General features: G+C 46.0%; 2 protein-coding genes and 1 non-coding gene across 4 annotated transcripts in view; 2 read left to right on the top strand and 1 right to left on the bottom strand.

Annotated features, from left to right (window-relative positions):
• gskip (gsk3b interacting protein) overlaps nucleotides 1–9,146 on the top strand; it is a 9,962-nt gene extending 816 nt beyond the window's left edge. The window contains exons 2-3 of the mRNA XM_043696878.2: nucleotides 7,003–7,301; nucleotides 8,344–9,146. Coding sequence (XP_043552813.1) covers nucleotides 7,038–7,301; nucleotides 8,344–8,502 — 423 coding nt within the window. The 5' untranslated portion in view covers nucleotides 7,003–7,037 and the 3' untranslated portion in view covers nucleotides 8,503–9,146. The remainder of the gene's footprint in view (nucleotides 1–7,002; nucleotides 7,302–8,343) is intronic.
• Nucleotides 9,147–18,896: 9,750 nt separating this feature from the next.
• Nucleotides 18,897–18,969, top strand: trnat-ugu (transfer RNA threonine (anticodon UGU)). Its single transcript has one exon. It is a non-coding gene; the product is annotated as a tRNA-Thr (tRNA).
• Nucleotides 18,970–24,012: 5,043 nt separating this feature from the next.
• Nucleotides 24,013–129,144, bottom strand: LOC122553321 (cholesterol 24-hydroxylase-like). 2 transcript variants are annotated; one of them, XM_087989551.1, is made up of 15 exons: nucleotides 128,916–129,144; nucleotides 108,580–108,657; nucleotides 106,738–106,819; nucleotides 60,156–60,229; nucleotides 58,572–58,658; nucleotides 50,813–50,951; nucleotides 46,739–46,852; nucleotides 45,962–46,118; nucleotides 37,047–37,109; nucleotides 33,094–33,166; nucleotides 29,762–29,846; nucleotides 28,710–28,820; nucleotides 26,772–26,860; nucleotides 26,276–26,342; nucleotides 24,013–24,349 (listed from the first exon to the last, which is right to left on the bottom strand). In XM_087989551.1, the coding sequence occupies exons 1-15, from the start codon at nucleotides 129,083–129,085 to the stop codon at nucleotides 24,194–24,196; spliced, it is 1,545 nt and encodes a 514-aa protein (XP_087845677.1). In that variant the 5' UTR covers nucleotides 129,086–129,144; the 3' UTR covers nucleotides 24,013–24,193. The 2 variants fall into 2 exon arrangements, with proteins under 2 accessions (XP_087845677.1, XP_087845678.1); XM_087989552.1 differs by having other exon boundaries at nucleotides 128,937–129,142.
• Between the last annotated feature and the right edge of the window lie 11,026 nt (nucleotides 129,145–140,170).

Below are 140,170 nucleotides of genomic sequence, written 5' to 3'. Positions count from 1 at the left end.
CCCACAACACCCCACCCCACCCCACCCCCCAACCCCAACCCACCCCCCCCCCCACCCCCCCCACCCCCCACCCACCCCACCCCCCACCCCCACCCCCCACCCCCCCCCCACCCCCCCACCCCCACACCCCCCCCACCACCCCCCCACACCCCCCCCACCCCCACCCCCCACCCCCCCCTCACCCACCCCCCACCCCCCCCACCCCCCCCCACCACCCCCACCCCCCACACCCCCCCCACCCCACCCCCCCCACCCCCACCCCCCCCCCCCACCCCCCCCACCCCCACCCCCCCCCCCACCCCCCACCCCCCCCCCCCACCCCCCCCCCCCACCCCCCACCCCCCCACACCCCCACCCCCACCCACCCCCCACACCCCCCCACCCCCCACCCCCCACTCCCCCCCCACTCCCCCCTCCCCCCCACCCCACACCCCCCCACCCCCACTCCCCCTCTCCCCCCCTCCCCCCCCCACCCCCCACTCCCCCTCCCCCTCCCCCCACCCCCCACCCCCCACCCCCCCTCTCCCCCCACCCCCCTCACCCCCCCCCCTCCCCCCCCCCCTCCCCCCTCCCCCCCACTCCCCCACCCCCCCTCCCCCCCCCCCTCCCCCTCCCCCCTCCCCCCCCCCTCCCCCCCCCTCACCCCCCACCCCCCCTCCCCCACACCCCCTCCCCCCCCTCACCCCCCTCCCCCACCCTCCCCCCCCTCCCCCTCCCCCCCACCCCCCTCCCCCCCCCCTCACCCCCCCCCCCCCTCACCCCCCCCTCCCCCACCCCTCCCCCCCACCCCCCCCCACCCCCCCTCCCCCCCCCACCCCCCCCCCCTCCCCCTCCCCCCCCACTCCCCCCCCTCCCCCCCCCTCCCCCCCCCTCACCCCCCCCCTCCCCCCCCCCTCCCCCCCTCCCTCCCCCCTCCCCCCTCCCCCCCTCCCCCCCTCCCCCCTCCCCCCCTCCCCCCCCCTCCCCCCCCCCTCCCCCCACCCCCCTCTCCCCCCCTCCCCCCCTCACCCCCCCCTCCCCCCCCTCCCCCTCCCCCCCCTCCCCCCCCTCCCCCCCCCCCACCCCCCCCCCCCCCCTCCCCCCCTCCCCCCCTCCCCCCCCTCACCCCCTCCCCCCCCTCCCCCCCTCCCCCCCTCTCCCCCCTCCCCCTCTCCCCCCTCCCCCTCTCCCCCCCCCCTCTCCCCCCCCCCCTCTCCCCCCCCCCCTCCCCCCCCCTCTCCCCCCTCCCCCTCTCCCCCCTCCCCCTCTCCCCCCCCTCTCCCCCCTCCCCCCCTCCCCCCCCCCTCTCCCCCCCCCCCCCTCTCCCCCCTCCCCCTCTCCCCCCCTCCCCTCCCCTCCCCCCCTCTCCCCCCCCTCCCCCCCCTCCCCCCCCCTCCCCCCTCCCCCTCTCCCCCCCCTCCCCCCCCTCCTCCCCCTCTCCCCCCTCCCCCTCCCCCCCCCCTCCCCCCCTCTCCCCCCTCCCCCCCCCCTCCCCCCCCCCCTCCCCCCTCCCCCCCCCCCCCCCTCCCCCCTCCCCCCCCCCTCCCTCCCCCTCCCCCCCTCTCCCCCCCTCCCCCCTCCCCCCCTCCCCCCCCTCCCCCCCTCCCCCCCCCCCCCCCCTCCCCCCCCTCTCCCCCCCCCCTCCCCCCTCCCCCCCCTCCCCCCCCCTCCCCCCTCCCCCCCCCCCTCCCCCCCCTCACCCCCCTCCCCCCCTCCCCCCCCCCCCTCCCCCTCTCCCCCCTCCCCCCTCCCCCTCCCCCCCCCTCTCCCCCTCCCCCCTCCCCCTCTCCCCCCTCCCCCTCTCCCCCCTCCCCCTCTCCCCCCCTCCCCCCTCTCCCCCCTCCCCCTCTCCCCCCTCCCCCCTCCCCCTCCCCCCTCTCCCCCCTCCCCCTCTCCCCCCTCCCCCTCTCCCCCTCCCCCTCTCCCCCCTCCCCCTCTCCCCTCCTCCCCCTCTCCCCCCTTCCCCCTCTCCCTCCTCCCCTCTCCCCCTCCCCCTCTCCCCCTCCTCCCCCTCCTCCCCCTCCCCCTCTCCCCCCCTCCCCCTCTCCCCCTCTCCCCCTCCCCCTCTCCCCCCTCCCCTCCCCCCTCCTCCCCCTCACCCCCCCCTCCCCTCCCCCCTCCCCTCCCCCTCACCCCCCTCCCCCCCTCTCCCCCTCCCCCCCTCTCCCCCCCTCCCCTCCCCCTCACCCCCTCCCCCCCCACCCCCCTCCCCCCACCCCCCTCCCCCCCCCCCCCCCCCCCTCCCCCCCCCTCCCCCCCTCCCCCCCCCTCCTCCCCCCCCTCCCCCCCTCCCCCCCCCCCACCCCCCCCTCCCCCCCCCTCCCCCCCCCTCCCCCCCCTCCCCCCCCCCTCCCCCCCCTCCCCCCCCCTCCCCCCCTCCCCCCCCCCCTCCCCCCCCCCCCCCCCCCACCCCCCCCCCCCCCCCCCCCTCCCCCCCACCCCCCCCCCCCCCCCTCCCCCCCTCCCCCCCCCCTCCCCCCCCCCTCCCCCCCCTCCCCCCCTCCCCCCCCCTCCCCCACTCCCCCTCTCCCCCCCCCCCCCCCACTCCCCCCCCCCCCCTCACCCCACCCCCCCCCCCACCCCCCTCACCCCCCCCACCCCCCCACCCCCCCCCTCCCCCCCCCCCCCCCCCACCCCCACTCCCCCCCACCCCCCCACTCCCCCCCCTCCCCCACCCCCCCACCCCCCCCACCCCCCCCCACCCCCCCCACCCCCCACCCCCCCCCCCCTCCCCCCCCCCCCCCCCCCACACCCCCACCCCCCCCCTCCCCCCCCCCCCCCTCCCCCACCCCCCACCCCCCCCTCCCCCCCTCCCCCCCTCCCCCCCTCCCCCCCACCCCCCCCCTCACCCCCTCCCCCCCCACCCCCCACTCCCCCCCCCCCCCCTCCCCCACCCCCACCCCCCTCCCCCCCCCCTCCCCCCTCCCCCCTCCCCCCACCCCCTCCCCCCTCCCCCACACCCCCCTCCCCCCACCCCTCCCCCCCCCTCACCCCCTCCCCCTCCCCCCCCCCTCCCCCCCTCCCCCCCCCCCTCCCACCCCCCCCCCCCTCCCCCCCCCCCTCCCCCCCCCCCCTCACCCCCACCCCCCCTCCCCCCCTCCCCCCCACCCCCCTCACCCCCCTCCCCCCCCCCCCTCCCCCCCACCCCCCTCCCCCCCCCCCCCCCCCCCCCACCCCCACCCCCCCCACCCCACCCCCCCCCCCCACCCCCCCCCCCCTCCCCCCCACCCCCACCCCCCCACCCCCCCCCCCTCCCCCCCCCACCCCCCCCCTCCCCCCCCCCCCCCCCCCCCCCCCCCCTCCCCCCCCCCCCCTCCCCCCCACCCCCCCCACCCCCCCCCCCCCACCCCCCCCACCCCCCCCCCCTCCCCCCCCTCACCCCCCCACCCCCCCCCCCCCCCCCTCCCCCCCCCACCCCCCCCTCCCCCCCCACCCCCCCCACCCCCCCCACCCCCCCACCCCCCCCCTCCCCCCCCACCCCCCCCTCCCCCCCCCCCCCCCCCCCCCTCCCCCCCCCTCCCCCCCCCCTCCCCCCCCTCCCCCCCTCCCCCCCTCCCCCCCACCCCCCCCCTCCCCCCCCTCCCCCCCCCTCCCCCCCCCCTCCCCCCCCCCCCCCCTCCCCCCCTCCCCCCCCCCCCCCCTCCCCCCCCTCCCCCCCCTCCCCCCCTCCCCCCCCTCCCCCCTCCCCCCCCTCCCCCCCCTCCCCCCCCTCCCCCCCCCCCCCCCCCCTCCCCCCCTCCCTCCCCCCTCTCCCCCCTCTCCCCCCCCCCTCCCCCCCCCCCCTCCCCCCCCTCCTCCCCCCCTCTCCCCCCCCTCTCCCCTCCCCCCCCCTCCCCCCCTCCCCCCCCCCCCCCTCCCCCCCCCCTCCCCCCCCTCCCCCCCTCCCCCCCCCCTCCCCCCCCCTCCCCCCCCCCTCCCCCCCTCCCCCCTCCCCCCCTCCCCCCCTCCCCCCCTCCCCTCCCCCCCCTCCCCTCCCCCCCCTCCCCCCCTCTCCTCCCCCCCTCTCCCCCCCTCTCCTCCCCCCCTCTCCCCCCTCTCCCCCCCCTCCCCCCCTCCCCCCCCCCTCCCCCCCTCCCCCCCCCCCTCTCCTCCCCCCCTCTCCCCCCTCTCCCCCCCCTCTCCCCCCTCTCCCCCCCTTCCCCCCCCCTCCCCCCCTCCCCCCCCCCTCCCCCCCCCCTCCCCCCCTCCCCCCCCCCTCTCCCCCCCCCCCCCTCCCCCCCCCTCCCCCCCCTCCCCCCCCCTCCCCCCTCCCCCCCTCCCCCTCCCCCCCTCCCCCTCCCCCCTCCCCCCCCTCCCCCCCCTCCCCCCCCCCCCTCCCCCCCCCCCCCTCCCCCCCCCCCCCTCCCCCCCCCTCCCCCCCTCCCCCCTCCCCCCCTCCCCCCTCCCCCCCCCCCCCTCCCCCCCCCTCCCCCCCTCCCCCCTCCCCCCCTCCCCCCTCCCCCCCCCCCCCCTCCCCCCCCTCCCCCCTCCCCCCCCCCCCCTCCCCCCCCCTCCCCCCCCCCCCCTCCCCCCCCCTCCCCCCCCCCCCCCCCCTCCCCCCCCCTCCCCCCCCCCCCCTCCCCCCCCCTCCCCCCCCCCCCCCCTCCCCCCCCTCCCCCCCTCCCCCCCCCTCCCCCCTCCCCCCCCCTCCCCCCCCCTTCCCCCCCCCCCCCCTCCCCTCCCCCCCCCTCCCCCCCCCTCCCCCCCCCCTCCCCCTCCTCCCCCCCCCCCTCCCCCCCCCCTCCCCCCCCTCCCTCTCCCCTCCCCCCCCCCGCCCTCTCCTCCCTCTCTCCCCCTCCCCCCCCTCCCCCCCCCTCCCCCCCCTCCCCCCCCTCCCCCCCCTCCCCCCCCTCCCTCTCCCCTCCCCCCCCCCGCCCTCTCCTCCCTCTCTCCCTCCCCCCCCCTCCCCCCCCCTCCTTCCCCCCCCCCCTCCCCCCCCCTCCTCCCCCCCCCCCCTCCCCCCCCCCCCCTCCCCCCCCTCCTCTCCTCTCATCTATCTGCTCCACTCCCCCCTCTGACCTATCACCTTCTCCCTCAGCTTTGTTCACCTATCGCTTTCTTAGTTACCTTCCTCCCAATCCCACCCCCGTCCCATTTATCTCTCAGCCCCCTGTCCCACAAGCCTCATTCCTGATGAAAGGCTTATGTCCGAAACGTCAATTCTCCTGCTCCTCGGATGCTGCCTAACCTACTGTGCTTTTCCAGCAACACACTCTCAACTCTGATCTCCAGCATCTGCAGTCCTTTTTCCTCGATGTAGAGAGGATGTTTTGTTTTATATAAGAATTAAGAATAAGTGTTCACTGTTTAAAATTAGGCATCAATTGTTAAAATTGAGATGAGGTGAACTGACATGGACTGCAATTAGACTTTTGACAGTGTTACATGGAGACTGATCAAGAACGTTAGAGCCCATGGGATCAAGGGCAATTTGCCAAATTAGATCCAAAATTGCTTTAGTGACAGGAGGCAGATGTTTTTTGTGACTGGAGGACTGTGTCTAATGGTGTATGTAGGGTTTGGTGCTGGCTTCCTTGCAGATTGTTGTACGTTTTAATGTTCAAGACATGGTTTGTTTGTTGGATAGAGTCAAACTCCAATATTAGTTTGTTTCTTCATATGCTACTGTACAGAGCAGAACTGCTTTAGGGACTGTATGTATATAAAGATATTTTTAATGAATAAAATATATATTTTTGAAATAAAACGAAAAGGTGGTTGATGCAGAACTTGGTGTTCCCTGGGACAAGCACTGAGACAAATGTCGACGTGCAAACAAGACCATCAACTCGGTGAAAGACACTTTTTGGTCTGCCTAAAACTTGTTTGCCTTCCAGAGCAAGGATTTGACCTCAACTAGGTGTAGTAGGCTGACACATTAAGATCCAGGACTATATGCTGAGGGATGCAGTAAAGCTTGTGGCAGCTGCAGCCCAGGTGCAGTGGGGAAAGACCACTGTCTGTCTGAGGTCTGCCAACCAAAGTATAATTGATTTGATTTATTGTTGTCACATGTATCTAAATACAGTGAAGAGTTTTTTTTGTGAGCAGTACAGGAAGATCATAACAAGCAAGGACATATAGTTCATAGAGCGCTTAGACAGCGAAGCATATAAGGTTATGGCTGCGCAGGAGGTGCATAAAGCAAGATCAACATTATTTGAAGTTAGAGAGGTACATTCAACAATCTAACGGAAATCTATTCGGTATTGGAACCTCCCAGTGCCTCAAATATACGTAAATGACATGTTGCGTAAGTAATGAATCCTTTGGGTTTGTTTGCTGGAACTGTCAGGATAGTCAAACTCCAACGTTCGTTAAGTTCTCCATATACTAAGCATGTTTAGTAATTAGTGCTTTAGATTCACTGCATTAGTGATTATGTATATAAAGATTTTTATGGATAAAGTATATTTTTGAAATAAAGTGCTTGATGACTGGCACAAATACAGTAGGTTAAAGGTGCTGTTTTCGTGCTGTAAAATTCAGACTAGGTGAAATGTTTTCGCAGGATGTCATGAGTCTTTGGAACTTTCCCTGAAAAGATGATAGTAGCAGAATCCTTGAATATTTTTAACGCCTAGTTGGATAAATTCTTGTGAAGCAAAGGGTGTGAATGGTGATTGAGGTAGGTAAGAAAAATTTGAGATTACAAACAGATCAACCATGATTTTATTGAATGACAGAGTAGGCTCAAGCAGCCAAAAGACGACGTCTTTGTTCATTCTACCTGTTGTGTTGCAGTAAGCTCAAAGAAAGTAGTTACCTTAGAAAAGTAACTACTTAGAACACCTTGGATTTGAGACATCATCAAGTTTGTCTGAGCAAAATTTGAATCCATCAGCTGAATAGCCTTAACTGACATATTTGCACATAAATGAAATGCTATCATCTCTTTCTTATAATCTTTCCATCTATGCATTGATACATTAATGGTAAATGTAGGTTCATCAAATGTGATCTTGAATTGATTATTAGGGATGTATCCAGGAGCTATTAATTGGTCTGCATTATTTCAAATAATTGTTTCACTTTATTTTACAGTCTTCAAAAGTACTTGCTCATATCACCTCCAGGAAATGGACTGTGATTCCCACGATCTAAAGGAGTCAATGTTTAATAATTTCAGTGATGTTGCAGATTGGGAGGAGAGAGACTTTGCTGGGGCAGAGGTGAAGGATATGAGAGTGGAGGCGGAGGCAGTGGTCAATGATGTCAACTTTGCTGTTCGTCACATGGCTGTCTCGAAAAGCCTCCCAATTGGAGAAGATGTTGCCTACATTAATGTAGAAACAAAAGAAGGAAACAGATACTGTCTTGAGCTAACTGAAGCAGGACTCCGGGTGAGAAGAGCAACTGACATACCAGCTAATACAAAAATAGCTTTTAATCGGGGTTAATGATCCTGTGTCTCACTTAATTTTTACTACTTTATTGCCTCTTAATGATGGCTTTTACACATTTGACTTGTAAGGCCACAATGATGTTTCTTAAACATGTCTTGCAATCAGGAGATGGTGGAATAGTTCTAATTATACTCGATTACTTATCCAAAGGCCCAGGCTAATGCTGTCACCAAGGCAGCAGGTAGAATTTAACTTCAGTTAATAAAATCTGAAATATTCAGATGTGAAAGAGATATGGTGTGAAAGCAGGGATATGGCCTTGATATAGAGGATCAGCCATGGTCAGCATGAGTGACATAGCAAGCTCAAAGGGCCAAATGGCCTACTCCTGCTTCTGGTTTCTGTAAGGTCCTGATGGATCTTTTTTATTGGGTAAGTTAACAATAAATTGTCTCTGGTGTTAAAGGAGTTAAAATCCAGAGGTTACAGATTTATGGTGATTTGCAAAGGAACCAGCGGTAAGATTAGAAAAATAAATCCAGCAAATTGTTGTGATCTGAAAAGCTCCTAAACGCAAATGCAACAGTAACTTTCAAAGAACAATTCGAGAAATACTTGAAGGAGAAAATTTTGAAGGGCTGTGGGAAAAGATCATGTGGGACATGTAATGTGGGATTATCCCCCAGATCTAAAGGAATTGATGTTTCGTCATTACAGCAACCATGAGTGTTTTCAACTGAGAGACTCTTAAGGCATAAATATTTAGGATATGAGAGCCATGGCTTTGAGAAAATTGGATTAATTGAAAAGCTTTTTCTTGGATGTGTGGTGATGTTGGTTTAGTCCAGAAAGGGTGTCTGTTCTGAACTGGTATGTTATTTGGGGGATTTGTGGTGAAGGTTACAGGTTGGTGTGTTATTTGGGCAAGTATTATATTGGTTTGTGAGATGAAACATTTTGGGTTTTGAGTTTGCAGCATACTGCACTGAGTGGACAAAGTAATTTACTTTGCATCTAATCTTTTTTTTTCCTCTTCCAGGTGGTAGCTTATGGCTTTGACAAGGTGGATAAATCACTGTCTATGCAGTACCATGAAACCATTTACTCTCTCCTGGACTCACTCAGCCCCGCATATCGTGATGCATTTGGTAATGCACTTCTGCAGAGACTCGAAGCTTTAAAAAATGTACAGGAATGAAAGGCCTAACTCTTGCTCCTTGTGATGACATTTTTCAACATATTTTCTAATGTTCTGGACCAAACGTACAGGACAAGAGGTGACTCTCATCCCACAGAAAATTGGTGAATTGTTTGTTATTTTTCATGTTCACACAGCAGTGTAGTTGGGATCCACATTCTTGTAGAATTTCATACCTCCTCATTCCTACAGAAAGAGAGGGAGGATGTTTGTAAGTTCCATTGCTGTAACAGAGCTGAAACTGGTACAGTCCCTTTCAGAAATCAGTCTGTATTATTGCAGCACTGTTGATAAAGCACAGGCAACAGGAGGGTGCCTTTGACCCATGACTATGTAAAGGGCAATGGACATTGTCCAGACTAGGTTTCTTGGTGAGAGAGAAGCAAGTGACCCCAGTGTTCAGGTCAGGCCATCATGTGTCTGGTAACTTTGAGCTTCTCCCAACTTTCTCATTTAAAAATGTTGTTTCATTTTACACATTGTACTTTGACTTGTTAATTTAGGAAGAACACCTTCCTGTGCTATTAAATTGTGAAGTGCAGGTCGAACCTCTGGAGTAACAGATTCCAAAGTCAGAAAATTCAACCACTTCAAAAAAAAATTAATGTATGTTTTATGAAAATAATAAAATATTTTGGACGCAGTTTACTCTGCTCTTCTGTACTGAACATTCATTAATTGTGAGGGTTTTTAGTTTTATAAAAATTGTCGAACGCCTTACTGAAGTCCATATAGGTCACATCTACTGCTCTGCCTTCATCAATCTTCTTTGTTACTTCTTCAAAAAACTCAGTCAAGTTTGTGAGACATGATTTCCCACACACAAAGCCATGTTGACTATCCCTAATCAGTCTTTGAGTTTCCAAATACATGTGCATCCTGTCCCTCAGGATTCCCTCCAACAACTTGCCCACCACCGAGGTCAGGCTCACTGGTCTATAGTTCCCTGGCTTGTCCTTACCACCATTCTTAGAACAAAGAACAATACAGCGCAGAACAGGCCCTTTGGTCCTCAATGTTTCGCCGACCTGAACTATTCTCAGCTCATCCCCCTGCACTATCCCAAAATCATCCATGTGCTTATCTAAGGATAGTTTAAATCTCACTAATGTGGCTGAGTTAACTACGTTAGCGGGTAGTGCATTCCATGCCCTTACCACTCTCAGCGTAAAGAACCTGCCTCTGACATCTGTCTTAAATCTATCACCCCTAAATTTGTAGTTATGCCCCCTCGTACATGCTGATGTCATCATCCTAGGAAAAAGATTTTCACTGTCTACTCTATCTAATTCTCTGATCATCTTGTATGACTCTATCAAATCCCCTCTGAGCCGCCGCCTTGCCAATGAGAACAGGTTCAAGTCTCTCAGCCTTCCCCCATAAGACCTTCCCTCCAGACCAGGCATCATCCTGGTAAATATCCTCTGCATCTTTTCCAATGCTTCCACATCCTTCATGAAATATGGGGACCAGGACTGTACACAATATTCCAACTGTGGCTGCACTAGTGTTTTGTCTAGTTGCAGTATGATATTGCGGCTCCGGAATTCAATCCCTCTACAAATGAAACCTAACACACCGTATGCCTTCTTAACAGCACTGTCCGCCTGGGTAGCAACTGTCTGGGATCTATGTACATGGACTCCAAGATCACTCTGCACATCCACACTACCAAGAATCTTTCCATTACTCTGCCTTCCTGTTATTCTTCCCAAAGTGAATCACCTCACATTTAGCTGCATTGAACTCCATTTGCCACCTCTCAGCCCAATTCTGCAGTTTATCCAAGTCACCCTGCTCCCTGTAACATTCTTCTACACTGTCCACTATCCACCGACTTTAATGTTGTCTGCAAATTTACTAATCTATCCACCTATGCCTGTATCTAAATCTTTTATAAAAATGACAAACAGCAGTGGTCCCAAAACAGATCCTTGTGGCACACCACTAGTAACTGGACTCCAGGCTGAATTATTTTCCATCAACCACCACTCGCTGCCTTCTTTCAGAAAGCCAGTTTCTAATCCAAATTGCTAAATCACCCTCAATTCCATGCCTCTGCATTTTTTAGATTTGGGTTAGATTACATTACAGTGTGGAAACACAACAAGTCCACACCGACCCGCCGAAGCGCAACCCACACATACCCCTAACGTAACACTACGGGCAATTTGGCATAGCCAATTCACCTGACCTGCACATCTTTGGACTGTGGGAGGAAACCCACGCAGACACGGGGAGAACGTGCAAACTCCACACAGTCAGTCGCCTGAGGTGGGAATTGAACCCCAGACTTTGGCGCTGTGCGGCAGCAGTGCTAACCACTGGGCCACCGTGCCACCCAACAGCCTACCATGTGGAACCTTATCAAAGGCTTTACTGAAGTCCAGGTACACCACGTCAATTGCCCTACCCTCATCTTCTCAAAACTCAAGGAGGTTTGTGAGACATGACTTACCTTTGACGAAACCATGTTGACTATCTGGAATCAAACTGTTGTTTGCTAGATGATTATAAATCTTATCTCTTATAATCCTTTCCAAAACCTTTCATACAACAGAAGTAAGGCTCACTGGTCTATAATTACCTGGGTCATCTCTATTGCCCTTCTTGAACAAGGGCACAACATTTATAATCCTCTAGTCCTCTGGTACTAAACCTGTAGACAATGACAACTCAAATATCAATGCCAAAGGCTCTGCTATCTCCGCCTTAGCTTCCCAGAGAATCCTCAGATGAATCCCATCCGGCCCATCTTAAACAGTGGCACCACGTTTGCCAACCTCCTGTCTTCCAGTATCTCACCTGTGACTATCGATGATACAAATATCTCAGCAAGAGGCCCAGCAATCACTTCTCTAGCTTCGCACAGAGTTCTCGAGTACACCTGATCAGGTCCTGGGGATTTATCCACCTTTAACAGTTTCAAGACATCCAGCACTTCCTCCTCTGTAATCTGGACATTTTGCAAAATGTCACCATCTATTTCCCTACAGTCTATATCTTCCATATCCTTTTCCACAGTAAATACTGATGCAATATACTCATTTACTATGTCCCCCATTTTCTGCAGCTCCACATAAAGGCTGCCTTGCTGATGTTTGAGGGGCCCTATTCTCTCCCTAGTTACCCTTTCGTCCTTAATGTATTTGTAAAATTCCTTCGGATTCTCCTTAATTCTATTTGCATTAGCTATCTCATGTCCCCCTTTTGCCCTCCTGATTTCCCTCTTATGGAAAGGTTGTTTCTTTTGTGGGAGAGTCTAGGACTAGAGGGCATAATCTCAGAACAAGGGATTGGCCATTTAAGATAGAGGTGAAGAGTAATTTCTTCCCTTGAAGAGTCATGAATCTTTCCCACAGAGGGCTGTTGAGGCTGGGTCGTTAAGTATATTGAACGGCTGAGAGACATTTTTAATCAGTAAGATAATTGAGGATTATAGGGAAAAGATAGAAAAATGGTGATAAGATCATGGTGTGATAATCTTCAATGAATAATCGGGTGGACTGGGCCAAAAGGTCAGCTCACCACCACCTTTTTGAGGGTAATTAGGGATGGACAAGAACTGCTAGCCTCGCCAGTGATATCCATATCCCATGAGTAAATGGCACGGTTACCACCTGTTCATCCTACACAGTCCCAAGTCCACTCTCATGGCAAGGAGAGCATCTGAACAACTGACGCTTCAGTGTGCTTGATCATGAACTAGGGACACACTCCAGGAATTTCTTACTTTGTGACATTGTCTCTGTCTTCCGTCAGTCAAGATGAGAAACCCTGTTGTGGTGAATTGTAGATTAAAAACCATTATTTACCAGTTTGTGAGAGTGTCGTAACATTTTTTCTCCAAAAAAAGAAATCACTGTTAGATTAGAGACAGAAATGGAGAGGTTACCCGGCTGGGAATTTTATATAGGCCTCCGAATAGTTCCAGAGTTGTAGAAGATAGGGTAGCAAAGACGATCCTTGATAGGAGCGCAAGTAACAGGGTAGTTGTTGTGCGTGGCTTTAACTTTCCAAATATTGACTGTGAATACTATAGTTCAAGTACTTTAGATGGGTCAGTTTTGTCCAGTGTGTGCAGGGGGGTTTCCTGACACAGTATGTAGACAGGCCAACAAGGCCACATTAGATTTGGTACTGGTAATGAGCCCGGCTAGGTGTTAGACTTGGAGGTAGGTGAGCACTTTGGTGATAGTGACCACAATTCAGTTATGTTTTCTTTAGTGATGAAAAGGGATAGGTATATACCGCAGGGCAAGAGTTATAGCTGGGGAAAAGGCAATTACAATGCGATTAGGCAGGATGTAGGATGAGGAAAGAATCTGCAGGGGATGAACAGAATTGAAATGTGGAACTTATTCAAGGAACAGCTACTGTGGATCCTTGATAAGTATGTACCTGTCAGGCAGGTAGGAAGTTGTTGAGCGCAGGAGCCGTGATTTACTAAGGAAGTTGAATCTCTTGTCAAAAGGAAGAAGGAGGTTTATGTTAGGATGAGATGTGAAGGCTCAGTTAGGGCGCTTGAGAATTACAAGTTAGCCAGGAAAGACCTAAAGAGAGTGCTAAGAGGAGCCAGGAGAGGACATGAGAAGTCATTGGTGGATAGAATCAAGGAAAACCACAAGGCTTTCTATAGGTATATCGGGAATAAAAGGGTGACTAATGTAAGATGAGGGCCAATCAAGGATAGTAGTGGGGAGTTGTGCACGGAGCAGAGGGGATAGGGGACGAGCTAAATTACTACTTTTCATCAGTATTCACACTAGAAAAAGACTGTTGTAGAGGAGAAGACTGAGACACCGGCTACTAGCGTAGATGGGTTCACAAGGAGGAGGTGCTAGCAATTTTGGAAAGTGTAAAAATAGATAAGTCCCCTGGGCCGGATGGGGTTTATCCCAGGATTGAAAATGTGTTGCTGGAAAAGCGCAGCAGGTCAGGCAGCATCTAAGGAACAGGAGAATCGACGTTTCGGGCATAAGCCCTTCAGGCCTGCTACGCTTTTCCAGCAACACATTTTCAGCTCTGATCTCCAGCATCTGCAGTCCTCACTTTCTCCTCGAAGATTTTATTCTAGGATTCTCTGGGAAGCCAGGGAGGAGATTGCAGAGCCTTTGGCTTTTAGCTTTATGTCATCATTGTCTACAGGAATAGTGCCAGAAGATTGGAGGATAGCAAATGTTGAAGGGGAGTAGAGCTGGAAATGTGTTGCTGGAAAAGCGCATCCAGGGAACAGGAGAATCGACGTTTCGGGCATAAGCCCTTCTTCAGGAATGGGGAAAGTTTGTCCAGCAGGCTAAGATAAAAGGTAGGGAGGAGGGACTTGGGGGAGGGGCGTCGGAAATGTGATAGGTGGAAAGAGGTCAAGGTGAGGGTGATAGGTCAGACTGGGGTGGGGGCGGAGAGGTCGGGAAGAAGATCTCAGGTTAGCAAGGCGGTGCTGAATTCGATGGATTTGACTGAGACAGGGTGGGGGGACGGGAAATGAGGAAACTGGTGAACTCGGATTTCACCAGTTTCCTCATTTCCAGCTCTGATCTCCAGCATCTGCAGACCTCACTTTCTCCTGAAGGGGAGTAGAGACAACCCTGATAATTATAGACCAGTGAGCCTTACTTTAGTTGTGGATAAAGTTTTGGAAAGGGTTATAAGAGATAGGAGTTATAATCATCTAGAAAGGAATAAGTTGATTAGAGATAGTCAACATGATTTTATGAAGTGGAGGTCGTTGAGAAGGTGACCAAACAGGTGGATGAGGGTTAAGTGGTTGATGTGTTGTATACGGATTTCAGTAAGGCGTTTGATAAGGTTCCCCACTGTAGACTTTTGCACAAAATACAGAGGCATGGGATTGGAGGTGATTTAGTGGTTTGGATCAGAAACTGGCTAGCTGAAAGAAGACAGAGGGTGGTGGTTGATGGGAAATGTTCATCCTGGAGTTCAGTTACTAGTGGTGTGCTGCAAGGACCTTTTTTGGGTCCACTGCTGTTTGTCATTTTTATAAATGACTTGGATGAGGGCATAGAAGGATGGGTTAGTAAATTTGTGGATGACACTAAGGTCAGTGGAGTTGTGAATAGTGACAAAGGATGTTGCAGGTTACAGAGGGACCGAGTCGAGAGTGTGGTGCTGGAAAAGTACAGCAGGTCAGGCTGCATCCGAGGAGCAGGAGAATCGACATTTTGGGTAAGAACCCTTCATCAGGAATGAGGCTTGTGAGCTGAATGGGTGGAGAGATAAATGGGAGGAGGAGGGGTTTTGGGCTGGTTGGAAGGTAGCTACTCCCTCCCATTTATGACTTATCGCACTCTCAGCTACCTCTTAGCTACAGTGATATTATGGAATATACTATGGCATGAACTCCAGCTCCTTTTCAGCTCATAAAGTAAGATTCCAACAGCCTCTAAACTAAGCCAAACAATTGGAGTTTGAACCTTGGCTATCTTTTCCATATCATTAACTCTTAGTCTTTCTCCCAGGCCTCGTGTTTATAACACACCGCTCAGCATATTCCACACAGTGGAAAAAGTGAGGACTGCAGATGCTGGAGATCAGAGCTGAAAAATGTGTTGCTGGAAAAGTGCAGCAGGTCAGGCAGCATCCAAGAAGCAGGAGAATCAACGTTTCGGGCATAAGCCCTTCTTCAAGAAGGGCTTATGCCCGAAACGTTGATTCTCCTGCTTCTTGGATGCTGCCTGACCTGCAGCACTTTTCCAGCAACACATTTTTCATATTCCACACAGTGTTTGAAGAGTGAGCTTGTCTACTGCCTCTGAGTTAGAAGATTCCAGATTCAATCCCCACTTGAATTGATAACAGGATAACAACCCCAGCACTGAATGAGTGCTCCACTGTTTTTTGATGAACTACTGAACCGAGGGCCTGTCTCTGCTGTCAAATGGATGCAAAAGGTGCTGGTTCACTGTTGGAAGAAGAGTAGGTGAGCTCGCCAGAGTCCTCTGGCCAACGTTTATCCCTCAATCGACCTCACTGAAAGTAGATTATCTACCTGTTCTCTCGTTGCTGTGTGCAAATTGTTGGCAATGTTTTCCTACATTGAATGATAATCAGCGAGGATGTCTTGAGGTGCAGTGGTAGTTTCTCTACCTTTGGCCAAGAATATCCAGGTTCAAGTCCCATCTCCCTAGTAGGTGTCATAATGTGTCTGAGTAGGTTAATTAAATAGATACAAAGGCACACGTTTATATTCAAATACCTGGAAAAAGAAGGGTCAGGTTTGTACTTTGGATTTTGCACCCTTAACACAATGACAAGTTTTCTGTTAACTTAAAGTTTCATAATTGATAATGATGGCACTTAAGATGTAAAAAGAAATGCAGTTCTGAATTACAGACCTAATCTCTCTCTTGGATCCCAATAGAAACTAGGAGCTGCAGTAAGCTATTTAGCCCTTTGAGCCTCCTCCAATGTTCAATATGATCATGGCTGGTCATCAAACTCAGTATCCTGTTCCCTCCTTTATCCCATTTACTTTGATCCTTTCAGTCATAAGAATTATAGTATATCTAACTCCTTGAAAACATTCAATGTTTTGATGTCCACTGCTTCCGGTGTCAGGGAATACCACAGCCCTGTGGTTCCAACATTTGCTATTTTCAAATAAAAATAGTTTTATCTAATGGTCACCTGAACACTTTCTTTCTCTACAAAATAATTCTTGACCTGCTGAAAGTATCTAGTCTTTTACGTTTCTCATAATACCTTGTACCTATATTGTGCCTTTAATATGGTAAAACATTCCAAAGTATTTTACAGGGGCATTATGAAAAGTGATGCATCCTGTACAACATAAGGTGAACTCAGGGTAGTTAGCCTTGATCATCAAGATGGATCAGAGCTAGTGTTTGTAAAGATCGTTTTAAGGAAAAAAAGATTAAGTGGTGAGGCAAAAGGGTTCAGGGAAGGCATTCCACAGCTCAGGGCCAGAGCAGCTGAAGGATCTTAAATAGTGGAAGTCAGAATTAGAGGGGCACAGCTATCGGACAGTAAGGCAAAGGAGATAGAAATTTGAAGAGTTGAAGCCAATGTCGCCAAAATAAAAGACAATTTTAAAATCGAGGTTTGAGTAAGGTCATTGATAGATTTCCGGTATGACTGCTTTTTTGCGTTTGATTCTCTGCATCTCCTGAAAGAACAGAGCACGGACTGTGGAAGTTCACCAGCATTTTTTTAAAAATTTACCTCATGGAGTATAGGAGTGCTGACTGGGCCAGCATTTGTTGCCTACCAATAGTTGCCTTTGAGAAAATGATGAGCTTGAATCTTCTGTAGGGTGCAGAGGTCCCAGCGTTTTTGCTCTCCTTGGTTTCAATGCCTGTAACATCTGAATATTATACACTGAATCAGTGATGGCCATAACCCCAGAGGCACATTCAGGGATGACTTTGCCACCAGAATGAGATCAACAGATCATCCAAGTCTGTGATACAGAACATCTATAAGCAAGATTCTGAAATTGATTAGAATCAATGTCATTGCATGGGGCATTCTTTCTGCTGACCAGACGGCATTGATGCGAGTAGTCAGGAAGGATGGAGAAGGATACAAGACATGACAATGTAGGAAAATAGAGCCTGCTAGAAGGAATGTAAGATTTAGGAACAAGAGTCTTCCAGCCTGCTCCATAAGATCAGGGCTGATTGGGCTATGGTCTAAGCTCCACTTTCCTGACTATGTCCCATAACCCTGGTTTCTCTCTAACCCAATATGGAATAGATATAAAGATGCAGCCTCCGTTACCTTCTGAGGAAGAGAATTGTGCACTCCAAAAAGCCTTGGAAAGGAAAAATGTCTCACTTCTGAAAAGGGAGACGTCGTATCCCTAAAACATCCCCCGTTTTAGTCTGCTCACGAGAAGAAACATCCTCCAGGTATCCAACCTCCTCAGGGTCTTGTGTTTTAATCTCATATTTCTAAACTGCAAAAGATATAGCCCAAACCATTCAATTTGCCTCATAAGATAAGCCCTTCATCTCAGGAAAGAGTTGACTTAACCTTCTCTAAAGTGCTATTAAAGTCATTATATTTTCTTAAATTAGGAGACCAAAGCCACGCACAGTACCCCAGATAAGCTCACCGATACCCTGCAGAGCTGGAGTAAATCTTCCCTATTTAAATATTCTATCTCCTTGCAGCAAGCAACGTTTGCTGGACATGCAGGTTAACCTTTTGGGATTCATGTATCAGGACACCGAGATCCCTACAGCCTTTGTCAGCCTTTGGATCCAATAGTTTTCCCTTGGTGTGACAATTGGTCTAGGTTTGCTCCCCTCTCACTTCCACTGAATTTTCAAATAGTTTAGAAAAGTTTTCAAAATCTTCTGCTGTGAAGCCAGTCACCTGGCCAAAGCCTCCACCATTTCTTTACCTTCCATTATCCAAGAGAAAAAAAACATCATTCAATCTCAGGCCAACTGTGCCAACTGTGAAATGTACTGCCATTTCTGAATTGAGTTAAATAAAAATCACACAACACCAGGTTATAGTCCAACAGGCTTGTTTGAAAGTACTAGGTTTTCAGTACTTCACCTTTGTCAAGTTTTACTATAAATTCTGTGTCCTATGATCCTGCCCCACTAGCTACCTGACGAAGGAGCAGCGGTCCAAAAGTTTGGACTTTCAAATAAACCTGTTGGACTATAACCTGGTGTTGTGTGATTTTTAACTTTGGAGAAAGTGAGGACTGCAGATGCTGGAGATCAGAGCTGAAAAATGTGTTGCTGGAAAAGCGCAGCAGGTCAGGCAGCATCATGACTTCTGAAATGGACAGTGGATGACCTAGAAATGTCATACATGCCAGACTCAGTCCAATGACTCCTGAGATGGATAGATGCCAGAAACTCTCCTGCTTGTCGAAGTTGTGTTCAGCAAGCTGACAAAATAACTTACATCGTTTCTCAGCTTCTAAGCCAACCACCAGTTCCCAATTCCTCTTCACGTTTCCTTCTCCAGGAATCCACCAGAGGGAGCCTTGAGGCGGCCAGACCTGATGGGTTCAGGGCGCGCCACTCCCCCTGCTGGGGAAACAAGACTTAGTGCAGCACCTGCGTGCAGTGGCCCCTGCTGGCCGAAAGGGAGCGGTGCAGTTTCCGTATTGCAGCGCCGCCCGCTGGTGACTTGGGCGGTGGTGCAGCGGGAGCTCCGCCCCCTGGCGGCGGAGTGCCGGTGGTGCAGTCTCCAGGCCCCATTTGTCTATGATTCAAACCCGGAAAATGGGGCTGCGCCTGGGGGGTCGTCCTGGGGCGGGGAAGGGGGGAGAGGTGGGGAAATAACCGCGGGAGGAGAACTAGGACTGAAAAATACCCCATAACTAACTTCCCCGGGGAGCTATCTAGGAAAGAGTTGGAGTGGTTCCGTCATTCTGGCGGCGTGCAGGCTCCATAGCTCAGTGGTTAGAGCACTGGTCTTGTAAACCAGGGGTCGCGAGTTCGATCCTCGCTGGGGCCTTACTGGACTTTTACCCCTCAATTAAAGTTCCACAGATGAGGGGAACATTTTAAAACCCCCTAAAATACGACAGTCTTCATTAAGGATTGAAATACGTGTTCACAGTCCACTGTGGCCTCACAGTCTCCTTTGACCTGGTTCATAAATAGGAAGGATGTCGAGGGATGTAGTGCTGGCAAATGGCATAGATTAGTTTAGGGATATCAGGTCGGCATGGACAAGTTGGACCGAATGGTCTGTTTCCGTGCTGTACACCTCTATGACGTTATGACTATGTTCTTCAGCCTTGGCTTGTTTTGTATATTTCACTTGCCACCCTCTATCACCAGCCACCATGGTCTGGAATTCCTTCCTTAAACCTCCTCTGTCTCTCTTAAAGCCTACCCCAATTAACTAAATTTTAGGGTTCCCCCCCCCCCCCTTAATATCATTGCTGGTTTATAAATTTTCAATTGCCTCACTCTTCCCTATCCCTATAGCTTACGAGAGCTCTACAACTGGAGCTACAGGATGCAGAGCTGGGCTGGGAAGTGGCAGATGGAGTTCAACCTGGAAAAAGGTCAAATTTGTATGTTGAATACAAACTTAAAGGCAGGAACCTTGGCAGTGTGGAGGAGCAGCAGGATCTTGGGGTCCATGTACAAAGATCCCTTAAAGTTGGCACCCAAGTTGATAGGGTTGTTAAGAAGGCATATGGTGTTTTGGCTTTCATTAATAGGGGGATTGAGTTTTAGAGTCAAAGGTTTTGCTGCAGCTCTATAAAACCCTGGTTAGACCACACTTGGAATATTTTGTCCAGTTCTGGTCGCCTCATTATATGTGGAAGCTTTAGAGAGGGTACAGAGGAGATTTGAGGAGAAAGTGAGGTCTGCAGATGCTGGAGATCAGAGCTGAAAATGTGTTGCTGGAAAAGCGCAGCAGGTCAGGCAGCATCCAGGGAACAGGAGAATCGACGTTTCGGGCGATTCCTGAAGAAGGGCTTATGCCCGAAACGTCGATTCTCCTGTTCCCTGGATGCTGCCTGACCTGCTGTGCTTTTCCAGCAACACATTTTCAGCACAGAGGAGATGTACCAGATGCTGCCTGGACTGGAGGGCTTGTCTTATGAAGAAAGGTTGAGTGACCTGGGGCTTCTCTGGAGAGAGAAGGAAGGGAGGTGACTTGATAGAGGTGTACAAGGTAATGAGAGGCATAGATAGAATAGATAGCCAGAGACATTTCCCCAGGGCAGAAATGGCTGTCACGAGGGTTCGTAATTTTAAGGTGACTGGAGGAATGTAGAGGTAAGTTCTTTACACAGATTGTAGTTGGTGCGTGGAATGCATTGCCAGTGGTGGTAGTAGAGTCAGAGACATTAGGGACATTTAAGCGACTGCTGGACAAGCACGCGGATGGCAGTAAATTGAGGGGTGTGTAGGTTAGCTTGATCCTAGATTAAGATAAATGCTCGGCCCAACATCGTGGGCTGAAGAGTCTGTACTGTGCTCTACTGTTCTATGTTCTAACTTTTCAAGATCTCTGCACTGCAGTAATTCTGGCTTGCGAAGTGCTGATTTTAATCACCACCATAGACACCCATACCTTCAGCCACCCAGGCCCTCAATTTTGGAACAAAAGCAGAAATTGTTGGAAAAACTCAGCAAATCTGGCAGTATCTGTGGGGAGAAATCAGAGTTAACCCTTCACCAAATACAAATTTTGGACACTTCTCTCTTAATTTAAGAGGCTCTTTTTGATTAAAATGCTAAAATCAAGGTGCGAGTGAGAGCCAGTGTTAATCAGCAAACACAGTCATATGTAAATTGGATTTAGTTGAAATTGTTTTAGTTGAAGTCACAATTTCTGAAAAGGGATATTGACAAAAATTGGGAGCTGGAATATAATGTGGAGAACTGTGAGGTGATGCACTTTGACAGGCAGAATAGAGGAGCAAATACTGCAGAAAGCTACAGTTCAGAATTTAGTAGCCCTTGTGCATAGTTGATAGCCTGGTGGTAATATCACTAGACAATTAAACTGGTAAAAACAATGACTGCAGATGCTGGAAACCAGATTCTGGATCAGTGGTGCTGGAAGAGCACAGCAATTCAGGCAGCATCCGAGGAGCAGTAAAATTGACGTTTCGTGCAAAAGCCCTTCATCAGGAATAAAGGCAGAGAGCCTGAAGCGTGGAGAGATAAGCTAGAGGAGGGTGGGGGTGGGGAGAAAGTAGCATAGAGTACAATAGGTGAGTGGGGAAGGAGATGAAGGTGATAGGTCAGGGAGGAGAGGGTGGAGTGGATAGGTGGAAAAGGAGCTAGGCAGGTCGGACAAGTCCGGACAAGTCATGGGGACAGTGCGGAGCTGGAAGTTTGAAACTAGGAAGAGGTGGGGGAAGGGGAAATGAGGAAGCTGTTGAAGTCCACATTGATGCCCTGGGGTTGAAGTGTTCTGAAGCGGAAGATGAGGCGTTCTTCCTCCAGGCGTCTGGTGGTGAGGGAGTCCGTGTGGGATGAGTTGGTTACGGAGGCATGCACTGAGGAAGCAAATGTGGCTGTGGTACTGTTCTGGGCTTGAATCCTGAGAAATCTGAGTTCATCCCTTGTGGTTGGAGAGTTCCCAGGCAGAAGATGAGGCGCTCTTCGTCCAACCGTCGTGTTGCCATGGTCTGGCGATGGAGGAGTCCAAGGACCTGCATGTCCTTGGTGGAGTGGGAGGGGGAGTTGAAGTGTTGAACCACAGGGTGGTTGGGTTGGTTGGTCCGGGACATCCTCCCCCTCAGATTTCTCCAGTTTCCTTATTTCCCCTCCCCCCACCTTGTCTCAGTCAAATCCCTCGAACTCAGCACCGCCTTCCTAACCTGCAATCTTCTTCCTGACCTCTCCGCCCTCAACCCACTCCGGCCTATCACCCTCACCTTGACCTCCCTCCACCTATCGCATTTCCAATGCCCCTTCCCCAAGTCCCTCCTCCCTACCTTTTATCTTAGCCTGCTGGACACACTTTCCTCATTCCTGAAGAAGGGCTTATGCCCAAAACGTCGATTCTCCTGCTCCTTGGATGCTGCCTGACCTGCTGCGCTTTTCCAGCAACACATTTTCAGCTCTGATCTCCAGCATCTGCAGTCCTCACTTTCTCCTCAGTATTTATGACCCCTTGAGAAGTTGGGGTGAGCTGCCTTCTTGACCCGCTGCAGTCCATGTGCTGTAGGTTGACCCACAATGCCCTTAGGAGGATATTCCAGGATTTTGACCCAGTGACACTGAAGGAACAGCGATATATTTCCAAGTCAGGGATGGAACTTGCAGGGGGTGGTGTTTCCATGTATCGGCTGCCTCGTACCCATTCTCTCCCAGAAAACAATTATAGGGTAAGTTGGTCATGGCCATGTATGGAAATTTGATAGAATTATTCAAAACCATAAATTTTCAATATTTACTGTGTTTCCACTAGTAGGACTGTCAGTAACCAGGGAATGTTGTGGATCATTGGCAAAATAACCAGAGTGAAGATTAGGAAACTTTCTTTACATGAGAGAGAGAGAGAACTAGCACAGTTACTGCCTTTGCTGTTTGAATTAGTGTATCGCTGGACATTGGAGTGCATCTGGGAAAATTAACAAACAGTGAAATTCACAACTGATCTTGGAGGAACTGTTGGGCAAAGTTCACAGCACAGAATCAGATAAGTTAATCGTTGTTTTAAGTGTGGCCTACAGAGAATCTGCAGTGGTGAGTAGAGTGGGTTCTTTCTTGATTATATGTTACCTTAAAGAGGTTTACAAAATTATGAGGGGCATGAATAGGGTAAATAGGCAAAGTCTTTTCCCTGGGGTCGGGGAATCCAGAACTAGAGGACATGGGTTTAGGGTGAGAGGGGAAAGATATAAAAGAGACCTAAGGGGCAACGTTTTCATGCAGAGGGAGGTACGTGTATGGAATGAGTTGCCAGAGGAAGTGGTGAAGGCTGGTACAATTGCAATATTTAAGAGGTATTTGGATGGGTATATGAATAGGAAGGGTTTGGAGGGATATGGGCCGGGTGCTGGCAGGTGGGACTAGATTGGGTTGGGATATCTGGTCGGCATGGATGGGTTGGACCGAAGGGTCTGTTTCCATGCTGTACATCTCTATGACTATGACTCTATGGTGAGTTGTGTTCATGTGGGTAAATGTGAGGTTATCCATTTGGGAGCAAAATCAGTTTATTATTTGAAAAGTTACAAATTGAGAAAGGAAAATGTTCAACAAGACCTGGTGTCCTTGTGCACTACTTGCTGAAACTAAGTGTGTACAGGCAGCAGGCAGACAAGAAGGCAAACTCTATGGTGGCCTTTATAGCGAGAGGATTCTAGTACAGGAGCAGGGATGTCTAGAGACCATGCCTGGAGTCTTGTGTGCAGTTTTGATCTCCTTATTTGACGAAGGATGTTCTTGCTACTGAGGGAATGCAGCGAAGGTTTACCAGATGGCAGGACTGATGCTTGAGGAGAGACTAAGTTGGTTAGGATTGTATTTTCTGGAGTTTAGAATAAGGAGGAATGTCATAGAAACCTATAGAATTCTGGCAGGACTGGACAGATTGAATGCAAGAAGGATGTTCCCAATACTGGGGGAGTCCTGGAGTCATAGTCTAAGAATAAGTGATAAACCTTTCGGAATGAGACGAGGAGAAATGTCTTCACTCAGACAGCGGTCAGTCTGTGGAATTCACTATCACAGAAAATGGTTGAGGCAAAAATATTGTGTTTTCAAGAAGGAGGGAGCTAGAGCTCTTGTGGTGAAAGGGATTATGAGATACGAGGGGAGGGTGGGATTAGAGTATTGAGCTCAATGATCAATCAGATTATATCGAACAATGGAGCAGGTTCGATGGGCTGAATGGCCTACTTCTTTGTTTCTATGCTTCTATGGAAGGTGCCATCTGAAAGAGTGTTGGGAGCAGATTCGGTTGGAACTTGCACAAAGGAATTGGAGAAATACTTGAATAAACTTACCATGCAATGGGGGAAAGGCAGGAGGGTGGGAACAGATGAATAGTTTGCTAGGAATAATGCAGACATGATGGGCTGAAGGCTCACTGTGTTTATGTTTATGGTTCAATCAGTAAAAATGATACAGGACTCAATAATTCCACACAACAAACCACAAGTCCATTTGCAAGTTCCTCGCGGTCTATTGGAATTGATTAGTGCAGGTGAGCAATCTGGTTATGTCCCCCAGTTGTCTCCTGAGAAAGGGCTGCATTATCCTTTGGAAGATTCGGATCTCGGTGTCAAGATGCACACTGCACCATCTCGAGGTCGGAGAGTTCCTGTGTCCATAATTTCATAAGTGTGGCCTGGAGCATGTTGGAAGTCAAACCTTTGCAGGAATTTGGACAAAATCACCTTTGCTTCCATCTGGATAAAGAGGATCAAACTTTAATATCAGGGACCCAATTTGCTAATCACACATTGTGTATGCTAGTTCTAACACTCCAGTTTTATTTTGTCAAACACTTAATATTTGAAAATAAAACACTGGGAATAACACTGTCTATATTTTATATACAATTGTTGGGTATTATTCAATAACCACAGTGTCTCAAATTAATAATATACATATTATAGAAAACACAACTTGTTACTGAGCTTTTTTGAATTCATTGAGAAGATGCAGGAATCACTGACTTGGCCAGAATTTACTATCCCTAATCGTCCTGAAGAAGGTGGTGGTAAGCTGCCTTCTCCAACCACTGCAGACACCACGGCACTGTTAGGGAAGACTTCTTACTCAGTGACACTGAAGGAAACAGTGATATATTTCCAAGTCAAGATGGTGAATGACTTGGAGGGGAACTTGCAGGGGGTGGTGTTCCCATGTATCTGCTTTAGATTACATTACAGTGTGGAAACAGGCCCTTCGGGCCAACAAGTCCACACCGACCCGCCAAAGCGCAACCCACCCAGACCCATTCCCCTACATTTATCCCTTACCTAACACTACGGGCAATTTAGCATGGCCAATTCACCTGACCTGCACATCTTTGGACTGTGGGAGGAAACCGGAGCACCCGGAGGAAACCCACGCAGACATGGAGAGAACGTGCAAACTCCACACAGACAGTCACCTGAGGCGGGAATTGAACCCGGGTCTCAGGCGCTGTGAGGCAGCAGTGCTAACCACTGTGCCACCGTGCCGCCCTTGTCCTTCTAGATGGAAGTGTTTGTGGGTTTGGAAGGTGCTGTCTGAGGATCTTCGGTGAGTTTCTGCAGTGTATCTTGTAGATGGTACACACTGCTGCTACTGAGCGTCGGTGGGGGAGGGGGTGGGTGTTTGTGGATGTGGTGCCAATCAAGCGGCTGCTTTGTCCTGGATGGTGTCAAGCTCCTTGAGTGTTATTGGGGCTGCCCCCATCCAGGGCAAGTGGGGAGGATTCCATCACACTCCTGACTTGTGCCTTGTAGATGGTGGACAGGCTTTGGGGAGACCGTTGGCTGAGTTAATTGCCACAGAACTCCAGGATGTTGACAGTGGGAGATTCAGTGATGGTAATACCATTGAATATCAAGGAGCAGTGGTTAGATTGTCTCTTATTGAAGATGGTCATTGCTTGGCATTCCTGTAGCGTGAATGTTACTTGCCACTTGTCAGCCCAAGCTTGGATATTGTCCACATCTTGCTGCATTTGAACATGGACTGCTTCAGTATCTGAGGAGTCGCAAATGGTGCTAAATATTTGCAATCATCGGCGAACATCCCATTTCTGACCTTAAGATGGAGGGAAGGTCATTGATGAAGCAGCTGAAGATGGCTGGGCCTAGGACACTCCCCTGAGGGACTCCTGCAGAGATGTCCTGGAGCTGAGATGACTGACCTCCAACAACCACAACCATCTTCCTATGTGTCAGGTCTGACTCCAACCAGCGGAGGGTTTGCCCCCGATACCCATTGATTCCAGTTTTGCTAGGGCTCAAATATGGCCTGGATAACGAGGGCTGTCACTCTCACCTCCCCTCTGGAATTGTCCAGGTTTGAACCAAGGCTGTAATGAGGTCAGGAGCTGAGTGACCCTGGCGGAACCCAAACTGAGCATCACTGAGCAGGTTATAGCTGAGCAGGTGCTGCTTGATAGCACTGTTGGTGACCCCTTCCAGCACTTTACTGAGGATTTAGAGCAGACTGATGGGGGGGTAACTGGCTGGAACATATCATCAGCCATGACCTCATTGAATGACAGAACAGACTCAATGGGATGAATGGTCTACTTCTGCTCCTCTGTCTTATGGTATTATAATGCCAACTCCACATACAATTAATTTTACTTAGCATATAAATGACATTACCTGTGCAAAAACCTGGCCAAGACAGGAACGTGGCCCTAAAGTGAACGGGAAATAGCAGTAGTAGGGTCTGGAATCAATCAAAATCCATGTGTTAGTTGCATCATAACTATTGGACATTGAGTCTCATCAATGGCTTTTACACAAACAATAGGTTTTCAGAATAAAAGCCGAAAGAACCGCAGATACTGTAAATTAGAGACAAAAATAAGAATTGCTGGAAAAGCTCAGCAGGTCTGGCAGCGTCTGAGGAAGGGTCACGTGACCTGAAACATTAACTCTGATTTCTCTCCACAGACGCTGCCAGACCTACTGAGCTTTTCCAGTAATTTCTATTTTTGTTTGTGACAGATTTATGGAATTCAATTTCACAACTGGTTTTGAGGAAAGACAGACTTGGGGATATCTATTGACACTTCCTCCTCTCAGGGCTTCTGTTGAACAAAATATTTTCCAGGTGCACATATTGTTGTGACGTAAAAAACAGAGCAACACTTACTTTGGAGCATTCGGATGGAATCGCTCAGGGTCAAAGGTCAGAGGGTCATCAAAGAATTTGGCCATTCGGCCCATGATGTAGGTGTTGAACTGAAAGAACAAACCTCTGTTAGTAAGTGAATGACAAAACTGCTATTTCAAACTAATTTAATTCAGATAATCCTGGAGCTTGACAGTGCCAGACAGTGGTTCCTAGTTAAATCTAATCAATGAGACATTCTGGAAGGCAGGCAATAGATGTGCTTGCCAGCTCCTCGCTGGACACACCAGTGATAAAGACGAAGCATTTTCCATCTCACCAAATCTGCTTTGGGTTCAGAAACAGAGATGATTCTGAGGTGATGCCCTCTGGTTCTAGACTCTCCCACAAGGGGAAACAACTTCTCATCATCCACCTTGTCACCATCCCCCTTAAAATCTTGAATATTCCAATAAGGTCTCCTCTCATTCTCCAATGACCAATACCCCCTACTCAGCTCAGAAGAACATCCCTCCTTATGCAGGATCAGTCTCATGAACCTTCTCAGCACTGCTTCCAAAGCCAGGATATCTCTCCTTAGATAAGGGCAATCGAACTAACCACAGCTGTGGTCTGACCAGCTCTTTATGTGGTTTTAGCAAAATCTCCCAGTTTTTATACTCTATTCCCCTTGAAATAAAGGCCAACATTCTATTTGCCTTCCCTATTATCTGGTGAACTTGGACAGTAGCGTTTTGTGATTTATATACTAGTTCACTCAAATTCCTCCGTTCCGTAGCTTTCTGCAGTCTTTCTTACCAACTTTGACAGATGCACCATAGAATGCATTCTATACAGATGCAGCATGTCTTGGTTCGGCCAACGCTCTGCCCAGGACCGTAAGAAACTACAGAGGATGTGAACACAGCCCAGACCATCACGCAAACCAGCCTTGACTCCATCTACACTTCTCGCTGTCTCGGACTGGCAGCCAACATAATCAAAGTTCCCCCCCCCTCCCCACCCCGATTATAATCTCTTCCAACCTCTTTCATTGGGCAGAAGATACAAAAGCTTAAACACACAGACCAATGGATTCAAGAACAGTACCCACCCATTTAATCCCCCACCCACAATCCCTCAATAAAAAGGAAGGAAGTTACTGGGGTTGTAGGGGCGATGGGAACAGGATGGGACATGGTGAGGATGTGCATAAATTGTTGAAACAGCTGAGATGACTGAGAACATGCGTCAAGTGGCACATGTGCGATGTTATGGCTTTATTAGTAAAGTATGAAGTATAAAAGCAAGAAAGCTCAGGTGAAGCTGCACAAAAGACAAGCTCCTCAATTGCAGCTTTGGGTCCAATTTTGGACACAGCATTTATGGAAGGGATCTATGGGCCTGGTTGGGGGCATTAGTTACATGGGGAGAGTGAGATATTCTCTTTGGAGAAGAGAAAATTGAGGGGAAATCCAATCAACACATTCAAAGTCTCCAGAGTTCTGGGCAGAGTTGTTCAAGAGAAACTGTTTCCATTGAGGGGGGGGGGGGGCAGATTGAGAGTAGTAAAGGAGAAACAGTTGAGGTGATTGGTTAGGATTCAGGGTACAGTTTCCTGATGAAGGGCTTTTGCCAGAAATGTCGATTTTCCTGCTCCTCGGATGCTGTGCTTTTCCAGCACCACAGTAATCTTGACTCTAATCTCCAGCATCTGCAGGACCTACTTCTGCCTAGGATTTAGGGTACACTGATACTGTGGGGAAACAGTCAACTGAGGCTTTCCAAAGAAGATTGGATAATTATCTGAAGAGAAAAATATTGTAGGGATGGGGAGGGGACTCAGTGAATCACTCTCACATATAACTAGTACACACTGCTGAGGCACCAACATAACTGCTCTATGATTCTCATCTTTAATCGACAAAACATAATCAGGAATAAATGCTACTCCTTTTAACATATAACTCAACAACTTACAATCACAGAAACTCCGCCAGGGACCTTTATTCCTTCAATGACCATTTCCTGTGACAACCAGCGACTGGTCCCTGGTCCTGGGGGGTACAGCCTCAGAGTCTCCTTTATTACCTGTGAGAAAGGGATCATGACCACAATCACACCGTTAGAAAACTGAAATGAGGTTTTCAATCACAATCCATTCCTGACAGGGACACAGTTCGGAACCAGGCAGCAAGTGCCACAGGATTTGAATATCAATGCAATGAATTAGGAGGCATCTTGAAAATGTTTTATGAGTGGTGTGCTTAGAGTTTCACTCTGCATCTAACCCTGTGCTGTCCCTGTCCTGGGAGTGTTTGATGGGGACGGTGTAGAGGGAGCTTTACTCTGTATCTAACCCTGTGCTGTCCCCGTCCTGGGAGTGTTTGATGGGGACGGTGTAGAGGGAGCTTTACTCTGTATCTAACCCTGTGCTGTCCCCGTCCTGGGAGTGTTTGATGGGGACGGTGTAGAGGGAGCTTTACTCTGTATCTAACCCTGTGCTGTCCCCGTCCTGGGAGTGTTTGATGGGGGACAATGTAGAGAGAGCTTTACCCTGTATGTAACTCTGTGCTGTCCTGTCCAGGGAGTGTTTGATGGGGACAGTGTAGATTTCATGAAAAAATAAACTACAAAAAAGTTGCGAGTGATCTGTTCATAGTCTTGAGGATAAGGAGAGGAATGCCGGATAAGAAGTTATAACCTTATCATTAAATATTCTTCACACAACGATTGGTGGAAACCTGATGCCGTCTGAGCTGAGAACCATCCAGCCCAATCTGGATTTTCAGAACAGGGATTGGATTGAGTGTTGGCTAAAGGGAGAGCCTGCAAAGGTGGGTGAATGGAGCTCAGCTTTAGATTAGCTCCAATCTAACTGAATTATGTAACACCTGTGGGTCTGAATGCCCCCTTCCTGTTCCTGTTCCTGTTCCTGTTCCTGTTCCTGTGAGATGGTTTGTGTTATATGCGTGTCATAACATGATGTGTTTGGTGCCACGCAAATGCATCCACACCAATCAGAGCTGCACCTGATTCATATACAGCAATTGGCCAATGTCATCAGCAGTAACATCACTCTTCAACCCAACAACTTCATCCACTTCTGCTTGCAACCTGAAGGATAGAGAGAGAGAGATCGCATTATCCAGGAACACAGGAGTATCCTGGGAATAAACTTACATTACTATAGTTTCCTTGCAGCTGAGGTTGTTAAGGAGTGATCTGGACAGGATCTTAATGTGGAGGAAATGAGGGGAAATAGGGTGGATCTTCCCCTACAGTGGCAGAATCTCCAACAAGGAGACTAACGCGGAGGACTGGAGCTCATTGAAGCAAACACAGGGGACGTTTCATCACACGACTCGTGTGAATGTGGCAACTATGTCTGCATGAGATTCGAGGCAGTAAGTCAGTATGAAGATGGAGGATTGTTTGGGAATTGTAGATACTGTAGCTAAGGAGAAAAGGTAAAGATCTAGGATGAAAGAGACAGAGAGTGTGCACAACTTCGTAACTCCTCAATAAAATATTTTAGAAGCTGTTGTAATATTGGAATTGCAGAACCCAATTTTCACACAGCAAACTCCCACAAACAGCAACGGGATTGTGATCAGATCATCTGGTTTTGAGAGCTGTCGGTTTAGAAATGAAGGATAAATATTTGTCAGGGGAGAATTGTTCTGTTCTTCTGCAAAATAGTGGCTGTGAGGGGGAATCTTTGACAATGACCCGAGAGGTAGATAGGGCCTTAGTTTAACCTTTCATGCAAAGACACAAGCTCCAACATGACTGTTTGAGAGTTTCAGCCTGGATTATAGGTACAAGCCTCTGGCAGGGACTGAGACTCCTAGCTTTCTACCAGAATCACAAAGGGGGTCATTTGGCCCATCATCTCTGCACGAGCTGTTTGCATCGGCAAGCTGGCATTGCAATTTTCCTGTCTTGTCCCCATATCCTTGCACATTGTTTCTTGTTAAATAATCATGCAGTGCTCTCTTCAATGTTTCAATTGTACCTGCTTCCACATTTCCATAGAGTACATTCCAGAACTGAGCCATCATTTTGTGGAAAAAATTATTTCTCACACTGTGTTGCTTCTTTTGCAAATCACTTTAAATCTGTGCCCTCTCATTCTTTATCCTTTTAAAAGTGGGATCAGTTTCCGTTATCCATTCTATCCAGACAGCTCATCATTTTGAAAATGTTGATAGATCTCCTCTTAGCCTTCTCCTCTGTGCAAAAACATTCCCAACTTCTCCAAGCTATGAAGGTTTTCATTCTTAGAATTATTCTTGTAAACCTCTTTTTCACCTCCAATGTGTTTACATCTTTTCAATAATGTGGTGCCTACAAATCTACACAATACTGAAGTCTAAATGGAGCCTAGCAAGAGTCTTGTACAAGCTCACCACCATCTCCTTTCCCTTCTCCGTATACTCCTATTAATAAAGCTAAGGATACTGCATGCTTTTATAACTGCTCTCTCCCTTGTCCTGCCACCTCCAATGATGTGTGCATCTACACACCCAGCTCCCTCTGCTCCTGAACCTTCCTTAGTGTTATATCCTCTATTTTACATTGTCCACCAACATTCTTTGACGAAATTGCATCACCTCACATTTATCTGTATTAAATCACATTTGCCATTGTGATCCTGTGCAGTTACTGCCTTTGCTGTTTGAATTCATGTATTGCTGGCCATTGGAGTGCTTCTGGGAAAATGAACAAACAGTGAAATCCACAACTGATCCTGGAGGAACCTGTTTGGGAGAAGTCACAGCACAGAGACAGATATGTAAATAGTTTTAAGTGCAGCCTTGGGGCCTTGCTGTAAGTCTGCAGTAGTGGATAGATTGGGTTCTTTCTTGATTATATATTTTATTGAGACATGTCTCTTGATTAAACTTGAAAATATAAGTCATAAGTATTAAGTTAGACTGGGGCAGTGTTTTGTCCAGGAATAAGACGGTGCTATTTTCTGGGTCTGTAGATTGAAAGAAGCAAAAATGGCCCTTAAGTAGGGAGATGCTCTTCATGTCAGATGTGGCAGTTTAGGGAGAGTTTATGTGTTACTGAGAATTATATCTGCAATAAATGCCGTTGGTTGCGAATCCTATCAGATCAAATGGAACAATTGGAGCAACAGTTGAAGGCAATGAGGAATTTACAAGAGCAAGGGGGCATGATGGATGGCAGTTATAGGAAGGGGGGAAAGTCACAGATACAGTCACATAGATGGGTTAACTCCAGGAAAGGTAAGAGAGGTAGGCAGGTAAAGCAGGAGTCTTCTGTGGCTATCCCCTTTTCAAAGAAGTATGCTGTTCTGGAAAATGTAGGGGGTGATGGATTCTCAGGGGAATGTAGCACGAACAGCCAAGTTTCTGGTATTGAGACTGGCTGTAATGCAGTGAGGGGGTACATCAGGTTCCAATGATCGACTGTGTTCAGGGACTCTCTAGTCTGAAGCACAGACAGACGTTTCTGTGGCCAGCAGTGAAAAATCAGAATGGTGTGTTGCTTCCCTGGTGCCAGGATCAAGGATGTCTCAGAGAGGGTGCAGCATGTTCTCAAGGGGGAGAGGGGCCAGCAGGAGGTCATTGTCCACATTGGAACCAATGACATAGGAAAGGAAAAGGTTGAGATTCTGAAGGGAGAGTAAAGAGTGTTAGGCAGGAATTTAAAAAGGAGGTCCTCACGAGTAGTTAAAACTGGATTACTCCTGGTGCTTTGAGCGAGTGAGGGCAGGAATAGGAGGATAGAGCAGATGAATGCTTGGGCTGAGGAGCTGGTGTATGAGAGAAGGATTCACATTTTTGGATCTTTGGAATCTCTTCTGGGTAGAAGTGACCTGTACAAGAAGGACGGATTGCACCTGAATCAGTAGGGGACTAATATACTGGCAGGGAGATTTGCTCGAGCTGTTATGAGGGTAGTCAATTGCTTGGTTACAGTTTCTCCTGCTCGCCTTTCATTCCAGTCTATCCTGCCCAGCTCTGCTCTTGCCCTAGTGAGGTCAGCCCGACGCCAATTGATGTTTGTTACTGTGGGTTGCCCATTGTCATTCTCCATCATCATCCTGAATCTTACAATGATCACTATCTCCTAACTCTTCTTCAGGCAAGGGATTTCAAGCCACTGATCGATAACTATTACTACTGGGCTCTTTTAACTTACACAAAGCCTCTTAATTTGAAGTCAAATTCTGACCTTTACTCTCAAATTGACATTGTAAAAGATGTACCAATTAGAATTTTGACTGTGAAAAATTTCCAGATACACTTACTTGACGTTCAGTTCCTTTCACTCCCCCCGCCCCAAGTCTCTGCCCCAACTCCCCAATCCACTCACCCACTGTCCTTACTTTTTTCTTATTTCAGGTTGCCGTGTCAACTCCATGATGACAAAAGCAATCAGATTGGCTGTTGTCTCTTGACCTGTGAGGAACAAAACACTCGTCAACTGGAACGCTGCTCCGGGAACCAATTATGGGAAGGCTTTGCACAGGGGCAGAAGAGATTGACTAAAATCCTACCAGGGACGAGGGACTTCAGTAACCTCGAGAGATTGGAAAAGCGGCAATTGTTTTCCTTAGAGTAGAGAAGGTTAAAACGAGATTTAACAAAAAGTTTTCAAAATCAGAAAAGATTTTGGTAGAGTCAACAAGGAAACACTATCTCCACTTGCAAGAGAGTCCGAGTTAAATAATTGGCAAAGAACCAAGCTGGCAGTTTGGATCCAGAGAATTGTTAGTGCTTGGAAGTTCCTGCTGTAAAGTGCAGTTGACATTGGGCCATTGAATAGATTCGAGGTTGAGTCAGATGGATTTTTCATCCTCAAGGAAGATGAGAGTTACAGGGCCAGGTGGGAGAGAGGAGCTGAGGTCACAGGCAGGCTTGATGTTATTGATTGATGAATTTGGCTCAGGAAGGCTGAATGGTCTGCTTTGGCTCCCAATCCATCCTCGATGTCCTTGTGACTTGAAGGAGAGCTTTACAGTGGAGGGAATTCGAAGGGATACTGGGGGGATTACAGGACCAATCTGTTCTCTTTAGGGTGAAAGTTGGAGTAACAAGCCCAGAGAACCCTGAGGTTCTGAGGAAGGGTCACTCAACCCAAAACATTAACTCTGATTTCTCTCCACACATACTGCCAACAACTTCCAATTTTTGTCCCAGAGAACCCTGGATGTCCAAGAATATTCAGAATTAAAAGGAAAAGAGGGACATATAACAATTACAAAGGCAGCAAAGTAACAGAGGCCCCAGAGTATAGGAAGTGCCAGAGAGGGGGAGAATCTTTCCTAATTAGGAGAGCAAAGATAGGGAGGGGGGAATAAGAAAACACTGGGGAGCAAGATTAGGGAGAATCCCAAGATATTCTACAAATAAATCAAGGAGAGGGGAGGAAAATAACTACATAAAGTGTAGGACAGTTAGAATGGGGCATGAAGCTGGAAGATATTGATAAAGTGTTAAATAAGTACTTCACATCTGTCTTTACTTGGGAGAACAGGAATGTAGTACAGAATTTGAGAAAATGAACTGCGTTGTTCTTGAGCAGATTGATCGTAGAATCCCTAAAGTGTGGATAGAGGCCATTCGGCCCATCACGTCCACACCAATCCTTCAAAGAGCAACCCGCACAGACCCAACCCCTCACCCTATTCCTGTAACCCTGCGTTTCCCATGGTAGCCTCCCTATCCTTCATATCCCTGGATGCTATGGGCAATTTAGCATGGCCAATCCACCCCAACCTGCACATCTTTGGACTGTGTAGGGGAAACCAGAGCAGACACTCACACAGACACAGGGAGCATGTGCAAACTCCACACATACAGTTGTCAGAGGCTGGTAAGGCAGCAGTGCTAACCACTGTGCCACCTTGATATGAGAAGCAAGGAAGTTTTGGAGGTTTTGGTGAATTTAAAAGTGGGAAAATCCCTAAGTCTGGATGAGTTGTATCCCAGGCTTACAGGGACCCTGACCCAAATATTTAAATTGTCTCTGGCCACAGGGGAGGTGCCAGAGGACTGGAGGAGAGCTAAAATAGTTCTACTTCATAAGAAGGCGCGGTAGAGATAGACTGGGGAATTATAGACCAGTAAGTCTCACATCTGTGGTAGGAGAACTATTGGAAAAAGTGGTGAAGGAGAAATTTAATCTCCATTGAGAGAGGCCATGCTTGGTCAGGCAGAGTCAGCCTGGGTTTGTCAGGGGGAGGCCATGCCTAACAAATCTGGTGGAACTTTTTAAGGAAGACACCAAGTGTTTGGATGAGAGTGGGCTGTTGATATAAGACCATAAGAAATAGGAACAATAGTAGGCCATTCGGCCTCTCAAGCCTGATCTGCCATTCAATAGGCAACATTCCATATGTCCACTTCCCTGTGATACTTTATTCCCTTACTGGTCAAGAACCTTCCTATCTCAAGCTGACACATACATAAGGAGTATTTGGATTTCAGTAAGGCTTTTGAAAAGGTGCTACATAGGAACTGATGCAGAAGGTAAACGCTTATGGAGTCCAAGGTAACTTGGCAAATTGGATTCCACATTGCCTTTGTGACAACTGACAGAGGGTGTTTGTAAAAGCTGTTTGTGTGACTGGAGTGCGGTGTGCAGTGGGTGTACCACATGGATCAGTGCTGGGTCCCTTATTGTTTGTGACATTCATAAATGATGGAGATATGATTGTTGGGCAGGAGGGGGCGATGATAAGTAAATTTGTAGCTGTCACAAAGATTAGCTGAGTGGCTGACAGGGAGCAGGAAGGTGTTAGGTTACAGGAGGATATAAACGGATTGGTCAGATGGGCACATCAGTGGCAGATGGAGTTTAACCCTGATCACTGTGAGGTGATTCATTTTGGAAGAAGCAACAAGACCACGGAGCATTCAATGAATGACAGGACACTGGGAATCTCAGAGGGACACTGGGATCTTGGGGAGCTTGTCCTCAGATCCCTGAAGGTGGCAGGATACAATAATACGATAGTTAAGAAGGTGTATGGGATACTAGCCTTTATCAGTCAAGGCATAGATTGTAAGAGCAAGGAGGTGATGCTGGAGATGTACAGGTCTTTGGTGAGGCCACAGCTGGAGCACTGTGGGTAGTTCTAGTCCCCACACTATAGGAAGGATGGGATTACACTGGAGGGGGAGCAGAGGGGATTCACCAGGATGGTGCCTGGGATGGAGCAGTTTAGCGATGAAGGGAGGCTGGATAAACTCAGATTGTTTTCATTGGAGCAGAGACAGCAGAAGGGGACATGATGGAGGTGTGTAAGGTTATGAAGGGCATAGACAGGGTGGGTGGAAAGCAGCTGTTCCCCTCAGGTGAAGCGTAAATAACAAGGGGGCATTATTTTAAAGTGGAGGGCAGGAGGTTTAGAGGGGTTTTGAGGAAAGACCCTTTTCACTCCCAGAAGAGAGAGAGAGAGAATGGTAGGGATCTGGAGGCTGCTGCTGGAAGGGGAGTTGAGGTAGAAACGTCACAATTTTTTAAACAGTACTTGGGTGAGCTCTGAAGTGTCATAACACTCAAGGCCTATTGCGGGAAAGTGGTACTAGTGTAGGTAGGAATGTATGTTTGGCAGTACAGACTTGATGGGCCAAAAGCCCCCCCCGTACTGTATGACTGTACAATGCTGTGAGGGTTTTTTGAAATGCGGAAGGCAAGGTGGCTCAGTGGTTAGCACTACTGCCTCACAGCACCAGGGACCCAGTTTTGACTCCTGCCTTGGGTAACTGACTGTGTGGAGTTTGCACATTCTCCCAGTGTCTGCGTGGGTTTCCTCCGGGTGCTCCGGTTTCTTCCTACAATCCAAAGATACACAGGTAAGGTGAATTGGTCATGCTAAATTGCCCATACGGAGAATGGGTCTGGGTGGATTACTCTTGAGAGGGTTGGTATGGACTTGTTGGGCTGAAGGGCCTGTTTCCACACTGTAGGGAATCTATCTAATCTCATGATGTTATGTATAAAATGATCATAGAAGGAAATTTAGTCGTAACTTTGGAAATGAAATTGGATAAATATTTGAAAAGGGGTATGTTACAGTGTCTTGGGGATCGGAGGGACTAATTGGATAGCTGGCAGAGGCATGGTGGGCAGAATGGCCTCTTTCTGTGTCTTTGTTACATCCCTGGTGAATTATAACTGTTTGTACTTCATTGGGAATTAACCCAAAGCGAGAACCTATCTTTTGTCAGTACAGACCACATTTGTTTGTTATCCTAGAGCCCCATGACGCAGTCTGCTGTCAGGGAACAGGGACTCTGACAATGGAGAGGAGGAGTGAGTACTCTAACTGACCTGCAATGAAGAAAGTAATGAAGTTGTCCAGCATCAGGCCATCGTCATATTCCCCTTCTTGTTCTGTAAAAGACGTTTACAGCAGAGTGAGAGAAATGAACTTGCTTGTGGTTTTACTCTGTTCCAACATCCACGTCATATTAAGCAAGGATTCCAGCACTAATCCTAGAGGAACATCACTGTCTACCTTCACCCTCTCTGAAAAACAATCACAGAAACAGAAAATCACAGTAGGAGCAAATCATCCAGCCATTCAAAATTCTCAAAATTAACGCTATCTACCCACTATCTCCCGATACCCCGGTATCTTTAAAATTAAAAAAGAAAGTCATTCTCTTTCTGCTTTATATGCAGTGATCTGGCCTCCATAGTCGTCTGTGGTACAGAATTCCACATGTTCACTACCCCCTGTGTGATTAACAGCCATTCCCTCCCACTGTGGGTCAACCTACAGCACGTGGACCGCAGTGGGTCAAGGAGGCAGCTCACCCCCACCTTCTCAAGGGGCAACTAGGGATAGGATAATAAATGGTGACCCAGCCAGCGATGTCCACATCTTACAATAGAATAAAAAGATACTCACTGTTTGCTGTCCTTAAGCATTTTTTTAACCCAATCTTCTCAATGTCACAAAGCTGGTCCCTTTTTTGTAAAAGCTGTTCCTTTTTTCAAGGATACTATGTCCTTGGTTTTTTTCAGAGGGGTAATAAACCTGCTCCCGGTGCCAATTAGACTGATTTGGTACAGAGATTAAAGGATATTAAGAGGCCTTTTTGTTTATATGTAAACAGATGAGACTTCAGGCTAAAGTGATCATGTTTTAGAAGTGACCTGTACAATGAAAGGGGCATGGTCAGTCCAGAGCTAGTTAGGGAGTTCAACAGTAAGCTGTGTGAAACCATGCTGTCCCTCTCTTTCTCCCTCTCTCTCTCCCCCTCTCTCTCTTTCTCACTTTCTGCCCTTCTAACTTCAACCTGTAAGCATCTGTTCCTTTTTTAAACTGTATTTTAAGGGAGTTTGCTTATTGGAACTGTTGTGTATACTGTATGTGGAACAGCATAATTACGTCTAGTTTGGATAGACTGAGTTCTGTAAGGATTCTTTATTCTGTTCTTTGTGTTTCATTATGCAATTATGTGAATAAATTTTTGTCTGTTTTAGAACCTGGTAGTCAACCTTGCTAAATTACTCCGGGTGATTTTCACTGTATACTGACCGAAACAAATTGCAAAGCTATAGTCTGGGGCTGCCTGCTTAAGAATGTTTTACGTGGTCTGACCTAGTCCACAACATCAGCGCATAGGCCCAAACTTTGTTTACCAGCTTTTTAATATGTCACTATGTCAAAAACTTTCTTAAATTCTGTATAGATAACATAAACACCAGATGAAGCACACATACGGTCTGTTATTAAATATTCACTACTTCCACCACTGAAACATGGTGAGAGGAGCTAGCTACAAGGTACACTGTCACAATTCACCAAGACTCGTTCGACAGCATCTTTCAAACAATGCATTAACATCCCTCGTTGATATCACAGGTCGACGCAACATCGAGGGCCGAAGGACCTGTACTGCGCTGGATCGTCCTATGTTTGATATGTTCCATGTAAGTATGCTGACCAGTACTGTAGTCTCATCAGTGCTCTGCATAACTGAAGGATAACCTCCCAACTCTTGCAGTCAATTCCCCTCACAATAAACTAGACCATTCTATTAGTTTCCCTGATTACTTGCAGTGATTCATGCACAGAATTTCTCAGATTTCTCTGCATCTCAGAGCTCTGTGACCTCTCACCATTTAGATAATATGCTTCTTTTTCCATCCTTTCTGCCAATATGGACACGTCACACTTTTCCACATTGTACTCCACTTGTCAGATATTTGCCCATTCACTTAACCAAGCTATATTCCTTTATAGGCTCCTTATTCCTGCTTCACAACTAACTTGCTTACCTATCTTTGTGTCATCAGCAAACCTAACTACCACACCTTCGATCTCTTCATCACAAGTTCTAACTTGTAAAGAGTTGTGGCCCCAGCACTGACCCCTGTGATACACAATTGTGACATCCTACCAGCCTGAAAAACATCCATTTATTCCTACTCTCTGCTTCCTGTCAGCAAGCCAATCTTCTATCCATGCCAGTGTGTTACTTCCAATACTTTTATTTTCTGTAATTGCCTTTCATGTGGCACTTTATCAAATGCTTTCTGGAAATACAATATATTCACGGGATCCCCCTTTATCTACAAGTTGCTTCTTCAAAGAATGCCAATAAAAGTTAAACATTTCTTTCTCAGGCACTCCCAGATTAATTCAAACTTATCTAAAGGGCCTTGTTCTCAATGATAACTTCTAGCATTTTTCCCTGTGACAGACATTTTAACTATATCGCTGTTCTTTCATTCTCACTGGGTCAAAATCCTGGAACTCTGTTCCTAACAGAGTCATAACACCCCAAGGAATGCAGCAGTTCAAGAAAGCAGCTCACTACCACCTTCTCAGGGCAATTAGAAATGGGTAAGAAATACTGGTTTAACCAGCAACACCAACATCCCAAGAAAGAACAAACTCTGCAGGGGCATGGGAACCTAGACTGTAGCTTTAGGGTGCAGGACCTGGAGTGTAGGGAGGTTAGGAACATGGCATCAATCTCAAAAGAGGGTGCCTGTAAACAGGAAAGTTGCTTGAAGTGTGTATATTTCAATGCAAGAAGTATACGAAATAAGGTAGGTGAACTTGCAGCGTGGGTTGGTACCTGGGACTTCGATGTTGTGGCTATTACGGAGACATGGGTAGAACAGGGACAGGAATGGCTGTTGCAGGTTCCAGGGTTTAAATGTTTTAGTAGGGTCAGAGGTGGGGGTAAAAGAGGGGGAGGTGTGGCATTGCTTGTCAAAGATAGTATTACAGCTGTGGAAAGGACGATGGATGAAGACTCGCCATCTGAGGTAGTTTGGGCTGAGGTTAGGAATAGGAAAGGTGAGGTCACCCTGTTAGGAGTTTTTTACAGGCCTCCCAATAGTCCTAGAAATGTAGAAAAAAGGATTGCGAGGATGATTCAGGAGAAGAGTGAAAATAATAGGGTGGTTGTTATGGGGGACTTTAACTTTCCTGATATTGATTGGGAAAGCTATAGCTCGAGTTCGTTAGATGGGTCAGTGTTTGTCCAATGTGTGCAGGAGGGTTTCCTGACACAATATGTAGATAGGCCAATAAGAGGTGAGGCCATACTGGATTTGGTTCTGGGTAACGAACCAGGCCAGGTGTTTGAATTGGAGGTGGTGAGCACTTTGGGGACAGTGACCACAATTCGGTGACTTTTACTCTAGTGATGGAGAGGGATAAGTGTGCACTGCAGGGCAAGAGTTATAGCTGGGGGCAGGGAAATCATGATGCGGTGAGGCATGACTTAGGATGCGTGGCTTGGAAAAGTAGGCTTCAAGGGAAGGGCACAATTGATATGTGGAGCTTGTTCAAGGAGCAACTATTGAGTGTCCTTGATAAGTATGTACCTGTCAGGCAGGGAGGAAAGGGTCGTGTGAGGGAGCCGTGGTTTAATAAGGAATTGGAATCCCTTGTTAAATGGAAGAGGGCGGCCTATGTAAAGATGAGGCGTGAAGGTTCAATTGGGGCGATTGAGAGTTATAAGGTAGCCAGGAAGGACCTGAAGAGAGAGCTAAGAGCAGCAAGGAGGGGACATGAAAGGTCCTTAGTTGGTAGGATTAGGGAAAATCCTAAGGCTTTCTATAAGTATGTCAGGAATAAAAGAATGACTAGGGTAGGAATAGGTCCAGTCAAGGATAGTAGTGGGAAGTTGCGTGTGGAGGCGGAAGAGATTGGGGAGACACTGAATGAATACTTTTCATCAGTATTCACTCAGGAACAGGACATTGTTGTCGATGTGAATACTGAGTCACAATTAAGTAGAATGAATGGCTTTGAGGTATGTAGGGAAGAGGTGTTGGAAATCTGGAAAGGGTGAAAATAGATAAGTCCCCTGGGCCTGATGGCATTTATCCTAGGATTCTCTGGGAAGCAAGGGAGGAGATTGCAGAGCCATTGGCCTTGATTTTTATGTCCTCGTTGTCTACAGGAGTAGTGCCAGAAGACTGGAGGCTAGCAAATGTGGTTCCCTTGTTCAAGAAGGGGAGTAGGGCTAACCCTAGTAACTATAGGCCGGTGAGTCTCACTTCTGGGCAAAGTCCTAGAGAGAATTGTAAGGGATAGGATTTATGAACATCTGGATAGGAATAATGTAATCAAGGATAGTCAGCATGGTTTTGTGAAGGGCAGGTCGTGCCTCACAAACCTTATTAAATTCTTTGAGAAGGTGACTAAGGAGGTGGATGAGGGGAAAGCGGTAGATGTGGTGTATATGGATTTTAGTAAGGCGTTTGATAAGGTTCCCATGGTAGGCTACTGCAAAAAATACGGAGGTATGGCATTGAGGGTTAGTTGGAGGTTTGGATTAGGAATTGGCTGGCTGGAAGAAGACAGAGGTAGTAGTTGACGGTAAAGGTTCATCTTGGAGTGCCGTTACTAGCGGTGTTCCGCAAGGATCTGTTTTGGGACCATTGCTGTTTGTCATTTTTATAAATGACCTGGAGGATGGGCTAGAAGGTTGGGTGAGCAAGTTTGCGGATGATACGAAAGTCGGAGGAGTTGTTGACAGTGAGGAAGGATGTGGCAGGTTACAGCGGGATACAGATAAGCTGCAGAACTGGGCAGAAAGGTGGCAAATGGAGTTCAATGTAGCTAAGTGTGAGGTGATTCACTTCGGTAAGAGTAACAAAAAGATGGGGTACTGGGCTAATGGTCGGATACTTGGTAGTGTGGATGAGCAGAGGGATCTTGGTGTCCATGTACACAGATCTTTGAAAGTTGCCACCCAGGTAAATAGTGCAGTGAAGAAGGCATATGCCGTACTGGCTTTTATTGGTAGAGGAATTGAGTTCCGGAGTCCTGAGGTCATGTTGCAGTTGTATAAGACTCTGGTGCAGCCGCATCTGGAGTATTGTGTGCAGTTTTGGTTGCCATACTATAGGAAGGATGTGGAGGCACTGGAACGGGTGCAGAGGAGGTTTACCAGGATGTTGCCTGGTATGGTAGGAAGATCGTATGAGGAAAGACTGAGACACTTGGGGCTGTTTTCATTGGAGAAAAGAAGGTTTAGGGGTGACTTGATAGAAGTGTACAAGATGATTAGGGGTTTAGATAGGGTTGACCATGAGAACCTTTTTCCACGTATGGAGTCAGCTATTACGAGGGGGCATAACTTTAAATTAAGGGGTGGTAGGGAGAGGACAGATGTTAGGGGTAGGTTCTTTACTCAGCGAGTCGTGAGTTCATGGAATGCCCTGCCAGTAGCAGTGGTGGACTCTCCCTCTTTATGGGCATTTAAAAGGGCATTGGATAGGTATATGGAGGATAGTGGACTAGTGTAGGTTAGGTGGGCTTGGATCGGCGCAACATCGAGGGCCAAAGGGCCTGTACTGCGCTGTATTCTTCTATGTTCTATGTTCTATGTAAATAGGCCAGCCATCAAGTCTGCTCAATGATACAATGAGGGCAAGGCTGACCTGATAATCCTCCACTCTTCAATCCAATGGCTGTGAAGTTTATAGTTACATCATTGGCAGGTTCCACCTTTACTTCCTTCAGTAACCGAGGATACATCCCAGCCAAGGAGAATGACGTATCTCTCAGGTTACTGACTCTGTTGTTATCCTATCCCAATATAGTGACTGTTTCCATTACTGCTCCAATGAAGACATATCTGAAATAATCATTTAGTATTTCAGCTAGACCCCCACCTTCACAAGAAAGACCCTATTATCTTTCTACATTGGTATTTATAAAAGACTTCTGCATTCCCTTTTGTTAGTTGCTAAGTTATTCTCATGTTCTCTTTCTGCTCCACTTACTTATTTAGATTTGCTCTGTTTATTTTCAGCTTGGTGCTATCCACCTTATATTGCCTTACAAATCTCTTTTTTTCTGTCTTAAGTTAGGGTGATCTAACTGTTGAATCTATCAGTCATCCAGCACAGAAACACACTCTTTGGTCCAACCAGTTCATGTCGAACATAATCCCAAACTAAACAAGTCCCACCTGCCTGCGCCGGGTATATATCCCTCCAAACCTTTCCTATTCATGGACTTATCCCAATGTCTTTTAAACATTGTAACTGTGGTAACATCCACCACATCCTCAAGAAGTTCACTCCACACATGATCCAAATGTTTGCCCCTCATGTCCTTTTTAAAATCTTTCTCCTCTCACCTTAAAAATATGCCCCTTGTTCTTGAAATCCTCCATCCTAGGGAAAAGACACGTACTACTAACCCTGTCTGTACCCCTCAAGATTTCATAAACTTATATAAGGTCACCCCTCTCCGGTGAAAAAAACCCCCAGCCTATCCAGCATTTCTTTATGAGCCAAACCTTCCATACCTGGCAAATCTCGATAAATCTCTTCTGAACCCTCTCCAGCTTAATTATATCCTTCTTATAACTAGGCAACCAGAACTGGACATAGTCATAGAGTCATAGAGCTGTACAACATGGAAACAGACCCTTCAGTCCAACTCGGAGAAAGTGAGGACTGCGGATGCTGGAGATCAGAGCTGAAAAATATGTTGCTGGAAAAGCACAGCTGGTCAGGCATCCAAGGAGCAGGAGAATTGACATTTCGGGCATAAGCCCTTCTTCAGCCCTTCGGTCAAACTCGTCCATGCCAACCTAAATTAATCTAGTCCCATTTGCTAGCATTTGGCCCATAATCCTCTAAACACTTCCTATTCATATACCCATCTAGATATCTTTTAAATGTATAATTGTACCAGCCTCCACCACTTCCTCTGGCAGCTCATTCCATACACACAGCCATCCTCTGTATGAAAATGTCGCCCACTCAGGTCCCTTTCAAATCTTTCCCCTCTCACCTTAAACCTATGCCCTCTAGTTCTGGACTACCCTACAGTGGGGAAAAGACCTTATCTATTCACCCTATCCATGCCCCTCCTCTCAATAAGGTCACCTCTCAATCTCTGACACTCCAGGGAAAACAGCCCCAGCTTTTTCAGCCTCTCCATATAGCTCAAACTCTCCAACCCTGGCAACATCCTTGTAAATCTTTTCTGAATCTTTTCAAGTTTTACAATATCCTTCCTACAGCAGGGAGACCAAAATTGCATACAATATTCCAAAAATGGCCTAACCAATGTCCTGTACAGCCACAACATGGCCTCCCAACTCCTTTACTGGGGAGGCCACGGCCTAGTGGCATTATCATTGGACTGTTAATCCAGACACCCAGGTAATGTTCTGGGGACCTGGGTTCAAATCAGGCCATGGCAGACAGTGGAAGTAAGAGTCTAATGATTAGCATGAATCCGTTGTCGATTGTCAGAAAAGCCCATCTGGGTCACTAATGTCCTTCAGAGAAGGAAACTGCTGTCCTTACCTAGTTTGGCCTACATGTGACTCCAGACCCACAGCAATGTGGTTGACTCCTAACTGCCCTCTGGGCAATTAGGGATGGGCTATAAATGCTGCCTACAGAGCGACTTCCTCATCCCATAAATGAATAAAATAATTAATGTACTGATCAATGAAGGAAAGCATACCAAATGCCTTCTTCACTATCCTATCTACCTGCGACTCCACTTTCAAGGAGCTACGAACCTGCACTCCAAGATCTCTTTGTTCAGCAACACTCCCTAGGACCTTACCATTAAGTGTATAAGTCCTGCACTGATTTGCTTTCCCAAAATGTAGTGCCTCACATTTATCTAATTGAAGCTCTATCTGCCACTCCTCGGCCCACTGGCCCATCTGATCAAGATCCTGTTGTAATCTGAGGTAACCTTCTTTGCTGTCCACTACACCTCCAATTTTGGTGTCATTGGCAACTTACTAACTATACCTGTTATGTTCACATCCAAATCATTTATATAGATGATGAAAAGTAGTGGACCCAGCACCAATCCTTGTGGCACTCCACTGGTCACAGGCCTCCAGTCTGAAAAACAACCCTCCACCACCACCCTCTGTCTTCTACCTTTGCACCATTTCTTCATCCAAATGGCTAGTTCTCCTTGTATTCCATGAGATCTAACCTTGCTAACCAGTCTCCCATGAGGAACCTTGTCGAACGCCTTACTAAAGGCCATTCTGATCATGTCCACTGCTCTGCCCTCATTAATCCTTTTTGTTACTTCTTTATAAAATCCAAACACGGTCATGAGACAAGATTGGGTGCCTCCTGTTCTGCTATTTTGTAGATCAAGCTATGTTTACATTTCACCTGGGCCAGATCTGTTACCATCTTGCAAGCATTAGCTTTCCAACGCTAAGGTATTTTTACATTAGACTGTTTCTTCTTTCTATAACAACTGTAAATCTGATGATATTATGATGATTCCTTCAAAATTCCCCAGAGGTGATCTAGAACTAATAGATATATCTCAGTGTTTTAGCTGGTGATGTTTAATGCACACTGACTAATGCCATAAAGCTTCTCCTGTTCTGAGTGCCTAATGTCACAGTGGCCAGGGACTGCCTGATATCTACATTACAGACATGCATTGACTTGATCTTGAGAAACCATCAAAATAAATATATTTGAAGACATGGGAGAAAGTGAGGACTGCAAATGCTGGAGATCAGAGCCAAGCATGTGGTGCCAGAAAAGCGCGGCCGGTCAGGCAGCATCTGAGGAGCAGGAGAATCAACATTTCGAACATAAGCTCTTCATTAGGAATTCATCAGCTCTTCATCCTGATTCCCCTGCTCCTTGGATGCTGTCTGACTGGCTGTGCTTTTCCAGCGCTACACGCTCAATATTTGAAGAGGTGGACAATCCTCAATAGTGCATTGAGAATTGGTGGAGAATTGTGTCACCTGCACTCTTGAGAATGTATGTCAGAATGTCTTTCGGCACGTCCTCTCCATTCTTTACCGCTCTTTTCCTCTCCTCTATGCACTGTTTCCCCGTGCTACGCAGCAGCTCTAAGGAGTCCCACACCTCCTTCACAAACGTTCGGTGCTGAGGCATGTACTAGGAACAGGAGGAGTGGAATTAGGTCGACTGGGAACACCACAGTACGAGAGGCAGGACTGTGATTTAATGATGCAAGGACAGTGCAAAGTGGGAAACAGAGATAACAACTGTGCATCACAAAAGCTACAAACAATTGAATTAATGACTACATCATCTGCTCTTTTCACATCAGTTAAGGGATAAAGATTGCCAGAACATCAGGGAGGAAACCCATTCTGATTGGTTTCACATTTCACCAGAAAGAGAGCACCTTCACCAGTGCAGCATTCCCTCAGTATACCTCTGGATTTGAACAGCCTGGATTATGAAGTGGAGATTGATCCCACTCACTTTTCTCACAAAATTAAAAATCACACAACACCAACACTATAGTCCAGCACTAGCTTTCCAAATAAACCTGTCAGACTATAACTTGGCATTGTGTGATTTTTAACTTTGTCCACCCCCAGTCCAACACCAACACCTCCACATCATGGTTTTTCTCACAAAGATAAACTACTGTCCCAAGGCTAACTGTTGATGAGTCCTTACTAACGTGATCCCATTACAAGGTGTTGGATTGCTTTGCCACTCAATCACAAATATAACGTAACTTAGTCTGAACTGATAGAACTTACCTGCATGTATGGATTCTGAACATATTGGGAAATACCTTTCAGAATCATTGAAATTGCGTGTGGAAATGGAGACTGAGCACCATCCAATAAGTTTAGTTGCATCCCAAAGGCGACCTTTAAGGAGAGCAGAGATTATAAAGTAAGGGACACATGGGAGTGAGTTCCACAGAGACAGGAGTCTGGGTGCTGTCTTTTATTCATTCACAGGAGTTGGGTATCAGTGATTGGCATTTATTACCCATTCTTACTTGCCCTCGAGAAGGTGGTGAGTTGCCTTCTTGGACTGCTGTGCTCCATGAGGTGTAGGGGCTCCACAATGCTGCTAATGACAGAGTTCCCAGGATTTTTACCCAAGCGGCTCTGAAGGAATGGCAATATATTTCCAATTCAATGATTGTGAGTGGCTTGGAGGGGAAAGTGCAGGGGGTGGTAACCCATGTGTTTGCTGCCCTTGGCCTCCTAGATGGAAGTGTTTGTGGGCTTGGAAGGTTTTGTCCATGGATCTTTGGTGAATGTCTACAGTGCATCTTGTAGATAGTAAACACTGCTGCTACTGTGTGTTGGTGGTGGAGGGAGTGGAGTTTTGTGGATGTGGTGCCAATCAATGGGCTGTTTTGTCATAGAGTCATACAGCCTTCTTGGATAGTGTGAAGATTATTGATTGTTGTTAGATGTTCTGAGTTAATGCAGGTGATCCTAGGATGGAGACAGGATAGAAGCTGACACAAATGAGATTTGTTTTTAGATTGAGGGAAAGACAGTCTGATTTTCAATGAGACTTTTGGGGAGAAACTGATTTCCATCAATTCTGGGGACAAGCAATCCCACATGTGTCTTCAAGGATTTCAATGTGTGTTTGTCCTTGAGGAACCAATGCGATCTGCAGTGCCAACTAAACAGCTTTCTGCCCCAAATCCCTTTTGTTGATAAAAAGAGTTTACCCCTCTTTACGTTTTCGATGGAAATTTATCCTAATGGGATTTTATTTTGGTGGAAGGAAACCATCAATCCAGGCAACAATTTGAAGCATTTCCTTGTGTTTCATGTTGCCATTTTAGGACAAAATGAACAGTGGGCAGTTCATTGGAATTCTCAAGTCTCCCCTGTGTAACATGTCTCTGTATTTTGCATTCTGCAATACAAACATGGAGGGTCGTAGTAAGAAACTTTCTCAGAGAATTATTGTTCAAGATGCTGCAGAGTTTTGTAAGGGCCATTATTTTACCCATCTTCTCCTTTACATAATGCACCAGCAAGAGATAGGATTCAAAATCTGAAGTTTGTTACATTCTGGGTCAGTGCCAGTAAATTAGGGAAAACCCATTGTAACCACCTTTATTCAAAAAGAGGAATAAAGAATGAGAGAATTAACTCCTAATCTAGACAGGGGACGAAATGTCTGCAAATCATCTCCCCAGCTTGGCAAACATACCCACAACTGTGAGAGAATTAACTCATAATCTAAAAGGCAGATAGTAAGAGTTTGTACGAGTAATTACATAGGAAAAGAATAACTAACAATCACCATGTTCCTGTAGAGGGTGAAGCTCATGAACTGATTATGGAAAACACAGGGATAGCAGAGGGATTGAAGGGCTATTTTGTATGGCTTCCCTATAGAAAACTTTGAAAATATTCCCAAGATACTTAAAAATCAAGTTATGAATGAGAAAATGGAACTTAAAAACCAGACAATCTAAAGATTGGCAAATATCCAGAACTAGATGGCTTGCATCCTCGGGTCTGATAAGAAGTGGCTATAGGAATAGTCAATACATTACAAGAGAATGGAATGTAAGAGTAGGGAAAATTTACTGCAGCTGTACAGGGCCTTGGTGAGACAGCATAGAGTCATAGAGTTGTACGGCATGGAAACAAACTCTTCAGTCCCACTCTGTGCCAACCAGATAAACTAAATTAATCTAGAACCATTTGCCAGCATTTGGTCCATATTGCTCTAAATCTTTCCTATTCACAAACCCATAAATGTTGTAATTCTACCAGCCTCCAGTCCTGGTGGCTCATTCCATACACACACCACCCCCTGTGTGAAAAAGTTGCTCCTTAGGTCTCTTTTAAATCTTTCCCCTTTCACCTTAAACCTATGACTTCTAGTTTAGGACTCCTGGAGCGAAGACCTTAGCTATTCATCCTGTCCATGCCCCTCATAATTTTATCAACCTCTATGTGTTTGCGTGGGTTTCCTCCCACAGTCCAAAGATGTGTGGGCTAGGTGGGTTAGCCATGGGAAATGCAGTGCTACAGGGATAGGATAGGGGGATGGATTTGGGTGGAACGCTCTTTGGAGGGCCGGTGTGACTCAATGGGCTGAACGGCCTGCTTCCACATTGTAGGGATTCTATAAACTCACCCTTCAACCTTTGATGCTTCAGGGAAAATAGGCATCAGGAATTAATACTGTGTATAATTTTGGTCTTCTAATTTGAAAAAGAATATAATTATGATAAAAGCAATTCAATGAAGGTTCATTCAACTTATTGTTAGAATGAGGGGCTGATCTTATAAAGAAAACCCGAACAGGTTAGGTCTTCAACAGCTGGAATTTAGAAGAATGAGGAACGTCCAAGGACCATGGGGAGGTGGATTCCGTGTGGATGCAGGTGAAGCTAGAAGAAGGGCACAGATTTTAAGGATAAGAGGCTTTGCTGTTAAGACAGAAATGGAGAGATTTATTTTTCTCTCAGAGGGTCATTAATCCGTGGAATACTTTCCTCAAAACCCGCGGTGGTCAGGTCTTTGAAATTATTCAAGGCTGAGTTAGATAGACAAGAGAGCCAAGGCTGAAAAATGGAGCTGAGATGTCATCTGGGTGTGCCATGATTTATTGAATGATGGGGAAGCTTGAAGGGATAAATAGGCTATTCCTGCCCCTAAATTATAAACACGGATTTAATCCTAGGTTAATCTGATGAGTAAATTGGTGAGAATGTATACAGGAAATTTTAGCTGGTATGAAATGGACTTCAGCACTGGGTTCTCAAGAGGTGTTGATGTATTTTTCTTTCTCATTATCTCTTAGAACCTGCACACCCCATGCTTCTGCTTTCTGGGATGTCATCTCTACAAAACTCTCCTGCAACATGTCCAGTCAGTCTGTGGTTCTGCATTACTAACCCAGTGACATTACCAACGTGCCACCACCTCCCCAGACCTTTGGTAAAGTGATATACATTTGCCCAAAGTGGGGGAGTGGGGAGGAGTTGAGACTCCGACTGGGTGTGGAGTGGGAATTTTCATGGGACCAGCAGTACTGGCAAATGTCCTTTGCCCTTCATATTTACAGGTGTCTAATCTCCGCTATCAAAGTTCTCACCAAGGGGCATGACAAGTTTTGAGCCTCAGAGGGGGGTAACAGTGAGGTGAGGTTTGGTAAGAAACATTCCCAGAATGCTTGACAGGAACTCCAGTGTCAGATTAGAGTGGTGTTGGAAAAGCACAGCAGGTCAGGCAAAATCCGAGGAGCAGTAAAATCGACGTTTTGGGCAAAAGCTCTTCATCAGGAATGGAGGCAGGGAGCCTCCAGGGTGGAGAGATAAGTTTTGGGGGGGGAGGGGAGCTGGGGAGAAGGCAGCAAAGAGTACAATAGGTGAATGGGAGTGTGGATGGAGGTGATAGATCAGAGAGGAGGGTGGGGAAAGGTAGCAAAGAGTACAATAGGTGAATGGGGGTGGGGATGGAGGTGATAGGTCAGAGAGGAGGGTGGGGGAAGGTAGCAAAGAGTACAATAGGTGAATGGGGGTGGGGATGGAGGTGATAGGTCAGAGAGGAGGGTGGGGGAAGGTAGCAAAGAGTACAATAGGTGAATGGGGGGTGGGGATGGAGGTGATACGTCAAAGGGGAGGACGGAGTGGATAGGTGGGAAGGGAGATTGGCAGGTAGGACAGGTCATGGTGACGGCGCTGAGCTGGAAGGTTGGAACTGAGGTAAAGTGGGGGGAGGGGAAATCGGAAATTGGTGAAATCCAGCATCTGCAGTCCTCACTTCTGTCCAGTGTCAGGTGACAGGGGAGAACATTGGAGGCAAAAGACATGAGAAGATAAAGCTAGTTCTTACCGTCGTGATGACCTCAAGTGTCACACAGTTCAGCTTGCTGTGCATTCCCACTGGAGTTTCACCATCAGATAACTCGCTCAACTTCTCCATTAGGTGTTCAGCCTTCTCATTAAACACATCCATTAACCCCACCAGATACCTGCACAGAAAATGGCGACACAGAGATATGGAAGCTCCTAGATTGCCTCAAGGTGATTGATTATTTTTAAAGGTGCTTTGACCGTTATGAACACAAACATATCAGATATTTCTTTATTCATTCATGGGATGAGGGCTTCACAGGCTCGGGCAGCATTTATTGCTCATCCCTAATTACCCAGAGGGCAGTTAAGTGTTAATCACATTGCTGTGGGTCTGGAGATAGATGTAGGCCAGACCAGGTAAGGTCGGCAGATTTCCTTCCCTGAAGGACATGAGTGACTCAGATGGGTTTTTTCCTGACAATCAACGATGGATTCATGGTCATCATCAGAGTGTAAATTCCAGACTTTTATTGAATTCAAATTCCACCATCTGTCATGGCAGGATTCCAACTGGGTCCCCAGAACATGACCTGGGTCTCTGGATTAACAGCCATAATACCATTAGGCCATCACCTTCCATCACTGATTTATATCGAACAAAACTCAACAAATGGCACTGGCAGAGACTCTTGTGGTAGTGTGGCAACGTACTTGCCTCTGAGCCTGGAGGCCTGGAGCTCAAGTCTAAACTCTCCAAAGATAAGTAATAACATCTCTGAATAGGTTAATTAGAAAATATCTAAATGGCAATGGTCAGTTAAGCAACTGAGTGATGTGGATGACACTGGCGTAGTGGTAATGTCACTAGATTAGGATCCAGAAGGGTAGATTAATGCTCTGAGTGTGTGGGTTCAAATCCCACCAAAGCAGCTGGTGGAGTTTACATACAATCTGGAATTGAAAACTAGGCCCAATGACTATGAAATTATTGCTGAAAATCCTGCCAGGTTCATGTCCTTTGGGGAGGAAACTGCCATCTTCACCTGATCTGGCCTACACGTGATTGAGATTTCATTAGCCTAGCAGCTCTCTCAGTCAAGGACAACTCTGAGAAATAAATACTGACCTTGGCAACAACATACTTATCTTGTGAAAGAAAACATTTTTTAAGAAGATTGCATTGGCTGAGAGAAAATTGTTTTTTTAATATATTCATGGGACATGGGTATCGCTGGCTAGGCTGGCATTTATTGCCTGACCCTAATTGCCCCTTGAGAAGGCAGCTTCTTGAATCGCTGCAGTGAGTGAGTGGAACAAACTCTTGATGGGAGTGGTGTGAGAAGTTAATATTGATTCATTGAAACAGAAATTGGACAGATTTCTTTCAGAAAGTAGTGTTTTGGAGCTGATTTCTTGAAACATGTTTTGGGTTGAGTCCAGAGCTAATTGTTCAAGAAAGCCCCTGGGTCAGACTGCAGCCAGAGACATTGTCTCAGTGTTCAAACACGAGTAATATGAAAGTGACAGATTCTAAAAACAGCTGCTCCTTCAATCACGGAATAGTTCTCTGTAGTTTTGTATAAATATGGGAGAGAAATCTTGGCCCTTCAGCCCATCAAGTCTGTCAAAACTACACTAATTCAATGTTAATCTCACTTTTCCACACATAACCTCGAAGGTTATGACATTTCAAGTGCTCGTCCAAGTACTTTTTAAAGGTTGTGAAGTTTCCTGTATCAACTACCCTCCCAGGCAGAGCTCTCCGGATGAAATGAATGTTTTTCCTCAAGTCCCCTCTAAATCTCATCCCTTTCGCTTCAAAAATGTTACTGGCCCTTCAACTAAGGGGAAGAGCTACTTTCAATTCACCATGTCCATCATAACCTTACACACCGCTATCAGGTCCATTCTCAACCTTTTCTGCTCCACAGAAAACAACCCGAGCGTATCCAGTCTCTCTTTATCGCTAAACTGCTCCATCCCAGGCAACAGCCTGGTGAATCTCCTCTGCCCCCCACAATGTAATTCCATCTTTCCTATAATGTGGGGACCAGAACTGCACACAGTGCTTCAGCGGTGGCCTAACTTTTACAGCTCCAACATGACCTTCCGGTCTTATAATCTGCCATGACATGTAGGGTCAACTGTATGTTATGCCTTCTTAACTACCCTATTAACTTGTCTTGCCACCTTCAGGGATCTGTGAACAAACCCCCCAAGATCCCAGTGTTCCTCTGAGATTCCCAGTGTCCTGCCATTCATTGTGCTCTCTTGTCGTGTTATTTCATCCAAAGTGCATCACCTTACATCAATCAGGATTAAATCCCATCTGCCACTGATCTCCCATCTGACCAATCCGTTTGTATCCTCCTGTAACCTAACACCTTCCTCCTCACTGTCACTCACATGACCAATCCACAAACTTACTTATCATCATCCCCTCCCCATTATCATTTATTTTTAACATTACAGCGCAGTACAGGCCCTTCGGCCCTCGATGTTGCGCCGCCCTGTCATCTCCATCTTTTATGAATATCACAAATAATAAGGGATCCAGTACTGATATCTGTGGTATACCGCTGCACACTGGGCTTCAATCACACAAACAGCTTTCTACCACCATCCTCTGTCTCCTGTCAGTGAGTTAATTTTAAATCCAACTTTATGAAGTTATGTTGGATTCCATGAGCTTTTACCTACTTTATCAGTTTCCCATTTGGGACCTTATCAAAGGTCAAACTTCATCAACTGCCCTACCCTCATCTACACACCTGGTCACCTCCTGGAAAAATTCAGTGAGATTTCTTTGGCTTCCTTCTGACAAAGCTATGCTGACAATCCCTGATTAAACCTTGCCTCTCTGATGCAGATTATTTCTTTCCTTCAGAATTTTCTCCAACAGTTTCTCTACCAGTATTGAAGAAATTTTGGTACAAGTTGCCAAGGCAAAGGTATTTTCCACGAGGAATCTGTGAGGTCTGCAGCTGCTGGAGATCAGAGTTGAGAGTGTGGTGCTGGAAAAGCACAGCAGGTCAGGCAGCATCCGAGGAGCAGGAGAGTGGACGTTTCAGGCCGGAGTCCTTCTTCAGTCCTTTCCTGAAGAAGGGTTCCTGCCTGAAACATCGACTTTCCTGCTCCTCGGATGCTGCCTGACCTGCTGTGTTTTTCCAGAAACACACTCAACGAAGGTAGCTCCCACCCTCAATGAGAAGGATAATGATTGGCAAATGAAGCTGGATGGAACCAGCAGTTTTCAAACTTCATTCTAGTTGCATTTTGCACAAATTCACTGCTAAGGATCTGTTTTTGTATTGAGGCACAGAACAAGAAACAGCTTTCCCTAAAATCAAGCAGCTAGTAACAGCACCACCAATTCCGAGATACCATGATGTCAATGATGAAGTCATCCTGCAGTACAATACCTCTGAGACAGAATTCAGAGCAACCTCAAGACAGCAAGGGCAACTGGGGCATTAATGCAAACTAAATGATATCATGTTCAGATTGATAAACAGTGTCTGGCTATTGTCTTTGCTTGTGAGTTTTTTAGTCAACATGTGTAGCGGGGAGATGAAGTAAGAACAGAATCCAACTACAAGTTTCTGCAAAGCATCTTCAAACATTTCAATCTGCACCAAAGAATGTTTCTTAAATTGTAGAGATATCATCTGGATGTGATATACAAGCAAGGAAGAATTATACATTGCTGACATGCTGTCAAGGACAATAGCTCCATGAAGAAAGGTGAGGCTGCTCACACAGAGTATGAACTCTTCCAACAGCTCTACATGATCTGAAAGTCATGACACAGCAGAGACACTGAATCTGAAACAGAAGGGTTTTGCACAAATCAAGTGCACTAAACAAGAGGAATCTCTGTAAGTGTTGAGGAAAGGATGACCTGAACACATTAAACACATTCTTGTTGCTATAAGATTGCACTAGGCATTAAGAGAGGATGTGATACCATAGGATGGCCTTTTGAACAAAGGAGGTGGAATCATTATCCCTAAGAAAATGAGAAAAGAGGGGTTGAAATGCAAGATATGAAGGAATAGAGTCTAGGAACTGAGGAAAAAGCAAAAGATATTCTCTCCTTGCTGAACATAATGAGATTCAGGGTCACAACTGCTAGCGTAGTGCTTGTAACAACTCCCAAGCTAAATGGATTAAGGAGCCATTCATGAAACATGATATCTAGACAGACCCTCGTCATCCTCATCATTCCTGCAAGAACTGATTATCTTCTCGATGTCAACCACTATTCTCCCTTCTGGGAAGTATACCAGCTGACACCAATGACTACCAATGAGATTAGTGAATGCCTGAGAGCAGTCGTTATGCCATTCTTGACATGGTGATGAGTAACAGTGGCCCTCAGTTCACAAGTGACAAATCCAGCTTTCTAAAAAGGATTCAACAACAATTCATTATCTGTATGCTAACCCCAATCAAATGGTTGGTGGAGGTTACAGTAAGACTCACTAAAAAGATCATAAATAAATGGATTAGGTCTAGACCTGTACAACACAGGTCTTAAGTGGAGAAATACACCAACTGAAGACATGAAAAAAAAATCTGTGCAAAGACTAAAGTTACGTTGCATCATCTTTCTAATAGTGAAAAACCGACTAAAGCCAGAAGCAGTAATAGGTGTGGGTGGAAAAATCAAGGCGAAATTACACTATCAAAGTGAAGTTTGGCAAGAGTACAGGATGACCATCAGTCCCAGCGGACCACTGTTCCCCAGCAACAGAAATGGACCAGTAAAAACAGTTGCCATGGAAACAGCACTCATTAAGAGAATCCCTAGAGAAGGAACATTTTTAGATTAGATTACTTACAGTATGGAAACATGTCCGTCGGCCCAACAAGTCCACACTGACCCACTGAAGTGCAACCCACCCAGACCCATTCCTCTACATTTACCCTTTCACCTAACACTACGGGCAATTTAGCATGGCCAATTCACCCTAACCTGCACATTTTTGGAATGTGGGAGGAAACTGGAGCATCTGGAGGAAACCCATGCAAACACAGGGAGAATGTGCAGGAATTGAACCTGGGTCTCTGGCGCTGTGAGGCAGCAGTGCTAACCACTGTGCCACCGTGCTGCCCATTCTGCTGGGAATGAGCAGATACCCAAGAAGGTTGCAATGTAAGCACATATCTTTAGGAGACCTGCACAATGTAAAGACGATGTGTGCATTACATTTCAGACACTGATAAAAGTGGAACTGACTACAATTAATTCATTAAGTAAAAACCAAAAGAACTGCAGATGCTGTAAATCAGAAACAAGCACAGAAATTGCTGGGAAAAACTCAGCAGGTCTGGCAATAATCTGTGGAGAGAAATCAGAGGTAACGTTTTGAATGCAGTGATTCTTCCTCAGAATCTTTCTGTGTTCAAAGGAACGGTCACTCAACCCGAAATGTTAACTTTGATTCCTCTCCACAGATGCTGCCAGACTTGCTGAGCTTTTCCAACAATTTCTGTATTTGTTTTAGAATTAATTCACTATTTGATAATAAATCATAATTTTACTTGTGACCATGTAAATTGGGAACTGGCATTACTAGTAACTGCAAATGAAAGTGTAGGCAAATTCTTTTTCTGGAAAGTGGATATGTGGAGAAATGCAATTGTGGACAAGTTGGTTTACTCCAGTCATGTGGGCAATGTGTCTGCTGTAAGTGCCTTTGTGTGCAGTCTGTGGCTGACATTAAAAACGCAACAGTGTCTGTGCAAGAGTGAGTAACAGAGTGAGTGTGTGAGTGAAACTGAGTGAGAGTATGTGTGTGTATGTGACAGTATGAGAGCTCGTGTTCTATGTATTTGCTTTATTCAGTTGTATGTGTCGGTTTGTGTCGATGTGTAAGTGTGTGTAGATGACAGAGTGTGTGAATGTGTGTGCATGTGTGTGTGATTGAGTGTGTGTGTACGTGTGTGTGTATGAGTGAATGAATGTGTGTTTGTGTGTGAGAGTGAGCAATAGAATGAGTGAGAGAGTGTATCAGGGTGTGTGTGTGAGTGCCTGAGTCTGTGTGAGATTTTGAGAGAGAGTGCGATAGTGTGTGAATGACAGAGTGACTGTGAATCCTGAGACTGGAAGAGAGCCAGACGCACACACTCGTCTCTTCCACCTCCTCCAAAATCCTAAAATCTACCAGACGCCAGGTCACAGCTAGACGGGGTGGCTAAGAAGGTGTTTAGCACGCTTGCCTTCATTGTTCAGACCATTGAGTATAGGAGTTGGGACATCATGTTGAGTTTGTATGGGGCCATTTTTGAAGTACTGTGTCCCGTTCTGGTCACCCTGCTATAGGAAGGATATTATTAAACTGGAGAGGGTTCAGAAAAGGTTTACCCATAGATCGCTGGCACTAGAGGGTTTAAGTTATAAGGAGAGATTGAGAGGCTGGGGCTTTTTTCACCAGAGCATAGGAGGTTGAGGGGTGACCATATAGAGGTTTACAAAATCATGAGGGATATAGATATGGTGAATAGCAAAGGGTGGGGGAGCTCCAGACTGGGGGGCATACTTTTAAGGTGAGAGGAGAAAGATTTAAAAGGGATCCGAGGGGCAATTTTTTCAGACAATGAGGTTTATATGTGGAATGAACTGCCAGAGTAAGTAGTAGATGCAGGTATGATTATAACATTTAAAAGACATTTGGACAGGTACATGGACAAGTAAGGTTTGAAGAGATATGGGCTGAAAATGTGTTGCTGGAAAAGCGCAGCAGGTCAGGCAGCATCCAGGGAACAGGAGAATCGACGTTTCGGGCATAAGCCCTTCTTCAGGCTTATGCCCGAAACGTCGATTCTCCTGTTCCCTGGATGCTGCCTGACCTGCTGCGCTTTTCCAGCAACACATTTTCAGCTCTGATCTCCAGCATTTGCAGACCTCACTTTCTCCTTGAAGAGATATGGGCCCAATGCAGGCAAGTTTGGTTCGAGTTGGGCCGAAGGGTCTGTTTCCATGCTGTATACCTCTATGCCTGCAGCAAAGCAAAACCCAGGCTGACAGATAACCTGCTCCTGCACCTCCCCCTTCATGTACGAGTTCTGTTTAAGCAAGTTTGGAATGTTTGTCACCAGAGGTGAATGTCAGTTCAATGCTAGTTAAATCCAACTACTAGCCTGGTTCTGATTTCCTGACTTGGAGTCTGGTTTATCTCTTATTACCTTTGATTCTCAAACTAAAAGGCATAAAAGAATTGTCAGTTTGTTCTACTACTTGGGCACTTTTTAATGGCCATCTTTATTAATTTCTCAGTTTTTGTTATTTGTTCAATTTTTTTGCTCATTAAGCTGTTTATGCTTATTTCACAATTCATCGATATTTAAACTTCTGTTTAGTGTTGTACCAAACCTTATCTTTTAGAAATTTGTCCTTTGGCCCCTTGCGTAAGAAGAATTTGAATGTGACCCCTTACACAAAGAGATTAAACATGCCCTGTTGTTTGGGATGAGCTAGTGACTTTGGATTTCTAGTTCCTAAAGCTCCCCACCCACTGGACCTCAGCAGCTACACTGATAAGGCGCAGAAGCATTCCCATCTGTTTACTGTAGGGCCAATGGATCCTTCAAATCCTCATCTACGTGGAGGTTTACATCTCATTAAAATATTACTATTCAATGCTGCAGGAGATTGTCCTCCAGTTGTAGTGATCTGTCCTGCACTAGGGAGATCACTGGTTCAGTGAGCATTAAGATTACGAGATTTTGAGCCTGATCAGCATTAAGCAGAAAGAATAAAACAGAGTTTAAAACCAGAAGTGAATAGTTACGAGTGGCTGAAGGAGGGATCCATCACCCTGCGCTGCATGTACCAGTGTCTGTGATCGGTATCAGTCAGTAAACCACGTCCTAAAAACCTGGGAAAAACAACATGACAATACCGAGATAGTAACCATTGTACAGGAATGCTGGAATTAAAACTCTTGCAACTTCATAAAGTCCAGAGAATATCAGAGTGTTACTGTGAGGAGTATATTACATCTTTTTACAGTGAAGGGAGTGGGATATATCAAAGTGTTACAGTGAGGGGTGTGGGGTATATCAGACTGTTACAGTGAGGGGTGTGGGTATGTCAGAGTGTTACAGTGAAGGGTGTGGGTATGTCAGAGTGTTACAGTAAGGGGTATGGGGTATATCAGACTGTTACAGTGAGGGGTGTGGGTATGTTAGAGTGTTACAGTGAGGCGTATGGGATATATCAGACTGTTACAGTGAAGGATGTGGGGTATATCAGACTGTTACAGTGAAGGGTGTGGGTATGTCAGAGTGTTACAGTAAGGGGTATGGGGTATATCAGACTGTTACAGTGAGGGGTGTGGGTATGTCAGAGTGTTACAGTGAGGCGTATGGGATATATCAGACTGTTACAGTGAAGGATGTGGGGTATATCAGACTATTACAGTGAGGGGTGTGGGTATATCAGAGTGTTACAGTGAATGCTGCAGGGTATGTCAGTGTTACAGTGAGGGATGCAGGATATATCAGAGTGTTACAGTGAGGGGTGCTTTTTATATCAGAGTGATATAGTGAAGAGTGTGTTATATCAGACTGTTACAGTGAGGGGTGTGGGTATATCAGTGTTACAGTGAGGCGTGTGGGTACATCAGAGTGTTACAAAGACGGGTATGGGATATATCAGAGCATTACAGTGAGGGTACAGTATATGTTATATCAGAGTGTTAGAGCGAGGTGTGTGGGTATATCAGAGTGTTACAGCGAGGGGTGTGGGATACATTAGTGTTACAGTGAGGGATGTGGGGTATATCAGTGCTACAGTGAGGGGTGTGTGGTATATCAGTGTGTTACAGTGAGGGGTGCGTGTTATATCAGACTGTCACAGTGAGGGGTGTGAGGTATATCAGTGTTACAGTGAGGGGTGTGGGGTATATCAGTGTTACAGTGAGGGGTGTGTACTATTTCACTGTTACAATAAGGTTAGATTAGATTCCCTACAGTATGAAAACAGGCCCAACAAGTCCACACCGACCCTCCGAAGATCAACCCACCCCAACCCTATACTTACCCCTACCTAATGCACCGGACAATTTAGCATGACCAATTCACCTGATGGGCACATCTTTAGATTGTGGGAGGAAACCGGAGCACCCAGAGGAAACCCACGCAGACACGGGGAGAATGTGCAAACTCCACACAGACAGCTGCCCGAGACTAGAATCAAACCCGGATCCCTAGTGCTGTGAGGCAGCAGTGCTAACCACTGAGCCACTGTGCCACCCCCAGGGATGAGGAGAATCTTTGAGTGTTATGTGAACTACAAGAAAGTAGTTCACCAGCACCTTTTTGAAGGGCATGTGTTGACTTTGATTAATTTGTTTGAGCTCAGAGCCACATACCTTTTACCAAAAAGGTTGAAGAGGAGATCGTATGTGTAAGGGTCTTTGGGATATTTTGGTGACATCAAGAATTCCTGCAATAAAAAAATGATATAACTGAACTGTGAATCTTTGGTAATTTATTCATTTTCTGCATATAACATCTCTAATTTTCACTGTTATCACTGAGAGGGCCACAGCTCCTACCAGTTGATGTTTCTGCATTTGGCCCAGGGCCACACCTTAGTCATTGGCCTTGCAGTTGGAATTTCAGGATAAGGCTTCAGGGAGATGTACTGGAGCTAGATTAGATTAGATTAGTTACAGTGTGGAAACAGGCCCTTCGGCCCAACAAGTCCACACCGACCCGCCAAAGCGCAACCCACCCAGACCCATTCCCCTACATTTACCCCTTCTGCGATGGGCTGTCTGTATGTGGACACTCAGATTGGATCTTCCTGCAATGGCCTTACATTTGAAAAGCCTATTGACAGTCAGCATTTCGACATAGACAAGAGGAGTGGACACTTGGGGACGAGATACCTTGCAGACTGTGACCCTTTCTCTCCAGGAAAGCACATACAGTTCCAAAGGCACTGCAATGTGTGTGAGACTGAATGTGAGAAAGTTCATGAAGGTAAGCTCCCAGAGCCACACTGAAGCGATGGGGCAGGATCAGACTCACCCTGATGCTTGAGCTTGTTACGCCGTTCAGTAGACCATGGCTGAAACTCTTCACCATGAAACTCTTCTCTTTCCCATCTGACCCCCATCTCCCTTGATTCCCTTTGTGTCCAAAAATCTATCTGTCTCAGTCTTTGATGGTCAATGACAGAACAGCCACACCTCTCTTGGGGCCACAATTCTAAAGATGCTCCATCTTCTGAGTTGCAAAATTTTGCATCTCGTTTTGAAATGGCAGATCCCTAATCCCTGAACTAGGATTCCCAGTTCAACATTCTCAAGCCAGGGGAGGAAGCAGCCCCCCAGTTCTACCCTGTCAAGTTCTCTAAGAAGAAGATCGTCTTGCAGTCTTTAACTTCCAGGAAGTACAGGCCCATTCCAGTCACTCTCCCATAATAGGACCTGCCTCATCTCAGGATTCAATCTGGTGAGTCTTTGTCACATTCATTCTAGAGCAGGATTTCTTAAGGAATGAAGACTGCGTGTCTCACCCAAGCCCTGGGTAACTGGAGCAAAGTCAGTCCCATGCCTTTTCTCAGCCAATGCTTCATATGAAGCTTTCAGGAAGATTCATTTCCTCAATTTGTTTACTAAGAGATACTGAGGGCAGGACTTAGACCATGAATGAAAGCAATTAATTCAGGGCAGGAAAAGGATCCACCCTCTGACTTTCTGGTTTTCTTTTGGTTTCATTTAACACGAGCATTACTAACAGAGCCATTATGGAGCTAGCATTATAACAGTTAACCACATTGAGTGTTGAGGTTAATGACAGATAAAAATCACATGATACCAGGTTATAGTCCAACAGGCTTAATTGGAAGCACTAGCTTTCAGAGCGCTGCTCCTTCATCCACGCTCCGAAAGCTAGTGCTTCCAATTACACCTGTTGGACTATAACCTGGTGTTGTTTGATTTATAACTTTGTCCACCCCAGTCCAACACCGGCAACTCCAAATCATGGATACATCACAGCCCTCATTAATGACCTGCATCTTTAACACAGAGAATTGCCTCGAGGCAGTTGACATAAGAGATTACCAAACAAACTTAGGCACTGAGGGGGTATATCAGAGTATCACAGTGAGATGAGGGGGGATATCAGAGTATCACATTGAGAGGAGGGGGGATATCAGAGTGTCACAGTGAGGGGGGGGTATAGCAGACTATCACAGTGAGAGGAGGGGGGATATCAGAGTGTCACAGTGAGAGGGGGGGAGTATAGCAGATTATCACAGTGAGAGGAGGGGGGTATATCAGAGTGCCACAGTGAGAGGAGGGGGGTATATCAGAGTGTCATAGTGAGTGGTGGGGGTATATCAGCCTATCACAGTGAGAGGCAGGGTGCATATCAGAGTATTTTACTGAGAGGAGGGGGGTATATCAGAGTGTCACAGTGAGAGGAGGGGGTATATCAGAGTTTCACAGTGAGAGGAGGGGGGTATATCAGTGTCACAGTGAGAGGAGGGGGGTATATCAGTGTCACAGTGAGAGGAGGGGGGTATATCAGAGTGTCACAGTGAGAGGAGGGGGGTATATCAGAGTAGTTTAGTGAGAGGAGGGGGGTATATCAGAGTGTCACAGTGAGAGGAGGGGGGTATATCAGAGTTTTACAGTGAGAGGAGGGGGGTATATCAGTGTCACAGTGAGAGGAGGGGGGTATATCAGAGTGTCACAGTGAGAGGAGGGGGGTATATCAGAGTTTCACAGTGAGAGGAGGGGGGTATATCAGAGTGTCACAGTGAGAGGAGGGGGCTATGTCAGTGTCACAGTGAGAGGAGGGGGTATATGAGAGTGTCACAGTGAGAGGAGGGGGATATGTCAGAATGTCACAGTGAGAGGAGGGGGGTATATCAGAGTGTCACAGTGAGAGGAGGGGGGTATAGAGAGTATCACAGTGAGAGAAGGGGGTATATCAGAGTATTTTACTGAGAGGAGGGGGGTATATCAGTGTCACAGTGAGAGGAGGGTGGGTATATCAGAGTGTCATAGTGAGAGGAGGGGGGTATATCAGAGTATCACAGTGAGAGGAGGGGGGTATATCAGAGTGTTACAGTGAGAGGAGGGGGGTATATCAGTGTCACAGTGAGAGGAGGGGGGTATATCAGAGTGTCACAGTGAGAGGAGGGGGGTATATCAGTGTCACAGTGCGAGGAGGGGGGTATATCAGAGTGTCACTGTGAGAGGAGGGGGGTATATCAGAGTGTCACAGTGAGAGGAGGGGGTATATCAGAGTGTCACAGTGAGAGGAGGGGGATATATCAGAGTGTCACAGTGAGAGGAGGGGGGTATATCAGTGTGTCACAGTGAGAGGAGGGGGGTATATCAGAGTGTCACAGTGAGAGGAGGGGGTATATCAGAGTGTCACAGTGAGAGGAGGGGGGTATATCAGAGTGTCACAGTGAGAGGAGGGGGGTATATCAGAGTGTCACAGTGAGAGGAGGGGGGTATATCAGAGTATCACAGTGAGAGGAGGGGGTATATCAGAGTGTCACAGTGAGAGGAGGGGGGTATAGAGAGTATCACAGTGAGAGGAGGGGGTATATCAGAGTATTTTACTGAGAGGAGGGGGGTATATCAGTGTCACAGTGAGAGGAGGGGGGGTATATCAGAGTGTCATAGTGAGAGGAGGGGGGTATATCAGTGTCACAGTGAGAGGAGGGGGGTATATCAGAGTGTCACAGTGAGAGGAGGGGGGTATATCAGAGTTTCACAGTGAGAGGAGGGGGGTATATCAGAGTGTCACAGTGAGAGGAGGGGGCTATGTCAGTGTCACAGTGAGAGGAGGGGGTATATGAGAGTGTCACAGTGAGAGGAGGGGGATATGTCAGAATGTCACAGTGAGAGGAGGGGGGTATATCAGAGTGTCACAGTGAGAGGAGGGGGGTATAGAGAGTATCACAGTGAGAGGAGGGGGTATATCAGAGTATTTTACTGAGAGGAGGGGGGTATATCAGTGTCACAGTGAGAGGAGGGGGGTATATCAGAGTGTCATAGTGAGAGGAGGGGGGTATATCAGAGTATCACAGTGAGAGGAGGGGGGTATATCAGAGTGTTACAGTGAGAGGAGGGGGGTATATCAGAGTGTCACAGTGAGAGGAGGGGGGTATATCAGTGTCACAGTGAGAGGAGGGGGGTATATCAGAGTGTCACAGTGAGAGGAGGGGGGTATATCAGTGTCACAGTGCGAGGAGGGGGCTATATCAGAGTGTCACTGTGAGAGGAGGGGGGTATATCAGAGTGTCACAGTGAGAGGAGGGGGTATATCAGAGTGTCACAGTGAGAGGAGGGGGATATATCAGAGTGTCACAGTGAGAGAAGGGGGGTATAGAGAGTATCACAGTGAGAGGAGGGGGTATATCAGAGTATTTTACTGAGAGGAGGGGGGTATATCAGTGTCACAGTGAGAGGAGGGGGGTATATCAGAGTGTCATAGTGAGAGGAGGGGGGTATATCAGAGTATCACAGTGAGAGGAGGGGGGTATATCAGAGTGTTACAGTGAGAGGAGGGGGGTATATCAGTGTCACAGTGAGAGGAGGGGGGTATATCAGAGTGTCACAGTGAGAGGAGGGGGGTATATCAGTGTCACAGTGCGAGGAGGGGGGTATATCAGAGTGTCACTGTGAGAGGAGGGGTGTATATCAGAGTGTCACAGTGAGAGGAGGGGGTATATCAGAGTGTCACAGTGAGAGGAGGGGGATATATCAGAGTGTCACAGTGAGAGGAGGGGGGTATATCAGTGTGTCACAGTGAGAGGAGGGGGGTATATCAGAGTGTCACAGTGAGAGGAGGGGGTATATCAGAGTGTCACAGTGAGAGGAGGGGGGTATATCAGAGTGTCACAGTGAGAGGAGGGGGGTATATCAGAGTGTCACAGTGAGAGGAGGGGGGTATATCAGAGTATCACAGTGAGAGGAGGGGGTATATCAGAGTGTCACAGTGAGAGGAGGGGGGTATAGAGAGTATCACAGTGAGAGGAGGGGGTATATCAGAGTATTTTACTGAGAGGAGGGGGGTATATCAGTGTCACAGTGAGAGGAGGGGGGGTATATCAGAGTGTCATAGTGAGAGGAGGGGGGTATATCAGTGTCACAGTGAGAGGAGGGGGGTATATCAGAGTGTCACAGTGAGAGGAGGGGGGTATATCAGAGTTTCACAGTGAGAGGAGGGGGGTATATCAGAGTGTCACAGTGAGAGGAGGGGGCTATGTCAGTGTCACAGTGAGAGGAGGGGGTATATGAGAATGTCACAGTGAGAGGAGGGGGATATGTCAGAATGTCACAGTGAGAGGAGGGGGGTATATCAGAGTGTCACAGTGAGAGGAGGGGGGTATAGAGAGTATCACAGTGAGAGGAGGGGGTATATCAGAGTATTTTACTGAGAGGAGGGGGGTATATCAGTGTCACAGTGAGAGGAGGGGGGTATATCAGAGTGTCATAGTGAGAGGAGGGGGGTATATCAGAGTATCACAGTGAGAGGAGGGGGGTATATCAGAGTGTTACAGTGAGAGGAGGGGGTTATATCAGAGTGTCACAGTGAGAGGAGGGGGGTATATCAGTGTCACAGTGAGAGGAGGGGGGTATATCAGAGTGTCACAGTGAGAGGAGGGGGGTATATCAGTGTCACAGTGCGAGGAGGGGGCTATATCAGAGTGTCACTGTGAGAGGAGGGGGGTATATCAGAGTGTCACAGTGAGAGGAGGGGGTATATCAGAGTGTCACAGTGAGAGGAGGGGGATATATCAGAGTGTCACAGTGAGAGGAGGGGGGTATATCAGTGTGTCACAGTGAGAGGAGGGGGGTATATCAGAGTGTCACAGTGAGAGGAGGGGGTATATCAGAGTGTCACAGTGAGAGGAGGGGGGTATATCAGAGTGTCACAGTGAGAGGAGGGGGGTATATCAGAGTGTCACAGTGAGAGGAGGGGGGTATATCAGAGTATCACAGTGAGAGGAGGGGGTATATCAGAGTGTCACAGTGAGAGGAGGGGGGTATATCAGAGTGTCACAGTGAGAGGAGGGGGTATATCAGAGTATCACAGTGAGAGGAGGGGGGTATATCAGTGTCACAGTGAGAGGAGGGGGGTATATCAGAGTGTCACAGTGAGAGGAGGAGGGTATATCAGAGTATCACAGTGAGAGGAGAGGGGTATATCAGAGTGTCACAGTGAGTGGAGAGGGGTGTATCAGAGTGTCACAGTGAGAGGAAGGGGGTATATCAGAGTTTCACAGAGAGAGGAGGGGGGTATACCAGAGTGTCACAGAGAGAGGAGGGGGTTATATCAGAGTGTCAGTGAGAGGAGGGGGGTATATCAGAGTATCACAGTGAGAGGAGGGGTGTATAGAGAGTATCACAGTGAGAGGAGGGGGTAGATCAGAGTGTCACAGTGAGAGGAGGGGGGTATATCAGAGTATCACAGTGAGTGGAGGGTGTATATCAGAGTGTCACAGTGAGAGGAGGGGGGTATATCAGAGTATCACAGTGAGAGGAGGGGGTATATCAGAGTATCACAGTTAGAGGAGGGGGGTATAGAGAGTATCACAGTGAGAGGAGGGGGGATGTCAGAGTGTCAGTGAGAGGAGGGGGGTATATCAGCCTATCACAGTGAGAGGCAGGGTGCATATCAGAGTATTTTACTGAGAGGAGGGGGGTATATCAGAGTGTCACAGTGAGAGGAGGGGGTATATCAGAGTTTCACAGTGAGAGGAGGGGGGTATATCAGTGTCACAGTGAGAGGAGGGGGGTATATCAGTGTCACAGTGAGAGGAGGGGGGTATATCAGAGTGTCACAGTGAGAGGAGGGGGGTATATCAGAGTAGTTTAGTGAGAGGAGGGGGGTATATCAGAGTGTCACAGTGAGAGGAGGGGGGTATATCAGAGTTTTACAGTGAGAGGAGGGGGGTATATCAGTGTCACAGTGAGAGGAGGGGGGTATATCAGAGTGTCACAGTGAGAGGATGGGGGTATATCAGAGTTTCACAGTGAGAGGAGGGGGGTATATCAGAGTGTCACAGTGAGAGGAGGGGGCTATGTCAGTGTCACAGTGAGAGGAGGGGGTATATGAGAGTGTCACAGTGAGAGGAGGGGGATATGTCAGAATGTCACAGTGAGAGGAGGGGGGTATATCAGAGTGTCACAGTGAGAGGAGGGGGGTATAGAGAGTATCACAGTGAGAGGAGGGGGTATATCAGAGTATTTTACTGAGAGGAGGGGGGTATTTCAGTGTCACAGTGAGAGGAGGGGGGTATATCAGAGTGTCATAGTGAGAGGAGGGGGGTATATCAGAGTATCACAGTGAGAGGAGGGGGGTATATCAGAGTGTTACAGTGAGAGGAGGGGGGTATATCAGAGTGTCACAGTGAGAGGAGGAGGGTATATCAGAGTATCACAGTGAGAGGAGAGGGGTATATCAGAGTGTCACAGTGAGTGGAGAGTGGTGTATCAGAGTGTCACAGTGAGAGGAAGGGGGTATATCAGAGTGTCATAGTGAGAGGAGGGGGGTATATCAGAGTATCACAGTGAGAGGAGGGGGTATATCAGAGTGTTACAGTGAGAGGAGGGGGGTATATCAGAGTGTCACAGTGAGAGGAGGGGGGTATATCAGTGTCACAGTGAGAGGAGGGGGGTATATCAGAGTGTCACAGTGAGAGGAGGGGGGTATATCAGTGTCACAGTGCGAGGAGGGGGGTATATCAGAGTGTCACTGTGAGAGGAGGGGGGTATATTAGAGTGTCACAGTGAGAGGAGGGGGTATATCAGAGTGTCACAGTGAGAGGAGGGGGATATATCAGAGTGTCACAGTGAGAGGGGGGGGTATATCAGTGTGTCACAGTGACAGGAGGGGGGTATATCAGAGTGTCACAGTGAGAGGAGGGGGTATATCAGAGTGTCACAGTGAGAGGAGGGGGGTATATCAGAGTGTCACAGTGAGAGGAGGGGGGTATATCAGAGTGTCACAGTGAGAGGAGGGGGGTATATCAGAGTATCACAGTGAGAGGAGGGGGTATATCAGAGTGTCACAGTGAGAGGAGGGGGGTATATCAGAGTGTCACAGTGAGAGGAGGGGGTATATCAGAGTATCACAGTGAGAGGAGGGGGGTATATCAGTGTCACAGTGAGAGGAGGGGGGTATATCAGAGTGTCACAGTGAGAGGAGGAGGGTATATCAGAGTATCACAGTGAGAGGAGAGGGGTATATCACAGTGAGTGGAGAGGGGTGTATCAGAGTGTCACAGTGAGAGGAAGGGGGTATATCAGAGTTTCACAGTGAGAGGAGGGGGGTATACCAGAGTGTCACAGTGAGAGGAGGGGGGTATATCAGAGTGTCAGTGAGAGGAGGGGGGGATACCAGACAATCACAGTGAGAGGAGGGGGGTATATCAGAGTATCACAGTGAGAGGAGGGGTGTATAGAGAGTATCACAGTGAGAGGAGGGGGTAGATCAGAGTGTCACAGTGAGAGGAGGGGGGTATATCAGAGTATCACAGTGAGTGGAGGGTGTATATCAGAGTGTCACAGTGAGAGGAGGGGGGTATATCAGAGTATCACAGTGAGAGGAGGGGGTATATCAGAGTATCACAGTTAGAGGAGGGGGGTATAGAGAGTATCACAGTGAGAGGAGGGGGGATGTCAGAGTGTCAGTGAGAGGAGGGGGTATACCAGACAATCACAGTGAGAGGAGGGGGTATATCAGCCTATCACAGTGAGAGGCAGGGGGGTATATCAGTATCACAGTGAGAGGAGGGGATGTATCAGAGTGTCACAGTTAGAGGAAGAGGGTATATCAGAGAGTCACAGTGAGTGGTGGGGGTATATCAGAGTGTCACAGTGAGAGGAGGGGGGTATATCAGAGTGTCACAGTGAGGGGGGGGTATATCAGAGTGTCACAGTGAGAGGAGGGGATGTATCAGAGTGTCACAGTTAGAGGAAGAGGGTATATCAGAGAGTCACAGTGAGTGGCGGGGGTATACCAGAGTATCACAGTGAGAGGGGAGGGGTATATCAGAGTGTCACTGTGAGAGGAGGGGTGTATATCAGGGTGTCACAGTGAGAGGAGGGGGGTATATCAGGGTGTCACAGTGAGAGGAGGGGGGTATATCAGAGTGTTACACTGAGGGGTGTGTGTTATATCAGAGTGTCACATTGATTGGTGTATGTAATATCAGAGTGTTACACTGAGGGGTGTGTGTTATATCAGAGTGTTACAGTGAGGGGTGTGCGTTATATCAGTGTTAGACTGATGGGTGTGTTTTATATCAGAGTGTTACACTGCGGGGTGTGTGTTATATCAGTGTGCTACTCTGAGGGGTGTGTGTTATATGAGAGTCTTACTGTGATAGCTGTGCGTTATATCACAGTGTAACACTGAGGGGTGTGTGTTATATCAGAGTATGGCATGAAGGGGTGTGTGTTATATCAGAGTGTTACAGTGACATGTGTGTGTTATATCAGAGAGTTACAGTGATGGGTGTGTGTTATATCAGAGTGTTACAGTGACGGGGTGTGTTATATCAGATGTTACATTGAGAGGTGTGTGTTATATCAGAGTTTTACAGTGAAGGGTGTGTGTTATATCAGAGTTTTACAGTGATGGTGTGTGTTATATCATAGTGTTACACTGAGGGGTGTGTGTTATATCAGAGTGTTACAGTGAGGGGTGTGTTTTATATCAGAATGTTACAGTGTGTGACGTGTGTTATATCAGAGTGTTACACTGAGGGGTGTGTGTTATATCAGAGTGTTACAGTGAGGGATGTGTGTTATATCAGAGTGTTACACTGAGGGGTTTGTGTAATATCAGAGTGTTACACTGAGAGGTGTGTGTTATATCAGAATGTTACAGTGATGGGTGTGTGTTATATCAGAGTGTTACACTGAGTGGTGTGTGTTATATCAGGGTTTTACAGTGACAGGTGTGTGCTATATCAGAGTGTTACAGTGACGGGTGTGTGTTGTATCAGAGTGTCATAGTGACGGGTGTGTGTTATATCAGAGCGTGACAGTGACGGGTGTGTGTTATATCAGAGTTTTACACTGAGGGGTGTGTGTTATATCAGAGTGTCACATTGATTGGTGTATGTAATATCAGAGTGTTACACTGAGGGGTGTGTGTTATATCAGAGTGTTACAGTGAGGGGTGTGCGTTATATCAGTGTTAGACTGATGGGTGTGTTTTATATCAGAGTGTTACACTGCGGGGTGTGTGTTATATCAGTGTGCTACTCTGAGGGGTGTGTGTTATATGAGAGTCTTACTGTGATAGCTGTGCGTTATATCACAGTGTAACACTGAGGGGTGTGTGTTATATCAGAGTATGGCATGAAGGGGTGTGTGTTATATCAGAGTGTTACAGTGACATGTGTGTGTTATATCAGAGAGTTACAGTGATGGGTGTGTGTTATATCAGAGTGTTACAGTGACGGGGTGTGTTATATCAGATGTTACATTGAGAGGTGTGTGTTATATCAGAGTTTTACAGTGAAGGGTGTGTGTTATATCAGAGTTTTACAGTGATGGTGTGTGTTATATCATAGTGTTACACTGAGGGGTGTGTGTTATATCAGAGTGTTACAGTGAGGGGTGTGTTTTATATCAGAATGTTACAGTGAGTGACGTGTGTTATATCAGAGTGTTACACTGAGGGGTGTGTGTTATATCAGAGTGTTACAGTGAGGGATGTGTGTTATATCAGAGTGTTACACTGAGGGGTTTGTGTAATATCAGAGTGTTACACTGAGAGGTGTGTGTTATATCAGAATGTTACAGTGATGGGTGTGTGTTATATCAGAGTGTTACACTGAGTGGTGTGTGTTATATCAGGGTTTTACAGTGACAGGTGTGTGCTATATCAGAGTGTTACAGTGACGGGTGTGTGTTGTATCAGAGTGTCATAGTGACGGGTGTGTGTTATATCAGAGCGTGACAGTGACGGGTGTGTGTTATATCAGAGTTTTACACTGAGGGGTGTGTATTATATCAGAGTGTTACAGTGAGGGGTGTGCGTTATATCAGTGTGCTACTCTGAGGGGTGTGTGTTATATCAGAGTCTTACTGTGATAGCTGTGCGTTATGTCACAGTGTAACACTGAGGGGTGTGTGTTATATCAGAGTATGGCATGAAGGGGTGTGTGTTATATCAGAGTGTTACAGTGACATGTGTGTGTTATATCAGAGAGTTACAGTGATGGGTGTGTGTTATATCAGAGTGTTACAGTGACGGGGTGTGTTATATCAGATGTTACATTGAGGGGTGTGTGTTATATCAGAGTTTTACAGTGATGGTGTGTGTTATATCATAGTGTTACACTGAGGGGTGTGTGTTATATCAGAGTGTTACAGTGAGGGGTGTGTGTTATATCAGAATGTTACAGTGAGTGAAGTGTGTTATATCAGAGTGTTACACTGAGGGGTGTGTGTTATATCAGAGTGTTACAGTGAGGGATGTGTGTTATATCAGAGTGTTACAGTGAGGGATGTGTGTTATATCAGAGTGTTACACTGAGTGGTGTGTGTTATATCAGGGTTTTACAGTGACAGGTGTGTGCTATATCAGAGTGTTATAGTGACGGGTGTGTGTTATATCAGAGTGTTACAGTGAGGGGTGTGTGTTATATCAGAGTTTTACACTGAGGGTTTTGTGTTATACCAGAGTTTTACACTGAGGGGTGTGTGTTATATCAGAGTGTTACAGTGACGGGTATGTGTTATATCAGAGTGTTACACTGAGGGATGTGTTTTATATCAGAGTTACAGTGACGGGCGTGTGTTACATCAAAGTGTCACAGTGAGTCGTGTGTGTTATATCAGAGTGTTACACTGAGAAGTGTGTTATATTAGAGTGTTACAGTGATGGGTGTGTGTTATATCAGAGTGTTACAGTGAGGGATGTGTGTTATATCAGAGTGTTACACTGTGGGGTGTGTGTTATATCAGAGTGTTACACTGAGAGGTGTGTGTTATATCAGAATGCTACAGGTATGGGTGTGTGTTATATCAGAGTGTTACACTGAGTGGTGTGTGTTATATCAGGGTTTTACAGAGACGGGTGTGTTCTATATCAGAGTGTTATAGTGACGGGTGTGTGTTATATCAGAGTGTTATAGTGACGGGTGTGTGTTATATCAGAGCGTGACAGTGACGGGTGTGTGTTATATCAGAGTTTTACACTGAGGGGTGTGTATTATATCAGAGTGTTACAGTGAGGGGTGTGTGTTATATCAGTGTTTTACACTGAGGGGTGTGTGTTATACCAGAGTTTTACAGTGACTAGTGTGTGTTATATCAGAGTGCTACACTGAGGGGTGTGTGTTATATCAGAGTGTTACAGTGACGGGTATGTGTTATATCAGAGTGTTACAGTGAGGGATGTGTTTTATATCAGAGTTACAGTGACGGGCGTGTGTTACATCAAAGTGTCACAGTGAGTCGTGTGTGTTATATCAGAGTGTTACACTGAGGAGTGTGTTATATTAGAGTGTTACAGTGATGGGTGTGTGTTATATCAGAGTGTTACAGTGAGGGATGTGTGTTATATCAGAGTGTTACACTGAGGGGTGTGTGTTATATCAGAGTGTTACACTGAGTGGTGTGTGTTATATCAGGGTTTTACAGAGACGGGTGTGTTCTATATCAGAGTGTTATAGTGACGGGTGTGTGTTATATCAGAGCGTGACTGTGACGGGTGTGTGTTATATGAGAGTTTTACACTGAGGGGTGTGTACTATATCAGAGTGTTACAGTGAGGGGTGTGTGTTATATCAGAGTTTTACACTGAGGGGTGTGTGTTATACCAGAGTCTTACAGTGACTGGTGTGTGTTATATCAGAGTACTACACTAAGGGGTGTGTGTTATATCAGAGTGTTACACTGAGGGGTGTGTGTTATATCAGAGTGTTGCAGTGAGAGGAGGGGGCTATGTCAGTGTCACAGTGAGAGGAGGGGGTATATGAGAGTGTCACAGTGAGAGGAGGGGGATATGTCAGAATGTCACAGTGAGAGGAGGGGGGTATATCAGAGTGTCCCAGTGAGAGGAGGGGGGTATAGAGAGTATCACAGTGAGAGGAGGGGGTATATCAGAGTATTTTACTGAGTAGAGGGGGGTATATCAGTGTCACAGTGAGAGGAGGGGGGTATATCAGAGTGTCATAGTGAGAGGTGGGGGGTATATCAGAGTATCACAGTGAGAGGAGGGGGGTATATCAGAGTGTTAGAGTGAGAGGAGGGGGGTATATCAGAGTGTCACAGTGAGAGGAGGGGGGTATATCAGTGTCACAGTGAGAGGAGGGGGTATATCAGAGTGTCACAGTGAGAGGAGGGGGGTATATCAGTGTCACAGTGTGAGGAGGGGGGTATATCAGAGTGTCACTGTGAGAGGAGGGGGCTATATCAGAGTGTCACAGTGAGAGGAGGGGGTATATCAGAGTGTCACAGTGAGAGGAGGGGGATATATCAGAGTGTCACAGTGAGAGGAGGGGGGTATATCAGTGTGTCACAGTGAGAGGAGGGGGGTATATCAGAGTGTCACAGTGAGAGGAGGGGGTATATCAGAGTGTCACAGTGAGAGGAGGGGGGTATATCAGAGTGTCACAGTGAGAGGAGGGGGGTATATCAGAGTGTCACAGTGAGAGGAGGGGGGTATATCAGAGTATCACAGTGAGAGGAGGGGGTATATCAGAGTGTCACAGTGAGAGGAGGAGGGTATATCAGAGTGTCACAGTGAGAGGAGGGGGGTATATCAGAGTTTCACAGTGAGAGGAGGGGGGTATACCAGAGTGTCACAGTGAGAGGAGGGGGGTATATCAGAGTGTCAGTGAGAGGAGGGGGGGATACCAGACAATCACAGTGAGAGGAGGGGGGTATATCAGAGTATCACAGTGAGAGGAGGGGTGTATAGAGAGTATTACAGTGAGAGGAGGGGGTAGATCAGAGTGTCACAGTGAGAGGAGGGGGATATATCAGAGTATCACAGTGAGTGGAGGGTGTATATCAGAGTGTCACAGTTAGAGGAGGGGGGTATAGAGAGTATCACAGTGAGAGGAGGGGGGATGTCAGAGTGTCAGTGAGAGGAGGGGGTATACCAGACAATCACAGTGAGAGGAGGGGGTATATCAGCCTATCACAGTGAGAGGCAGGGGGGTATATCAGTATCACAGTGAGAGGAGGGGATGTATCAGAGTGTCACAGTTAGAGGAAGAGGGTATATCAGAGAGTCACAGTGAGTGGTGGGGGTATATCAGAGTGTCACAGTGAGAGGAGGGGGGTATATCAGAGTGTCACAGTGAGGGGGGTATATCAGAGTGTCACAGTGAGAGGAGGGGATGTATCAGAGTGTCACAGTTAGAGGAAGAGGGTATATCAGAGAGTCACAGTGAGTGGCGGGGGTATATCAGAGTATCACAGTGAGAGGGGAGGGGTATATCAGAGTGTCACTGTGAGAGAAGGGGTGTATATCAGGGTGTCACAGTGAGAGGAGGGGTGTATATCAGGGTGTCACAGTGAGAGGAGGGGGGTATATCAGAGTGTTACACTGAGGGGTGTGTGTTATATCAGAGTGTCACATTGATTGGTGTATGTAATATCAGAGTGTTACACTGAGGGGTGTGTGTTATATCAGAGTTTCACATTGATTGGTGTATGTAATATCAGAGTGTTACACTGAGGGGCGTGTGTTATATCAGAGTGTTACAGTGAGGGGTGTGCGTTATATCAGTGTTAGACTGATGGGTGTGTTTTATATCAGAGTGTTACACTGCGGGGTGTGTATTATATCAGTGTGCTACTCTGAGGGGTGTGTGTTATATCAGAGTATGGCATGACGGGGTATGTGTTATATCAGAGTGTTACAGTGACATGTGTGTGTTATATCAGAGAGTTACAGTGATGGGTGTGTGTTATATCAGAGTGTTACAGTGACGGGGTGTGTTATATCAGATGTTACATTGAGAGGTGTGTGTTATATCAGAGTTTTACAGTCAAGGGTGTGTGTTATATCAGAGTTTTACAGTGATGGTGTGTGTTATATCATAGTGTTACACTGAGGGGTGTGTGTTATATCAGAGTGTTACAGTGAGGGGTGTGTGTTATATCAGAATGTTACACTGAGGGGTTTGTGTAATATCAGAGTGTTACACTGAGAGGTGTGTGTTATATCAGAATGTTACAGTGATGGGTGTGTGTTATATCAGAGTTTTACAGTGATGGTGTGTGTTATATCATAGTGTTACACTGAGGGGTGTGTGTTATATCAGAGTGTTACAGTGAGGGGTGTGTGTTATATCAGAATGTTACACTGAGGGGTGTGTGTTATATCAGAGTGTTACACTGAGTGGTGTGTGTTATATCAGAATGTTACAGTGATGGGTGTGTGTTATATCGGAGTGTTACACTGAGTGGTGTGTGTTATATCAGGGTTTTACAGTGACAGGTGTGTGCTATATCAGAGTGTTACAGTGACGGGTGTGTGTTGTATCAGAGTGTTATAGTGACGGGTGTGTGTTATATCAGAGCGTGACAGTGACGGGTGTGTGTTATATCAGAGTTTTACACTGAGGGGTGTGTATTATATCAGAGTGTTACAGTGAGGGGTGTGTGTTATATCAGAGTTTTACACTGAGGGGTGTGTGTTATACCAGAGTCTTACAGTGACGGGTGTGTGCTATATCAGAGTGTTATAGTGACGGGTGTGTGTTATATCAGATGTTACATTGAGAGGTGTGTGTTATATCAGAGTTTTACAGTGATGATGGTGTGTGTTATATCATAGTGTTACACTGAGGGGTGTGTGTTATATCAGAGTGTTACACTGAGGGGTGTGTGTTATATCAGAATGTTACAGTGAGTGAAGTGTGTTATATCAGAGTGTTACACTGAGGGGTGTGTGTTATATCAGAGTGTTACAGTGAGGGGTGTGCGTTATATCAGTGTTAGACTGATGGGTGTGTTTTATATCAGAGTGTTACACTGCGGGGTGTGTGTTATATCAGTGTGCTACTCTGAGGGGTGTGTGTTATATCAGAGTCTTACTGTGATAGCTGTGCGTTATATCACAGTGTAACACTGAGGGGTGTGTGTTATATCAGAGTATGGCATGACGGGGTGTGTGTTATATCAGAGTGTTACAGTGACATGTGTGTGTTATATCAGAGAGTTACAGTGATGGGTGTGTGTTATATCAGAGTGTTACAGTGACGGGGTGTGTTATATCAGATGTTACATTGAGAGGTGTGTGTTATATCAGAGTTTTACAGTGAAGGGTGTGTGTTATATCAGAGTTTTACAGTGATGGTGTGTGTTATATCATAGTGTTACACTGAGGGGTGTGTGTTATATCAGAGTGTTACAGTGAGGGGTGTGTGTTATATCAGAATGTTACAGTGAGTGACGTGTGTTATATCAGAGTGTTACACTGAGGGGTGTGTGTTATATCAGAGTGTTACAGTGAGGGATGTGTGTTATATCTGAGTGTTACACTGAGGGGTTTGTGTAATATCAGAGTGTTACACTGAGAGGTGTGTGTTATATCAGAATGTTACAGTGATGGGTGTGTGTTATATCAGAGTGTTACACTGAGTGGTGTGTGTTATATCAGGGTTTTACAGTGACAGGTGTGTGCTATATCAGAGTGTTACAGTGACGGGTGTGTGCTATATCAGAGTGTTATAGTGACGGGTGTGTGTTATATCAGAGTGTTACAGTGAGGGATGTGTTTTATATCAGAGTTACAGTGACGGGCGTGTGTTACATCAAAGTGTCACAGTGAGTCGTGTGTGTTATATCAGAGTGTTACACTGAGGAGTGTGTTATATTAGAGTGTTACAGTGATGGGTGTGTGTTATATCAGAGTGTTACAGTGAGGGATGTGTGTTATATCAGAGTGTTACACTGAGGGGTGTGTGTTATATCAGAGTGTTACACTGAGAGGTGTGTGTTATATCAGAATGCTATAGGTATGGGTGTGTGTTATATCAGAGTGTTACACTGAGTGGTGTGTGTTATATCAGGGTTTTACAGTGACGGGTGTGTGCTATATCAGGGTGTTATAGTGACGGGTGTGTGTTATATCAGAGCGTGACTGTGACGGGTGTGTGTTATATGAGAGTTTTACACTGAGGGGTGTGTACTATATCAGAGTGTTACATTGAGGGGTGTGTGTTATATCAGAGTTTTACACTGAGGGGTGTGTGTTATACCAGAGTCTTACAGTGACTAGTGTGTGTTATATCAGAGTGCTACACTGAGGGGTGTGTGTTATATCAGAGTGTTACAGTGACGGGTATGTGTTATATCAGAGTGTTACACTGAGGGATGTGTTTTATATCAGAGTTACAGTGACGGGCGTGTGTTACATCAAAGTGTCACAGTGAGTCGTGTGTGTTATATCAGAGTGTTACACTGAGGAGTGTGTTATATTAGAGTGTTACAGTGATGGGTGTGTGTTATATCAGAGTGTTACAGTGAGGGATGTGTGTTATATCAGAGTGTTACACTGAGAGGTGTGTGTTATATCAGAATGCTATAGGTATGGGTGTGTGTTATATCAGAGTGTTACACTGAGTGGTGTGTGTTATATCAGGGTTTTACAGTGACGGGTGTGTGCTATATCAGAGTGTTATAGTGACGGGTGTGTGTTATATCAGAGCGTGACTGTGACAGGTGTGTGTTATATGAGAGTTTTACACTGAGGGGTCTGTACTATATCAGAGTGTTACAGTGAGGGGTGTGTGTTATATCAGAGTTTTACACTGAGGGGTGTGTGTTATACCAGAGTCTTACAGTGACTGGTGTGTGTTATATCAGAGTGCTACACTGAGGGGTGTGTGTTATATCAGAGTGTTACACTGAGGGGTGTGTGTTATATCAGAGTGTTGCAGTGACGGGTATGTGTTATATCAGAGTGTTACACTGAGGGATGTGTTTTATATCAGAGTTACAGTGACGGGTGTGTGTTACATCAAAGTGTCACAGTGAGTCGTATGTGTTATATCAGAGTGTTACACTGAGGAGTGTGTTATATTAGAGTGTTACAGTGATGGGTGTGTGTTATCTCAGAGTGTTACAGTGAGGGATGTGTGTTATATCAGAGTGTTACACTGCGGGGTGTGTGTTATATCAGAGTGTTACACTGAGAGGTGTGTGTTATATCAGAATGCTACAGGTATGGGTGTGTGTTATATCAGAGTGTTACACTGAGTGGTGTGTGTTATATCAGGGTTTTACAGAGACGGGTGTGTGTTGTATCAGAGTGTTGCACTGAGGGGTGTGTGTTATATCAGAATGTTACAGTGACAGGTGTGTGTTATATCAGAGTGTTACACTGAGGGGTGTGTGTTATATCAGAATGTTACAATGACAGGTGTGTGTTATATCAGAGTGTTACACTGAGGGGTGTGTTATATCAGAGTGTTACAGTGATGGGTGTGTGTTATATCAGAGTGTTACAGTGACGGGTGTGTGTTGTATCAGAGTGTTGCACTGAGGGGTGTGTGTTATATCAGAATGTTACAGTGACAGGTGTGTGTTATATCAGAGTGTTACACTGAGGGGTGTGTGTTATATCAGAATGTTACAATGACAGGTGTGTGTTATATCAGAGTGTTACACTGAGGGGTGTGTGTTATATCAGAGCGTTACAGTGATGGGTCAGTGTTATATCAGAGTGTTAAAGTGATGGCTGTGTGTTATATCAGAGTTTTACAGTGAGGGGTGTGTGTTATATCAGAGTGTTGCAGTGACGGGTATGTGTTATATCAGAGTGTTACAGTGAGGGATGTGTTTTATATCAGAGTTACAGTGACGGGTGTGTGTTACATCAAAGTGTCACAGTGAGTCGTGTGTGTTATATCAGAGTGATACACTGAGGGGTGTGTGTTAGATCAGAGTGTTGCAGTGACGGGTATGTGTTATATCAGAGTGTTACAGTGAGGGATGTGTTTTATATCAGAGTTACAGTGACGGGTGTGTGTTACATCAAAGTGTCACAGTGAGTCGTGTGTGTTATATCAGAGTGTTACACTGAGGGGTGTGTTATATCAGAGTGTTACAGTGATGGGTGTGTGTTATATCAGAGTGTTACAGTGACGGGTGTGTGTTGTATCAGAGTGTTGCACTGAGGGGTGTGCGTTATATCAGTGTTAGACTGATGGGTGTGTTTTATATCAGTGTTACACTGCGGGGTGTGTGTTATATCAGTGTGCTACTCTGAGGGGTGTGTGTTATATCAGAGTCTTACTGTGATAGCTGTGCGTTATGTCACAGTGTAACACTGAGGGGTGTGTGTTATATCAGAGTATGGCATGAAGGGGTGTGTGTTATATCAGAGTGTTACAGTGACATGTGTGTGTTATATCAGAGAGTTACAGTGATGGGTGTGTGTTATATCAGAGTGTTACAGTGACGGGGTGTGTTATATCAGATGTTACATTGAGAGGTGTGTGTTATATCAGAGTTTTACAGTGATGGTGTGTGTTATATCATAGTGTTACACTGAGGGGTGTGTGTTATATCAGAGTGTTACAGTGAGGGGTGTGTGTTATATCAGAATGTTACAGTGAGTGAAGTGTGTTATATCAGAGTGTTACACTGAGGGGTGTGTGTTATATCAGAGTGTTACAGTGAGGGATGTGTGTTATATCGGAGTGTTACACTGAGTGGTGTGTGTTATATCAGGGTTTTACAGTGACAGGTGTGTGCTATATCTGAGTGTTATAGTGACAGGTGTGTGTTATATCAGAGTGTTATAGTGATGGGTGTGTGTTATATCAGAGCGTGACAGTGACGGGTGTGTGTTATATCAGAGTTTTACACTGAGGGGTGTGTATTATATCAGAGTGTTACAGTGAGGGGTGTGTGTTATATCAGAGTTTTACACTGAGTGGTGTGTGTTATATCAGGGTTTTACAGTGACAGGTGTGTGCTATATCAGAGTGTTATAGTGATGGGTGTGTGTTATATCAGAGCGTGACAGTGACGGGTGTGTGTTATATCAGAGTTTTACACTGAGGGGTGTGTATTATATCAGAGTGTTACAGTGAGGGGTGTGTGTTATATCAGAGTTTTACACTGAGGGGTTTGTGTTATACCAGAGTCTTACAGTGACTAGTGTGTGTTATATCAGAGTGCTACACTGAGGGGTGTGTGTTATATCAGAGTGTTACAGTGACGGGTATGTGTTATATCAGAGTGTTACACTGAGGGATGTGTTTTATATCAGAGTTACAGTGACGGGCGTGTGTTACATCAAAGTGTCACAGTGAGTCGTGTGTGTTATATCAGAGTGTTACACTGAGGAGTGTGTTATATTAGAGTGTTACAGTGATGGGTGTGTGTTATATCAGAGTGTTACAGTGAGGGATGTGTGTTATATCAGAGTGTTACACTGAGGGGTGTGTGTTATATCAGAGTGTTACACTGAGAGGTGTGTGTTATATCAGAATGCTACAGGTATGGGTGTGTGTTATATCAGAGTGTTACACTGAGTGGTGTGTGTTATATCAGAGTGTTACAGTGAGGGATGTGTGTTATATCAGAGTGTTACACTGAGGGGTGTGTGTTATATCAGAGTGTTACACTGAGAGGTGTGTGTTATATCAGAATGCTACAGGGATGGGTGTGTGTTATATCAGAGTGTTACACTGAGTGGTGTGTGTTATATCAGGGTTTTACAGAGACGGGTGTGTTCTATATCAGAGTGTTAAAGTGACGGGTGTGTGTTATATCAGAGTGTTACACTGAGGGGTGTGTTATATCAGAGTGTTACAGTGATGGGTGTGTGTTATATCAGAGTGTTACAGTGACGGGTGTGTGTTGTATCAGAGTGTTGCACTGAGGGGTGTGTGTTATATCAGAATGTTACAATGACAGGTGTGTGTTATATCAGAGTGTTACACTGAGGGGTGTGTGTTATATCAGAGCGTTACAGTGATGGGTGTGTATTTTATCAGAGTGTTACAGTGAGGGGTGTGCGTTATATCAGAGTTTTACACTGAGGGGTGTGTGTTATATCAGAGTCTTACAGTGACTAGTGTGTGTTATATCAGAGTGCTACACTGAGGGGTGTGTGTTATATCAGAGTGTTACAGTGACGGGTATGTGTTATATCAGAGTGTTACACTGAGGGATGTGTTTTATATCAGAGTTACAGTGACGGGCGTGTGTTACATCAAAGTGTCACAGTGAGTCGTGTGTGTTATATCAGAGTGTTACACTGAGGAGTGTGTTATATTAGAGTGTTACAGTGATGGGTGTGTGTTATATCAGAGTGTTACAGTGAGGGATGTGTGTTATATCAGAGTGTTACACTGAGAGGTGTGTGTTATATCAGAATGCTATAGGTATGGGTGTGTGTTATATCAGAGTGTTACACTGAGTGGTGTGTGTTATATCAGGGTTTTACAGTGACGGGTGTGTGCTATATCAGAGTGTTATAGTGACGGGTGTGTGTTATATCAGAGCGTGACTGTGACAGGTGTGTGTTATATGAGAGTTTTACACTGAGGGGTCTGTACTATATCAGAGTGTTACAGTGAGGGGTGTGTGTTATATCAGATTTTTACACTGAGGGGTGTGTGTTATATCAGAATGCTACAGGTATGGGTGTGTGTTATATCAGAGTGTTACACTGAGTGGTGTGTGTTATATCAGGGTTTTACAGTGACGGGTGTGTGCTATATCAGAGTGTTATAGTGACGGGTGTGTGTTATATCAGAGCGTGACTGTGACAGGTGTGTGTTATATGAGAGTTTTACACTGAGGGGTCTGTACTATATCAGAGTGTTACAGTGAGGGGTGTGTGTTATATCAGAGTTTTACACTGAGGGGTGTGTGTTATACCAGAGTCTTACAGTGACTGGTGTGTGTTATATCAGAGTACTACACTAAGGGGTGTGTGTTATATCAGAGTGTTACACTGAGGGGTGTGTGTTATATCAGAGTGTTGCAGTGACGGGTATGTGTTATATCAGAGTGTTACACTGAGGGATGTGTTTTATATCAGAGTTACAGTGACGGGTGTGTGTTACATCAAAGTGTCACAGTGAGTCGTGTGTGTTATATCAGAGTGTTACACTGAGGGGTGTGTTATATCAGAGTGTTACAGTGATGGGTGTGTGTTATATCAGAGTGTTACAGTGACGGGTGTGTGTTGTATCAGAATGTTGCACTGAGGGGTGTGCGTTATATCAGTGTTAGACTGATGGGTGTGTTTTATATCAGTGTTACACTGCGGGGTGTGTGTTATATCAGTGTGCTACTCTGAGGGGTGTGTGTTATATCAGAGTCTTACTGTGATAGCTGTGCGTTATGTCACAGTGTAACACTGAGGGGCGTGTGTTATATCAGAGTATGGCATGAAGGGGTGTGTGTTATATCAGAGTGTTACAGTGACATGTGTGTGTTATATCAGAGAGTTACAGTGATGGGTGTGTGTTATATCAGAGTGTTACAGTGACGGGGTGTGTTATATCAGATGTTACATTGAGAGGTGTGTGTTATATCAGAGTTTTACAGTGATGGTGTGTGTTATATCATAGTGTTACACTGAGGGGTGTGTGTTATATCAGAGTGTTACAGTGAGGGGTGTGTGTTATATCAGAATGTTACAGTGAGTGAAGTGTGTTATATCAGAGTGTTACACTGAGGGGTGTGTGTTATATCAGAGTGTTACAGTGAGGGATGTGTGTTATATCGGAGTGTTACACTGAGTGGTGTGTGTTATATCAGGGTTTTACAGTGACAGGTGTGTGCTATATCAGAATGTTATAGTGACAGGTGTGTGTTATATCAGAGTGTTATAGTGATGGGTGTGTGTTATATCAGAGCGTGACAGTGACGGGTGTGTGTTATATCAGAGTTTTACACTGAGGGGTGTGTATTATATCAGAGTGTTACAGTGAGGGGTGTGTGTTATATCAGAGTTTTACACTGAGGGGTTTGTGTTATACCAGAGTCTTACAGTGACTAGTGTGTGTTATATCAGAGTGCTACACTGAGGGGTGTGTGTTATATCAGAGTGTTACAGTGACGGGTATGTGTTATATCAGAGTGTTACACTGAGGGATGTGTTTTATATCAGAGTTACAGTGACGGGCGTGTGTTACATCAAAGTGTCACAGTGAGTCGTGTGTGTTATATCAGAGTGTTACACTGAGGAGTGTGTTATATTAGAGTGTTACAGTGATGGGTGTGTGTTATATCAGAGTGTTACAGTGAGGGATGTGTGTTATATCAGAGTGTTACACTGAGGGGTGTGTGTTATATCAGAGTGTTACACTGAGAGGTGTGTGTTATATCAGAATGCTACAGGGATGGGTGTGTGTTATATCAGAGTGTTACACTGAGTGGTGTGTGTTATATCAGGGTTTTACAGAGACGGGTGTGTTCTATATCAGAGTGTTATAGTGACGGGTGTGTGTTATATCAGAGTGTTACACTGAGGGGTGTGTTATATCAGAGTGTTACAGTGATGGGTGTGTGTTATATCAGAGTGTTACAGTGACGGGTGTGTGTTGTATCAGAGTGTTGCACTGAGGGGTGTGTGTTATATCAGAATGTTACAATGACAGGTGTGTGTTATATCAGAGTTTTACACTGAGGGGTGTGTGTTATATCAGAGCGTTACAGTGATGGGTGTGTATTATATCAGAGTCTTACAGTGACTAGTGTGTGTTATATCAGAGTGCTACACTGAGGGGTGTGTGTTATATCAGAGTGTTACAGTGACGGGTATGTGTTATATCAGAGTGTTACACTGAGGGATGTGTTTTATATCAGAGTTACAGTGACGGGCGTGTGTTACATCAAAGTGTCACAGTGAGTCGTGTGTGTTATATCAGAGTGTTACACTGAGGAGTGTGTTATATTAGAGTGTTACAGTGATGGGTGTGTGTTATATCAGAGTGTTACAGTGAGGGATGTGTGTTATATCAGAGTGTTACACTGAGAGGTGTGTGTAATATCAGAATGCTATAGGTATGGGTGTGTGTTATATCAGAGTGTTACACTGAGTGGTGTGTGTTATATCAGGGTTTTACAGTGACGGGTGTGTGCTATATCAGAGTGTTATAGTGACGGGTGTGTGTTATATCAGAGCGTGACTGTGACAGGTGTGTGTTATATGAGAGTTTTACACTGAGGGGTCTGTACTATATCAGAGTGTTACAGTGAGGGGTGTGTGTTATATCAGAGTTTTACACTGAGGGGTGTGTGTTATACCAGAGTCTTACAGTGACTGGTGTGTGTTATATCAGAGTACTACACTAAGGGGTGTGTGTTATATCAGAGTGTTACACTGAGGGGTGTGTGTTATATCAGAGTGTTGCAGTGACGGGTATGTGTTATATCAGAGTGTTACACAGAGGGATGTGTTTTATATCAGAGTTACAGTGACGGGTGTGTGTTACATCAAAGTGTCGCAGTGAGTCGTGTGTGTTATATCAGAGTGTTACACTGAGGGGTGTGTTATATCAGAGTGTTACAGTGATGGGTGTGTGTTATATCAGAGTGTTACAGTGACGGGTGTGTGTTGTATCAGAGTGTTGCACTGAGGGGTGTGCGTTATATCAGTGTTAGACTGATGGGTGTGTTTTATATCAGTGTTACACTGCGGGGTGTGTGTTATATCAGTGTGCTACTCTGAGGGGTGTGTGTTATATCAGAGTCTTACTATGATAGCTGTGCGTTATGTCACAGTGTAACACTGAGGGGCGTGTGTTATATCAGAGTATGGCATGAAGGGGTGTGTGTTATATCAGAGTGTTACAGTGACATGTGTGTGTTATATCAGAGAGTTACAGTGATGGGTGTGTGTTATATCAGAGTGTTACAGTGACGGGGTGTGTTATATCAGATGTTACATTGAGAGGTGTGTGTTATATCAGAGTTTTACAGTGATGGTGTGTGTTATATCAGAGTGTTACACTGAGGGGTGTGTGTTATATCAGAGTGTTACAGTGAGGAGTGTGTGTTATATCAGAATGTTACAGTGAGTGAAGTGTGTTATATCAGAGTGTTACACTGAGGGGTGTGTGTTATATCAGAGTGTTACAGTGAGGGATGTGTGTTATATCAGAGTGTTACACTGAGTGGTGTGTGTTATATCAGGGTTTTACAGTGACAGGTGTGTGCTATATCAGAGTGTTATAGTGACGGGTGTGTGTTATATCAGAGTGTTATAGTGATGGGTGTGTGTTATATCAGAGCGTGACAGTGACGGGTGTGTGTTATATCAGAGTTTTACACTGAGGGGTGTGTATTATATCAGAGTGTTACAGTGAGGGGTGTGTGTTATATCAGAGTTTTACACTGAGGGGTTTGTGTTATACCAGAGTTTTACAGTGACTAGTGTGTGTTATATCAGAGTGCTACACTGAGGGGTGTGTGTTATATCAGAGTGTTACAGTGACGGGTATGTGTTATATCAGAGTGTTACACTGAGGGATGTGTTTTATATCAGAGTTACAGTGACGGGCGTGTGTTACATCAAAGTGTCACAGTGAGTCGTGTGTGTTATATCAGAGTGTTACACTGAGGAGTGTGTTATATTAGAGTGTTACAGTGATGGGTGTGTGTTATATCAGAGTGTTACAGTGAGGGATGTGTGTTATATCAGAGTGTTACACTGAGGGGTGTGTGTTATATCAGAGTGTTACACTGAGAGGTGTGTGTTATATCAGAATGCTACAGGTATGGGTGTGTGTTATATCAGAGTGTTACACTGAGTGGTGTGTGTTATATCAGGGTTTTACAGAGACGGGTGTGTTCTATATCAGAGTGTTATAGTGACGGGTGTGTGTTATAACAGAGCGTGACTGTGACGGGTGTGTGTTATATCAGAGTTTTACACTGAGGGGTGTGTGTTATATCAGAGTCTTACAGTGACTAGTGTGTGTTATATCAGAGTGCTACACTAAGGGGTGTGTGTTATATCAGAGTGTTACACTGAGGGGTGTGTGTTATATCAGAGTGTTGCAGTGACGGGTATGTGTTATATCAGAGTGTTACAGTGAGGGATGTGTTTTATATCAGAGTTACAGTGACGGGTGTGTGTTACATCAAAGTGTCACAGTGAGTCGTGTGTGTTATATCAGAGTGTTACACTGAGGGGTGTGTTATATCAGAGTGTTACAGTGATGGGTGTGTGTTATATCAGAGTGTTACAGTGACGGGTGTGTGTTGTATCAGAGTGTTGCACTGAGGGGTGTGTGTTATATCAGAATGTTACAATGACAGGTGTGTGTTATATCAGAGTGTTACACTGAGGGGTGTGTGTTATATCAGAGCGTTACAGTGATGGGTCAGTGTTATATCAGAGTGTTAAAGTGAGGGCTGTGTGTTATATCAGAGCTTTACAGTGAGGGGTGTGTGTTATATCAGAGTGTTACAGTGAATGGTGTATGTTATATCAGAGTTATACAGCGAGGGGTGTGTGTTACATCAGAGTGTTACAGTGATGGGTGTGTGTTGTATTAGAGTTACACTAAGGGGTGTGTGTTATATCAGAGCGTTACAGTGATGGGTCAGTGTTATATCAGAGGTTTACAGTGAGGGGTGTATGTTATATCAGAGTGTTACACTGAGGGGTGTGTGTTGTATCAGAGTGTTACAGTGAGGGGTGTGTGTTATATCAGAATGTTACACTGAGGGGTGCGTGTTATATCAGAGTGTTACAGTGACGGGTGTGTGTTATATCAGAGTTACAGTGACGGATGTATGTTATATCAGAGTTTTATAGTGACGGGTGTGTGTTATATCAGAGTATTACAGTGAGGGGTGTGTGTTATGTCAGAGTTTTACACTGAGGGGTGTGTGTTGTACCAGAGTTTTACAGTGACGGGTGTGTGTTATATCAAAGTGCTAAACTAAGGGGTGTGTGTTATATCCGAGTGTTACACTGAGGGATGTGTTTTATGTCAGAGTTACAGTGATGGGTGTGTGTTATATCAGAGTGTTACACTGAGGGATGTGTTTTATATCAGAGTTACAGTGACGGGTGTGTGTTATATCAGAGTATTACAGTGAGGGGTGTGTGTTATGTCAGAGTTTTACACTGAGGGGTGTGTGTTGTACCAGAGTTTTACAGTGACGGGTGTGTGTTATATCAGAGTGTTACACTGAGGGGTGTGTGTTATATCAGAGTGTTACAGTGACTGGTGTATGTTATATCAGAGTGTTACAGTGACGGGTGTATGTTATATCAGAGTGTTACACTGAGGGGTGTGTGTTTTGTCAGAGTTACAGTGACGGGTGTGTGTTATATCAGAGTGTTACACTGAGGGGTGTGTGTTATATCAGAGTTACAGTGATGGGTGTGTGTTATACCAGAGTCTTACAGTGACTGGTGTGTGTTATATCAGTGTGCTACACTAAGGGGTGTGTGTTATATCAGAGTGTTACACTGAGGGGTGTGTGTTATATCAGAGTGTTACACTGAGGGGTGTGTGTTATATCAGAGTTACAGTGACGGGTGTGTGTTATATCAGAGTGTCACACTGAGGGGTGTGTGTTATATCAGAGCGTTACAGTGATGGGTCAGTGTTATATCAGAGTGTTAAAGTGATGGCTGTGTGTTTTATCAGAGTTTTACAGTGAGGGGTGTGTGTTATATCAGAGTGTTACAGTGAATGGTGTATGTTATATCAGAGTTATACAGTGAGGGGTGTGTGTTATATCAGAGTGTTACAGTGATGGGTGTGTGTTGTATTAGAGTTACACTAAAGGGTGTGTGTTATATCAGAGCGTTACAGTGATGGGTCAGTGTTATATCAGAGTTTTACAGTGAGGGGTGTATGTTATATCAGAGTGTTACACTGAGGGGTGTGTGTTGTATCAGTGTTACAGTGACGGGTGTGTGTTATATCAGAGTTACAGTGACGGATGTATGTTATATCAGAGTTTTATAGTGACGGGTGTGTGTTATATCAGAGTATTACAGTGAGGGGTGTGTGTTATGTCAGAGTTTTACACTGAGGGGTGTGTGTTATACCAGAGTTTTACAGTGACTGGTGTGTGTTATATCAGAGTGCTACACTAAGGGGTGTGTGTTATATCCGAGTGTTACACTGAGGGATGTGTTTTTTATCAGAGTTACAGTGACGGGTGTGTGTTACATCAAAGTGTCACAGTGAGTCGTGTGTGTTATATCAGAGTGTTACACTGAGGGGTGTGTTATATCAGAGTGTTACAGTGACGGGTGTGTGTTGTATCAGAGTGTTGCACTGAGGGGTGTGCGTTATATCAGTGTTAGACTGATGGGTGTGTTTTATATCAGTGTTACACTGCGGGGTGTGTGTTATATCAGTGTGCTACTCTGAGGGGTGTGTGTTATATCAGAGTCTTACTGTGATAGCTGTGCGTTATGTCACAGTGTAACACTGAGGGGTGTGTGTTATATCAGAGTATGGCATGAAGGGGTGTGTGTTATATCAGAGTGTTACAGTGACATGTGTGTGTTATATCAGAGAGTTACAGTGATGGGTGTGTGTTATATCAGAGTGTTACAGTGACGGGGTGTGTTATATCAGATGTTACATTGAGAGGTGTGTGTTATATCAGAGTTTTACAGTGATGGTGTGTGTTATATCATAGTGTTACACTGAGGGGTGTGTGTTATATCAGAGTGTTACAGTGAGGGGTGTGTGTTATATCAGAATGTTACAGTGAGTGAAGTGTGTTATATCAGAGTGTTACACTGAGGGGTGTGTGTTATATCAGAGTGTTACAGTGAGGGATGTGTGTTATATCGGAGTGTTACACTGAGTGGTGTGTGTTATATCAGGGTTTTACAGTGACAGGTGTGTGCTATATCAGAGTGTTATAGTGACAGGTGTGTGTTATATCAGAGTGTTATAGTGATGGGTGTGTGTTATATCAGAGCGTGACAGTGACGGGTGTGTGTTATATCAGAGTTTTACACTGAGGGGTGTGTATTATATCAGAGTGTTACAGTGAGGGGTGTGTGTTATATCAGAGTTTTACACTGAGGGGTTTGTGTTATACCAGAGTCTTACAGTGACTAGTGTGTGTTATATCAGAGTGCTACACTGAGGGGTGTGTGTTATATCAGAGTGTTACAGTGACGGGTATGTGTTATATCAGAGTGTTACACTGAGGGATGTGTTTTATATCAGAGTTACAGTGACGGGCGTGTGTTACATCAAAGTGTCACAGTGAGTCGTGTGTGTTATATCAGAGTGTTACACTGAGGAGTGTGTTATATTAGAGTGTTACAGTGATGGGTGTGTGTTATATCAGAGTGTTACAGTGAGGGATGTGTGTTATATCAGAGTGTTACACTGAGGGGTGTGTGTTATATCAGAGTGTTACACTGAGAGGTGTGTGTTATATCAGAATGCTACAGGTATGGGTGTGTGTTATATCAGAGTGTTACACTGAGTGGTGTGTGTTATATCAGGGTTTTACAGAGACGGGTGTGTTCTATATCAGAGTGTTAAAGTGACGGGTGTGTGTTATATCAGAGTGTTACACTAAGCGGTGTGTTATATCAGAGTGTTACAGTGATGGGTGTGTGTTATATCAGAGTGTTACACTGAGGGATGTGTTTTATATCAGAGTTACAGTGACGGGTGTGTGTTATATCAGAGTGTTACAGTGAGGGATGTGTGTTGTATCAGAGTGTTACACTGAGGGGTGTGTGTTATATCAGAGTGTTACACTGAGAAGTGTGTGTTATATCAGAATGCTATAGATATGGGTGTGTGTTATATCAGAGTGTTACACTGAGTGGTGTGTGTTATATCAGGGTTTTACAGAGACGGGTGTGTTCTATATCAGAGTGTTATCGTGACGGGTGTGTGTTATATCAGAGCGTGACTGTGACGGGTGTGTGTTATATGAGAGTTTTACACTGAGGAGTGTGTATTATATCAGAGTTTTACACTGAGGGGTGTGTGTTATACCAGAGTCTTACAGTGACTGGTGTGTGTTATATCAGAGTGCTACACTAAGGGGTGTGTGTTATATCAGAGTGTTGCAGTGACGGGTATGTGTTATATCAGAGTGTTACAGTGAGGGATGTGTTTTATATCAGAGTTACAGTGACGGGTGTGTGTTATATCAGGGTGTCACAGTGAGTCATGTGTGTTATATCAGAGTGTTACACTGAGGGGTGTGTTATATCAGAGCGTGACAGTGACGGGTGTGTGTTATATCAGAGTTTTACACTGAGGGGTGTGTATTATATCAGAGTGTTACAGTGAGGGGTGTGTGTTATATCAGAGTTTTACACTGAGGGGTTTGTGTTATACCAGAGTTTTACAGTGACTAGTGTGTGTTATATCAGAGTGCTACACTGAGGGGTGTGTGTTATATCAGAGTGTTACAGTGACGGGTATGTGTTATATCAGAGTGTTACACTGAGGGATGTGTTTTATATCAGAGTTACAGTGACGGGCGTGTGTTACATCAAAGTGTCACAGTGAGTCGTGTGTGTTATATCAGAGTGTTACACTGAGGAGTGTGTTATATTAGAGTGTTACAGTGATGGGTGTGTGTTATATCAGAGTGTTACAGTGAGGGATGTGTGTTATATCAGAGTGTTACACTGAGAGGTGTGTGTTATATCAGAATGCTACAGGTATGGGTGTGTGTTATATCAGAGTTTTACAGAGACGGGTGTGTTCTATATCAGAGTGTTATAGTGACGGGTGTGTGTTATAACAGAGCGTGACTGTGACGGGTGTGTGTTATATCAGAGTTTTACACTGAGGGGTGTGTGTTATATCAGAGTCTTACAGTGACTAGTGTGTGTTATATCAGAGTGCTACACTAAGGGGTGTGTGTTATATCAGAGTGTTACACTGAGGGGTGTGTGTTATATCAGAGTGTTGCAGTGACGGGTATGTGTTATATCAGAGTGTTACAGTGAGGGATGTGTTTTATATCAGAGTTACAGTGACGGGTGTGTGTTACATCAAAGTGTCACAGTGAGTCGTGTGTGTTATATCAGAGTGTTACACTGAGGGGTGTGTTATATCAGAGTGTTACAGTGATGGGTGTGTGTTATATCAGAGTGTTACAGTGACGGGTGTGTGTTGTATCAGAGTGTTGCACTGAGGGGTGTGTGTTATATCAGAATGTTACAATGACAGGTGTGTGTTATATCAGAGTGTTACAGTGATGGGTGGGTGTTGTATTAGAGTGTTACACTAAGGGGTGTGTGTTATATCAGAGTGTTACACTGATGGGTGTGTGTTATATCAGAGCGTTACAGTGATGGGTCAGTGTTATATCAGAGTGTTAAAGTGATGGCTGTGTGTTATATCAGAGTTTTACAGTGATGGGTGTGTGTTTTATCAGAGTGTTACAGTGAATGGTGTATGTTATATCAGAGTTTTACAGTGAGGGGTGTGTGTTATATCAGAGTGTTACAGTGAATGGTGTATGTTATATCAGAGTTATACAGCGAGGGGTGTGTGTTACATCAGAGTGTTACAGTGATGGGTGTGTGTTGTATTAGAGTTACACTAAGGGGTGTGTGTTATATCAGAGCGTTACAGTGATGGGTCAGTGTTATATCAGAGTTTTACAGTGAGGGGTGTATGTTATATCAGAGTGTTACACTGAGGGGTGTGTGTTGTATCAGAGTGTTACAGTGAGGGGTGTGTGTTATATCAGAATGTTACACTGAGGGGTGCGTGTTATATCAGAGTGTTACAGTGACGGGTGTGTGTTATATCAGAGTTACAGTGACGGATGTATGTTATATCAGAGTTTTATAGTGACGGGTGTGTGTTATATCAGAGTATTACAGTGAGGGGTGTGTGTTATATCAGAGTGTTACAGTGACGGGTGTGTGTTATATCAGAGTATTACAGTGAGGGGTGTGTGTTATGTCTGAGTTTTACACTGAGGGGTGTGTGTTGTACCAGAGTTTTACAGTGACTGGTGTGTGTTATATCAGAGTGCTACACTAAGGGGTGTGTGTTATATCCGAGTGTTACACTGAGGGATGTGTTTTATATCAGAGTTACAGTGATGGGTGTGTGTTATATCAGAGTGTTACACTGAGGGATGTGTTTTATATCAGAGTTACAGTGACGGGTGTGTGTTATATCAGAGTGTTACAGTGAGGGATGTGTGTTGTATCAGAGTGTTACACTGAGGGGTGTGTGTTATATCAGAGTGTTACACTGAGAAGTGTGTGTTATATCAGAATGCTATAGATATGGGTGTGTGTTATATCAGAGTGTTACACTGAGTGGTGTGTGTTATATCAGGGTTTTACAGAGACGGGTGTGTTCTATATCAGAGTGTTATCGTGACGGGTGTGTGTTATATCAGAGCGTGACTGTGACGGGTGTGTGTTATATGAGAGTTTTACACTGAGGAGTGTGTATTATATCAGAGTTTTACACTGAGGGGTGTGTGTTATACCAGAGTCTTACAGTGACTGGTGTGTGTTATATCAGAGTGCTACACTAAGGGGTGTGTGTTATATCAGAGTGTTGCAGTGACGGGTATGTGTTATATCAGAGTGTTACAGTGAGGGATGTGTTTTATATCAGAGTTACAGTGACGGGTGTGTGTTACATCAAAGTGTCACAGTGAGTCATGTGTGTTATATCAGAGTGTTACACTGAGGGGTGTGTTATATCAGAGTGTTACAGTGATGGGTGTGTGTTATATCAGAGTGTTACAGTGACGGGTGTGTGTTGTATCAGAGTGTTGCACTGAGGGGTGTGTGTTATATCAGAATGTTACAATGACAGGTGTGTGTTATATCAGAGTGTTACACTGAGGGGTGTGTGTTATATCAGAGCGTTACAGTGATGGGTCAGTGTTATATCAGAGTGTTAAAGTGATGGCTGTGTGTTATATCAGAGCTTTACAGTGAGGGGTGTGTGTTATATCAGAGTGTTACAGTGAATGGTGTATGTTATATCAGAGTTATACAGCGAGGGGTGTGTGTTACATCAGAGTGTTACAGTGATGGGTGTGTGTTGTATTAGAGTTACACTAAGGGGTGTGTGTTATATCAGAGCGTTACAGTGATGGGTCAGTGTTATATCAGAGGTTTACAGTGAGGGGTGTATGTTATATCAGAGTGTTACACTGAGGGGTGTGTGTTGTATCAGAGTGTTACAGTGAGGGGTGTGTGTTATATCAGAATGTTACACTGAGGGGTGCGTGTTATATCAGAGTGTTACAGTGACGGGTGTGTGTTATATCAGAGTTACAGTGACGGATGTATGTTATATCAGAGTTTTATAGTGACGGGTGTGTGTTATATCAGAGTATTACAGTGAGGGGTGTGTGTTATGTCAGAGTTTTACACTGAGGGGTGTGTGTTGTACCAGAGTTTTACAGTGACGGGTGTGTGTTATATCAAAGTGCTAAACTAAGGGGTGTGTGTTATATCCGAGTGTTACACTGAGGGATGTGTTTTATGTCAGAGTTACAGTGATGGGTGTGTGTTATATCAGAGTGTTACACTGAGGGATGTGTTTTATATCAGAGTTACAGTGACGGGTGTGTGTTATATCAGAGTATTACAGTGAGGGGTGTGTGTTATGTCAGAGTTTTACACTGAGGGGTGTGTGTTGTACCAGAGTTTTACAGTGACGGGTGTGTGTTATATCAGAGTGTTACACTGAGGGGTGTGTGTTATATCAGAGTGTTACAGTGACTGGTGTATGTTATATCAGAGTGTTACAGTGACGGGTGTATGTTATATCAGAGTGTTACACTGAGGGGTGTGTGTTATGTCAGAGTTACAGTGACGGGTGTGTGTTATATCAGAGTGTTACACTGAGGGGTGTGTGTTATATCAGAGTTACAGTGATGGGTGTGTGTTATACCAGAGTCTTACAGTGACTGGTGTGTGTTATATCAGTGTGCTACACTAAGGGGTGTGTGTTATATCAGAGTGTTACACTGAGGGGTGTGTGTTATATCAGAGTGTTACACTGAGGGGTGTGTGTTATATCAGAGTTACAGTGACGGGTGTGTGTTATATCAGAGTGTCACACTGAGGGGTGTGTGTTATATCAGAGCGTTACAGTGATGGGTCAGTGTTATATCAGAGTGTTAAAGTGATGGCTGTGTGTTTTATCAGAGTTTTACAGTGAGGGGTGTGTGTTATATCAGAGTGTTACAGTGAATGGTGTATGTTATATCAGAGTTATACAGTGAGGGGTGTGTGTTATATCAGAGTGTTACAGTGATGGGTGTGTGTTGTATTAGAGTTACACTAAAGGGTGTGTGTTATATCAGAGCGTTACAGTGATGGGTCAGTGTTATATCAGAGTTTTACAGTGAGGGGTGTATGTTATATCAGAGTGTTACACTGAGGGGTGTGTGTTGTATCAGTGTTACAGTGACGGGTGTGTGTTATATCAGAGTTACAGTGACGGATGTATGTTATATCAGAGTTTTATAGTGACGGGTGTGTGTTATATCAGAGTATTACAGTGAGGGGTGTGTGTTATGTCAGAGTTTTACACTGAGGGGTGTGTGTTATACCAGAGTTTTACAGTGACTGGTGTGTGTTATATCAGAGTGCTACACTAAGGGGTGTGTGTTATATCCGAGTGTTACACTGAGGGATGTGTTTTTTATCAGAGTTACAGTGACGGGTGTGTGTTACATCAAAGTGTCACAGTGAGTCGTGTGTGTTATATCAGAGTGTTACACTGAGGGGTGTGTTATATCAGAGTGTTACAGTGACGGGTGTGTGTTGTATCAGAGTGTTGCACTGAGGGGTGTGCGTTATATCAGTGTTAGACTGATGGGTGTGTTTTATATCAGTGTTACACTGCGGGGTGTGTGTTATATCAGTGTGCTACTCTGAGGGGTGTGTGTTATATCAGAGTCTTACTGTGATAGCTGTGCGTTATGTCACAGTGTAACACTGAGGGGTGTGTGTTATATCAGAGTATGGCATGAAGGGGTGTGTGTTATATCAGAGTGTTACAGTGACATGTGTGTGTTATATCAGAGAGTTACAGTGATGGGTGTGTGTTATATCAGAGTGTTACAGTGACGGGGTGTGTTATATCAGATGTTACATTGAGAGGTGTGTGTTATATCAGAGTTTTACAGTGATGGTGTGTGTTATATCATAGTGTTACACTGAGGGGTGTGTGTTATATCAGAGTGTTACAGTGAGGGGTGTGTGTTATATCAGAATGTTACAGTGAGTGAAGTGTGTTATATCAGAGTGTTACACTGAGGGGTGTGTGTTATATCAGAGTGTTACAGTGAGGGATGTGTGTTATATCGGAGTGTTACACTGAGTGGTGTGTGTTATATCAGGGTTTTACAGTGACAGGTGTGTGCTATATCAGAGTGTTATAGTGACAGGTGTGTGTTATATCAGAGTGTTATAGTGATGGGTGTGTGTTATATCAGAGCGTGACAGTGACGGGTGTGTGTTATATCAGAGTTTTACACTGAGGGGTGTGTATTATATCAGAGTGTTACAGTGAGGGATGTGTGTTATATCAGAGTTTTACACTGAGGGGTTTGTGTTATACCAGAGTCTTACAGTGACTAGTGTGTGTTATATCAGAGTGCTACACTGAGGGGTGTGTGTTATATCAGAGTGTTACAGTGACGGGTATGTGTTATATCAGAGTGTTACACTGAGGGATGTGTTTTATATCAGAGTTACAGTGACGGGCGTGTGTTACATCAAAGTGTCACAGTGAGTCGTGTGTGTTATATCAGAGTGTTACACTGAGGAGTGTGTTATATTAGAGTGTTACAGTGATGGGTGTGTGTTATATCAGAGTGTTACAGTGAGGGATGTGTGTTATATCAGAGTGTTACACTGAGGGGTGTGTGTTATATCAGAGTGTTACACTGAGAGGTGTGTGTTATATCAGAATGCTACAGCTATGGGTGTGTGTTATATCAGAGTGTTACACTGAGTGGTGTGTGTTATATCAGGGTTTTACAGAGACGGGTGTGTTCTATATCAGAGTGTTAAAGTGACGGGTGTGTGTTATATCAGAGTGTTACACTAAGCGGTGTGTTATATCAGAGTGTTACAGTGATGGGTGTGTGTTATATCAGAGTGTTACAGTGACGGGTGTGTGTTGTATCAGAGTGTTGCACTGAGGGGTGTGTGTTATATCAGAATGTTACAATGACAGGTGTGTGTTATATCAGAGTGTTACACTGAGGGGTGTGTGTTATATCAGAGCGTTACAGTGATGGGTGTGTATTATATCAGAGTGTTACAGTGAGGGGTGTGCGTTATATCAGAGTTTTACACTGAGGGGTGTGTGTTATATCAGAGTCTTACAGTGACTAGTGTGTGTTATATCAGAGTGCTACACTGAGGGGTGTGTGTTATATCAGAGTGTTACAGTGACGGGTATGTGTTATATCAGAGTGTTACACTGAGGGATGTGTTTTATATCAGAGTTACAGTGACGGGCGTGTGTTACATCAAAGTGTCACAGTGAGTCGTGTGTGTTATATCAGAGTGTTACACTGAGGAGTGTGTTATATTAGAGTGTTACAGTGATGGGTGTGTGTTATATCAGAGTGTTACAGTGAGGGATGTGTGTTATATCAGAGTGTTACACTGAGAGGTGTGTGTTATATCAGAATGCTATAGGTATGGGTGTGTGTTATATCAGAGTGTTACACTGAGTGGTGTGTGTTATATCAGGGTTTTACAGTGATGGGTGTGTGCTATATCAGAGTGTTATAGTGACCGGTATGTGTTATATCAGAGCGTGACTGTGACAGGTGTGTGTTGTATGAGAGTTTTACACTGAGGGGTCTGTACTATATCAGAGTGTTACAGTGAGGGGTGTGTGTTATATCAGAGTTTTACACTGAGGGGTGTGTGTTATACCAGAGTCTTACAGTGACTGGTGTGTGTTATATCAGAGTACTACACTAAGGGGTGTGTGTTATATCAGAGTGTTACACTGAGGGGTGTGTGTTATATCAGAGTGTTGCAGTGACGGGTATGTGTTATATCAGAGTGTTACACAGAGGGATGTGTTTTATATCAGAGTTACAGTGACGGGTGTGTGTTACATCAAAGTGTCACAGTGAGTCGTGTGTGTTATATCAGAGCGTTACACTGAGGGGTGTGTTATATCAGAGTGTTACAGTGATGGGTGTGTGTTATATCAGAGTGTTACACTGAGGGATGTGTGTTATATCAGAGTGTTACACTGAGAGGTGTGTGTTATATCAGAATGCTATAGGTATGGGTGTGTGTTATATCAGAGTGTTACACTGAGTGGTGTGTGTTATATCAGGGTTTTACAGTGACGGGTGTGTGCTATATCAGAGTGTTATAGTGACGGGTGTGTGTTATATCAGAGCGTGACTGTGACAGGTGTGTGTTATATGAGAGTTTTACACTGAGGGGTCTGTACTATATCAGAGTGTTACAGTGAGGGGTGTGTGTTATATCAGATTTTTACACTGAGGGGTGTGTGTTATATCAGAATGCTACAGGTATGGGTGTGTGTTATATCAGAGTGTTACACTGAGTGGTGTGTGTTATATCAGGGTTTTACAGTGACGGGTGTGTGCTATATCAGAGTGTTATAGTGACGGGTGTGTGTTATATCAGAGCGTGACTGTGACAGGTGTGTGTTATATGAGAGTTTTACACTGAGGGGTCTGTACTATATCAGAGTGTTACAGTGAGGGGTGTGTGTTATATCAGAGTTTTACACTGAGGGGTGTGTGTTATACCAGAGTCTTACAGTGACTGGTGTGTGTTATATCAGAGTACTACACTAAGGGGTGTGTGTTATATCAGAGTGTTACACTGAGGGGTGTGTGTTATATCAGAGTGTTGCAGTGACGGGTATGTGTTATATCAGAGTGTTACACTGAGGGATGTGTTTTATATCAGAGTTACAGTGACGGGTGTGTGTTACATCAAAGTGTCACAGTGAGTCGTGTGTGTTATATCAGAGTGTTACACTGAGGGGTGTGTTATATCAGAGTGTTACAGTGATGGGTGTGTGTTATATCAGAGTGTTACAGTGACGGGTGTGTGTTGTATCAGAATGTTGCACTGAGGGGTGTGCGTTATATCAGTGTTAGACTGATGGGTGTGTTTTATATCAGTGTTACACTGCGGGGTGTGTGTTATATCAGTGTGCTACTCTGAGGGGTGTGTGTTATATCAGAGTCTTACTGTGATAGCTGTGCGTTATGTCACAGTGTAACACTGAGGGGCGTGTGTTATATCAGAGTATGGCATGAAGGGGTGTGTGTTATATCAGAGTGTTACAGTGACATGTGTGTGTTATATCAGAGAGTTACAGTGATGGGTGTGTGTTATATCAGAGTGTTACAGTGACGGGGTGTGTTATATCAGATGTTACATTGAGAGGTGTGTGTTATATCAGAGTTTTACAGTGATGGTGTGTGTTATATCATAGTGTTACACTGAGGGGTGTGTGTTATATCAGAGTGTTACAGTGAGGGGTGTGTGTTATATCAGAATGTTACAGTGAGTGAAGTGTGTTATATCAGAGTGTTACACTGAGGGGTGTGTGTTATATCAGAGTGTTACAGTGAGGGATGTGTGTTATATCGGAGTGTTACACTGAGTGGTGTGTGTTATATCAGGGTTTTACAGTGACAGGTGTGTGCTATATCAGAGTGTTATAGTGACAGGTGTGTGTTATATCAGAGTGTTATAGTGATGGGTGTGTGTTATATCAGAGCGTGACAGTGACGGGTGTGTGTTATATCAGAGTTTTACACTGAGGGGTGTGTATTATATCAGAGTGTTACAGTGAGGGGTGTGTGTTATATCAGAGTTTTACACTGAGGAGTTTGTGTTATACCAGAGTCTTACAGTGACTAGTGTGTGTTATATCAGAGTGCTACACTGAGGGGTGTGTGTTATATCAGAGTGTTACACTGACGGGTATGTGTTATATCAGAGTGTTACACTGAGGGATGTGTTTTATATCAGAGTTACAGTGACGGGCGTGTGTTACATCAAAGTGTCACAGTGAGTCGTGTGTGTTATATCAGAGTGTTACACTGAGGAGTGTGTTATATTAGAGTGTTACAGTGATGGGTGTGTGTTATATCAGAGTGTTACAGTGAGGGATGTGTGTTATATCAGAGTGTTACACTGAGGAGTGTGTTATATTAGAGTGTTACAGTGATGGGTGTGTGTTATATCAGAGTGTTACAGTGAGGGATGTGTGTTATATCAGAGTGTTACACTGAGAGGTGTGTGTTATATCAGAATGCTACAGGGATGGGTGTGTGTTATATCAGAGTGTTACACTGAGTGGTGTGTGTTATATCAGGGTTTTACAGAGACGGGTGTGTTCTATATCAGAGTGTTATAGTGACGGGTGTGTGTTATATCAGAGTGTTACACTGAGGGGTGTGTTATATCAGAGTGTTACAGTGATGGGTGTGTGTTATATCAGAGTGTTACAGTGACGGGTGTGTGTTGTATCAGAGTGTTGCACTGAGGGGTGTGTGTTATATCAGAATGTTACAATGACAGGTGTGTGTTATATCAGAGTTTTACACTGAGGGGTGTGTGTTATATCAGAGCGTTACAGTGATGGGTGTGTATTATATCAGAGTCTTACAGTGACTAGTGTGTGTTATATCAGAGTGCTACACTGAGGGGTGTGTGTTATATCAGAGTGTTACAGTGACGGGTATGTGTTATATCAGAGTGTTACACTGAGGGATGTGTTTTATATCAGAGTTACAGTGACGGGCGTGTGTTACATCAAAGTGTCACAGTGAGTCGTGTGTGTTATATCAGAGTGTTACACTGAGGAGTGTGTTATATTAGAGTGTTACAGTGATGGGTGTGTGTTATATCAGAGTGTTACAGTGAGGGATGTGTGTTATATCAGAGTGTTACACTGAGAGGTGTGTGTTATATCAGAATGCTATAGGTATGGGTGTGTGTTATATCAGAGTGTTACACTGAGTGGTGTGTGTTATATCAGGGTTTTACAGTGACGGGTGTGTGCTATATCAGAGTGTTATAGTGACGGGTGTGTGTTATATCAGAGCGTGACTGTGACAGGTGTGTGTTATATGAGAGTTTTACACTGAGGGGTCTGTACTATATCAGAGTGTTACAGTGAGGGGTGTGTGTTATATCAGAGTTTTACACTGAGGGGTGTGTGTTATACCAGAGTCTTACAGTGACTGGTGTGTGTTATATCAGAGTACTACACTAAGGGGTGTGTGTTATATCAGAGTGTTACACTGAGGGGTGTGTGTTATATCAGAGTGTTGCAGTGACGGGTATGTGTTATATCAGAGTGTTACACTGAGGGATGTGTTTTATATCAGAGTTACAGTGACGGGTGTGTGTTACATCAAAGTGTCGCAGTGAGTCGTGTGTGTTATATCAGAGTGTTACACTGAGGGGTGTGTTATATCAGAGTGTTACAGTGATGGGTGTGTGTTATATCAGAGTGTTACAGTGACTGGTGTGTGTTGTATCAGAGTGTTGCACTGAGGGGTGTGCGTTATATCAGTGTTAGACTGATGGGTGTGTTTTATATCAGTGTTACACTGCGGGGTGTGTGTTATATCAGTGTGCTACTCTGAGGGGTGTGTGTTATATCAGAGTCTTACTGTGATAGCTGTGCGTTATGTCACAGTGTAACACTGAGGGGTGTGTGTTATATCAGAGTATGGCATGAAGGGGTGTGTGTTATATCAGAGTGTTACAGTGACATGTGTGTGTTATATCAGAGAGTTACAGTGATGGGTGTGTGTTATATCAGAGTGTTACAGTGACGGGGTGTGTTATATCAGATGTTACATTGAGAGGTGTGTGTTATATCAGAGTTTTACAGTGATGGTGTGTGTTATATCATAGTGTTACACTGAGGGGTGTGTGTTATATCAGAGTGTTACAGTGAGGAGTGTGTGTTATATCAGAATGTTACAGTGAGTGAAGTGTGTTATATCAGAGTGTTACACTGAGGGGTGTGTGTTATATCAGAGTGTTACAGTGAGGGATGTGTGTTATATCAGAGTGTTACACTGAGTGGTGTGTGTTATATCAGGGTTTTACAGTGACAGGTGTGTGTTATATCAGAGTGTTATAGTGATGGGTGTGTGTTATATCAGAGCGTGACAGTGACGGGTGTGTGTTATATCAGAGTTTTACACTGAGGGGTGTGTATTATATCAGAGTGTTACAGTGAGGGGTGTGTGTTATATCAGAGTTTTACACTGAGGGGTTTGTGTTATACCAGAGTTTTACAGTGACTAGTGTGTGTTATATCAGAGTGCTACACTGAGGGGTGTGTGTTATATCAGAGTGTTACAGTGACGGGTATGTGTTATATCAGAGTGTTACACTGAGGGATGTGTTTTATATCAGAGTTACAGTGACGGGCGTGTGTTACATCAAAGTGTCACAGTGAGTCGTGTGTGTTATATCAGAGTGTTACACTGAGGAGTGTGTTATATTAGAGTGTTACAGTGATGGGTGTGTGTTATATCAGAGTGTTACAGTGAGGGATGTGTGTTATATCAGCGTGTTACACTGAGGGGTGTGTGTTATATCAGAGTGTTACACTGAGAGGTGTGTGTTATATCAGAATGCTACAGGTATGGGTGTGTGTTATATCAGAGTGTTACACTGAGTGGTGTGTGTTATATCAGAGTGTTATAGTGACGGGTGTGTGTTATATCAGAGTGTTATAGTGACGGGTGTGTGTTATATCAGAGCGTGACAGTGACGGGTGTGTGTTATATCAGAGTTTTACACTGAGGGGTGTGTATTATATCAGAGTGTTACAGTGAGGGGTGTGTGTTATATCAGAGTTTTACACTGAGGGGTGTGTGTTATACCAGAGTTTTACAGTGACTAGTGTGTGTTATATCAGAGTGCTACACTGAGGGGTGTGTGTTATATCAGAGTGTTACAGTGACGGGTATGTGTTATATCAGAGTGTTACACTGAGGGGTGTGTTATATCAGAGTGTTACAGTGATGGGTGTGTGTTATATCAGAGTTACAGTGACGGATGTATGTTATATCAGAGTTTTATAGTGACGGGTGTGTGTTATATCAGAGTGTTACACTGAGGAGTGTGTATTATATCAGAGTATTACAGTGAGGGGTGTGTGTTATGTCAGAGTTTTACACTGAGGGGTGTGTGTTGTACCAGAGTTTTACAGTGACGGGTGTGTGTTATATCAAAGTGCTAAACTAAGGGGTGTGTGTTATATCCGAGTGTTACACTGAGGGATGTGTTTTATGTCAGAGTTACAGTGATGGGTGTGTGTTATATCAGAGTGTTACACTGAGGGATGTGTTTTATATCAGAGTTACAGTGACGGGTGTGTGTTATATCAGAGTATTACAGTGAGGGGTGTGTGTTATGTCAGAGTTTTACACTGAGGGGTGTGTGTTGTACCAGAGTTTTACAGTGACGGGTGTGTGTTATATCAAAGTGCTAAACTAAGGGGTGTGTGTTATATCCGAGTGTTACACTGAGGGATGTGTTTTATGTCAGAGTTACAGTGATGGGTGTGTGTTATATCAGAGTGTTACACTGAGGGATGTGTTTTATATCAGAGTTACAGTGACGGGTGTGTGTTATATCAGAGTATTACAGTGAGCGGTGTGTGTTATGTCAGAGTTTTACACTGAGGGGTGTGTGTTGTACCAGAGTTTTACAGTGACGGGTGTGTGTTATATCAGAGTGTTACACTGAGGGGTGTGTGTTATATCAGAGTGTTACAGTGACTGGTGTATGTTATATCAGAGTGTTACAGTGACGGGTGTATGTTATATCAGAGTGTTACACTGAGGGGTGTGTGTTATGTCAGAGTTACAGTGACGGGTGTGTGTTATATCAGAGTGTTACACTGAGGGGTGTGTGTTATATCAGAGTTACAGTGATGGGTGTGTGTTATACCAGAGTCTTACAGTGACTGGTGTGTGTTATATCAGTGTGCTACACTAAGGGGTGTGTGTTATATCAGAGTGTTACACTGAGGGGTGTGTGTTATATCAGAGTTACAGTGACGGGTGTGTGTTATATCAGAGTGTCACACTGAGGGGTGTGTGTTATATCAGAGCGTTACAGTGATGGGTCAGTGTTATATCAGAGTGTTAAAGTGATGGCTGTGTGTTATATCAGAGTTTTACAGTGAGGGGTGTGTGTTATATCAGAGTGTTACAGTGAATGGTGTATGTTATATCAGAGTTATACAGTGAGGGGTGTGTGTTATATCAGAGTGTTACAGTGATGGGTGTGTGTTGTATTAGAGTTACACTAAAGGGTGTGTGTTATATCAGAGCGTTACAGTGATGGGTCAGTGTTATATCAGAGTTTTACAGTGAGGGGTGTATGTTATATCAGAGTGTTACACTGAGGGGTGTGTGTTGTATCAGTGTTACAGTGACGGGTGTGTGTTATATCAGAGTTACAGTGACGGATGTATGTTATATCAGAGTGTTACAGTGAGGGGTGTGTGTTATGTCAGAGTTTTACACTGAGGGGTGTGTGTTCTCCCAGAGTTTTACAGTGACTGGTGTGTGTTATATCAGAGTGCTACACTAAGGGGTGTGTGTTATATCAGAGTGTTACACTGAGGGATGTGTTTTATATCAGAGTTACAATGACGGGTGTGTGTTATATCAGAGTGTTACACTGAGGAGTGTGTGTTATATCAGAGTGTTACACTGAGGGATGTGTTTTATGTCAGAGTTACAGTGACGGGTGTGTGTTATATCAGAGTGTCACACTGAGGGGTGTGTGTTATATCAGAGTGTTACAGTGACGGGTGTGTGTTATATTAGAGTGTTACAGTGACAGGTGTATGTTATATCAGAGTGTTACACTATGGGGTGTGTGTTATATCAGAGTGTTACACTGAGGGGTGTGTGTTATATCAGAGTGTTACAGTGACGGGTGTGTGTTATATTAGAGTGTTACAGTGACAGGTATATGTTATATTAGAGTGTTACACTGAGGGGTGTGTGTTATATCAGAGTGTTACACTGAGGGGTGTGTGTTATATCAGAGTTACAGTGACGGGTGTGTGTTATATCAGAGTGTTACACTGAGGGGTGTGTGTTATATCAGAGTTACAGTGACGGGTGTGTGTTATATCAGAGTGTCACACTGAGGGGTGTGTGTTATATCAGAGCGTTACAGTGATGGGTCAGTGTTATATCAGAGTGTTAAAGTGATGGCTGTGTGTTATATCATAGTTTTACTGTGAGGGGTGTGTGTTATATCAGAGTGTTACAGTGAATGGTGTATGTTATATCAGAGTTATACAGTGAGGGTTGTGTGTTATATCAGAGTGTTACAGTGATGGGTGTGTGTTGTATTAGAGTTACACTAAGGGGTGTGTGTTATATCAGAGCGTTACAGTGATGGGTCAGTGTTATATCAGAGTTTTACAGTGAGGGGTGTATGTTATATCAGAGTGTTACACTGAGGGGTGTGTGTTGTATCAGTGTTACAGTGACGGGTGTGTGTTATATCAGAGTTACAGTGACGGATGTATGTTATATCAGAGTTTTATAGTGACGGGTGTGTGTTATATCAGAGTATTACAGTGAGGGGTGTGTGTTATGTCAGAGTTTTACACTGAGGGGTGTGTGTTATACCAGAGTTTTACAGTGACTGGTGTGTATTATATCAGAGTGCTACACTAAGGGGTGTGTGTTATATCCGAGTTATACACTGAGGGATGTGTTTTATGTCAGAGTTATAGTGACGGGTGTGTGTTATATCAGAGTGTTACACTGAGGGGTGTGTGTTATATCAGAGTTACAGTGATGGGTGTGTGTTATATCAGAGTATTACAGTGAGTGGTGTGTGTTATATCAGAGTGTTACAGTGACGGGTGTGTGTTATATCAGAGTGTTACACTGAGGGGTGTGTGTTATATCAGAGTGTTACAGTGACTGGTGTATGTTATATCAGAGTGTTACAGTGACGGGTGTGTGTTATATCAGAGTGTTACAGTGACTGGTGTATGTTATATCAGAGTGTTACAGTGACGGGTGTGTGTTATATCAGAGTGTTACACTGAGGGGTGTGTGTTATATCAGAGTATTACCGTGATGGGTGTGTGTTATATCAGAGTGTTACACTGAGGGGTGTGTGTTATATCAGAGTGTTACAGTGACGGGTGTATGTTATATCAGAGTGTTACAGTGACAGGTGTATGTTATATCAGAGTGTTACACTGAGGGGTGTGTGTTATATCAGAGCAACAGTGACGGGTGTGTATTATATCAGAGTGTCACACTGAGGGTGTGTGTTATATCAGAGTTTTACAGTGAGGGGTGTGTGTTATATCAGAGTGTTACACTGAGGGGTGTGTGTTATATCTGAGTGTTACAGTGACGGGTGTGTGTTATATTAGAGTGTTACAGTGACAGGCGTATGTTATATCAGAGTGTTACCCTGAGGGGTGTGTGTTATATCAGAGTGTTACACTGAGGGGTGTGTGTTATATCAGAGTTTCAGTGACGGGTGTGTGTTATATCAGAGTGTTACACTGAGGGGTGTGTGTTATATCAGAGTTACAGTGACGGGTGTGTGTTATATCAGAGTGTCACACTGAGGGGTGTGTGTTATATCAGAGCATTACAGTGAGCGGTGTGTGTTATATCAGAGTGTTACAGTGACGGGTGTATGTTATATCAGAGTGTTACACTGAGGGGTGTGTGTTATATCAGAGTGTTACAGTGACGGGTGTATGTTATATCAGAGTGTTACAGTGACGGGTGTGTGTTATATCAGAGTGTTACAGTGACGGGTGTGTGTTATATCAGAGTGTTACACTGAGGGGTGTGTGTTATATCAGAGTGTTACAGTGACGGGTGTATGTTATATCAGAGTGTTACACTGAGGGGTTTGTGTTATATCAGAGTGTTACAGTGACGGGTGTATGTTATATCAGAGTGTTACAGTGACGGGTGTATGTTATATCAGAGTGTTACACTGAGGGGTGTGTGTTATATCAGAGTGTTACAGTGACGGGTGTGTGTTATATCAGAGTGTTACACTGAGGGGTGTGTGTTATATCAGAGTGTTACAGTGACGGGTGTATGTTATATCAGAGTGTTACACTGAGGGGTGTGTGTTATATCAGAGTGTTACACTGAGGGGTGTGTGTTATATCAGAGTGTTACAGTGACGGGTGTATGTTATATCAGAGTGTTACACTGAGGGGTGTGTGTTATATCAGAGTGTTACACTGAGGGGTGTGTGTTATATCAGAGTGTTACAGTGACGGGTGTGTGTTATATCAGAGTGTTACACTGAGGGGTGTGTGTTATATCAGAGTGTTACACTGAGGGGTGTGTGTTATATCAGAGTGTTACACTGAGGGGTGTGTGTTATATCAGAGTGTTACACTGAGGGGTGTGTGTTATATCAGAGTGTTACAGTGACGGGTGTGTTTTATATCAGAGTGTTACAGTGACAGGTGTGGTACCTGAAAGCAAGGTGCAAGAGATGCCAATGGGAAGAATGCAGACATTCCAGAGGGTTGTATGGTTAGCGTGGTCACAGAATTAGGGAGGGGGTGGTGTCAAGGCCAAACGAGTGTTATATCTTGGCAAACACTCACATCCTGAGAATGAAGAAATCATTAAGGTTTGAGTTCTGTGGAGGAAGAAAGTTTAAATTGGAGTCTTATTGAGCTCTTTAACTGACCATCCATCACGCTGCTTAAATGTGTGCTGGCTTTTCTGTTGAAGAAATAAAAATCATGACACACAACAAAAAATAAAACTAATGGTAAGAATGTGTCAGGTGGGATATTTGTGGCAATAGGAGATTTCAGAGGAGCATGGACTAGTACAGGGTCAACTGAAGGAGACACTCAAGGTGAGGGAGTGGCTAAATGCGCCAGATAAAATGAGAATCACGCAGTAATCTAGAATCTCATCACTAGTCTAATCAGTCTGCGAGTAAATAAAGGTTATTCCCTACCTTTATTGCCTCAGGGTGTGTGACAATAATTGACACACGGTGCAAAACATACAGCCGAACTACCGGTCCGTATTTCTCACTCCTAAAACAATCAAAACATTCGTTATAGAAAACTTCAGTCTGCTGTTCTGAAAATGCTTCACAATTAGTATTCCTTGGAGGTCTTACGTTTTGGAGGATTGTAGAAAAATTTAATGATTTCAAGTGTTATGGAAATACTTTGAGTTTTTTTAAAAAAAAGAGGTTAAAAGGTCACTGTGGATATTGGAGATTTTTTTAGCAAGGCTTACCAGAACTCCCATGACTGGTGGTAACTATTTCCTTTGCCTGTTGGAACAGAGGCTGGCGCAGGGAGCTGCTGCTTTTATCTGCTTCAGCTGGAGGACTAGTAGTCTGTGAGGAAGGGCTCCCATTTTTGGAAACAAAACCTAAAGAACCCTCTGAGTTCTGGACTAAACCTACTAGTTTGCCTGAAAGATTGATTGCAGCAACTTCTGAATATTGTATTTTCTGAGCAAGCTTTGTTTGAAAGCTTCCAGAAACCACCGTGTGAACTTGACCAAACCTGCCTGAACAACACCGCTTTATCCATCTGCCTTCACAAACAATCCATTCTTGAAAGTTTTTTTTTCAGAAAGCCAATCCGTGCAGAAAGAAAACTTTTTGTCTCTTTGCACTAAGTCTTTGTGGGGGGGGGGGGGGGGGGGGATATTTAAAGGGAGACTGTGTGTTAAAAAAATTACTGCAACTTCATTGTATGAAATTTGATTTGATAACAAACCAATAATTATGCTTTTTGATAAACCTGGACGATGGAACTTTCTGTTAAAATCCTGACGTAGATAAGGTATGTGATTGGCCAGCTTAATAACTTGAAGAAGTATTCTAATTTTATGTTCTGAACCATGACCACTGGGACTTAAGTGTTAGTATACAGTCTTGGTCGTCACAATGTGTAACCCCTTCCTGCACCACCAAACCCCTTGATTAGACTCCAGTCGGTAACTCACTCCCGAGTATCTGTTATTCTATACATACATCACCCCGAACCTCTCGTTTAGAATCCAGTCTATACCTTATCCCGGGCATCTGTTATTCTGATTATAAACCCCAGTGTCTTGATTGGATTCCAGTCTTTAACTCAGTCGCAGATTTCTGTTACTTTTAAAATAAATACCCAAACCCTTCATTTAGATCTCAGTCTGTATCTCACTCCTGGGTATCTGTTATTCTATACATATAAACCACCCTGAACTCCTCAATTAGATTCCAGTCTGTAACTCACTCCTGGATATCTGTTATTCTATATATAAATAAATGATTTCTAAAGAGGGATTCATTGCATGAATCCACAAAGTTTGACCATGAAGTTGTATCTGTTTAACACCAGAAAGATAGTTATGCTGAGAAGTTGGAAGCTGAACACATGCACGGCAATTGATTATTTATACTAAACTTGCTGTCAGTAATCCACTAAGTGAGACTGAGCCAATGTGTGGCAAATGTGATGGTAGCAAAGTTTGAAATATTGAAAATTTATTTTGTACCTTATCAATATCTGAAATAAGAATTTTCCCCACATATTACCTCAGACTATACAACTGCACACCAGATTTTTGCTTCATTCTGCTAAAAGCTGCTCTTTATAACCAGTGAAGTGAAGCAAGAAAACAACTGTACTGTAGGGAAGTGAGTTTCTGACCCTGTTGTCTACACCTGTCCCAACAACAGTTATTACAGCCTTGAACTGCAATGGTAACAGAACATTCCCTCACTCCCCACTTTAAATGTGAGATAGTTTAAATCTTTCTCAATAAGACACAGGCAGCATCACACACTCACCATTCCAGGAATTTGTCATGGATCAGTTTGTAATCTTCCATTGACCTTTGAAGTGAGGAACCATGTCCAAAGAGAAAGCTGGAATATGATGGACAACAATGATGTTTAGGCACATACAATAATTTAACACCTTCCACTTAATCCAATTTAGAGAGAAGGTGGCAGGTTGTGTATTGAGAGAGTGGATTTCGATGTCATCTAAGGATAGGATGGTGGTGGTGATATAGCGGCTTGAGTTCAATTAGAAAGACATGGCATTTCTATAGCACTTTCGCAATCTCAGGGCATCTATTATCACCATTCAACCAATAAAGTCTTGTTGTTAAGTGCAGTCACTATTGTAATCTAGAAAACATGATGGCCAATTTGTGCATAATTGGAGTGAGTGTATGTACTTGCTGAGTAAGAAAGTATCTAAGTCTTAAGTGGCACGGTGGCTCAATGGTTAGCACTGCTGCCTCACCACGCTAGGGACCTGGGTTTGATTCCCGCCTCGGGCAATTGTCTGTGTGGAGTTTGCACATTCTCCCCACATGGGTTTCCTCTGGGTGCTCCGGTTTCCTCCCATTGACCAAAGATGTGCAGGTCAGGTGAATTGGCTATGCTAAATTGCCTATAGTGTTAGGTGCATTAGTCAGGGGCAAATGTCGGGGAATGGGTCTGGGTGGGTTGCTCTTCAGAGGGTCGGTGTGGACTTGTTGGGCCGAAGGGCCTGTTTCTGCACTGTAGGGAATTGAATCTAATCTTATGCAATACTAATTTAGACTGAAAATTGTAACAGACAATAAAGTAAAATCTCATTTAAAATTCTGTGAGCCTTGAGCAGCTTTATTTTCAGGGGGTGGATTGAAATCAAGAACCAGCTGAAGAAGATTCTCATTGGCTGACTGAGCTAGGCCCTTTGTGTTAGGAGCATGCATGAATATTTACGACATGGAAGGAGACCATTCAGCCCATCCATGTCCATACTGGCCAACAAGAGCTACCTAGCCTCATCCAGCATTCCAGCTCTCAGGCTACAATCTTGGAAAACAGGATATTTCAAGCACATATCAAAGTATAATGAGTGTTGCGGCCCTCTTCCTCCTCCTCCTCCTCCTCCTCCTTCTCCTCTTCCCCCTGGCCCTCCCCCACCACCACCATTCTCTGGGTGAAAATGCTTTCCATCAAATCTCACCCTCAATAAATGCCTTTAGATTCTATATTCCTCATCCAGGGGATAAGGGGCTTCCTAAGCACAAAATACCTCTTTTCTTTGCACACCTTAATTAAATCTTCCCTTAGCCTTCTCAGAAAACAACCTGTCTAATTTTATCTTATAACTAAGATTCATAAGACAACATCCTTGTAAATATCTGTCCTGACTCTACTGCAATCACAGCTTTCTAATACTGTGGGGATCTAATGGTTTATTCTGTATTAAAGGTGCCAGTTGTCTGCTATCGTGGTTCCCTGGAAACTTGTCCACTTGAACAGAGATCTAAGGTTTAGCTCCAAAGTTTGGGTTGGAGTTGGTCTCAGTGAATGTGATTGAGCAGAGATGTACATAAGTAGCCAACTAATTGTGGGGACTTATCACCTCGAGTGTGCCTTACATTAGAGTGCTGGAGTTGAGCATCTCAAAGAGTTCAGTGGGGGAGGGAGAGAGGTGTTTAGCTGCTTTTGCCTAAACAAGGCAGCTGACCCTTTGTCAGTTCTGGACTCAAAATCCAATTCACTGGACTTGAAAAACTGATTGTTCTTCACTCTACAGACATTGCCAGGCCTGTTCAGTTTCTTCAGCATTCTCTGGTTTTGTTTCAGATTTCCAGCATTTACAATTCTGTGGGTTTTATATTACTGTGTAGCAGAGAGCTGTTCTGGTGAGATAGGCTTCACTTGAACTGTGCTGGCACCAGTGTCCCGGAAAATTGAATAACAAGGATGACAGGCAGAGATGTAACAGGTAAGGCAGGTGGCCTCAGAGCCGGGATTAGTACATGGAACTGTGCAAGATAGGGGACTCTGCGACCCCCCATCAGGCACTCTGCTTCCCTTCCCAAGAACAAAGACACGGAGGAGTTCGTCCCAAACTATTTATTCAATTCTGCAGAACCAGGTGTTACCTCAATGGCTTCCCACGAGGCACACACACAGATTGTAATCCCCGCACGTTATATCCATGTAGGAGTGGGCGGGGCCTTCTACTGTCTCAGCCAATCAGTGTTAAAGTTCCCCACTGTCCTCCTGATGGATGAGATTATTTGGTTATTCACCCAGCCAATCAGTGTTCGAGTTCCCCGCTTCTCCCTTATATGGACGATGACGTACAGCCGTGGTTGTGGGCGGTCCCTCAGCCACGAGGAAAGCTGTTTCCATTGTTCCATTCATGAAAATCTGGGGGAGTGTCTGCTCGTGCTTACTACAAGGTAGAGAAGACTAAAATGGTGGCTTTGTACTTACTATGTGCTTACTACAGCAGTTAATGATTTAAAAATTACACCACCCCCTACAAATCCCCCGTGTCTTTTCTTACGGTTTGTAATTTTTAAACTGGGAGTTTCTTCTCCAGGGCGTCCAATAGCTCCCAAGCTTGTTTATCAAGCTGCCCGTCTCTAATGCTACCCCCGCCCAAGAGGGATTCAGACTGTTCTATCTCGAGGTTCATCCTTTCGACCTGCCCATAAGGAACATCCCTCTTAGTAAGGGCGGTTTCGATCAGTCGCTGAGTTAACCCCCTGGCGCAGGGAATGATGCAACACCCGAGGGCAGTTAGTACCCCTGCCACCACTATACATGAGACGAGAAAGGAAACGACCACCCCCTTCCATTTACTGAACCAAGCTTCCAACCAACCCGTGAGGCCAGAATCGATGCCCGAGTTTTCGGCGAGTTCATCCGCCAATGTGGTGAGCCCATCCAGGGCGCGGGTGATGGACCCATCAGGGGCTGTGTTGTTGGGGATGAAAGTGCAGCACTGAGTGCCTATCATGACACAAACACCCCCCTTCTCTGCTAACATCATGTCCAGGGCCAACCTATTTTCCCACGCCATTCTGCTAGTGGCGTCTAGTTGTTCTGCTATTCCCTTCACTGCATCCCGAGTATAATTAATGAACCTCTGCTGATTGTAGTAAATATAATTAATTCAATCCACGTTCTTATTGATGGTAACCCACCAGAACAGTGACGACTCAAAACCCGCCGCTATCTGGTTCCTAGCCTTGTATTCATCAGGAACACCCCTGGGGACCCCTATGACATCTAAATATATATTATCATCAAAAGAGGTCTTCAAAGCCCTCTTAGTTCTTCTACTGGAACGGGGTTGCTCTTGTTTTTCGAATGCCACGGTGAATGGGATGGCCAATTGAACGATTGCACAAGTGCCCGCCCATTTTTGGGGCAGGGTCGGTCGCAGAATCCTCCCACCACAGTACCACCAGAGGTCTGCCTTGGGTACATGAATGTGGGAGTAATTCCTGCCCCCGGTAGTTTCGTTGACCCGCCGAATTGATCCGCTGCACTTGTCAAATGTCCCCACATCATTGTCCCATTGCGGTCCCGTCCGAGAGACGCAGGCTTGGTGCGTACCCGTTACCCCTGTGAATGACGGAGGGCGGGGTGCCCCTTTAGACCTGACGGGAGGAAACTTCAAACTTAAGGGTCGACAAGTGGGGTCGTTCCAGACCTCTCGGTCCTGGTACAGCCTTACCATGCAGTCCAAGGCTTGTGGATGTTTCTCCCATCCCAGCGGGAATGGGACCACCTGAGGGTTAGGACGGGCACCCGTGCACGCGTAGCAATCACTCTTTTTCATGCTCCTTACCGTATATTTGACCCATTCCATCCAGGCATTCGCCTCCCCGTATCCCGTTTCTATTTCAAAGGTCCTTTCCAAGTCCATCACCTCAATTATCCTAACCTTTTCCTGCTCATCGGGGGTGGATGAGGCCCCAGACCCAGCTTCAATGACCGTGACGGTTGTGCAGCACTGCTGCAACCCCTTCTGTCCTGCCTGGCCCCCAACCCTAATACCCAGGATCGTTCCATTAAGGCTCGTCCCGTTGTTCCCCAAGGTCTTTATGGTCAGATAGAGTGGATTGCACTGATTCTGCTCACAATTCCGCCCAGGGGTGATGGGATCACGGACAATTGACACCATAGCCTGGACCCCGGGGGCCGGAGGCCTATTGATGCCTTCTTTGCCATGCAACTGTAATACTAACATCTGACCCTGGAATCCCCTTTCTCTCTCTAGGTTACGCTTAGTCTGATTCAGTTCACTTTTAGTCGCACAGGGCACCAACCCACATAGGTCTAAACTAAGTGTCTGTGTTGGCTTGTTGGCGGGAACGGAGATGGAGAGCCACTGACGGTCCTCTGCCTGTTTTTTTCCCAGAGGCCGAATTGGGTAACACGCACACTATGACCCAGCCGAAGGATAATGGCAAAGCAAGTTAACAATACGATTGACTGCATTTTGTTGCAACACTCGTGTCCGGCCGGAGGACACAGTCCTTTAAACTCGCCAAAGTCCAATTAGTCTGTTCTCAGGATCTCTGTTCCTTAGATGCCTCTGTCAGAGAGGTTTGTTCGTCCTCCGTCGGTTGTGGCACCGGTCCCTTGATCCGAGTATAATGTGTCCAGCCCTTTTCGGCCGTGCGGACAGCCGTTTCGGTAGTCAAAAGTACCAGGAAGGGACCGTCCCAAGTTGGTTCGAGGGTACGTTGCTTCCAGCTTTTAATCAGGACCCACTGACCCGGCTTGATGGTGTGCACCACAAACTCGAGGGGCGGCGTCTGTGCCAAAAGTCCCTGTTGGCGTAAACGAGATAGAGCAGACCCCAGAGCAACCACATATTTTTGCACAAACATGTCCCGAGACTCGAATAAGGGAGGTTCTCCCTTCGGCCCATGGAACGGGAGGCCAAACAGCATTTCGTAAGGGGAGACGCCCAAATCCCGTCTTGGCTGGGTGCGAATTTGCAACGGGGCGTGGGGTAGGCATTTGGTCCAAGGCAGGCCGATTTCACTAGTGAGTTTGGTTAGCTGCTTTTTGATGGTTTGGTTCATTCTTTCGACCTTGCCTGAGGAAGAGGGATGCCAGGGGGTGTGCAAATCCCAGTCAATCCCCACCGCTTGCACCATATTCTGGAGGACGGTCGAGGTGAAGTGACTCCCCTGGTCAGAGTCAATAGCACGGGGCAGCCCAAACCGTGGGATGATTTGTTCGAGTAGAATTTTGCTAACCTGAGTTGCTGTTGCCGTGGCAGTGGGGAAAGCTTCCACCCATCCTGTCAGGTGATCTACTATCACTAATAGATACTTCAGGCGACCTATGGGGGGGAGCTCAGTGTAATCTACCTGGACATACTCAAACGGCCTATAGGCCGGACTCCTACCCCCTTGTCTTGCATGCTGCCGCAGCCCCCTTTTGTTAATCTTTCGACATGTTATGCAATCTCCCGTGACCTGCTTGGCTACTGTGTACAGACCAGGGTGAGCATATCGGCGCAGGAAGGCATCGCACAGTGCCTTTGGCGCCCCAGTGACCCCCTTGGTGTAGACGGGCAATAATGTCCCGCGTCAACGGTCGATTTAGTAGCTGGCGGCCATCGGGTAGGGTCCACTTCCCTTCCCTATCTTTTGTACCCCCTAGAGACGCAAGGAGAGTTTCCTCTTTGTCAGTAAACGTGGGCACTTCGGTAATTTCGGCTATCTGGGGAATCCTTACCAGGCAGGTTACTACTTCCTTCCCCATCCCGGCCAATTTTGCCTGTTCATCCGCCAATTGATTCCCCAGGGTCTCTATTTTATCGTCTTTCTGGTGCCCTTTCACATGTACTACAGCAATCTCTTGTGGCAGCAACAAATCCTCCAAGATCATGGCTACCAGTTCCTCGTGGACCAACTCCTTTCCCCTACTATTTATCATTCCCCTTTCCTTCCAGATCTTCCCAAAGGTGTGTACTACCCCAAAGGCATACTTAGAGTCAGTGTATATTGTCCCGGCTACTCCCTTTAAATTCCTCAGAGCCCGGTGCAAGGCGTACAACTCGCACGTTTGTGCGGACCAGGCATTCGGTAGCCGTCCACTTTCCACTAATTCCCAGCCAGTCTCACTAATGACTGCATAACCGTTGTGCCTTTTTCCCATCTATCACCCGAGAGGACCCGTCAATATACCACTGCCTTCCTGCATGCAAGGGGGTATCCCTCAGATCTTCCCTCACTTTACTCTGGTACTCTATTATGTCTGAACAGCAGTGTTCCAGTCCTTCCTCCCCTTCCCCTTTCCAAAGAAAGTCCGCTGGGTTCTGGCAGTTCCCGACCTCTATTCGGAGGTCTTCTCGGTCTAACAATATAGCTTCATATTTTAGAATCCTCGAGTCAGTCAGCCACCTTCCGGCCTTCTGATTCAAGATAGTCCTAACCTGGTGGGGAGTAGTGACTGTCAAGGGGGCCCCGAAAGTTAACTTCCTGCTTTCCTCTACCAGCTTTGCCGTGGCTGCCACCGCTTGGACACACTCCGGCCACCCTCGGGAGACCGGATCCAGAATTTTGGACAGGAAAGCCACGGGCTTCCTTTTTCCCCCCCAATCCTCCACTTTCTGTAATTTCTTCTGAATGTCAGGCCATGACTTAGTCACAAAGTGCACCCCAAGCATGCCCTTGCCTATTTCCCCATCGGGGTCTAAACCTGAATACTTTCGCATGGACTCCCGCAAACGGTCTAAAAACTCACTCGGGGATTCATCCTTTTTCTGTCCAACTTCGAATGCTTTCGCTAAATTCCGCTGTTTAGGCACGCAGGTTTTGATTCCCCTGATTATAAGGTTTCTGAGGTCTGTCATATTAGCCCGTTCCCCCCTCGTCATTATGATCCCACCGGGGGTCCTCTAAGGGGTACTTCTGCTCTCCACGCTGAGGGTCGTCCTGATGCTCCCTATCCCAAATGGCCATTGCACTATTCCGGATCATGACAATTTCATCGTAATTAAATAGTATTCTCATCATGGCCTGCAATTCAGCCCATGTGTATATACTGGGCCCCAGAAATTGATCTAATTGTGTTCCCACACTGACGGGGTCGTCCAGTAGACGGGGTAGTTCATTACGGAGTTGTCGGATATCCCCAGAATTTAAAGGTTGTACTACGAATCCGGTCCGTTCGTTCCCAAACGGCACCTCTCGTAAAGGGTTCATCTGTTCAACATTGTTAACCCTCTCAGCACCCAATCTCTCTTCTTGATCTCTCCGCATCTCAATTCGGGCTGATCTCCTAATGCCTGGGGTGGGCTCTTCTTCCCCTCCTGTGTCCCCCCCAGCAGGCTCTCCCTCACTGAGCATGACCTGCCGGGAACCGGGATTATCCGACGCAGGAGGGAGGTCCGCGCTGGACGCCTGGCCGTGCGTGGGTTGTACATACGGGGGCGGGCAGAAGGGGGCAAACCGTCGGTGAGGACGTCCCATGACTTCTGGGGCTTTCTCGGGTCTGTTTGGGGAATCAGAGGATAGAGACTCGTGGGGTCCCCGCAGTCACTCGCCAACCAGGCGGCAGCGTATTTGCTCTCTTCTGGGTCAAACGGTTGTTTTCTGTTAACATATATATTTAGGAGTTGACACACCCAGTCTTCATCAGACCCATACTCGGGCCAAACTACCGAGGGGGCGCGGATAGGTTCTTTGCTCCATATAAAACAACAATATTTTATCATGGTCTCTTTCTTTAAGTCCTTTGTTCTACTGCTTTCCGTCCATAAACTCAATTTCCGACCTAGTGGACTATCGGGGGGTATTTCTTTTCCATTTACAGTCCTCCCTGACTTGTCCTTAGTGGACCTAAAAGTCTGATTTCCCATGGTCTATCTTCGGTCCTGGTCTTAAACGCCTAAAGCATTTTCACAGATAACCGTCAAAACCACAATTTCCCATGGTCTATCTTCGGTCCTGGTCTTAAACGCTTAAGGCGTTCTCACAGATGACCGTCAAAACCACGCGGCCAACAAGGAAGAACAAAAAGAAACTCTCTCACCTTGATTCGTGCACGAAGTTGTCTGGCCTTTTTAAATGTGTGTACCCCCGTGTATAGTCACTAACCGGTCGTCCCAGCACTCGTCCGTGTGTTCCTTTTCTCGGGATCCAAAATTATTTTAATGAGCCGGGTCACTCTCTTGGCCGACGGCTGACGGACCAAGCCGATCCAGTGAGCAGTATAAATATATACCAGACGCGTCTTTTTGTATCAGACTTGATCCACGAGCCGAAGAGAGCCCCGGCAATAATTATTGCATCCCGGAAGAGCCCCCAATTGTGCAAGATAGGGGACTCTGCGACCCCCCATCAGGCACTCTGCTTCCCTTCCCAAGAACAAAGACACGGAGGAGTTCGTCCAAAACTATTTATTCAATTCTGCAGAACCGGGTGTTACCTCAATGGCTTCCCACGAGGCACACACACAGATTGTAATCCCCGCACGTTATATACATGTAGGAGTGGGCGGGGCCTTCTACTGTCTCAGCCAATCAGTGTTAAAGTTCCCCACTGTCCTCCTGATGGATGAGATTATTTGGTTATTTACCCAGCCAATCAGTGTTCGAGTTCCCCGCTTCTCCCTTATATGGATGATGACGTACAGCCGTGGTTGTGGGCGGTCCCTCAGCCACGAGGAAAGCTGTTTCCATTGTTCCATTCATGAAAATCTGGGGGAGTGTCTGCTCGTGCTTACTACAAGGTAGAGAAGACTAAAATGGTGGCTTTGTACTTACTATGTGCTTACTACAGCAGTTAATGATTTAAAAATTACACCACCCCCTACAGAACTATTGCAGAAACTTGACTGAGAGAAGGGCAGGACTGGCAGTTCAATACTCCAGGATTTCAGGTGTGGTAGTGAGGGTATAAAAGGAGTGGGGGAGTTGCATTACTGACTAAGGAAAATGTCACAGCTGCAGTAAGGGAGGACATTTTGAAGGGTTCATCCAGTGTGGCCGTATGGGTGGAACCTGGGAATAGAAAAGGTACAATCACTATGATGAGGCCATACTTTAAGCCTTCCAATAGGCAGTGGGAGATAGAGAAACAGATATGTAGGCAAAATATAAAAACAAGTTTTATAGTGGATGACTTTAGCTTCCCCAGTATTGCCTGGGACTCCGTTAGTGCCAGGGCTTAGATGGGGCAGAATTTGTTAGGTGCATCCAGGAGGGATTCTTGAAATAATATGTAGATAGTCCAACTTGGGAAGAGGGTGTACTGGACCTCGTACTGGGGAATGAGCCTGGCCAGGTGAACAAAGTATCAGTGGGGGAACATTTTGGGAACAGTGACCATAATTATATAAGTTTTAATATGGTTGTGGACAAGGATATCACTGGTCTTTGGGTGAAATGGCTAAACTCAGGGATAGCTAATTAAAAGAGTATTAGGCAACAGCTGGAGAAGTAGCTTGGGAGCAATTTGAGGGTAAAGTCTGCATCTGACGCATGCAAGTCTTTTAAACACTAGTTGACAGGGTTCAGGACCAGCATTTTCCTGTGTGGATGAAAGATTAGGATGGCAAGATTCAGTAACCCTGGATAACAAAAGATATTGAAAGTTCAGTAAAAGGAGAAAGGAAGCCAATGTAAGGTTTAGGAAACTGAAATAAGATAATCCCCTTGAGGAATATAAAGGAAGCAGGAAAGAACTTAAACAAGGAATTAAGAGGGAGAGCTAAAAATGGCTATGAAGTGTCCTTGGAAAGTAGGATTTAGGAGAATCCCAAGGCATTTTACACATATATTAGAAGCAAGAGGGTGGCTATAGAAACAGTAGGTCCAGAAAATTAAGTCACATGGGATCCACAGTGAGTTAGTCAGTTGAATACAAAATAGGCTTGGTCATTAAAAAAAAAGGGAAAATTGTGGAGGGGTGTTTTTCTAACTGGAGGTCTGTGGCCAGTAGTGTTCTGCAAGGATCAGTGCTGGGACCTCTGCTGTTTGAAATCTGCATAATGACTTGCATGAAAACATAGGCGGTCTGATAAGTAAGTTTGCAGATGAGTTGTGGATAGTGAGGAAGCTTGTCAAACGTCTCAGTAGGATATAGACCAGTTGGAAAGTTGGGTGGAGAAATGGCAGATGGAGTTTAATCTGTACAAGTGTGAGGTGATGCATTTTGGGAGGGCAAATACATTAAATAGCAGAACTCTTAGGAGCATTGATATACAGGGGGATGTTGGGATGCATGTCCATAGTTCCCTGAAAGTGGCGTCACAACTGGATGAGGTGAGAAAGAAGGTGTATGGCATTCTTGTCTTCATCGGTCAGTGTAAAAGCTGGCAAGTCACATTGCAACTGAATAAAGCTTTGGTTAGGCCACATTTGGACTATTGTCTGCAGTTCTGGTCCCTACACTATAGGAAGGATGTGGAAACTTTGGTGAGGGTGCAGAAGAGGTTTACCAGGATGTTGTTTGGATTGGAGTGTATGAGTTATAAGGAGGGATTGGACAAACTTGGTTTGTTTTTGTTGGACACTGAGGGTGACCTGATAGAAGCTTATAAAGTAATGTTAAAAATTATACAACAGAAGGTTATAGTCCAACAGGTTTATTTAGAAGCACTAGCTTTCGGAGCGCAGCTCCTTCATCAGCAGTGCTCTGAAAGGTAGTGCTTCTAAATAAACCTGTTGGACTGTAACCTGGTGTTGTGTGTCTTTTAACTTTTTCCACCTCAGGCCAACACTGGCACCTCCAAATTATAAAATGATGAGAGGCCTAGATAGGGTGGATAGTCAGAATCTTTTTCCCAGAGTGGGAAATGTCAATACTAGGGAGAATGGGTTTAAGGTGAGAGGGGGAATGTTTAAAGGAGATGTGTGAAGAAAGTTTTTTTACACAGAAGGTGGAACATACTGCCAGGAGAAGTAATAGAAGCAGATACAATAACAACATTTAAGAGGCATTTGGACAGACATATGAACAGGCAGGGAATACAGAGATATGGACTATGTGCAGTCAGATGGGATCAGTTCAGAATGGCATCATGGTTGTAGGGGGTGGTGTAATTTTTAAATCATTAACTGTTGTAGTAAGCACATAGTAAGTACAAAGCCACCATTTTAGTCTTCTCTACCTTGTAGTAAGCACGAGCAGACACTCCCCCAGATTTTCATGAATGGAACAATGGAAACAGCTTTCCTCGTGGCTGAGGGACCGCCCACAACCACGGCTGTACGTCATCATCCATATAAGGGAGAAGCGGGGAACTCGAACACTGATTGGCTGGGTGAATAACCAAATAATCTCATCCATCAGGAGGACAGTGGGGAACTTTCACACTCATTGGCTGAGACAGTAGAAGGCCCCGCCCACTCCTACATGTATATAACGTGCGGGGATTACAATCTGTGTGTGTGCCTCGTGGGAAGCCATTGAGGTAACACCCGGTTCTGCAGAATTGAATAAATAGTTTTGGACGAGCTCCTCCATGTCTTTGTTCTTGGGAAGGGAAGCAGAGTGCCTGATGGGGGGTCGCAGAGTCCCCTATCTTGCACAATTGGGGGCTCTTCCGGGATGCAATAATTATTGCCGGGGCTCTCTTCGGCTCGTGGATCAAGTCTGATACAAAAAGACGCGTCTGGTATATATTTATACTGCTCACTGGATCGGCTTGGTCTGTCAGCCGTCGGCCAAGAGAGTGACCCGGCTCATTAAAATAATTTTGAATCCTGGAAAAGGAACACACGGACGAGTGCTGGGACGACCGGTTAGTGACTATACGCGGGGGTACACACATTTAAAAAGGCCAGACAACTCCGTGCACGGATCAAGGTAAGAGATTCTTTTGTTCTTCCTTGTTGGCCGCGTGGTTTTGACGGTCATCTGTGAAAACGCTTTAGGCGTTTAAGACCAGGACCGAAGATAAACCACGGGAAATTGTGGTTTTGACAGTTATCTGTGAAAATGCTTTAGGCGTTTAAGACCAGGACCGAAGATAAACCACGGGAAATTGTGGTTTTGACGGTTATCTGTGAAAATGCTTTAGGCGTTTAAGACCAGGACCGAAGATAGACCATGGGAAATCAGACTTTTAGGTCCACTAAGGACAAGTCAGGGAGGACTGTAAATGGAAAAGAAATACCCCCCGATAGTCCACTAGGTCGGAAATTGAGTTTATGGACGGAAAGCAGTAGGTCAAAGGACTTAAAGAAAAAGACCATGATAAAATATTGTTGTTTTATATGGACCAAAGAACCTATCCGCGCCCCTCGGTAGTTTGGCCCAAGTATGGGTCTGATGAAGACTGGGTGTGTCAACTCCTAAATATATATGTTAACAGAAAACAACCGTTTGACCCAGAAGAGAGCAAATACGCCGCCGCCTGGTTGGCGAGTGACTGCGGGGACCCCACAAGTCTCTACCTCTGATTCCCCAAACAGACCCGAGAAAGCCCCAGAAGTCTTGGGACGTCCTCATCGACGGTTTGCCCCCTTCTGCCCCGCCCCCGTATGTACAACCCGCGCACGGCCACGCGTCCAGCGCGGACCTCCCTCCTGCGTCGGATAATCCCGGTTCCCGGCAGGTCATGCTCAGTGAGGGAGAGCCTGCTGGGGGGGGACACAGGAAGGGAAGAAGAGCCCACCCCAGGCATTAGGAGATCAGCCCGAATTGAGATGCGGAGAGATCAAGAAGAGAGATTGGGTTCAACAATGTTGAACAGATGAACCCTTTACGAGAGGTGCCGTTTGGGAACGAACGGACCGGATTCGTAGTACAACCTTTAAATTCTGGGGATATCCGACAACTCCGTAATGAACTACCCCGTCTACTGGACGATCCTGTCAGTGTGGGAACACAATTAGATCAATTTCTGGGGCCCAGTATATACACATGGGCTGAACTGCAGGCCATGATGAGAATATTATTTAATTACGATGAAATTGTCATGATCCGGAATAGTGCAATGGCCATTTGGGATAGGGAGCATCAGGACGGCCCTCAGCGTGGAGAGCAGAAGTACCCCTTAGAGGACCCCCGGTGGGATCATAATGACGAGGGGAGACGGGCTAATATGACAGACCTCAGAAACCTTATAATCAGGGGAATCAAAACCTGCGTGCCTAAACAGCGGAATTTAGCGAAAGCATTCGAAGTTGGACAGAAAAAGGATGAATCCCCGAGTGAGTTTTTAGACCGTTTGCGGGAGTCCATGCGAAAGTATTCAGGTTTAGACCCCGATGGGGAAATAGGCAAGGGCATGCTTGGGGTGCACTTTGTGACTAAGTCATGGCCTGACATTCAGAAGAAATTACAGAAAGTGGAGGATTGGGCTGAAAAAGATGTTGCAGAATTATTACGGGAAGCACAAAAGGTGTACGTTCAGAGGGATGTAATAAGGGAGAAACAGAAGACAAAAATGATGGTGGCAGCCGTACGGGAAGCTTGTAAATCCACCGGAATGGGGGAAGAAGGTTATGGGATGGAAAGAGGAAGGTCGAGGGAAAGTTGGAGAGGGAGAGGAGCGAGACGGGGCAGAAGTGGGAGAGGAGGATCTTATGGAATCGAACGGCCTCAGGCGGCCGGATGTTACCATTGCGGGAAACTGGGACACTTCAAGAGGGATTGTCCCGATTTTAAAAGGGAGTGAGAAGGGATGTATGAAAAGGAGCGCGAACAAATGGATTAGGGAAGTCAGGGAAGGATCGGAACACGGGCCTACCAAGAACCCCTGGTAAATTTACGGGTGGGCCCATTTAGACAAGATGTTACTTTCTTAGTTGACACAGGCGCCGGCAGGTCCTCAATCCCCCTCCATCCTAGGGGGGTTGGCTTCCAGGCTAAAACATTAAACATTTCAGGAGTAAAGGGTGGGGTTTTCAGTGCAAGAATATTTGAACCACAACCCTTGCGGCTGGAGGAGGAGGAGCTCTAAGTGGAACTCCTTCACCTCCCGCACCTTCCCTATGGGTTGTTGGGACGGGATTTAATAGTCCGTTTCGGACTACGAATAGAAGTGGGAGAAGAGGAAGAATTAGCCATTACCATGTCATACCTTAGTGAGTCCCGATTGACAGAGATAGACCCTAGGGTTTGGGTCGCCAAAGGGAACCGGGGGGGGCTCGCAATTCGACCTGTGGAGGTAAAATTAAAGCCCCAGAGCCCCGACGTCAGAGTGCACCAATACCCCATCTCTTGGGAAGGGAGGCAGGGCCTGAAGACAGTTACCAAATGCCTACCCCTCGCCCTGTTGCAAATTCGCACCCAGCCAAGACGGGATTTGGGCGTCTCCCCTTACGAAATGCTGTTTGGCCTCCCGTTCCATGGGCCGAAGGGAGAACCTCCCTTATTCGAGTCTCGGGACATGTTTGTGCAAAAATATGTGGTGGCTCTGGGGTCTGCTCTATCTCGTTTACGCCAACAGGGACTTTTGGCACAGACGCTGCCCCTCGAGTTCGCGGTGCACACCATCAAGCCGGGTCAGTGGGTCCTGATTAAAAGCTGGAAGCAACGCACCCTCGAACCAACTTGGGACGGTCCCTTCCTAGTACTTTTGACGACCGAAACGGCTGTCCGCACGGCCGAAAAGGGCTGGACACATTATACTCGGATCAAGGGACCGGTGCCACAACCGACGGAGGACAAACAAACCTCTCTGACAGAGGCTTCTAAGGAACAGAGACCCTGAGAACAGACTAATTGGACTTTGGCGAGTTTTAAGGACTGTGTCCTCCGGCCGGACACGAGTGTTGCAACAAAATGCAGTCAATCGTATTGTTAACTTGCTTTGCCATTATCCTTCGGCTGGGTCATAGTGTGCGTGTTACCCAATTCGGCCTCTGGGAAAAAAACAGGCAGAGGACCGTCAGTGGCTCTCCATCTCCGTTCCTGCCAACAAGCCAACACAGACACTTAGTTTAGACCTATGTGGGTTGGTGCCCTGTGCGACTAAAAGTGAACTGAATCAGACTAAGCGTAACCTAGAGAGAGAAAGGGGATTCCAGGGTCAGACGTTAGTATTACAGTTGCATGGCAAAGAAGGCATCAATAGGCCTCCGGCCCCCGGGGTCCAGGCTATGGTGTCAGTTGTCCGTGATCCCATCACCCCTGGGCGGAATTGTGAGCAGAATCAGTGCAATCCACTCTATCTGACCATAAAGACCTTGGGGAACAACGGGACGAGCCTTAATGGAACGATCCTGGGTATTAGGGTTGGGGGCCAGGCAGGACAGAAGGGGTTGCAGCAGTGCTGCACAACCATCACGGTCATTGAAGCTGGGTCTGGGGCCTCATCCACCCCCGATGAGCAGGAAAAGGTTAGGATAATTGAGGTGATGGACTTGGAAAGGACCTTTGAAATAGAAACGGGATACGGGGAGGCGAATGCCTGGATGGAATGGGTCAAATATACGGTAAGGAGCATGAAAAAGAGTGATTGCTACGCGTGCACGGGTGCCCGTCCTAACCCTCAGGTGGTCCCATTCCCGCTGGGATGGGAGAAACATCCACAAGCCTTGGACTGCATGGTAAGGCTGTACCAGGACCGAGAGGCCTGGAACGACCCCACTTGTCGACCCTTAAGTTTGAAGTTTCCTCCCGTCAGGTCTAAAGGGGCGCCCCGCCCTCCGTCATTCACAGGGGTAACGGGTACGCACCAAGCCTGCGTCTCTCGGACGGGACCGCAATGGGACAATGATGTGGGGACATTTGACAAGTGCAGCGGATCAATTCGGCGGGTCAACGAAACTACCGGGGGCAGGAATTACTCCCACATTCATGTGCCTAGGGCAGACCTCTGGTGGTACTGTGGTGGGAGGATTCTGCGACCGACCCTGCCCCAAAAATGGGCGGGCACTTGTGCAATCGTTCAATTGGCCATCCCATTCACCGTGGCATTCGAAAAACAAGAGCAACCCCGTTCCAGTAGAAGAACTAAGGGCTTTGGAGACCTCTTTTGATGATAACATATATTTAGATGCCATAGGGGTCCCCAGGGGTGTTCCTGATGAATACAAGGCTAGGAACCAGATAGCGGCGGGTTTTGAGTCGTCATTGTTCTGGTGGGTTACCATCAATAAGAACGTGGATTGGATTAATTATATTTACTACAATCAGCAGAGGTTCATTAATTATACTCGGGATGCAGTGAAGGGACTAGCAGAATGGCGTGGGAAAATAGGTTGGCCCTGGACATGATGTTGGCAGAGAAGGGGGGTGTTTGTGTCATGATAGGCACTCAGTGCTGCACTTTCATCCCCAACAACACAGCCCCTGATGGGTCCATCACCCGCGCCCTGGATGGGCTCACCACATTGGCGGATGAACTCGCTGAAAACTCGGGCATCGATTCTGGCCTCACGGGTTGGTTGGAAGCTTGGTTCAGTAAATGGAAGGGGGTGGTCGTTTCCTTTCTCGTCTCATGTATAGTGGTGGCAGGGGTACTCACTGCCCTCGGGTGTTGCATCATTCCCTGTGCCAGGTGGTTAACTCAGCGACTGATCGAAACCGCCCTTACTAAGAGGGATGTTCCCTATGGGCAGGTTGAAAGGATGAACCTCGAGATAGAACAGTCTGAATCCCTCTTGGGCGGGGGTAGCATTAGAGACGGGCAGCTTGATAAACAAGCTTGGGAGCTACTGGACGCCCTGGAGAAGAAACTCCCAGTTTAAAAATTACAAACCGTAAGAAAAGACACGGGGGATTTGTAGGGGGTGGTGTAATTTTTAAATCATTAACTGTTGTAGTAAGCACATAGTAAGTACAAAGCCACCATTTTAGTCTTCTCTACCTTGTAGTAAGCACGAGCAGACACTCCCCCAGATTTTCATGAATGGAACAATGGAAACAGCTTTCCTCGTGGCTGAGGGACCGCCCACAACCACGGCTGTACGTCATCATCCATATAAGGGAGAAGCGGGGAACTCGAACACTGATTGGCTGGGTGAATAACCAAATAATCTCATCCATCAGGAGGACAGTGGGGAACTTTCACACTCATTGGCTGAGACAGTAGAAGGCCCCGCCCACTCCTACATGGATATAACGTGCGGGGATTACAATCTGTGTGTGTGCCTCGTGGGAAGCCATTGAGGTAACACCCGGTTCTGCAGAATTGAATAAATAGTTTGGGACGAACTCCTCCGTGTCTTTGTTCTTGGGAAGGGAAGCAGAGTGCCTGATGGGGGGTCGCAGAGTCCCCTATCTTGCACATGGTTGGCACAGAGATGTGGACCTGTTCCTGTGCTGTACTGCTCTGTGTCCTATTCACATAACAGCTATCACTAGAGAGAAAATACTAACAAAACTAATGGGGTTAAAGACCAAAACGTCCTCTGTACCTGATGGGTTCCATCTTTGGATATTAAAGGAAATGGCTACAGAGATAGTGGACGTACTGGTAATAATCCTTCAAGAATGCTCAATTTTGTAAAATTCCTAGAGAATTGGAAAGCTGCCAATATAACACTCATTCAAAACAGCGAGTTTTACAAAAAAACAGTAACTATAGACCAGCTAGTTGAACATCTTATTCAGAAAAGTGCTGGCAAAAAGAACTAGATTAGGTTAGGATATCTGGGCGGCATGAATGAGTTGGACTGAAAGGTCTGTTTCCGGGCTGTATATCTCTATGACTCAATGACTCTATTATATAAAAAAATTGGCAAAGCATTTAGAAACAAGCAGAATCAGTACGGCTTCATGAAGGGGAAATCATGTCTGACAAATTCACTAAATTCTTTGAGGAGATATTAAGTAAGATAGATAGAATGGAAAGATGTAATGTATTTGGGTTTCTAAAATGTGTTGTAACAAGATAGTGCACGCAAGACATTATTTTAAAATAATGAGGTATATAGATAAGGCAAATGCCAGGTGTCTTTTCCCTGGGGTGGGGGATTAAAAGGTTGGCTGGCATATTTTTAAGGTTGGCGGAGAAAGACTTAAAAAGACATGAGGGGCAATGTTTTCATGCAGAGGGTGGTACACGTATGGAATGACGGTCGAGAGGAAGTGTTCGATGCAGATACAGTTACAACATTCAAAATCGTTGAGATAAATACATGAATAGGAAATGTTTCGAGGGATATGAGGCAAGTGTAGGCAAATGGGACTAGTTTAGTTTGAGATTATGATCAGCATGGTCTGGTTGGTTCGAAGGATCTGTTTCTGTGCTGTATGACTCTATGACTCTATAAAACGACTTCATATGATAAGTGCCCATAGTGTTGGGGTTAGTATATTTGTGTGGATAGAGGGGTGGTTAACTAGTAGAAGACCTGTAACTAGCACAGTGCCACAGGGATCAGTGCAGGGGTCACAATTATTTATTTGGATGAGGAAGTTGTAGCCAAGTTCATGGATGATACAAAAATAGGTTGGAAGGCAAGAGGTGAAGATGGCACATAGAGTCTGCAGAGTGATATAAGTGAGAAGGTGAAAACTTGGCAGATGGAATGTAATGTGGGGAAATGCACTTTGTCAAGAAGAATAGAGAAACTGAATATAGTTTAAGTGGGAAAGCTACAGCACAGAGGGGTTTAGCAATCTTTGTGCATAAATCACAAAAACTAGCATCTAAGTTCAGCTAGTAATAGGGAAGGGAAATGGAATGTTAGCCTTTATTTCAAAGGGAATGGAGTATAAATATAGGAAGGTTCATGAGCTGGATGGAGGGATTTTCTAATGTGAAAAGTTGAGTAGATTGGGCTTTTAATCATTGGAGTTTAGAAGAATGAGAGGCTATCTTATTAAACATTTAAAATTCTTAGGGGGCTTGACAGGGTAGATGCTGGGAAGTTGTTTCACCTTGTGGAAGAGTCTAGGATCCAGGAGAATTATAAGCGGTCACCCAGTTAGGAAAGAAATAAGGAAGAATTTCTTCCTTCAGAGCATAGGGAGCCTGTAGAATTCTTTCTGCAGATTGAAGTTGGGTGGTTGAGCATATTTTAAATCTGAAACAAACAGACCTTTTATAATAAAGAATCAAATGATATAGGGATAAGGCAGGAAAGTGGATTTGGGGATTATCAATCAACCGTGACTTAATTGAATGGTGGAGCAGACTTGATGGGCTGAAAGGCCTATTCTGCTCCTACATGTTAAGGTTGCATGGTGGGCTGTTCTACGTTGTCAGTCTTGGCTTAGTTGATAATACTTTTTCCTCTTAATCACAAGGTTCCAAATTTAAGTCCCCCTCTAGGGCTTGAGTACAAAAACCAAAATTAAGACTGCACGACAGTACTGAAGGAGTGCTGACTGATCAGTCTTGGATGCACCTTTAATCTGAAGCCCTGGATGTAAAAGATTGCATGATGCTATTTCAAAGAGTCAAGTTCTTGCCGATATTAATCTCTCAGCTGACATCAGTTTGTTGTGGCATGTTGTCTGTTAGATTTCCTACAGTATAGAGTCATAGAAACATCGTCCATGCCGACCAGATATCCCAACCTATTCTAGTCCCATTTGCCAGCACTTGGCCCATAGCCCTCTAAACCCTTCCTATTCATATACCCATCCAGATGCCTTTTAAATGTTGTATTTGCACCAGCCTCCACCACTTCCTCTGGCAGCTCAGTCCATACACGCACCACCCTCTGAGTGAAAAAGGTGTTCCATTGGTTCCTTTTAATTGTTTCCTCTCTCACACTAATATTATGTCCTCTAATTCTGGACTCCCCCATGCCAGTGAAAATACTTTGTCTACTTATCCCATCCATGATCCTCATGATTTTATAAACCTCTATAAGGTCACCCCTCAACCTCCAATGCTCCAGGGAAAACAGCCAACAGACACAACATTTCAAAAATGATTCCACTGTAAAGTGCTTTTTGATATTTGGTAACTGTGAAAGTTCTGTATAAGTGCAAGTCTGTCTTTCTTTGAAATTCCTGCAGCATCACCTCTACAGGTTAAGCTGGAGAGAGGTGGAGGCAGATTTCAACCCACAGCTGGCTGCGACAGTCATTAGTGCTACCTTTGACCATGATTGAACAGTTTCTGCAAGTCAGCGACTAAAGCTGTAGATGTAGTGAAGTGCTGCATTAATGCATGTCCTTTTTAACTTTCAGTATCCAAACTGTAAAGACAAACACTATAGTGAGAGTGTTCATTTAATGATCAAAGAGCATGGGAATATAAGTGCTGTCATATATATGGTAACCTGGCAACTTGCAAACAAATATTTGAAAGTTCAGTTTACAGTTTATTTAAAATGAGGCTCTGCACTTTTAGGGATTATGTTCCAAAAGAAAATCCTAGCAGTTTGTCTGACCAATTCCTGGCACGCTTTCCCTGTTTCTCCTCTGCCTAATACAGCATACCACTGCTCTGTCGATCTTGATTCCCTTGTCTGTTTTCCAGAGTATCATACTCACCCAGTTTGTAAAGTGCCGTACCTGTCTCTGGGAGGACCTGGTATGTGATCAAACTTCAGGTGGATGTAGTGAATGTAGCAGAGATAAGCCAAGACAACGCCTAACAATCCAATAAGCAACCATGTAGTAGCCCAGTACAAGCAGGTGAGGAGACTCTGCCAGAGATCCATAGTGTGCTGGGACACGGGGGGAGTAGTGAACCACTGGCAACCGCAGTGACTCTGGAGATAATACTATTGCAACACAGTCTGTTGCTCAGAATGAACTTTTACAGTAATTCAGGAATATCAAGCAGACGTTAAATGAAGAAACTCCCAAGCCAGTGCCCTCTGTTGGTTGCTATTCTCAGATTTATTCCGACAAATTCCAAAACTTAAACAGGATTAACAATCTGTGAAACAAAACAAAGAACTGCAGATGTTGGAGATCTGAAACAAAATCATAAAGTGCTGGAGAAACTCAGCAGGCCTGGCAGCATCTGCATAGAGAAAAACAGAGTTAACATTTCGAGTTCAGTCACTGTTTGTCAGATGTGAAAACATATGGAAAAGGTGGTATTTTTGCAGATGATGGAGAGTGAGTTTGGGGAAAGGAGTGAGATGAATAGATGGAGACAGTGCAGAGACAGAAAAAAGGAAAGCAGACAAAGGGAACTGGCTCACCTTGATTTTTCATCCTCCCTTCCACTGGCTACAACAAGTTTAACTTTAAAAGGATCCCAGCCCTTGTGCATATCTGAAAATGTGTTGCTGGAAAAGCGCAGCAGGTCAGGCAGCATCCAAGGAGCAGGAGAATCGGGCATAAGCCCTTCTTCAGGAATGAGGAAAGTATGTCCAGCAGGCTAAGATAAAAGGTAGGGAGGAGGGACTTGGGGGAGGGGTGTTGGAAATGCGATAGGTGGAAGGAGGTCAAGGTGAGGGTGATAGGCTGGAGTGGGGTGGAGGCGGAGAGGTCAGGAAGAAGATTGCAGGTTAGGAAGGCGGTGCTGAGTTCGAGGGATTTGACTGAGACAAGGTGGGGGGAGGGGAAATGAGGAAACTGGAGAAATCTGAGTTCATCCCTTGTGGTTGGAGGGTTCCCAGGCAGAAGATGAGGCGCTCTTCCTCTAACCGTCATGTTGCCATGGTATCCGAAAAGCCCACTCCCTCCGTGACTCCCTCGTCAGGTCCACACCCCCCACCAACCGAACCTCCACTCCCGGCACCTTCCCCTGCAACCGCAAGAAATGCAAAACTTGCGCCCACACCTCCCCCCTTACTTCCCTCCAAGGCCCCAAGGGACACTTCCATATCCACCATAAATTCACCTGCACCTCCAAACACATCATCTATTGCATCCGCTGCACCCGATGTGGCCTCCTCTATATTGGGAAGGCAGGCCGCCTACTTGCGGAATGTTTCAGAGAACACCTCTGGGACACCCGGACCAACCAACCCAACCACCCCGTAGCCCAACATTTTAACTCCCCACCCACTCCACCAAGGACATGCAGGTCCTTGGACTCCTCCATCGCCAGACCATGGCAACACGACGGTTGGAGAAAGAGCGCCTCACCTTCTGCCTGGGAACCCTCCAACCACAAGGGATGAACTCAGATTTCTCCAGTTTCCTCATTTCCCCTCCCCCCACCTCGTCTCAGTCAAATCCCTCGAACTCAGCATCGCCTTCCTAACCTGCAATCTTCTTCCTGACCTCTCTGCCCCCACCCCACTCCGGCCTATCACGTTCACCTTAACCTCCTTCCAACTATCGCATTTCCAACGCTCCTCCCCCAAGTCCCTCCTCCCTACCTTTTATCTTAGCCTGCTGGACACACTTTCCTCATTCCTGAAGAAGGGCTTATGCCCGAAACGTCGATCCTCCTGTTCCTTGGATGCTGCCTGACCTGCTGCGCTTTTCCAGCAACACATTTTCAGCTCTGATCTCCAGCATCTGCAGTCCTCACTTTCTCCTTGTGCATATCTGGCCCCCAGACTCAAATGAACTGATGGGAAAGTGAGGGCTGCAGATGCTGGAGATCAGAGTGGAAAAGTGTGGTGCTGGAAAAGCACAGCATGTCAGGCAGCATCTGATGAGCAGGAGAATTGATGTTTTGGGCATAAACCCTTCATCAGGAATGTGAGGGAGATCTTTTGCCTGAAACGTCGATTCTCCTGCTCCTCGGATGCTGCCTGACCTGCTGTGCTTTTCCAGCACTACACTCTCGACTCAAATGAACTGATGCTTTAAATGAGACAATTTAAATCTGCGTTCCTGAATTGACAGAGTGAGGATCTTAATTACTAAACATAAATAAATAGTAATGCAACATGCAACTTAGAAATAAAAAGTGTTTCCAATAAGATAAAAGTTAATAAAAAGAATCAGTCTCTGAATATTTCGTGAAAATTGTCCCTTTGCATCGGCCATCACCAGTAGCGGTGATGTCGGTAACTAAAGAGTTGATTTCCAGATTATGTCTTTGAATGTTGATTGGAACGCCATTGTTCTGATTCCTTTGATGTGGAGGTGCTCGTGTTGGACTGGGGTGGGCAAGGTCAGAAGTCACATGACATCAGGTTATAGTCCAACAGGTTTATTTAAAATCACAAGCTTTTGGAACGCTGCTCCTACATCAGGTGAAGTCACTGTTCTCAGCTGTGACTCTTACATTGCACTGCTATACACATAGTAGGATGTCAGGCCAATAACATATATAGACCAGGACTGAAGCTCACTTTTAACCCAGTTCCTGTGTATTTTTGCCCACACTGTTCTTTTTTCAAAAAAAAAAATCATAATCACAGTCTGAGATACTTCCAAGAGATTACAAATTCAGTTTGTGGCACATTTTCTCCCTTTGAGGCTTCTTTGACACCTTCTTAGGTGTGACATTCCAGAGTCTCTCCCTCCAGGCAGCCTCTCAATTTACAGCAGCGGTCAACATTTGGCTGTATGTTCCTCCTTTTAAAAAATGTGTAATTAAAGTTTGGTAGGATTTGTAGGATTATGATCCGTGGTCATGAGCAGAACTCACAGTGATGTCAGGAAAGGAAATCCATGTATTTGACCCAGTGACAGTGAAGGAACTGTGATATATTTCCAAGTCAGGATGGTGTCTGACTTGAGGGGAGATATGCAGGTGGTGGTATTCCCATGTAACTTGATGCCCTTGTCCTTTTCGGTGATAGAGGTCACAGTTTAAAAGCTGACAATGCCTTAGTGAGTTGCAGCAATACACCTTGTATTAGTAATTCAATCATGCAGTACAGCCCCATGTGCTACTTAATCACATGACAACTGAACTCCTGACATTTGCTCACAATTTGAAAATGTTATTTGCTCCTTAGATTAGATTAGATTAGATTAGATTACTTACAGTGTGGAAACAGGCCCTTCGGCCCAACAAGTCCGCACTGCCCCGCCGAAGCGCAACCACCCATACCCCTACATTTACCCTTTACCTAACACTACGGGCAATTTAGCATGGCCAATTCACCTGACCCTGCACATCTTTGGACTGTGGGAGGAAACCGGAGCACCCGGAGGAAACCCACGCAGACACAGGGAGAACGTGCAAACTCCACACAGTCAGTCGCCTGAGGCGGGAATTGAACCCGGGTCTCTGGCGCTGTGAGGCAGCAGTGCTAACCACTGTGCCACTGTGCCACCCACAAAAGTTGATTGTCTCAAACTTTATCAACCCCAAATAAAATATTTCACTTCTGTCTTTTTACAGTGAGATGAATAATCTACTTTATAAATCAAAAAAACCAAAAGTTTAGTAGAAGTAAAGACAACATTTACATTACTGATGGTATGAGGGGATAACCAATGGTACTGATGCAACAAAAATGTTAAACTAGATAAGGGGCATTTAAAACAGTCCTTGGATAAGCAGATGGATGATGATGGGATTGTGTAGGGGGATTGGCTTAGATTACTTCACAGGTCGGTGTAACATCGAGGGCTGAAGGGCCTATTCTGTGCCATATTGTTCTGTGTTCTAATGTTCTAGATTCAATATGGCGCCAGAACATGTGACTCTTTGCAAGCTGTCCACAGCAGATCTTATTCTTACATATCTTATAATCGTTCCCCTCTTCTAAACCTCAATTCAATATCTATCAGAATTACTAACAATGTTCTCTTTAGTCTACTTTCAGGTTTAAAGATTCTCCGCTGATGAGGCCTGACCGATGCTGGAAACATAAGCCCAGAGGGATCAGGGGCCTACTGGCTCCCCAGTAGCCTGACCTCCTGGTGGAAACCTGGGACCAAGGCCCAGCCAGTGCCTTGGCCTGGCTCAGACCAAGACCTGAGCCACAGTGACCTGACATTGAGGAGGCCCAACCAAACCAGCCACTGGACTTCCCCAGAACACTCCAGGCCATGAGTGGTGTCCAGGGCCCCACTGGGAGCGCACACTTCCCTCTCGGAGCAGCAGCTTTCCCTCACTGATGCCTGGAATTGACCAGGAGCAGTTCCCGATCCAGGAAATATGGGAGAAGTGCTAGAACTCAGGGGAGACTGAAACTTCGGGGTTTCAAGGCCCCCTCTGTCCCCATTATACTCCGGGCAAATGTCCAAATCATTGAAAACAACGTGATGAAATTAAAACTAGACTCACCTTCCAAAGGAAGTTGAGAAACTCCTGTGTGTTCTGTTTTACAAACACATGGCTCACGCCTGCTACACCTGTCTGTGCCTGACACCCTAAGGGCTTCTCATTTCATTGAACAGACTGACTGGCGTCCTCAGGCAAGGCAAAGGACAGAGGGGTCTGCCTCCTGATCAACACCTCCCAGTGCTCAGACTTGGTGACCCTGGTGAGTTACTGCTCCCCAAGGCCAAGAATATCTTCCAGCAAAGTGCCGTCCCTACTCCCTGCCACACGTTCAGCCCCCGCCATCCTGTTAGTAGTTTACATCTCACCCCAGGAGGAAGTGCATGGTGCACTTGACCAAGTACACAGTGCTACAGTTTTCAGGCAGAATACCCCAAGTCCTTGTTCCTTGCAGCCGGTGACTTCACCAGGCCAACCTTAAAAAGGTGCTACCATGGCGTACAACCATCAAAGATGTCTCCCACTCCATCCCCCGTCCGTGTTTTGGTCCTCCTCCTGGATTACAAGCAGACACTGGAGCGAGAGGACCCACTGTAAAACGTAGCGCAGTGTTGGGCTGAGGTAACGTAAGGGCATCCACAGACCTGCTTACAGTTGGTGGACTGGTCCATATCCAAGAACTCAGTGGCCAAACTAAACAGGTGCGCTATTTCCGTTACAAAGTTAAAAATCACACAACACCAGGTTATAGTCCAACAGGTTAAATTGGAAGCACTAGCTTTCGGAGCGTCGCTCCTTCATCAGGCAATAGTGGAGTACACAATTCTAAGGCACAGAGTTTATAGCAAAAAATTTACAGTGTGATGTTACTGAAATTACACATTGAAAAATACCTTGTTTGTCTGTTGAGTCTTTCATCTGTTCGAATACCATAATAGTTTCACTTCTTTCATGTGTAAATCACAAAACCTTTTATAAAAGTTGCACTCAGGTTAGCTGTAACAATTGGTGTTAGCTAGACAATAAACAGACCCCACCACCAGGGATATATTTCCCTCCCACCCCTTTCTGCCTTCCGCAAAGACCGTTCCCTCCGTGACTACCACGCCCCCCTACAACCCACCCTCCCAACCTGGCACCTTGCCCTGCCACCGCAGGAATTGCAAAACCTGCACCCACACCTCCTCCCTCACCTCTATCCAAGGCCCTAAAGGAGCCTTCCACATCCAGCAAAGTTTTACCTGCACATCCACCAATATCATTTATTGTATCTGTTGCTCCCGATGCGGTCTCCTCTGCATTGGGGAGACTGGACGCCTCCTAGCAGAGCGCTTTAGGGAACATCTCCAGGACACCCGCACCAATCAACCACACCGCCCCGTGGCCCAACATTTCAACTCCCCCTCCCACTCTGCCGAGGACATGGAGGTCCTGGGCCTCCTTCACCACCGCTCCCTCACACCTCACCTTCCACCTCGGAACACTTCAACCCCAAGGCATCAATGTGGACTTCGACAGTTTCCTCATTTCCCCTTCCCCCACCTCACCCTAGTTCCAAACTTCCAGCTCAGCATTGTCCCATGACTTGTCCGGACTTGTCCTACCTTTTCCACCTATCCACTCCACCCTCCTCCCTGACCTATCACCTTCATCCCCTCCCCCACTCACCCATTGTACTTTCTCCCCACCCCCACCGCCCTTTAGCTTATTTCTCCACCCTTCAGGCTCTCTGCCTTTATTCCTGATGAAGGGCTTTTGCCCGAAATGTCGATTTTACTGCTCCTCGGATGCTGTCTGAACTGCTGTGCTCTTCCAGCACCACTAATCCAGAATATGTTGAAGGTGTTAGCCTCCTGTGTTCTCTGTCTATGACCTGATATTTAGATTGATCCTAATCTAAAAACTGAGAAAACAGAGTTTTACATGAATTCATGCAGTTTTTGAGCAAAGTACAATGTAACTCTGCAAGTACAAATTCATCCCACAAAATATATGTGTGCATGTGGGTCTTTGTCTGTCTGTGTGTGCCTGTCTGGGGAGGGGGGGTGTGAGTGTCATTGAGAGAGAGTGTATATGTGTGTGCATGAGTGTAGAGTGGTCTAAGTCTCTGAGAGGATGCCTGTGTGGGTGTGGGAGAGTGTGTGTCTGTAAGGGCGTGTGTGAGTGCCTGTGTGCGTCTGTGTATATGTGTGTATATGTGTGAATAGGAGTGTCTGTATGTATGTATAGTGCAATGGTGGTCACCTGTAGTGTGACATGAACCCAAGGTCCCGGTTGAGGCCCTCCCTATGGGTACCGAACTTAGCTATCAGCCTCTGCTCGGCCACTTTCCTCTGCTGCCTGTTCCGAAGTCCACCTTGGAGGATGGTCACCCGAAGGTCAGAGGCTGAATATCCTGGACCACTGAAGTGTTCCCCAACTGGGAGGGAGCCCTCCTGTCTGTTGATTGTTATGCGGTGCCCATTCATCTGTTGTTGTAGCAAAGGCTCACAGACACTTACAATCCCCCACCCCAGACACACACACACACAAACAGACAAAGACCCACATGCACACATATATTGTGTGGGGTAAATTTGTACTTGCAGAGTTACATTGTACTTTGCTCAAAAACTGCATGAATTCATGTAAAACTCTGTTATCTCACTTTTTAGATTAGAATCAATCTAAACATCAGGTCATAGACAGAGAACACAGGGGGCTAACACCTTCAACATATTGTCTAGCTATCACCATTGTTAACAGCTAATCCGAGAATGCAACTTTTAAAAAAAGGTTTTGTGATTTACACATGAAAGAAGTGAAACTATCACTGTATTCTAACAGATGAAAAACTTAACAGACAATCAAGGTAGTTTTCAATGTATAATTTCAGTTACATCACACTGTAAATTTTTTGCTATAAGTTCTGTGTTACGATCAAACCCTCCACTATCACCGTCGCTCCGAAAGCTAGTGTGCTTCCAATTAAACCTGTTGGACTATAACCTGGTGTGGTGTGATTTTTAACTTTGTACACCCCAGTCCAACACCGGCATCTCCAAATCATGACTACTTCCATGATAGACTGCATTAGTCAGTGTGTAGAAGACTTTGTGCCGAAGAAGTGAATCTGAATGTTCCCCAACCAGAAACCATGGATGAACTCTACTGATCCACTCCCTACTGATGTCCAGTTCTGAGGCGTACAAGTTGGGGAACCCAGACCCATACAGGAAATTCAGTTATGACATTTACAAGAAACTACAGAGTCATAAACACAGCTCAGTCCATCCCACAAACCAGCCTTCCATCCATTGACTCCATCTACACTTCCCACTGCCTCGGGAAAGCACCCAACATCATCACAGACCCCTCCCACCCTGGTTATAATCTCTTCCACTCTTTTCCCCAGGGCTGAAGATATTAAAATTTGAAAACTCGTACCAACAGATTCAAGAACAATTTCTTCCCCGCTGTTATCAGACTTTTGCATGGACTTCTCAATTGTTAATTCTGTTTTTTCTCTCTCTCCCTGCACCTTCTCTCCATTCACTGTATTTTGCACTCTGTTCTGTTCCCCTGATGCACTTTGTACAGTATGATCTGCCTGTATAGCACACAAAACAACACTTTTCACTGTATCTACATGTGACAACAATAAATCAAACTCAAACTCAATCAATACATTACCCTCCTAATTGAAATTTTTGGACAATTTTATGAATTTTACAAAACCAAGTTATAAAAATAATAAATAAAACCTAAGATAAGCGAAATGAATTTCTCAGACTCAGTAATCCAGAGTTCCAGACTAGTGTCATGGCAATAAGACTCAGTCCTCAGAGAGAAGCAATATTGCTGCCTGACAGCTGAAACAAGACGTTACATAGCCTGCTGGACACACTTTTCTCATTCCTGAAGAAGGGCTTATGCCCGAAACATCGATTCTCCTGTTCCTTGGATGCTGCCTGACCTGCTGCGCTGTTTCAGCAACACATTTTCAGCTCTGATCTCCAACGTCTGCAGCCCTCACTTGCTCCTCGTTACATAAAACAGTGCCTATCATAGCGAACAGCAACTTCCCATTGACCAGTTTGTGTTTTTCTCTCTCCTTCTGAATTATGCTTGGCCCTCACACTTGTTTTTTCTCTCTCCCACCCCCATCCTCCTTCCCCAGTCTCATTTGAATACATGGAGTTTCCAGGCAATGGACCCTATTAGCTGGGTACTGCAGGAATTACACGTGAAGAGTTTGTCTATTGCCAAGGTGTGAAGCCCCTGCCTAAGCAGGATGGTTGTGAGCAACAGGTTAAATCCAAACACCCTGACATAGTTCAATCTTAATGACGTTCTGAAGTAGACACTCTGTTTATCAAACTGGTTCATTTCACATAAATAATTTGAATGTGAACATAGGAAGTATAGTTAATAAGTTTGCAGATGACACCAAAATTGGAGGTGTAGTGGAGAGCGAAGAAGGTTACCTCAGAGTACAATGGGATCATCAGATGGGCCAATGGGCAGAGTGGCAGATGGAGTTTAATTTAGATAAATATGAGCTGCTGCATTTTGGAAAGGCTAATCACTTAATGGTAAGTTCCTGGGGAGTGTTGCTGAACAAAGAGACCTTGGAGTGCAGGTTCATAGTTCCTTGAAAGTAGAGTCTCAGGTAGATAGGATAGTGAAGAAGGTGTTTAGTATGCTTCCCTCTATTGGTCAGAGCATTGAGTATAGGAGTTGGGAGTTAAAGTTGAAGCTGTACAGGACATTGGTTAGACCACTTTTGGAATATTGTGTGCAATTCTGGTCGCTCTCCTACTCGAAGGATATTGTGAAACTTGAAAGGGTTCAGAAAAGATTTACAAGGGTGCTGCCAGGGTTGGAGGGTTTGAGCTATAGGGAGAAGCTGAGGCTGGGAATGTATTCCCTGGAGGGTCGGGGGCTGAGGGGTGACCTAATAGAGATTTATAAAATCATGAGGGGCATGGATAGGGTAAATGGGCAGGGTCTATTCCCTGGGCTGGGGGAGTCCAGAACTAGAGGGCATAAGTCTAGGGTGACAGGGGAAAGATTGAAAAGGGACCTAAAGGGCAACATTTCCACAGAGAGGGTGGTGCGTGTATGGAATGAGCTGCCAGAGGAAGTGGTTGAGGCTGGTACAAATTCACATTTAAAAGGCATCTGGATAGATCTATGAATAGGGTTTTAAGGGATATGGGCCAGTTGCTAGCAAATAGGACCAGATTAATTAGGATATCTGGCCGAAGGGTCAGGTTCAGTGTTGTACATCTCTATGACTCTAAGAAGATGGTGAACCTCTGTTTCTCCAGATAATGGGAGATTTCAATTGGATAGAGGAAACCTACCCTGCTGGGAAGTGGGCTAATAACATACAGTCACAGTTATAATATCATTGGTCAAGAACAGAGATAAAGAGAAATCTTTCCATTCAGAGAAAAAGTCACTGATGCCCAATTTGGATTCTGCCAAGGACACTTCATTTCTCACCTCATTTCAGCCTTGGTTCAAACATAGATAGCAAGCTAAGCTCTAAAGGTGACATATCCTCGATATCAAGACAGCATTTGATCAAATTTGGCATCAAGGAGCCCTAGTAAAACTGGAGTAAATGGGAATCAGGGAAGGAATCTTGCTGCTGCTTAGACTCATAGTAGACAGGCAGGAGGCTGGAAGAACACAGCAAGCCAGGCAGCATCAGGAAATGGAGAAGTCGACATTTCTGGTGTAACCCTTCTTCAGGATTGGGGGTGGGTGTAGGGGGAGCTGCAGATAAAGGCGGTGGCAGGGGCAGGGTGGTGAGGTGGGGATAGGTGTAGACAGATGGAGGATATGACCTGGTTGGTCAATGGGAGGAATGAATCTGGTTGGTGACAGGGAGGAGTGGAAGGGAGGGGCTGGGAAGGGAGTCAGGAGATGGGAAGGGAGGTTATTTGAAATTGGAGAACTCAATATTGAGTCCTCCGGGACTCATACCCAGCACAAAGAAAGATGGTTATGGGTTTTGGAAGTCAAACATCTCAGCAACTGGTCTAATATCTGGGAAAAAAACTCCAACTGTCAACCTTACCTATGCATCTCATAATTTTATAAACTTCTATCTAAACTGCAGATATGATTGGGGTGTTTAAGGGACTTTCAGATAGGTGTACGAATACGCAAGTATTGGAGGGATATGGACCAAGGGCAGGCAGAAGGGAATAGTTTCATTTGGCGTCATGTTTGGCACAGCATTGTGGGCTGAAGGGCCTGTTGCTGTGCGGTATCGCTTTCTGTTCTGTGTTCTTCTAATTCAATTTCAAGAGCTAAGCCAGTATACTGTGAGAAGTCCCGGAATTATATCCCTTCTTTTCACATCCTTGGCCAACAAGTGTGTTTCTTTCTTTTACCCTTTTTAAAAATTTTAACTCTCAAGTACTCTCTTGCTCTGTTCCATTGTCTGACCACCTCCACGGGTCTAGGATATGTTTCTAATTCCGGTTATAGCTTCGATGTTCACCTGTACCTGCCATTTGTTTTAATAACAAGTTTTGTCAAAATAATAAATGGTTTATTTTAGTTCATTAAAAGGAATCTGTTGAAACACTTTTATTCGAGATCATAGTACAAAGGCTCCAGGGATAGGGAAGGGACAGTCTGGAGGTATTTGTGGATAAGAAAATACTGTATTTTTAAAATTTTATCTTCTACAGATTAGGAAGGGGTGTGA

The sequence above is a fragment of the Chiloscyllium plagiosum genome, unplaced genomic scaffold (genome assembly GCF_037043375.1).
Source record: "Chiloscyllium plagiosum isolate Xiang-an unplaced genomic scaffold, Cpla_swu_hap1 HiC_scaffold_8, whole genome shotgun sequence".
NCBI lineage: Eukaryota > Metazoa > Chordata > Chondrichthyes > Orectolobiformes > Hemiscylliidae > Chiloscyllium > Chiloscyllium plagiosum.
Note: the sequence above shows the minus strand (reverse complement) of the source record. Positions and strands in the feature narration are given on the sequence as shown.

What these genes read in the sequence shown, in the direction of transcription:
- LOC122553321 (XM_087989551.1), bottom strand. Translation starts at nt 129,085, where the DNA reads ATGGATCTCTGGCAGAGTCTCCTCACCTGCTTGTACTGGGCTACTACA. An exon ending in CACACCCTGAGGCAATAAAG is followed by an intron (nt 60,230 to 106,737) that starts GTAGGGAATAAC and finishes TTTTTATTGCAG; the next exon opens with GAATTCTTGATGTCACCAAA. An exon ending in AATTGCTGTATATGAATCAG is followed by an intron (nt 28,821 to 29,761) that starts GTGCAGCTCTGA and finishes CCTTTCTCACAG; the next exon opens with GTAATAAAGGAGACTCTGAG.